At 42.6% G+C, this 142225-nt stretch overlaps 18 protein-coding genes across 18 annotated transcripts in view; 12 read left to right on the top strand and 6 right to left on the bottom strand.

Annotated features, from left to right (window-relative positions):
• The window catches only part of LOC132251526 (olfactory receptor 6E1-like), a 951-nt gene extending 454 nt beyond the window's left edge, over positions 1 to 497 (bottom strand). The window contains exon 1 of the mRNA XM_059731359.1: positions 1 to 497. This exon is cut by the window's left edge and continues 454 nt beyond it. Coding sequence (XP_059587342.1) covers positions 1 to 497 — 497 coding nt within the window.
• Positions 498 to 8023: 7526 nt separating this feature from the next.
• On the bottom strand, positions 8024 to 8968 carry LOC132251525 (olfactory receptor 6E1-like). The gene has a single exon (XM_059731358.1). The coding sequence runs from the start codon at positions 8966 to 8968 to the stop codon at positions 8024 to 8026; it is 945 nt and encodes a 314-aa protein (XP_059587341.1).
• A 9587-nt stretch (positions 8969 to 18555) lies between these two features.
• LOC132251524 (olfactory receptor 6E1-like) lies at positions 18556 to 19506 on the top strand. Its single transcript, XM_059731357.1, has one exon. The coding sequence runs from the start codon at positions 18556 to 18558 to the stop codon at positions 19504 to 19506; it is 951 nt and encodes a 316-aa protein (XP_059587340.1).
• An 8839-nt stretch (positions 19507 to 28345) lies between these two features.
• LOC106740505 (olfactory receptor 6E1-like) lies at positions 28346 to 29290 on the bottom strand. Its single transcript, XM_014611431.3, has one exon. It carries the CDS (start codon positions 29288 to 29290, stop codon positions 28346 to 28348), a length of 945 nt encoding a protein of 314 aa, XP_014466917.3.
• Positions 29291 to 41226: 11936 nt separating this feature from the next.
• On the top strand, positions 41227 to 42177 carry LOC132251523 (olfactory receptor 6E1-like). The gene has a single exon (XM_059731356.1). The coding sequence runs from the start codon at positions 41227 to 41229 to the stop codon at positions 42175 to 42177; it is 951 nt and encodes a 316-aa protein (XP_059587339.1).
• Positions 42178 to 49246: 7069 nt separating this feature from the next.
• On the top strand, positions 49247 to 50191 carry LOC132251522 (olfactory receptor 6E1-like). The gene has a single exon (XM_059731355.1). The coding sequence runs from the start codon at positions 49247 to 49249 to the stop codon at positions 50189 to 50191; it is 945 nt and encodes a 314-aa protein (XP_059587338.1).
• Positions 50192 to 56938: 6747 nt separating this feature from the next.
• Positions 56939 to 57904, bottom strand: LOC106739000 (olfactory receptor 6E1-like). The gene has a single exon (XM_014598261.2). It carries the CDS (start codon positions 57902 to 57904, stop codon positions 56939 to 56941), a length of 966 nt encoding a protein of 321 aa, XP_014453747.2.
• A 4389-nt stretch (positions 57905 to 62293) lies between these two features.
• Positions 62294 to 63244, top strand: LOC132251521 (olfactory receptor 6E1-like). The gene has a single exon (XM_059731354.1). It carries the CDS (start codon positions 62294 to 62296, stop codon positions 63242 to 63244), a length of 951 nt encoding a protein of 316 aa, XP_059587337.1.
• An 8431-nt stretch (positions 63245 to 71675) lies between these two features.
• LOC132251520 (olfactory receptor 6E1-like) lies at positions 71676 to 72620 on the top strand. Its single transcript, XM_059731353.1, has one exon. The coding sequence runs from the start codon at positions 71676 to 71678 to the stop codon at positions 72618 to 72620; it is 945 nt and encodes a 314-aa protein (XP_059587336.1).
• Positions 72621 to 82016: 9396 nt separating this feature from the next.
• LOC102573807 (olfactory receptor 6C75) lies at positions 82017 to 82997 on the top strand. The gene has a single exon (XM_006267846.4). It carries the CDS (start codon positions 82017 to 82019, stop codon positions 82995 to 82997), a length of 981 nt encoding a protein of 326 aa, XP_006267908.2.
• Positions 82998 to 90005: 7008 nt separating this feature from the next.
• On the top strand, positions 90006 to 90950 carry LOC102573579 (olfactory receptor 6C75-like). The gene has a single exon (XM_059731352.1). It carries the CDS (start codon positions 90006 to 90008, stop codon positions 90948 to 90950), a length of 945 nt encoding a protein of 314 aa, XP_059587335.1.
• Positions 90951 to 95674: 4724 nt separating this feature from the next.
• Positions 95675 to 96619, top strand: LOC102574046 (olfactory receptor 6C75). The gene has a single exon (XM_006267847.3). The coding sequence runs from the start codon at positions 95675 to 95677 to the stop codon at positions 96617 to 96619; it is 945 nt and encodes a 314-aa protein (XP_006267909.3).
• A 5183-nt stretch (positions 96620 to 101802) lies between these two features.
• On the top strand, positions 101803 to 102747 carry LOC132251519 (olfactory receptor 6C75-like). Its single transcript, XM_059731351.1, has one exon. The coding sequence runs from the start codon at positions 101803 to 101805 to the stop codon at positions 102745 to 102747; it is 945 nt and encodes a 314-aa protein (XP_059587334.1).
• A 4281-nt stretch (positions 102748 to 107028) lies between these two features.
• Positions 107029 to 107973, top strand: LOC109285492 (olfactory receptor 6C75-like). The gene has a single exon (XM_019496709.1). The coding sequence runs from the start codon at positions 107029 to 107031 to the stop codon at positions 107971 to 107973; it is 945 nt and encodes a 314-aa protein (XP_019352254.1).
• Positions 107974 to 115486: 7513 nt separating this feature from the next.
• On the bottom strand, positions 115487 to 116864 carry LOC102569583 (olfactory receptor 6C65-like). The gene is made up of 2 exons (XM_006272845.3): positions 115970 to 116864; positions 115487 to 115560 (listed from the first exon to the last, which is right to left on the bottom strand). Exons 1-2 carry the CDS (start codon positions 116862 to 116864, stop codon positions 115487 to 115489), a joined length of 969 nt encoding a protein of 322 aa, XP_006272907.3.
• Positions 116865 to 119733: 2869 nt separating this feature from the next.
• On the bottom strand, positions 119734 to 120672 carry LOC132251518 (olfactory receptor 6E1-like). Its single transcript, XM_059731350.1, has one exon. It carries the CDS (start codon positions 120670 to 120672, stop codon positions 119734 to 119736), a length of 939 nt encoding a protein of 312 aa, XP_059587333.1.
• A 7715-nt stretch (positions 120673 to 128387) lies between these two features.
• LOC102569811 (olfactory receptor 6C74-like) lies at positions 128388 to 129329 on the top strand. Its single transcript, XM_006272846.2, has one exon. The coding sequence runs from the start codon at positions 128388 to 128390 to the stop codon at positions 129327 to 129329; it is 942 nt and encodes a 313-aa protein (XP_006272908.2).
• Positions 129330 to 138085: 8756 nt separating this feature from the next.
• LOC132251517 (olfactory receptor 6E1-like) lies at positions 138086 to 139024 on the top strand. The gene has a single exon (XM_059731349.1). It carries the CDS (start codon positions 138086 to 138088, stop codon positions 139022 to 139024), a length of 939 nt encoding a protein of 312 aa, XP_059587332.1.
• The last annotated feature ends 3201 nt before the right edge of the window (positions 139025 to 142225 follow it).

The following is a 142225-nucleotide window of genomic DNA, read 5'->3' as shown; positions in this document are numbered from 1 at the left end:
AATTTCAGTTTGGTGGTCATCACTGAGGGTGGAAGGACTAAGAGGAAACTGACTCCCCATGAACCCATCAGCAACTGGAAACAGACCCTAGTATTCATGATGGTGGCATACCGTAATGGGTTGCAGACAGCTACGTACCTATCAAACGACATGACAGACAGATAGAAAAAGCCATTGGTCCCCAGGAAGAAAAAGAAAAAAGCCTGAATGAAACATCCGGGAAGGGAAATAGTTTTTCTCTCTGCCAAAAGGTTGGAGAGCATCTTAGGAATGACAACAAAGGTGAAAGGGATTTCCATGAGGGAGTAGTTTCGAAGGAAGAAATACATGGGGGTTTTGAGATGAGTGTCCACCAGTGTGATGAAGATGATGGAAATGTTCCCCAGCAGTATCAAGAAGTAAGTGAGCAGGATTGCAACAAAGAGTAGGATCTCCAGCCAGCGTTCAACAACAAAACCCAAGAGGATAAATTCTGTCATCTCAGTCTGATTCTCCATTGTCAGCGTCCTTTGAATCATGAAAAAGGAAATTAGATGCTGAGAGTATCCCTCTGAAGTTCATGAGCAGAAGTAACGCAGCTGTTAAACATGAGAGATGGGGATGGAAGTTCATGCTTTATTCTGGGTTCAAATTTAGGACTTTAAATTTCTGCTTTTTAAAGCAATGAACACGGGGACAGTTAATCACAGCATCAACAGCATTGACTGCTTTTGTCATCACCTTTGAAAAACATTGCAGAGACTCTCCCCTCTCCAGATGGCTCGTAGCTAGCTCAGCACCAATCAGGAGCCGGATGGCTAATGAGAACCATTGCCTCACTGGGACATATTAAGGGAGATGGTGGTGTTGGAGAAATCTAGATTAGTTTTTCTCCTGAACCTTTGGACTATGTGGTCTGCCGTCTTTCCTTGGCTCTCCATTTGGAATTTAATTTCTCTACTTGTCAATACTGTTTTATGTCAGTGGAAAACTACCGAGAAGCTATAGGAAATGACAGGGTATTTTAGTAACCATTTAGAAAACCAACCTTTTTTAGGTTGTCATTTGTTGAAAGGAAAGTTAGGTTTGATTCCTAATCTTTGAATTTAGAAAATAATTTAAATGAAAATGTGTCATGAGCTAGTACTTTCTACCCAACAAAAAACCCAGATTTTACATAACATAAAATTTGTGAATTTTTCCAAGAAAATTAAATATATTAATATTCTCTTTTTTTTTCAGAAACAATTCATTACTATTTATTTTCTCCTTTTATTTTTTAAAATTCAAAACGATCCAGAAATATTTACCAAATTCAAGACATGAGAACACATTTGGACATTCCTTAAAATGAAAACTATTTTCTGCTTCATTAATGGAGTTCCTGAAAAATGACTCCTGTCACTCAGGCTGTTCCAGGCTCAACCTATCAGCCCCACCTCCAAAATAACAGTGCCATGCAACTTTTTAATGGAAAATATTTGTGACTAAACCATAGGTGCTTTGCTAGGATAGGTAAGAATAAGGATGATTATCATAAAAATGGAAGTGTCTCAATTTAAGACGGTATATATTTGCTTTGTCAAAGGTTAAACATGAAGACAGGTAGACACGATATCAGTCGCACTGTCTGGTTTTTCACAATTTATGCAAATAATTAGCCCTGAGGTCAGCAACCTGTGGCTCACAAAGAGGTCCAGTCTGGCCCACAAAGGTCCAATCTGGCATGGGGGATGGTGGCACTGAGCTGCCATCCTTCCCTTACACCAGGGAGCCTTTTGCATTGTGGTGTCTGCACTTCCATTTCTGCAGTGTGCAGGAACCTGCAGCGAGAGTGAGTCCAGGCAGCTGCCCACCCCAGGTGGTGTGAGGGATAAGACCAAGTCTTCCAGCCCACACGCATGGCCAGATTGCAAGCTCTGCCCACACTGGCAAAAGGCTGCAAACCCTGCACTAGGCAATGGTTGCCCTTCCCAGGTGTTTGATAACTAATAGAGGTATCAATCAGGAACCAGTTTTTCATAGATTCATAGATGTTAGGGTCAGAAGGGATCTCAATAGATCATTGAGTCTGACCCCCTGCATAAGCAGGAAAGAGTGCTGGGTCTAGATGACCCCAGCTAGATACTCATCTAACCTCCTCTTGAAGACCCCCAGGGTAGGGGAGAGCACCACCTCCCTTGGGAGCCCCATTCCAGACCTTGGCCACTCGAACTGTGAAGAAGTTCTTCCTAATGTCCAGTCTAAATCTGCTCTCTGCTAGCTTGTGGCCATTGTTTCTTGTAACCCCTGGGGGCGCCTTGGTGAATAAATACTCACCAATTCCCTTCTGTGCCCCCGTGATGAACTTATAGGCAGCCACAAGGTCGCCTCTCAACCTTCTCTTGAGGAGGCTGAAAAGGTCCAGGTTCTCTAGTCTCTCCTCGTAGGGCTTGGTCTGCAGGCCCTTGACCATACGAGTGGCCCTTCTCTGGACCCTTTCCAGGTTATCCACATCCTTCTTGAAGTGCGGTGCCCAGAATTGCACGCAGTACTCCAACTGCGGTCTGACCAGCGCCCGATAGAGGGGAAGTATCACCTCCTTGGACCTATTCATCATGCATCTGCTGATGCACGATTAAGTGCCATTGGCTTTTCTGATGGCTTCGTCACACTGCCGGCTCATGTTCAACTTGGAGTCCACTAGGACTCCAAGATCCCTTTCCAACTCTGTGCCACCCAGCAGGTCATTCCCTAGGCTGTAGGTGTGCTGGACATTTTTCCTCCCTAGGTGCAGCACTTTGCATTTCTCCTTGTTGAACTGCATCCTGTTGTTTTCTGCCCACTTGTCCAACGTGTCCAGGTCTGCCTGCAGCTGTTCCCTGCCCTCCGGCGTGTCCACTTCTCCCCATAGCTTTGTGTCATCTGCAAACTTGGACAGAGTACATTTGACTCCCTCGTCCAAGTCACTGATGAAGACATTAAAGAGTATCGGTCCAAGGACCAAGCCCTGCGGGACCCCACTGCCCACACCTTTCCAGGTCGAGACCGACCCATCTACCACGACTCTTTGGGTGCGACCCTCTAGCCAATTCGCCACCCACCGGACTGTGCAGTCATCCACATCACAGCCTCTTAACTTGTTCACCAGTATGGGGTGGGATACCGTATCGAAGGCCTTCCTGAAGTCTAAGTATACAACATCCACCCCTCCTCCTGTGTCCAGGCGTTTCGTAACCTGGTCATAGAAAGAGACTAGGTTGGTCAGGCATGATCTGCCCGCCACAAACCCATGCTGGTTTCCCCTCAGCATAATTTGCCCTGCCGGGCTCTCGCAAATGTGAGCCTTGATAATTTTTTCAAAGACTTTACCAAAGATGGAGGTGAGACTGACTGGCCTATAGTTGCCTGGGTCCTCCTTCCTCCCCTTTTTGAAAATGGGGACCACGTTAGCCCTTTTCCAGTCCTCCGGGACTTGGCCCGTGCGCCATGAGCGTTCGAATATTCCCGCCAGTGGCTCTGCAATGATGTCGGCCAGTGCCTTCAGCACCCTCGGATGGAGCCCATCCGGGCCTGCCGATTTAAAGGCATCCAGTTCTTCCAAGTGACTCTGCACCACCTCAGGATCTACGTATGGAAGTCTGGCGCCTTGCTGCTGCCTCTCTACAACCCCAGTGAGAGACTTGTCGTGCCCCTCGCTTAGGAACACTGAGGCAAAGAATTCGTTGAGGAGTTCAGCCTTGTCCCCCCTGTCCGTCACCAACTGCTTCTGCCCATTTAGCAGTGGTCCTATTCCTCCCTGGGCCTTCCTTTTACTACCAATATATCTAAAAAACAATTTCTTGTTGTCTTACCCCCACATTAGTTGGCTAATGTGGACCACAGCTGTCTGTGCACATTATAAAAAACACCAAAAAAAGTTCTACAATTATTTTTCTTGGCTCTAAAAATTTGGTTAATGTGGAGTATTTTCCCCCTTGGTTTTCTTCTGATAGGGAAAATTTTCATTGCTTTGACTGACCAGATTTGCATATTATTTCATTTTAGTCACAACCTCCAAGTTTCCAGGGAAGGTAGTCACATGAAGAAAAACAAAGAAAAATAAAAAGATTAGTTTCTGGGTTCATTTGTTCTTTGATGAATAAAGGAAAAACCTCTGTATTAAAGTCAGAAGCTCACAAAGACCTCTGTGGGCATGGTCATGATTTCTGATAGTGAGAATTGGACATTCCCTTTGTCTTTGAAAATTTCCCGCCTTACTTCTCTACTGTATGATATGACCCACTTGTGCTCCCTTTGGTATATGTGTCTAAGGTCCGGACAGAGGTCAGAATTCAGGTTTCATACATGTTAGGGGCTGGAAGAGACCTCTTGAGATCATCAAGGAGTCTGTGCATGATAGACTTGCAGAAGGTAGGATTCTGAACAACAGCCAGCATGGCTTCATCGCGGGCAGGTCTTGTCTCACCAATCTCATCTCCTTCTACAACCAGGTAACTCACCACCTGGATAAGAAGGATATTGTCAACATCGTATACCTAGACTTCCAAAAGACCTTTGATCTGGTGTCCCATGATATTCTCACGGGAAAATTGGAGGATTGTGGGCTTAACTGCGTGACAGTTAGGTGGATAGGAAGCTGGCTCCAGGGTAGGACCCAGAGAGTTGTAATGAGTGGATCTGTGTCGTCCTGGTGAGAAGTGGCCATTGGTATCCTTCAGTCAGTGCTTGATTCAGTTCTTTTCAACATCTTTATCAATGGTTTGGATGTGGGGGTAAAGAGCTCACTGGCCAAGTTTGGAAATGATACCAAGTTATGGGGAGGCATGGTCACACTTGAAGATAGGCTGTAGATACAGGCAGGCCTAGACAGGTTGGCAAGTTGGGCAGATCATAACCAAATTAAGTTCACCAAAGCACCAAGTTCAACTGTTCACCAAAGCACACTTGGGAAATACCAGGAGTAATGGCCTCAAACTCCTAGAAGAGCGTTTCAGGCCTTAATATTAGGACAACTTTCTTCACAGTCAAAGTGGCCAGACTGTGGAATAAACTCCCTTCAGAGGTGGTGCAATCACCAACCCTGGATATCTTCAAGAGGAGACTGGACAGTCACCTCGCTGGGGTCTCCTGACCCCATTTGTCTTTCCTGCCTAGTACAAGGAGGGCGGGGATGGGACGGACCAAATGATCTTGTAAGATCCCTTCCAGCCCTTGCAATCAATGAAGCTGTGGGGTTTGGGGGAGAGGAAGGGAGGGGCAGGGGGGTATTCAAGCCTCAGTCAGCCATAAAGGTTCTTGGGGTGACCTGGCCAAGAGAAATCCCCCACTCCTCCCCAACCCTATAATTTAGTTGCTTGCAAAAGTTGACACAGCAGACAGAGGCTGTTGAACTGTTGTAAGCCTCCTGAGCTGTGTAGGAACTGAATTGTAAATAGCAGGGCAGTTATAATGCTAATAAACTCTATTCAACAGGGCTAGCTACACAACCCCTACCATCTCCCTCCCCTCCTGGCCCGCAAAAAAAAACCCAGTTTGTATCATGGCTCCAACCCAATATCAGGCTGCTCTGTCTCACATTGAAGCAAGTCTGGTGGTTCTCAGCCCTAGCAGGCAGGCTGCTCCAGCAAGCCAGGCTAGGGAGGCTCCAGGTTATGGCTATCTGCTCTCCTGCTCTTCTTGATACTCAGTTACTCTCCTTCCTGCCAGCTTCTGCTTCCAGTTCAGCTCCACACTCCTTTTCCCAATCTACTGCCCACTCCAACTCCACAATGTACTTTTGTCCCTCTGTTTTGAATGATATGGCTTCATTATCTCAGTGCCAGAAGGACAGGTGGTGTGTCACTGAGACCTCAAAAAAGACATGCTCCCTGCACTCAGTTCCAGAGTCAAAACGGGGAAAGTCCAGCTGCACTCCTGTAGCTCTGCACAGGAGCATGCTAAATTATAGGGGCGTGTGAAAGGAGTTGGTGACGGGGCACCAAGTCTGCCCCATCACAGAACTTTGGGGGAGTGCAGGGAAGCAGAAAACTTGCCTTAGCAAGGAGTCCCAGGACAGCAAGAGGGGGAGAGAGACTGGAGAAAAAACATTAAAAAAGAGAGCAGCAGTGCCAAGGGAGAGGGGAGACAGTGCTGGCTGTGAGAGAGACAGGAGATGGCCGGAAGGATTGAAAGGGGAAGTAACCTAGATTTAGCTGGAAAAAGAGAAGAAAGCAACCCAGAAGAAACAGGGAGAAACTACAAGAGATAAGGGAACGTAAGAAGGGTCCTGGAGAGAGACTGACCTGGGAAGCTGAAGTGAGTTAACAAAGAAGGACTTTGACTCGGTGAGTCTGATACCTGAAGACATCGAATAACATCCCAGAGACTTAAAATTAACAGAAAGGAATGAGTGTGGAAGAAAACTAACACAGAGAAGAGAACCCCACGATGTTGATAGCAGTAGTGAATACAAGGTGACCTAGGATTGCTACTTGCTTGGGACCCGTGCGGAGGAGAATGGGGCAAGCAACCAAGAACTTGAGAGTTCTCAAAGAGAGAGGGAACTAAATACATATAAGATGTTATTTATCTAAGAGAGACATAATAGTTGTGCAGAAGACTTATTTTTGTTGAACCGCAGACATGATATCTTCCTTATCTTTCAGGGCGTTTTTATTTCTGTACCTTATTCCATCAAAGTGGTGGTGGAGAAGAAATACATTTGGTAGAACTGACTCCCTCTACACACTCCATATTTCTTTTTTGACTGTCAAATAAATATTCGCACTGATAATCCAATTTAAATTGATGAGATTGCTGGATGCTCTGGGCCTCCCTCCCTCTTTTCACCAGGCAGTCTGTGCTACAGGGCTGTCATGAATAAGGGTCAGACTAATCAGGTCCTATCTGGACATAACAGCAAGGATGAGGTCCTCATTTAGTGGAAAGATTTTCCATTCTAATTAATTCAGTGTTAACTAGTCAGCCGCTTATCAACTGAGAATCTGGCATGATACTCTCTTGGAGATAATGCAGAGTGTAGCGATGGGGCAAAAAAAAGCATGGAATGAGACCCAAAACAGTACACAGGAGCAGGTATAATAGATTAGAAGATTTATAATCAAATCATAGACTTCATGAATAATACAGTTCCATTAAATTCCATCTAAGCATAACTGAAGTAGAAGGAATGGCAAACTCATGCTACGATTTATTGCCTTTCAGCAAAATTGTTGCACCTTTGAATTTAGGAAAGACTACACAGAAACCCTCTTTGTTGCAGGACAAATATTGCCAAAATGTAACAGAAATAAAGCTCTCACTGACTTAAGACGGAAATCAAAAACAGAAATGAGAACACTGCATAATTCAGCAAAAAGCTAGATTACAAAATAATCTGTCTGTAAAGAAACCCTAGTTTGAGAACTAGTCAACCTCACCTGGAAATAGTTTAGCTTTAAATAATAATGCCACAGACTTCTTATAAGACGGCATGTGTCCAATATAGGTAGCACTGCATTTCTTATAATAAAATCAGGGATATCCCATGCTTCAGGGGAGCTGGGTTTTACAACTTCTGGCTGAATAGATGTCAACCCAGCTCAGGTAATATATGGTAGATGGAAATGTCTGTAAATATCTGGACGGAAGCAGCTTTATGTACTTAATGGCTTGGTACCTATTAGGTGAATTAGCTGTGCACTTCAGCCAAGGGAGATTAAAGGAAAAACTAATAAAATAAAATAATAGACCAACCTCACCCCACACCAACTGCATCTCCATAGCAAAAACAAAAACAAACATTACTCAAGGAAACGTATGGGAGTTTAGAGCTAGACTATGAAGGTGCCATTGGTCAAGGGTGAAGGTTGTCAATAGAGGAGCACACAGAGGGGAGCCCTGGGCTGAAATACAGTGAAATGAAAGCAAAATGCACAGGTCATTGTTTAGGGTGAGAGCTGGGCATATGGATGCTTCCCTTGTGGATGGTGGCCATAGATACCCCAAAGTGTAGATGACCAGAACCCATGATTAGTGGGACTTCCAAACATGAACAGAGGAGGGCCGAGGGAGAGAGCGTTATTTATTTTTTTGGTTCTTTAGAAAACACTTCACCCTTGCTAAAAATGTCCCTCAAAGCCACCTGAACCTGCTTGTTCCTCAGGGTATAGATGAAGGGGTTGAGCAGAGGAGACACCATGGTGTTGAGAACAGACACCCCCTTACTGACATCCACCTCGCTGTCCTTCGTTGCCCTGGCATACATAAAGATGCAGCTGCCATAAGACATGGACACCACAACGAGATGAGAAGAACAAGTAGAGAAAGCTTTCTGCCTCCTGGCAGCAGAAGGCATTTGCATCACTGTGATGACAATGCTAATGTAAGACACAACAGTGACAGTGAAACAGCCCAACAAAGAAAACACAGCTATAACAAAACTCAGAGACTCCAAGAGCTTGGTATCTGCACAGGCAAGTTTAAGAAGTGGAGAGTTGTCACAAAAGAAATGGTCAATGACATTTGGGCCACAGAAAGGCATGTGGAAGACCATTATTGCAGGGCCAATAATGAGGAGGAACCCTGCAATCCAGGAACCCAGCACCAGAAGGGTCCTGACTTGAGAGTTCATGATGGTGGTATAGCGCAGAGGGTTACGGATGGCCACATATCTATCAAAGGACATTGCTGCTAACAGGAAGGACTCTGTAGTGCCCAGCATGAAATAAAGAAATGATTGAGTGAAACACGCTGGTAAAGAAATTGTTTGGTTTGATGCAAGGATATCCAAGGCTTTGGGGACGACAGCAGAGGTGAAGCCGATTTCCAGGATAGAGAAGTTTCTAAGAAAGAAGTACATGGGGGTTTGGAGACGATGGTCCACGAGGGTGACGATGATGATAAGAATATTCCCTGCTACAGTTAGGACATAGGTGAGAAGCAGCACTACAAAAAGCAGAGGCTGTAGCTGACGGTTGCTGGGAAAACCCACGAGGATGAACTCCACCACTGCAGTCCGGTTCTCCATATGTGGCTCATCTTTATGCACACACAAATAAAGCAGTGATTAACAGAGAAAGGACAAAGAAGCAGTCATGAGGAGAAATCATGAAAACACATTCCCACACCTGGCTTCTGTCCCTGGATAGCTGATATTCACTCAAATTGTTCATCTCAACATGGACTCTCTATTCCCAATATGACCTCCACTCCATCCATGTGTGTGGACTCCAAGAATCAAACTCTAGAAAATGTATATCTTCACTGGGGCAGAGTTTCTTTTTGGTCTAGGTTTCAATAAGGGACCCAAGACCATCATGTTTTACCTTTCTAGTATCACAGTGGGAGCAATTTCAACACTGGAGTTCTAGGGGAGTTTGGGGAAACTCCTTGGGGGATTGCTTGGTTATAGTAAGCTACTTGCAGCTTTTGAATCAATCAAACAAGCAAAAATCATTACCAGCAGTATAAAAACAGCCCCTATACTGTGATTATAGAAAAAAGCCTCTTGGACAACTATCCATCTAGCTATGTACAGCAGTCTATCTGATTGCGTTACTTTTGAGTCTTCATGGACTCTCAGGAATGAAAACTAGCAAATCTGTTAAGATTCGGAGATCCTTGAGCTAGGTCATGCTTTTTTTGTCTTTATAGGTGTAGTGAGATCCTGGGGCAGAGGCCTGCAAACTAATACGTGACTGGGGAATCAAAGAACTGTTACTTTTTGGGGCTGAGATATTTAAGGATCCTGCAGATGTCAGGAATAGCATTATCTCTGAATTTTTTAAAGAAAAATAATAAAATGTGTTTTCTTCCTGACAGAAGGCTCAGGGCTGTAAGGATGTACCCGCAATATATGATGATGTCTATCCCAGTTATGCAGCCGGTCCAACAAAATATTTTTTCACCAACGATTGCCTCTTCAATTGCAGGCAGCATTATATCTTTTCAGTTTGTGTTTGTACAATGGGTTTCAGCCCATGGCTACTTTAATAAGTAGTGATATTGAGAATTAGCACAAAGAACTCATGGAAATAGGATGCCATAGATGTGGAGGCTGTGAAAATTATTGTTTCTGGTGTTATGGTGATTATAATCCCCATGTGGGATTTTTAATAAGATATTTCAAAATGTTTGAAAGGTCAATAAATCTTTTTCAGTGAGCCACCCGCTACATCTGAGGTTCTAATTTTGCCTTTCCCAGTCTCTTTTCACTTTAAGATGGTTATTTCCTCCCTCTTCCATCGTCAGAGTGTAGAGCAATATATGTTCTTCCTCACACATTATAAAATGTATCTAAAACATAAGGCATAATGTCAAACAACTCACCACTTCTTGCATGGACAAGCAAAAGGTTCTTTGACGGAGCTCTTGAGATCTTCTGGGTCTGAATAAATTCATTTTGAGGCATTGCATCTGGTCCTGAACCTGTTGCTTAATGCTTGAGAAATACTTCAAAGGAAATAGGGTGTCCCCAGAAAATTAGAATCTCCTCTAAAGACACTTTCTTGTTAGCAGCAAACTCTCTTTGTTCGTTAAAGTGCAGTGAAAATGGATAGGACATAAGATCATCTCACTCTTCAGTTCTGCAGCTTCTTGTAGCCAGGGTCTTAGATCATGTGTTGAATTGTCTAAAATGAGAAAAAGAACTAGAAAATTATTTCTTTGTTAATATTCTTTGTGAATGTTTTACAGGTGCCCTTTAAGATAATGTCGTATTGCTCTGCTTTAAGAAGTGTCTCCTACATTGGCTAGGCATATATACCATTTAGCTTTGTTGGCATTATGTCATTGCTCATTAGCAGGTCTCTCAAGAGACACCAACCCAACTTCTCCATCGAATCCCAAGAATTGTCTTTTCTTTATCTGTTGAGTGATCTTTATGGTTTGACAATGCTTAATCCATACAAGCAGCTCCACACACACACCAAACAGTAACACTTATTCTCATGGAGATATGTGCATTCAGGAGGTCCTACGGTTCAAGATTCAGGACCAGGTACATTTGTTTACTTGGATTTTTCAAGGAACATTGGGTATAAGCTCTCCCCACCTCCCCCACCCACACTGACCCAGAAGCTGAAGAAAGAAAACTGAATAGGTCACAGCTTTCATCATCGGTATGTCACTTCCTTCATAGATTCATAGATGTTAGGGCTGGAAGGGACCTCAATAGATCATCGAGTCCGACCCCCTTCATAGGCAGGAAAGAGTGCTGGGTCTAGATGACCCCAGCTAGATGCCTATCTAACCTCCTCTTGAAGACCCCCAGGGTAGGGGAGAGCACCACCTCCCTTGGGAGCCCGTTCCAGACCTTGGCCACTCGAACTGTGAAGAAGTTCTTCCTAATGTCCAGTCTAAATCTGCTCTCTGCTAGCTTGTGGCCATTGTTTCTTGTAACCTTGGTAACTCCTTGGTAGGAGTGCATCTCAGGAAATTCAATTCACCACACTTGTGTATAGTGATTTGGCCACTTGCACTTAAGACGAACCAATCCCAAGCACCGGTACAGGCTGGGCAGCCGCTGGGTAGTAAAGAACTGGAAAAGGTTACCGAGAATCTCCATCCTTGGAGGTTTTTAATACCTGGGTAGACTAGATATTGGCTGGGATGATATAATTTGGTATGGTCCTACTTTGAGCATGGGTGGATTACATGACCTACTGAGGCCCCTACCAACCCTAAGCTTTTATAAAGAACCTTAAGAGTTCATTCATGAAGATTTTGATGACATTTAGAAAAGTGAATTTGGAAAGTGAGCATGTGTTTGTTTTTGTTCCAGACCAGCTCTCAAATCAAAATACCAGGAGAAGAGGTCAAGTTCTGATTGCTCCCAAAAGTGGGTTTGTTTTTTTTTAATTCTTTTTGGAAGCTCATGTCAACCCAAAACATCTTTAGAGGTTTCATTTCCATTTTTGTGGAGAGAGGTTTCATCCTGTTAACACTCTTTACTTTTAAGAAACAGGCCAGATTGTAGCTCAGGTACCTACACATTTTGTAGTTTTATTACACATGCAATGTAGATGTGCAAGTGTTCACATTCACACACTTGCTGAAGATACAACACTGTCAGAGTAGTTACAGAGCTATATATACACATGTTCTGAAGTATAAGAACCTAAAACAGATGCAAGAGGAAGAGAATGAAGGCTTGGACAAACCCATGTGTTAGCACTAAGTGTTAGGGTGTTGTCTAGTCTACAGAAAACTCATGTTCAAGGCCCACACAAACAGAAAGAGTTTGAGTTGTGTCTCTCCCAAGTTCCGAAAACAGCACTCTTCCCATGAAACCGAAAGTAGGCATCCTGAAGTCCTCTTCTTGAAGCTGCCCACCCATATCTCATTGTTAATAGTCATTGCTTGAAGCCAATAGAGAGCAGAGAGAAAGATTCTACCCCAGCAGGAACAAGCAACTAGACTAGAACCCAAGACTCCCTATAGTCTATAATGGCAACTATCTCCCTAAAATACATCCTTTTTCTTAACTTTCTGCCTCTTGCCTCCATATACACCCCTCTCTTACTTGCCTGGGGAGCCAGTTTCAAGAGTAGAAAAAGAAAAGCAACTGCCTTACACCTAATCTGTTCACAGGACTATGTTAGGCCAGTTGAAAGTCAGAACCAACACTCAAGAACCAGAAAATTAGGGAAAAAAGTCATCAGCATCCCAAAACAGCACAGAGGATCACCTACCCTGTTAAATAGCCACCTAGGCACTAAGCAGGCTACTGATTATATGTACCTAGCACCACCCATGGCAGGCTCTGAAGCCAGCTGGTGGTATTTGATAAATAGCAACCAGGCCCACTTAGGGAATCAGGACTAGCTGGGAGCTAATTAGCTTGCTTGCTGCCCTGACTCCTCAGTACTTTTGCATCTCTTCTTATGTACTTCTCTGCTTCTTTCAGTACCTAATATCTATGCAAATGCTGGCCTTCAGCTCCCCCACAGTTCTACAAACCTCTCTCTTTGCCTGTATTTGCTTCTACTTCTAGGGCCATTCCTTGATTTTGGAAACTTGGTGACTGGACATGCTTATTGGCTGCAATCAGAAGAGTTCTAGGCATGGATCAAATCCTGTTTAAGTACAATGACTGGGGTTGTGATAATAGGATAATTGGAATAGCAATAACAGGATAATAGAAAATCAATTAACACACCCCTGACTGAACCTGCCCTGATGTTTTCTAGTTGCAGATCAAAAGACATTTCAATATGGAGCCATCTCAGAACAGGAAAATGTTCTTTTGAGTAAGGCCTCCAACAGCAAGTCAGAAGATTGGTCTATCTATTGTCTTCTAGGGCTGTCTATTCCCGTGACACCTATAGGAATAAGGGGTATTGCAAGGTAGCAATGGAATGAAATTAAGTGAGTCTGAGGGCTGGCAGCAGAAATCGATGGCTATTTCAAAAGCTTCCAGGGACTGGTTCAAAACTTCCAAGATGACAATAGACAGTTAAAAAATATGTGACTAAGTGCTTCTAAGTTGCAGTGAGAATGCCCACTAGTTTTGGTATAGGGAAGAGGAAAAAAAAAAGGTTTGCAATCTTCTAAGTGCCTTCATTGTGATGCTCCATAGTCTCTCCTGAGAAGTGGTTTCCTCAAAGAAGGAAGATGCACAAAAGAGAAAATAAAAGTTGAATCAAACAGTAGGTGTTTCCAGTTCTGCAAGCAATCAGGGGTCATCTGTCAACACACATGCAGCAAGGGAAATACAGTCTCCAAAGAATTAGTAACAATCATTATATATACACCTGGATTCTGAGTAAAAAACATTTCCTTCCAGGGCTGCCTCATTTGGTCCTTTAAAGTGACACTTCCCTAAATATGCAATTTCCATCAAAGAACATTAAAAAATGGGGATCTAGCATCAAGACTAAGGGGCTAGAAGCTCAGAACCAGACAGCCCTCACTTCTGACAGTGGGAGAGCCAGTTCTGGGTTCTATTCCCAAGAGCACAAAGGCTTTTTTTGCATTATAGAATCACCGCAGAAATTGCAAAGCAGACATACCCAGAGAAGGCTACATTGTGCCCAGCTGAAATGAGATTTTGTAGACATGCACTTTTTTAAAAGCATGCATATTAGGTTTGGGGTTGGGGAAACGGGTCACAAGGTTCACTATTTTTCAAAGTGGATTGGGTGTCTATTACCTCCTCTGTGATATAACCATTTAATAAGGGTAAAAGAACAACAAAATACAGCACCAATGTAGCGGGGGGGCGAGGAGGTGGTCAGTGGGGGAGGAGGGGAGTTGTGTGGACACAATCATGTAAGAAGAGTGTGTGGTATTACTATTCCATGACTATGTGGTCATGCAAGCAGTTAAAAGAGACACATGTCCTTAATAGTCATTTTATTGGAAGCAAGGCATTACCATATTTGCTTCACTCTAGCCCAGGGGTGGGCAAAATGTGGTCCACAAGCCAGATGTGGCCTGCCAGACCAGTCTATCCAGGCCGCGGGGTCCCTAAAAATGTAGAAAATTAATATTATTCTGCCCTTGGCTGCCTACGAGGCGGCTCTCGATGGCTTGCCAAAACTCAGTAAGTGGCCCTCTACCCGAAATAATTGTCCATAGAAGCAACCAGGAAATGCATCATGATAAAAGCTCCCTGTCTGGCTGGCTCTCAAATAGTGGTTATTGCTTTTGTTCATCAAGGAAGAAAAGTCATTTAAAAAACACCTTCTTGTTTCTGTTTCCTGAAAACTTTGAATAGGTCCCTCAGAAAAATGTCCCAATATTCAAATATGCAAACAAAATTAATCAATGCCTTCCCTGTGAGAAGGCATGAGAGGGGGACAAAAAAGAAACAAGCAAAAAAGGAAAGCTCCGCTTTGACCCCAATGACCACCTTTTTCACAATATATAGTACTGCTGATGTGAGGTCTAATTGTCTCAATGTCCAGTGCTTTTCAAAGCAAAGATTTAAAGCCCTGAATTAGAACAGTTCACGTTTTTGTTGTGACACTTCTTACAGCTGTTATTGGTTGAGGCTGGTGATCCACAGGAAGCATCTATGCTTTAGTCCTCAGTATTCACATTAAGAAGGCACATGGGCTGAAAACCTTTTGGGAGGGCAATCAATGACACTGGTAGGGAGGGCGTGAGATACCAAATAATTCACTACAAACATTCCTGAAGTAGTAAATAGTTATTGTTTTCAGGTTCTGCTCATTGGTATTCTCCCATGTCTTGAATTTGGTAAGTAAAGTTGGATGGTTATATATTTTTAAAAAATCTGAGGATTTTTAAGTCAAAGGTAGTATGATAAGATATACCAGATAAGGATCCAGTGTATAGGTTCTGTTAGACCCCAACTCCATGTGGCGCCCAACGCCTAGGGAGACCAGGGTCCAAGTGCTCGTGGATCCTGGTTCGCATTATCCAGAGCAGAGCAGGGAGCAAACACCAGCACACATTGCTCGTGACACCTTTATTCACAATGGAAACAGCTTCAGACAAGGATCCCTCACAGCCACCCAGCCCATGAACCAGGGGACCTGCATTGAACATTAGTTCTTTTCATATTTTATACAGCTTGGTTCATTCAAATTAATATTCACCCCACCTGTGTCCCTCCTATGTTCCACCCATTTCTCCTCCTATCTTAAGCTCTGCTTCTGTTTATTGTTTGCTTCATTAGCATGGAAATCCCTATGCATTTCATTCATTTACATGCCTCTCTGCTAACAGCGCATGTGTAAGACTTTAACCCCCATCTGCTTTCGGTCATGTGCAGTTTCTTGCTGGTTCTTTCTGGTTTTCTTGCTGACTTCAGCACCATCTCCAAGGCCACATTTCTTCTTTTGCCTCCTGATGGTAGCTGGTGGGCTGCATTCTATTTTTACCCAACCCATCATGCACTTTGCACCATATCCTTTTGTTAAGTATCTACTTAAGCATTAGAGAAATTAGTTGTTTTTAATAAATCATCCAGCCTTGTGACCAGCAGCTTTTGCTGAGACACAGGAAAAAACTTTTTTTCAGCTGCACACCCAGCACTCCCCAAAATCTAAATCATTCCCCCAACACCCAAAATTCATATCATTACCCTAACAGATATTGTTGAGAGGAAAGAACGGGCATGCATCTACTGATGCATCTCAAGGAAGACTAAGGATGTAATCCTCCTGCTTGATGAGGCCACAGCTGTAGTACTGCATCCAGTCCTGGGCACCACACTTCAGGAAGGATGTGGAGAAGCTTGAGAGAGTGCAAAGGAGGGCTACAGGTATGGTTAGAGGTCTGCAGAGCAAGCCATACAATGAGAGACTGAGAGATATGGATCTGTTTAGCCTGGAGAAGAGAAGACTCAGAGGGGACTTGGTGGCAGCCTATCAATATATAGAGAGTGCATATCAGGAATTGGAGAACATCTGTTCACCAGGGCTCCCCAGGGGAAGACTAGGACTAATGGTCATAAATTGACCACTTTTGATTACACATAAAGAAAAACTTCTTTACAACTCAAGTGTCCAGGGTCTGGAATACACTCCCCCAGAGGTGGTACAATCACCGACTCTGGATATCGTCAAAAAACTCCTTCATGCACACCTTGCAGGGGGCATCTGACCCCAGCAATCAATCCTGCCCTAGTACAGGGTGGCTGGACCTGATGATCTCAGGAGGTCTCTTCCAGCCCCTAACACGTCTGAAACCTGAATTCTGACCTCTGTCCGGACCTTGGACACATATACCAAAGGGAGCACAAGTGAGTCATATAATACAGTAGAGAAGTAAGGCGGGAAATTTTCAAAGACAAAGGGAATGTCCAATTCTCACTATCAGAAATCATGACCATGCCCACAGAGGTCTTTGTGAGCTTCTGACTTTAATACAGAGGTTTTTCCTTTATTCATCAAAGAACAAATGAACCCAGAAACTAATCTTTTTATTTTTCTTTGTTTTTCTTCATGTGACTACCTTCCCTGGAAACTTGGAGGTTGTGACTAAAATGAAATAATATGCAAATCTGGTCAGTCAAAGCAATGAAAAGTTTCCCTATCAGAAGAAAACCAAGGGGGAAAATACTCCACATTAACCAAATTTTTAGAGCCAAGAAAAATAATTGTAGAACTTTTTTTGGTATTTTTTATAATGTGCACAGATGGCTGTCATCCACATTAGCCAACTGGTTCCTGATTGATACCTCTATTAGGTATCAAACACCTGGGAAGGGCAACCATTGACTAGTGCAGGTCTTGCAGCCTTTTGCCAGTGCGGGCAGAGCTTGCAATCTGGTCGTGTGTGTAGGCTGGAAAACTTGGTCATCTCCCTCTCACACCACCTGGGGTGGGCAGCTGCCTGGACTCACTCTCGCTGCAGGTTCCTGCACACTGCAGAAATGGAAGTGCAGACACCATAATGCAAAAGGGTGTAAGGGAAGGATGGCAGCTCAGTGCCACCATCCCCCATGCCAGATTGGACCTTTGTGGGCCAGATTGGACCTCTTTGTGAGCCACAAGTTGCTCAGGGCTAATTATTTCCATAAAATGTAAAAAACCAGACCGTGCAACTGATATCGTGTCTACCTGTCTTCATGTTTAGCATTTTACAAAGCAAATATATACAGTCTTAAATTCAGACACTTCCATTTTTATGATGGTCATCCTTATTCTTGCCTATCCTAACAAAGCACCTATGGTTTAGTCACAAATATTTTCCATTAAAAAGTTGCATGGCATTATTATTTTGGAGGTGGGGCTGATAGGGTGAGCCTGGAACAGCCTGAGTGACAGGAGTCATTTTTCAGGAACTCCATTAATGAAGCAGAAAATAGATTTCATTTTAAGGACTGTCCAAATGTGTTCTCATGTCTTGAATTTGGTAAATATGGCTGGATGGTTTTGAATTTTAAGAATTGAAAGGAGAAAATAAATAGTAATGAACTGTTTCTGAAAAAAAAGAGAACATTAATATATTTAATTTTCTTGGAAAAATTCACAAGTTTTATTTTATTTTAACTCTGGGATTTTTGTTGGGTAGAAAGTACTAGCTCATGACACATTTTCATTTAAATTATTTTCTAAATTCAAAGATTAGGAATCAAACCTTTCCTTTCAACAAATGACAACCTAAAAAAGTTGGTTTTCTAAATGGTTACTAAAATACCCTGTCATTTCCTATAACTTCTCAGTAGTTTTCCACTGACATAAAACAGTATTCACAACTAGAGAAATTAAATTCCAAATGGAGAGCCAAGGAAAGACGGCAGACCACATAATACAAAGTTTCAGGAGAAAAACTAATCTAGATTTCTCCAACACCACCATCTCCCTTAATATGTCCCAGTGAGGCAGTGGTTCTCATTAGCCATCCGGCTCCTGATTGGTGCTGAGCTAGCTACGAGCCATCTGGAGAAGGGAAAGTCTCTGCAATGTTTTTCAAAGGTGATGACAAAAGCAGTCAATGCTGTTGATGCTGTGATTAACTGTCCCTGTGTTCATTGCTTTAAAAAGCACAAATTTAAAGTCCTAAATTTGAACCCAGAATAAAGCATGAACTGCCATCCCCATCTCTCATGTTTAACAGCTGCGTTGCTTCTGCTCATGAACTTCAGAGGGATACTCTCAGCATCTAATTTCCTTTTTCATGATTCAAAGAAACCTGAAAATGGAGAATCAGACTGAGATGACAGAATTTATTCTCTTGGGTTTTGTTGTTGAACGCTGGCTGGAGATCCTACTCTTTGTTGCAATCCTGCTCACTTACTTCTTGATACTGCTGGGGAACATTTCCATCATCTTCATCACACTGGTGGACACTCATCTCAAAACCCCCATGTATTTCTTCCTTCGAAACTACTCCCTCATGGAAATCCCTTTCACCTTTGTTGTCATTCCTAAGATGCTCTCCAACCTTTTGGCAGAGAGAAAAACTATTTCCCTTCCCGGATGTTTCATTCAGGCTTTTTTCTTTTTCTTCCTGGGAACCAATGGCCTTTTCTATCTGTCTGTCATGTCGTTTGATAGGTACGTAGCTGTCTGCAACCCATTACGGTATGCCACCATCATGAATACTAGGGTCTGTTTCCAGTTGCTGATGGGTTCATGGGGAGTTAGTTTCCTCTTAGTCCTTCCACCCTCAGTGATGATCACCAAACTGAAATTCTGTGGTCCCAACATCATCAACCACTTCTTCTGTGATACCACCCCTCTCTTGCAACTCTCCTGCCAGGATACAAGACTAATAGAAGTAATGACTTTATTTGCTGCAGTATTCACCTTACTCAGTACTTTGGCACTCAACATCGCCTCTTATCTCCGAATCATCGGCACCATCCTGCACATCCCGTCTGCTGCAGGAAGGAAAAATGCTTTCTCCACCTGCTCTGCTCACCTGACTGTTGTGTCCGTGTTGTACGGCAGCTGCATAGGCAGGTACATCAGACCCCCAGAAAACAGAGGGGAAGAGTTTGATAAAGTGTTGGCTCTTCTCTATACCCTGGGCATCCAGATCTTCAATCCCTTCATATATACACTCAGGAACAAGCAAGTCAAAGAGGCCTTGATGAAGACATTCAAGAGGGTGAGCTGTAGAATTCCCATCCGCAAAGGTGTTTAGGCACTTTATTAGAATATAAGGACATCAATGCTTTGAAATTTTAATTTTTGATAAGGAGGACAGCACCATTTTTTGTCTATAATTCTTTCAGTTGTTACTTTTGTATTATTTGGACAATGGTGCTTATTTATATTTGAATGGTGTTATGGTGAAGAGATGAAGGGAACTTGTTACAGCCTCAAATTAATTAAATGTTCTTCTTGACCTGTGCCAGAGGATGCCTCAAGTGAACTCAGTTCTGATGGGTAACTTGTCATTCAGTTTGGTAAGAAAGACCAAAACAGGGTATAATGTTTTTTATATGATGGTTTCTTATTTGCAATCTCTGGGTTTATCATGAAGGGCAGAATGCTATTTCTTTGTGGTTATCTAAGTGGCTATTTTTTTGGTCATCTACATAGTATTTTTGGCAGCCATATACAAGTACTATTCTATTTCTGAATGTGTAGCCCACTCACATGGACCACTGTGCATGTGCATGTTTAGATGCCTAAATATCTTTTTGAAAGGCAAGATTTTTTGTGGGTGATATCTTTTATTAAATTAAATGGTTGGGGTAAATGGACAAGCTTTTGAATGATTGAAAGGCATGGATAAAGAACGCCTTGCATTTGAAAGCTCCTTGAACCATATTCCAGCCAAGCCATTGGCACAATAAAAGATATCACCCACAAAATTCCTTGATTCTCACATAATTGCTTGAAAATCACAGCTATAACATCGCTCCAACATTACTAGATACTTGTGTAAATTTAGATCTTAAGGAGTCTAAATCTTATTTGCAAATAGGAGCTATACATTAATACACTAAAGTGTCCTTGAAAGTTAATGGACCACAGGTTTCTAAGTGTCTAAGTCACTTTAAAAAATGAATTGCGAACTATGTGAGTGGTATTTGGATAGCTGAAGCAAAAAAAACCAAAAAAACCCCAAACAAACAGGAAAAAAAAATGCCTGTGACACTTCATGCTACCAGGCTATAGTGTCCAGCTTTCAATTTCAGCTAAATTTGCTTTTATCATGCGCTTAGAAGTCTGATGGTACATACATGCACTCATGAAAAGGAGGTTGCTCCATATTGAAAAGACATGCTTAGTATGAGAGAGTGATCCTTAGTCAGGAAGTATTTTAGCTGTGATCAGATGTCCTCAGCAATGCAATACTGTCTTGTACCTCAAAGAAGATCGGCTGCACAGTGAGGAAGGAGACACACTCAGGACACACAACAGTGAGGTAAGAAGAGCAGTAGCCAGCCCATCTTTCTCTAGACGAGCCGATCAGCCTTTTTTGTAGAAGACCATTGACTATGAGAGTAGACAAAAACCCTAAGCCAGAATCCCAGCTGGCAGAAATCAGATAGAGCAACAGTTAACACAGCGGATCAAAGCTCCAGCTAACTGGAATAAGAACAGTTTAATTCAGTGCCATTCAGATAACCAAAATCCCAAACATATTTTTTCAAAAAAGTATATGGGCTTCTCAAGAATATTTGTCTACACACAGAGAGGCATTAAGAAAGGATTATTCAAAGGTGAAATCATTGCCATATGATACAGGGATGGATGGATGGATTATATAGGATTGAGAGAGGCAGACAGACAGAGAGACAGACATGCAGATAAGTATGTATGGGGCAGAGATGTAAACAGCTAGGCGTGTATTGTGAACACAGTGCGTGTGTATTGAGGCAAGAGTGAGAGAGAGACCGGCATACACATGCATAGTTATGGGGAGAGGGAGGCATAGAGACAGTGCATAATGAATTAGGCGTACAAATAAATATGTATGGGGAGAGGCACAGACAGAGACTAAGATCAATGGAAAATATTTGGACTTCCTGTGTGCTGTCCCTGGTTTGTGTATGTATACGCACACACAAACACACATCAAACCATCGTGCCCTTGAGGTCTCTAGGAGCAGAGGAAGAGGACTCACATGACAGGATAGGGGCTGCTTTTTTATAAATCTAAGTTTCTGAACAGCTCTATTAAATGCTATTTTGCTTTTGGGGGTTAGATTTAATAGCACAGGAACCCCCTCTGTTCCTATGGCTTATAAAATGAGCTGGGAGGGCAAGACAGTGAGTAGGGAATACAGACCTTCCCAATACTGCCCTCCCCATACCTCATGCCTGTTTGTGGACAGGCAGGGGCTGAAAATCAGGCAGGTTAAAAAAGTGAGCAATTCAGTATCACTTGAATACATTTCTCCTGGGGATTCCCATGAGAAGTAGAGTTAGTATCTCCTGCGGGGCTTGTTAATGAGCAATGGAAATAATGCTGTTCATCCTAATATGCCTACCAAGTGCGAGATAAACTTTTTGCTAGGGTTGAGCAATCCTCCATTATCTCCTCATACTATTTCAGACAAGCTGTTAAACTGCTCAACTTCCTTGGATCAAGATTAAGACTAGCCACAATTGACATGTGTCTTGTGGTTAAAGGAGGCCAAGCTTTGCAAGGACAGGCTATGCAATACGTTTTCCAAAACACTTTCATGCACACAGTAAAAGATTTACAAGAAAGACTCTTCAGAGGAGGTTGTTAGCCTGGTGAGAGTTTGATTGCCTGAAACATTTCTTGGACATCTGGTGATGACTTCAAGACCCAATACAATACCCCAAGATGAATTCATAGGCTAAAAATAGACCACCGAGTTCCCCTAGGAGAAAGCTTTTGTTTTGGTATCCTACAGATATACTAACCATTGTCCCACCCTAATTATCCATAAAATACTAAATTAACACTGCCCCAGGACAATCAAGATTCATTCCAGTTAAGTGCCATTGTAAATGATTGTTCTAGTCAGGTTCGATGTAAATCAAGACCCTGGAGAGTCAGCCCTGGATTAAACTATTGGTCTCTTTTTAGGCATAGATACCCAAGAAAATCCCCAGATTAGTGTCCCAAGAACACCAAATGTTCCAGACACAAAAAAGGGCTTCAGGCATGGAAAACATGATGTGTAAGGAAAGCTGGAAAAACTGGGATCATTTAGTCTGGAGCTGAGATGACCTAGGTGGGATGGGATCACTGACTGCAACTATAACAAGTATCCCTGACACTGCGTCTATACGGGGAATCTTCCTGCCCATCTGCTGACAGACTGCTTATGGTCAAGTGAATGGCTATAAATAGCTCATGTTTAGTCTCTCTCTCTTTTGTGCACTTAATTACTTGGAGGAAAATAATTCTCAAAGGAAGGGACAGCGCACAACAATCAGAGGACTTCTGAAATGGCCACGGGCTGAATTAGAATTACAGTTAGCTGCCTCAGTCCACTTAGATACCCCATGGGGGTGATATAAAACCTAGCCCCGTGCTCAGGCATTGCTTCAAGAGATGAATAGTCTTTGGCAACATTTTGATATTTTAAAAGTGTGGACAATAGAAATGGATGCAGTATTCCAGTAAGGACTACATCACTGCCAAATGTACAATGATATAACTAGAGTTACTTGAAAATTATGCAATGTAATGTTATTATACTGGACAATGCTGATCTAACAATGGATGTTTGTTTCAACCAGCTCACACTGCAACTTCAAACCTCCTATTAACTCTTCCTTTAATACATATCCAAAAGACACATTGGCCTTTTCATCCCCAGAGCTGCTTTAGGAGAATTATGGTATTTACTAAAATTCCCAAATATTTTCAGAGCTTTCCAAGACGGAGTCTATCCCCTTTTCCTAAATTATAGATCTGATTTGCATTCCTGGTTCCTAGTTGTTAGACCATATACTTTTCCATAAAGCTTTACACATTGATAAAAAATAGAGTAAGTGTGGAAGGAAGTAGGGAGGGGCGCTTTAGATTTAGACAGATTTACAGATTCCTAAAAAAGTAAGCGTGGAAGGGACTAGGGAGGTTAGCATATTGAGATTTAGACAACTGAAGGTCAAGGTTTGCTAGACAGACAGACAGGAAACAATAGCAGCAGAGACCATTTCCTTCTTTTTTTTAATTTGTCTTTTTTTTTCCATTACTCCCTGAAATGTGCTGTCTTACAGCAGGAAGCAGTGATATTTGATCAGCTTCAAATATACATTTGCAGTCATCGTGCCTTGATACTACATGAGTACCTTTATTTCTTCTTTAGCAATATTACAAGGATCTCTATTCTCGATGATCTATTGAAGTCCCTTCCGACCCTAACATCTATGAATCTATTCTATTTTTGACACTTTCCTCCTCGTGTTTGATTTCTGGGTGCTTTACTCATATGAATTACATAATGATTCCTAATGGTTACATAATGATTAATGCCCCTGAAACATGTATATATGGACTGCATTCCTTGATCCTGAAAGCACGATCCTATATAGAAACACAAAGGGCAATGCTTGTGCTGGCTTTTACTGCTTAGACTTAGTAAAGAATGTCTTGAATTCAAAAGCTCTTCCTTTAATACATATCTAAAAGACACATTGGCCTTTTGAGTCCCATTGCTGCCCTGGTACAAGTATGGCATTTACTTAAACTCCCATATATTTTTAGAGATACTGATTTCCAAAATGGAGTCTTTCCCCTTTCCCTAAATTATAGCTGTCATCTGTGTTCTTGGTTCCTGCTTGTTAGACCTTATACACTGCCATAAAGATTTACAGATTCCTAAAAATGTAAGCGTGGAAGGGACTAGGGAGGTTAGCATATTGTCCAGACCCCTTGTCAGAGCAGAATCATCCTTGACTGAACAATTCCAGAAAAGTTTTTTTTTTTCCTAAAAGATATTGTTTGTATTGATTGCATTCAGCTTAACAAATGATCTAGAATGATTATTCATTCATCATTTGTTGCTTGCAAAATCTTGTTGTCTACCATCCCAACTTGCAGAAAGACTAGCGAGTATGGCAGAAGACCAGTTTGGCTTAGCAGGGACCTCTTCAATGAGCTAAACACAGAAAGGAAGTTTAGAAGAAATGGAAACTTTGGCAAACTTCTAGGTAGGATTATAAGGGCCTTGCAAGGCCCTATGCTTTAAGCCAAACCGATGTTACTCTGCTTAGCAATGGTTGACATAGTCAGACATCCAAGCAAAAAACCCTGTTCTTATTGCTCCTCACTTAAACTGCTGTGACTTGCCACTACAGGCTTGTGAGAAGGGGCAGGACAAAGATCTAGGGGAAGAGCAGGCTCCCTTTGGGCACAATGAGTGCTCCAGCCCCAGCTCCTGGAAGCTGTGGTGCCTCACGCCACTGCTTTGACTGGCTTGGCTCCTGGTGGAAGCAGAGTTAGCTGATCTTAGTGGGAGAAGTACATCCTGACCACAACTCAGCTCAAGCTCCACTCCCCAGCCATACCAGTAATAAGTACAATTAGTTCTGAGTCATACAGCAAGCAAAGGACATGCTGCCGCTTCCTAAAAGGATGCTAGAGAGCATCTTCGGTAGAATGGCTGTGGTTGCCATAATTTCCAGGAAGGACACATTCCCCAGAAGGCAGCACATGTGGGTGCAGAGTCTCTGCATCACGACCATAAGAAACAAGTTTCCAGTCACTGTAACCAAGTAGATGAGAAGGAGGACAAAGAAGAGGACACGTATTCCCTGTGTACTGGGGAACCTCACCAGAATGAACTCTGCCACCCTAGGTTGATTTTCCTTTCTCAGGGCTGCTTACGATAGTGACTTTAATTAATGGGGGGAAAGCATAAATAGGCTAAACTATAGCGTTTAAATTGTTCAAGTTTTTACTTTACTAAAACTAAAAAGATTGGAACCAACATCTCAGTAGATTCTGCAGTGTGATTTCTTTTTATTTATCCAAACTGAAATCCTTTCTAAAGAGGACGCAGGATTTTAACCAACTGGAAACCTTTTATCACAAGGATCTTCCAGGTGAACTACATAATCAACATTTCCCAATACTATCTCATAGCAAAAGTAAGACAATTGCATCTGGCACCTGCCTAGAGGAATTCTTTCTATTTCCACATCACCCTGGATGAGCAAAGTGAATTGGAGAAGAGATCTACAGCTACACAGTAGGTCTGTGCATGTAGGCAGTAGGCCTGTGCGAGTAGGCAGCGATTTAATCCGGCTTTGGATCCGGCCACTTCGGATGCCACTGATCCGATCCAGAGCTCCGGATCAGGTTTCTGCTTCGATCTGGCCGAAGCAGCTCCAAAGCTTCGGAGCCGCCTCGGAGATCTGGCCATAGGGTATAATGGGGAATCGATGAAATATCTATAACTTTGTTGTTTTTTGTCTGATTTGGATAAAACGTGCAGGGATGGTAGCCTCTGTCTCAAGAAGATTGGTGTAGTGGTTCGGGAGCAATTGCACCCCAAATTCCTGAAAGCAAAACTCATGGAGTTGCTTCGGCCAGATCAAAGCAGAAACCTGATCCGGAGCTTTGCACATCCAGGGTGATACTGGAATAAAGAGAATTCCTCTAGGCAGGTGCCCGATGAGTTTTGCTTCACAAATCTTTGGTGCAGTTCTCCAAAAACTTCTGCACTGATCCCCTTTAAACTTGGTAGGCTTCATGCCCTTAGTATAAGCTGCCATCCCTGTGAGCTTTATCCACGTCAGACAAAAAACAACAACGTTATAGATATTTCCTTGATTACCCAATAAACCTTCCAGCCGAATCTCTGAGGCAGCTCCGAAGCTCTTCCAAAGTGGTTCGGAAACTCTGAACTGCTTCAGAAAGCCTAACAAAGACAGCGCTTCAATCCGGACGTGCTGCTTTGGATGTCGAAGCATCCGAAGCTTCTCTGGATCTAAACCGCGGTCCGAAGCCTTGCACAGCCCTACTACACAGCTCTGTAGCTCAGACTGCCTGGTGAAAAGAGGGAGGGAGGCCCAGAGCATCCAACAATCTCATCAATTTAAATTGGATTATCAGTGCGAATATTTATTTGACAGTCAAGAAAGAAACATGGAGTGTGTAGAGGGAGTCAGTTCTACCAAACTGAATATTTTTAGAATTTTACCTTAAAGCAAAAAGTAAGTGGGGCGGGAACAGGGTGTTCTCCCATTTTCAATCAAGATTATTTTTCTAGTCAAGTCTGACATTTCTGTAGGTAGAAATTCCCTTTTGGAGACAGGTACTTAACTCTATTAACTAACTAAGCCTGCATGCATATTTTTAGTGTCTACATGTCATAATAAGTCACTGGAAAGATATCTTGACATGGCTTATTCATGGAAGCAATCAGAGGTCCAAATAAGTAATGAGAGTTTCCATAGAGATCCTGGCTTGGATATGGAGGAGAACATCTCTAAACACTCTTGTTCAAAGGTGCAAGATAATTGGTAATTGGAAAGAGTAAGGGGAGAACTGCTGTGAGAGACTATCCTACAACTACTCTCATTTAGTTGAAGGCTCTTACTTTAGCGACTGTCTGAGAGATGATCTCAGGCCAGATGGACACCTGATCTGATGCAATATGGAATTTCCTGTGTGCTATTTTGGGTCTCATTCCACGGGTTTTTTTGCCCCATTGCTACGCTCTGCATTATCTCCAAGAGAGTATCATGCCAGATTCTCAGTTGATAAGAGGCTGACTAGTTAACACTGAATTAATTAGAATGGACAATCTTTCCACTGAATGAGGACCTCATCCTTGCTGTTATGTCTAGATAGGACCTGATTAGTCTGACCCTTATTCATGACAGGCCAGAGACTATCAGTAGTGAATTGAGCACTATATTATGTTGGAATACAAATTGTAAAATCTTCCCATGCTAAAATTTAAGACTCTGAGGGTTAAATCTTCATGTCAAAGGGCATGTAAACAATTGATCAGGTATAATAGACTAGAAGATTTATAATCAAATCATGGGCATGGCACTAGATTTTAGTTCAAAATGAAATTTAGAAGTTGTTGATCCTGTTTTCTTGTATCTGTTTATGAAGAGCTGTCTAAAGTTTGTAGCAGTTCATGAAGAATATGGTTCCATTAAATTCCATCTAAGCATAACTGAAGTAGAAGGAACGGCATGTTCATGCTACGATTTATTGCCTTTCAGCAAAATGTGTGGCACCTTTAAATTTAGGAAAGACTACACAGACCCCCTCTTTGTTGCAGGACAAATATTGCCAAAAGGTCAGAAAAATAAAGCTCTCGCTGACTTAAGATGGAAATCAAAATCAGAAATGAGAATGCTGCATAATTCAGCAAAAAGCTAGATTACAAAATAATCTGTCTCTAAAGAAACCCTAGTTTGAGAACTAGTCAACCTCACCTGGAAATTCTTTAGCTTTAAATAATAATGGCACAGACTACTTATAAGACGGCATGTGTCCAATATAGGTAGCACTGCATTTCTTATAATATCATCAGGGATATCGCATGCTTAAGGGGAGCTGGGTTTTATAACTTCTGGCTGACTAGATGTCAACCCAGCTCAGGTAATATATGGTAGATGGGAATGTCTGTAATATCTGGATGGAAGCAGCTTTATGTACCTAACAGCTTGGTACCTATTAGGTGAATTAGCTGTGCACTTCAGCCAAGGGAGATTAAAGGAAAAACTAATAATATAAAATAATAGACCAACCTTGCCCCACACCAACTACATCCCCATAGTAAAAAAAAAAAAAAAAAAATACTCAAGGAAACGTATGGGAGTCTAGAGCTAGACTATGAAGTTGCCATTGGTCAAGGGTGAAGGTTGACAATAGAGGAGCACAGAGAGGGAAGCCCTGGGCTGAAATACAGTGAAATGAAAGCTAAATGCACAGGTCATTGTTTAGGGTGAGAGCTGGGCATACGGATGCTTCCCTTGTGGATGGTGGCCATAGATACCGCAAAGGGTAGATGACCAAAACCCATGATTAGTGGGACTTCCAAACATGAACAGAGGAGGGCCGAGGGAGAGAGCATTATTTATTTTTTTGGTTCTTTAGAAAACACTTCACCCTTGCTAAAAATGTCCCTCAAAGCCGCCTGAACCTGCTTGTTCCTCAGGGTATAGATGAAGGGGTTGAGCAGAGGAGACACCATGGTGTTGAGAACAGACACCCCCTTACTGACATCCACCTCGCTGTCCTTCGTTGCCCTGACATACATGAAGATGCAGCTGCCATAGGTGATGGACACCACAACGAGATGAGAGGCACAAGTGGAGAAAGCTTTCTGCCTCCTGGCAGCAGAAGGCATTTGCATCACTGTGATGACAATGCTAATGTAAGACACAACCGTGACAGTGAAACAGCCCAACAAAGAAAACACAGCTACAACAAAACTCAGAGACTCCAAGAGCTTGGTATCTGCACAGGCAAGTTTAAGAAGTGGAGAGTTGTCACAAAAGAAATGGTCAATGACATTTGGGCCACAGAAAGGCATGTGGAAGAGCAGCATTGCAGGGCCAATAATGAGGAGGAACCCTGCAATCCAGGAACCCAGCACCAGAAGGGTCCTGACTTGAGAGTTCATGATGGTGGTATAGCGCAGAGGGTTACGGATGGCCACATATCTATCAAAGGACATTGCTGCTAAGAGGAAGGACTCTGTAGTGCCCAGCGTGAAATAAAGAAACCACTGAGTGAAACATGCTGGTAAAGAAATTGTTTGGTTTGATGCAAGGATATCCAAGGCTTTGGGGACGACAGCAGAGGTGAAGCCGATTTCCAGGATAGAGAAGTTTCTAAGAAAGAAGTACATGGGGGTTTGGAGACGATGGTCCACGAGGGTGACGATGATGATAAGAATATTCCCTGCTACAGTTAGGACATAGGTGAGAAGCAGCACTACAAAGAGCAGAGGCTGTAGCTGACGGTTGCTGGGAAAACCCACGAGGATGAACTCCACCACTGCAGTCCGGTTCTCCATATGTGGCTCATCTTTATGCAGACACAAATAAAGCAGTGATTAACAGAGAAAGGACAAAGAAGCAGTCATGAGAAATCATGAAAACACATTCCCACACCTGGCTTCTGTCCCTGGATAGCTGATATTCACTCAAATTGTTCATCTCAACATGGACTCTCTATTCCCAATATGACCTCCACTCCATCCATGTGTGTGGACTCCAAGAATCAAACTCTAGAAAATGTATATCTTCATTGGGGCAGAGTTTCTTTTTGGTCTAGGTTTCAATAAGGGACCCAAGACCATCATGTTTTACCTTTCTAGTATCACAGTGGGAGCAATTTCAACACTGGAGTTCAAGGGGAGTTTGGGAAACTCCTTGGGGGATTGCTTGGTTATAGTAAGCTACTTGCAGCCTTTGAATCAATCAAACACGCAAAAATCATTACCAGCAGTATAAAAACAGCCCGTATATTGTGATTATAGACAAAAGCCTCTTGGACAACTATCCATCTAGCTATGTACAGCAGTCTATCTGATTGCCTGTCTTTTGAGTCTTCATGGACTCTCAGGAATGAAAACTAGCAAATCTGTTAAGATTCGGAGATCCTTGAGCTAGGTCATGCTTTTTTTGTCTTTATAGGTGTAGTGAGATCCTGAGGCAGAGGCCTGCAAACTGATATGTGACTGGGGAATCAAAGAACTGTTACTTTTTGGGGCTGAGATATTTAAAGATCCTGCAGATGTCAGGAATAGCATTATCTCTGAATTTTTTAAAGAAAAACAATAAAATGTGTTTTCTTCCTGACAGAAGGCTCAGGGCTGTAAGGATGTACCCTCAATATATGATGATGTCTATCCCAGTCATGCAGCCAGTCCAACAAAATATTTTTTCACCAACGATTGCCTCTTCAATTGCAGGCAGCATTATATCTTTTCAGTTTGTGTTTGTACAATGCGTTTCAGCCCATGGCTACTTTAATAAGTACTGATATTGAGAATTAGCACAAAGAACTCATGGAAATAGGATGCCATAGATGTGGAGGCTGTGAAAATTATTGTTTCTGGTGTTATGGTGATTATAATCCCCATGTGGGATTTTTAAGAAGATATTTCAAAATATTTGAAAGGTCAATAAATCTTTTTCAGTGAGCCACCCGCTACATCTGAGGTTCTAATTTTGCCTTTCCCAGTCTCTTTTCACTTTAAGATGGTTATTTCCTCCCTCTTCCATCGTCAGAGTGTACAGCAATATATGTTCTTCCTCACACATTATAAAATGTATCTAAAACATAAGGCATAATGTCAAACAACTCACCACTTCTTGCATGGACAAGCAAAAGGTTCTTTGATGGAGGTCTTGAGATCTTCTGGGTCTGAATAAATTCATTTTGAGGCATTGCATCTGGTCCTGAGCCTGTTGCTTAATGCTTGAGAAATGCTTTCAAGGAAATGGGGTGTCCCCAGAAAACCAGCATTGTCTTTGAAGACACTTTCTTGTTAGTGGCTAACTGCTTTCTGTCACCTTAGTGCAGTGAGAGTGGATACTACATAAGATCTTCTGACTCTTCAATTCTGCAGCTCCCTGTAGCTCAGGGTCTTACATTAGGGGTGAAATTGTCTAAAATGATGAATGAAAGAACTGGAAAATTATAAAAACCAGGAATTTTGTTAATATTTTGCAGGCGCCCTTGAAGATAATGTAGGATGCTCTGCATTAAGAAGTTTCTCCTAAATTGGCTAGGCATATATACCATTTAGCATTGTTGGCATTATTTCATTGCTCATTAGCGGGTCTCTCAAGAGACACCAATGCAACTTCTCCATCAAATCCCAAGAATTGTCTTTTTTTTATTTGTCAAGTGATCTGTATGTTTTGACAAAACTTAATTCATGCAAGCAGCTCTGTATACATGCCCCCCCCCCCCCCCGAGGTAGGAAACAGTAACACTGTTCATAAATATGCTTTCTTAAAAGTCTACCTTCTTTTTTGAAAAACCCCAAACCCTCTATTGAAACTGTTCATCTTAAAACCCCCAAGGGGGGAACTTTTTCTCCTACTTTTGAGAGTTTTTTTTTTTTTTTTTTTAATTCATCTATTCCCAGATAATGCAAGTGAATAAAGGACAGGACACATTTCTAGCGGTGTGGGTGAGTGAACAGAGTATAAGACAAATGGTTCAGTGGCCTGGCTTCTATTTCTGTCCCTGCCACAGTCTTGGTGGAGTGGCCTCAGTGAAGTCATTTCATCTCTCTGTGCCCCAGTACGTCTGGCAGTCAGAGAGGACTAGAAGCACTCGGGTCCCCTACAGAGCTCTAAGATTTACAAATGGAAAGTGTCATGGGTTGTAGCAATTATTTTACCTTTGCTCTTCACAATGTATGGATTTATTCTGGAGTTGACCTGCTATAACAGATAGCTCCAAAAGGACCCCAAATTCCCAGAGATTTCAAATGGAGATGTGTGCCTTCAGTAGGTCTTAGGGTTCAGGATTTAGGAGCAGGTACACTTGCCGGCTTGGATTTTTCAGGGAACGTTGGGTATAAATTCTCCCTGCCTCTCCCCCACCCAGCCCAAAAGCTGAAGAAGGCAAACTGGATGGACCATATTCTTCCATCATCTGTAGGTCACTTCCTTGGCAGCAGTGCATCTCAGGCAATAGTGTTCACCACACAAAGAAATATTAAACCATATTCTTTATCCCGCTGTGGTATCGAGGAAAAGATGAGTCACATGACAAGAGAGACAATGCTTATTGATATTGTTCAGGCAATTTTTTTTATCTTTCTTTTTGCAAAATCTATGTTTTTGCCCTGCTCTATTTAATGCTGTTAGCACTTTTGGAGGATTGGAGTTAAATAGCACAGGAAGCCCTTCTGTCTGCAGGGCTTATAAATTGAGCTGGGAGGGCAAGAGAGTGGTGAGTGAATTTCCACCTTGCCAGTACTGACCTTCCCATAGCTCACATACATTTTTTGGCCTGGCAGGGACTAGAAAGAAGCCAGGTTAAAGAGGAAGAGATGAGTCTCATAACAAGAGAGACAATGCCTATTGATATTTTTCAGGCAATTTTTTTTTATCTTCCTTTTTGCAAAATTTAAGTTTTTGCCTTGCTCTATTAAATGCTGTGAGCCAAGCTGACCTGCAGTTTTTGACCAGAGTTACTGATTCTACCCATTTTTCCCATTTCCGGTGAATTTGTAAAACAATGCTCCTTTAAATGCTTTGAGCCACAGGACATGAGGTTCCAGCCCAGAGTGTGTTTTGGCAGCTGCAGGACTGGTTCTATAGACTTTATTATAGCATAGCAGCAGTCACCTTCTTATTGAATGGTTAATAAGAAAGAAATAATAAATGGGGATGAGAACTGTTCTGAGCCTTCACTCCACACTTGTTACAAGAATTAGTCTTTCATGTTACAAGAATTAGGTTTACAAATAATGGTCATCTTAGAAATGAACCATTCAGATGTACAGGTAGAAAGGGTACAGTTTGAATTAAAAGGAGGCCTGGTAGCATGCCACCTATTACTAAAGGATGCCAGACAGTTCCTATTATAAGGCCTTCCTTTCAGTTGCTTATATGTAGGGATCGTTTAGGAAAAAAACCAAATAAGAAGACTTGTCTGGATTTCTTTAGGAAAGGATGATTCTGCCTCGAGAAGGGAAGTGGACAATAAGCGCCCCTCCCTACTTCCTTCCACACTTACTCTATTTTTTTATCAATCTGTAAAGCTTTATGGAAACATATATGGTCTAACAACTAGGAACCAGGAATGCAAATCAGATCTATAATTTAGGAAAAGGGGAAAGACTCCGTCTTGGAAAGCTCTGAAAATATTTGGGAATTTTAGTAAATACCATCATTCTCCTACAGCAGCTCTGGGGATGAAAAGGCCAATGTGTCTTTTGGATATGTATTAAAGGAAGAGTTAATAGGAGATTTAAAGATGCAGCGTGAGCTGGTTGAAACAAAACTATATTGTTAGATCAGCATTGTCCAGTAAAATAACATTACATTGCATAACTTTCAAGTAACTCTAGTTATATCACTGGACATTTGGCAGTGATGTAGTCCTTACTGGACTACTGCATCCATTTTTATTGTCCACGCTTTTAAAATATCAAAATGTTGCCAAAGACTATTCATCTCTTGAAGCAATGCCTGAGCACGGGGCTGGTTTTATTTCACCCCCATGGGGTATCTAAGTGGACTGAGGCAGCTAACTGTAATTCTAATCCAGCCCGTGGCCATTTCAGAAGTCCTCTGATTGTTGTGCGCTGTCCCTTCCTTTGAGAATTATTTTCCTCCAAGTAATTAAGTGCACAAAAGAAAGAGAGACTAAACATGAGCTATTTATAGTCATTCACTTGATCATAAGCAGTGATAAGCACTTGATCATAGACGAAAAGTGCCAGGGATACTTGTTATAGTTGCAGTCAGTGTGTTTCAGGGGCATTAATCATCATGTAACCATTATGTATCATTATGTAATTCATATGAGTAAAGCACCCAGAAATCGAACATGAGGAGGAAAGTGTCAAAAAGAGAATGGAGATCCTTGTAATATTGCTAAAGAAGAAATAAAAGTACTCATGTAGTATCAAGGCACGATGATTGCAAATGTATATTTGAAGCTGATCAAATATCACTGCTTCCTGCTGTAAGACAGCACATTTCAGGAAGTAATGGAAAAAAAAGACAAATTAAAAAAAAGAAGGAAATGGTCTCTGCTGCTATTGTTTCCTGTCTGTCTGTCTGGCAAACCTTGACCTTCAGTTGTCCAAATCTCTACCCTCATGAATGTGTTTCATTAAGTATTAAACTATTAGTTTCATTTCCATCACTATTTGATTTTCTCTATGGTGCACTCAGGTATAACGTTGATGGAGCCAGATGGACAGTGTAACTGTTACCTCTGTAAAGATAAAAACATAGGAAAAATGCTGCAAAAATGCATAGCAATTAAAAAAAAATGGCAAAAATGCTGGGTCTTTTCAACCAGTTTCATTTAGGATTATCATTCTGCCACGTGAGGTAACTTGTATTATTCCAGCATTCTGCAGAGATAACCATGTACGTTCCTGATGGGCGAGCTCCCACCCACTTCGGGACGATTTAGAAAGTACACTTCTCCCTAGTCTAAGACTTGTATTTCTTCTTTAGTAACTATAGTGATTTCAGACTCAACAAGTCTCAGTGTGGTTTCTTCACATGAGTGATTCTGTACCATTTTATTCATGTCAGCGATACTGTACTATTATGCCGTGGTATCTTGGGGTGTCAATTCTTTCAAGCACTTTTAGGTATGAAAACATGGTTCATAGGATAAACACAGAGGCCGTGTCCAGATGAGCACAGAGGTTTTGTTGCTTGGGGACAAGTAGCAGTGGCACACCTGTGTTAGTCCCAAAAGTTTTACCTGGGGTGCTGAGGGCCAGGAGAAATGCACCCACAATGCTTCTGCAGCTGGGAACCTGGCTGGCAGCTGGACCCTGGCTCTGGCTGTCCAGGCTCCAGTTTTGGGTGGCGATTGCTGTGTCTGTGCCTCTCTGCTTTTTTTCTGTGTGTGTTTTTTTTGACCCCGAGATCAACTGCGAGGTAACGGTGCGGGCAATGCCTGAATATGCAGTGTATGGCATCACAGATGGGTCACACACGGCCACACTCGTCTGGACACGGCCAGAGATTTCAAACAAGAACCCATAGAGTTAAAAATATTCTGCCCTGTTGTGGTTTTTCTTTGCTCTCTGCAACAGGAGAGCGCTTACATTTATTTATTTATTATTTTGTCTGTTGCCAAAAAAGAACAGTAAAAGCTAGAGCTGGCATTTTTCAATGAGTATCTTTGGTCCGTAAAGTTTGAGAACCACTGCTTTGCACTATTCCAGTTGTGTACACAGGAAAAGACGCAACATGAGACAACATACAACCAAGAAGCTATATTCATATGAGGAGTATAATATCTAAAGCACAATGGATAAGGGGGAGAGGAAGTGGAAAACAGTTGGACAGTAATACTGACTAGAAAAGAGGGAAAAATAAACAGAGTTATAATACAGAGTTGCCAGCCATTGCTGGGATTGCAGCAGCACACTTTGAAGGAGGATTTTGAAAGACAATGAGCTGTCTTTCAGGAGAGTTACAAGTAGTAATATAAACATTACAACAAAAAAACATTACAAAAAGACTAACAACCCATCAAAGTCTAACAGCCTCACGACCAACTGGGCTGCATCCTTAAGTCCTGAGAGGTCCCACTGCCATTGCCACTCAGGGTAGCAACGTAGCAGCCATCACATCTACCCACCTTTCACTTCCAAAGCTGAATGGCCTGGCACACTTCAGGGCTGACTTAACCTGAGGTATTCTCTGGCACAGGTCCAGAAGAAGCTCTCATAACTTTGAGGATGTAACGAGATCCCTTAAAATCTTCACCGTAATACTCCCAAATTTAAGTAAGCATCATAGTGCATATACTATGAAACCAAGAATGGAAAGAATTATAGACACAAAAACATGCTTTCCTCCTTATCAAATTAAAAAAAAAATTAGGGTCCATACTTCCAATGGCATTTATGTCCTTAAGTCCTAATGGAGTACGGGGCCTAAGTGCCTTTGGGGACGTGAACTAACGCTCAGCCTCCGGACAACATTCCTCAAGGCCTGCTTGACTTGCTTGTTCCGGAGCGTGTATATGAAGGGGTTGAAAAGCTGGATGCCCAGGGTATAAATAAGAGCCAACACTTTGTCAGACTCTTCCCCGCTGTTTTCTGGGGATCTGATGTACCTGCGTATGCAGCTTCCATACTGCACAGATATGACAATGAGGTGAGCAGAGCATGTGGAGAAAGCATTTTTCTGCCCTGCAGCAGATGGGATGTGCAGGATGGTGAAAATAATTTGGAGATAAGAGGCAAAGTTGATTGCCAAAGTACTGAGTAATGTGAATACAGCTACAAACAGGGTCACTACTTTTATGAGCCGTGTATCCTGGCAGGAGAGTTGGAAGAGAGGGGTGGTATCGCAGAAGAAGTGGTTGATGATGTTGGGACCACAGAATTTCAGCTTGGCCGTCATCACTGAGGGTGGAAGGACTAAAAGGAAACTCACTCCCCAGGAACCCACCAACAACAGGAAACAGACCCTAGCATTCATGATGGTGGCATAACGCAAAGGGTTGCAGACAGCTATGTATCTGTCCAAAGACATGATCGATAAATAGAAAAAGATATTGGTTCCCAGGAAGAAAAAGAAAAAAATCTGAATGAAACATCCGGGAAGGGAAATGCTTTTACTCTCTGCCAAAAGGTTGGAGAGCATCTTAGGAATGACAACCAAAGTGTAAGTGATTTCCAAGAGGGAGTAGTTTCGAAGGAAGAAATACATGGGGGTTTTGAGATGACTGTCCACTAACGTGATGAAGATGATGATCATGTTCCCCATCAGGATCAAGAAACAGGTGATCACGACAGCAACGAAGAGTAGGCTCTCTAGCCAGCGTTCAACAGCAAAACCCAAAAGGATAAACTCTGTCACATCTGTCAGATTCTCCATTTGCAGCTTCCTTTGAATCATGGAAAGGAAACAGGTTGGAGAGGAAGTCCTGGTGTAGTTTGTAAGCACAAGTAATGCAGCTCTTAAATGTGAGAGAAGGAGGTTGCCGTTTATGCTTCGTTCCAGGCTTTTATAGGACTTTCAAATCATGCTTTTTTAAAGCAATGAACATGGAGACACTTGGTCACAAAAATCAACAGTATTTACTGCTTTTCTCATCGCCTATGAAAAGCATTACAGAGAATTTCCCTTCCCTAAGTGGCTGGTAGCTAGCTCAGGAGCCAATCAGGAACCGGATGGTTACTAAGGGCCACTGCCTCCCTGGGACATCTCATGGGAGTTGGTGGTGATGGGGAAATCTAGGTTATTTTTTCTCCGGAAATTTTGCACTATGTGGAAGGTATTCTTTCCCTGTTTCTCCACTGGGAAGTCAAATACTCTCCTCCAGAATACAATCCTATGTTAGTGAGAGACCGTGAAGAATTTGTAGTATATGCAATGGTATTTTAGTAACACTTTACATAACCAACATTTTAAGGTTCTCACTTGTGAAAATAACAGTAAAGTATTTTCTACTCAACAAACAACTGAAAGCTAACATACAATAAAACATGGGAAGATTTCTATAATAATTACAAATATTAATTTTCTCTGATTTTTTTTTTTTTTTAGGAAACAATTCATTATTATTTGTTGTTTTCTTCTTTTGACTTGTTTAAAATGCAAACCAGGCAGCTGTACTTCTTGAGTTCACAATATAAGGATAGCTGTGGACATCAGAACTATTTTCCACATCATAAAATGGAGTTTCTAAAACACCAGCTTTTTTAGCTCAGGCTCTTCTGGGCGAACCCTATTAGTTTCACTGAATGCCTTCTCCCCCCGCTCCCCCCCCAATAATAAGTCCATACGCCTTCTTAACAGAATAAAGAAACAACTAAAGCGTAGGTGCTTTGTGAGAATAGGCACTTCCAAAAACTAATACTGATGAAGATGATGATGATCACAACAACCTGAATTGTTCCAGTTTAAGATTTTACTCTTTGCTTTGAAAAAACTAAACATGGAGATTGCTAGACACCTTATCAGTAGCACTTATTACTTTTTCACTGCTTATGCAAAGCATTAGACCTGGGGTCAGCAACCTTTGGCCCACAAAGAGGTCCAATCTGGCCTGCAAAGATCCCATCTGGCATGGGGGAGGGTGACACTGAGCTGAGCTGTGCCATTTTCCCCCTTCACTGAGCAGCCTTCTGTTTTGTGGTGTCTGTACTTCCCTTGCTGAAAAGTGTCCAGGACCTGCGGTGAGAATGAGTCCAGGCAGCTGCCCACTCCAGGCCGTGGGAGATGGGGAGGGCTGAGTCTTCCAGCCCACACGTGGCCAGATTGCGAGCTCCAGTCCGTGCTGGCAAAAGGCTGCAAACCCTGCATTTGGCTTGGCCTGCCGTAGGTGGGGCTTCCTGCATATAATCAGTAGCCCTTTCAGTGCCTGGCTGGCTACTTAACAGGATAGATGCTCCTCTAGGCAGTCTTGGGAGGCTGCTAGCTTTTGCTAGTTTTCTGGCTCTTTGAGTGTTGGTTCTGGGTTTCAACTCCCCAAACACAGTCCTGTGAACATGTTAGGCATTAGCCAGTCATTTTTCTAGTTCTTCTCCTGGTCCTGGCTCCATGGGCAGAGCAGAGAGGCTGTACATAGAGACAGGAGGTTGAGAGGAAGCAGAAAGGATGCATCTCTATCCCAAAAGACAGGGAGTCTTGGGCTTTAGCTTGATCCCTTGATCCTGATGCAGTAGCATCTTCCTCCCTGCTCTCCATCAGCTTCATCCAGTGACTATTAAGTACAAGATACAGATCCTCAGCCTCAGGAGGAGACTCTAGACTGTCTACACTAGGTCTCATAGTAAGAGCGCTGCCCTGGGAAGTCAGAGAGATGCAAATGAAACTCATTCTGGTTGTTTTGGCCTTAAATCTGAATTTCCTGCTACTTGGGTGAATCCCCTAACAGGTCAATTCCTGGGGCTAACAGATAGGTCTGCCCAAGCCCTCATCCTCTTCTTCTTCCATCTCTTGTGGAGATGAAGGACTCTCTTCAAAGTATCACCCTGTTTCTCTACTAGGGACTGACTAAAGCACAAGGAAAAATACCAAGGCTACGGACACACAATAAACAAGTGTACCAGCAGCCACCCTGTCATGTAGCTCTTAGTTCTTGCGCATTTGTTTCATTGCTGGTGTCTTGGATATGAACTGGGATAATTACTCATTTAATGAGTATACATTTTCTCAAAGAATGTCATCAGCATCCTGACATTGTCTTGGGTGCATTTCACAGAGCATCCCAATAAATTACCTTCAGTGTGGATAGGTCTCGCTTGATCTCGAGGAAGTGAAAATCAGCAGTACTCTATTGCAGCCCAGTTAGCTGAAATCAGCTATGGTTTTGACAATGCCCTCCTGCTGCTTTTATCACTCTGAACTGATATTTTCAATAGCACCTAGAGCAGGGGTGGGCAAAATGTAGCCTGCAGGCTGGGTGGGCCTGCCAGGCCATTTTATCCAGCCTGTGGCACCCCTAAAAAATTTAGACATTTCTTCTGACTTTAATACAGAGGTTTTTCCCTTATTCATCAAAGAAAAAAATAAACACAGAAACTAATCTTCTTTTTTTTCTTTGTTTTTCTTCATGTAATTGCCTTTCCTGCAAACTTGGAGGTTGTGACTAAAATGAAATAATATGCAAATCTGGTCAGTCAATGCAATGAAAAGTTTCCCTATGAGAAGAAAACCAAGGGGGAAAATACTCCACATTAACCAACTTTTTAGAGCCAAGAAAAAGAATTGTAGAACTTTTTTTGGCGTTTTTTATAATGTGCACAGACGGCTGTGGTCCACATTAGCCAACTGGTTCCTGATTGATACCTCTATTAGTTATCAAACACCTGGGAAGGGCAACCATTGCCTAATGCAGGGTTTGCAGCCTTTTTCCAGTGTGGGCAGAGCTTGCAATCCGGCCATGCGTGTGGGCTGGAAGCCTTGGTCATCTCCCCCGCACAGCACCTGGGGTGGGCAGCTGCCTGGACTCACTCTCGCTGCAGGTTCTTGCACACTGCAGAAGTGGAAGTGCAGACACCGCAATGCAAAAGGCTCCCTGGTGTAAGGGAAGGATGGCAGCTCAGTGCCACCATCCCCCATGCCAGACTGGACCTTTGTGGGCCAGATTGGACCTCTTTGTGAGCCACAGGTTGCTGACCTCAGGGCTAATTATTTGCATAGATTGTGAAAAACCAGACAGTGCGACTGATATCGTGTCTACTTGTCTTCATGTTTAGCCTTTGACAAAGCAAATATATACAGTCTTAAACTGAGACACTTCCATTTTTATGATGATCGTCCTTATTCTTGCCTATCCTAACAAAGCACCTATGGTTTAGTAACAAATATTTTCCATTAAAAAGCTGCATGGCACTGTTATTTTGGAGGTGGGGCTGATAGGGTGAGCCTGGAACAGCCTGAGTGACAGGAGTCATTTTTCAGGAACTCCATTAATGAAGCAGAAAATAGTTTTCATTTTAAGGAATGTCCAAATGTGTTCTCATGTCTTGAATTTGGTGAATATGGCTGGATGGTTTTACATTTTAATAAGTGAAAGGAGAAAATAAATAGTAATGAATTGTTTCTGAAAAAAAAGAGAACTTTAATATATTTAATTCTCTTGGAAAAATTCCCAAGTTTTATTTTATGTTAACTCTGGGTTTTTTATTGGGTATAAAATACCAGCTCATGACACATTTTCATTTAAATTATTCCCTAAATTCAAAGATTAGGAATCAAACCTAACTTTCCTTTTTACAAATGACAACCTTAAAAGGTATGGGTTTCTAAATGCTTACTAAAATACCCTGTCATTTCCTATAGCTTCTCAGCAGTTTTCCACTGACATAAAACAGTATTCACAAGTAGAGAAATTAAATCCCAAATGGAGAGCCAAGGAAAGACGGCAGACCACATAGTCCAAAGGTTCAGGAGAAAAACTAATCTAGATTTCTCCAACACCACCATCTCCCATAATATGTCCCAGTGAGGCAATGGTTCTCATTAGCCATCCGGCTCCTGATTGGTGCTGAGCTAGCTACGAGCCATCTGGAGAGGGGAGAGTCTCTGCAATGTTTTTCAAAGGTGATGACAAAAGCAGTCAATGCTGTTGATGCTGTGATTAACTGTCCCCGTGTTCATTGCTTTAAAAAGCAGAAATTTAAAGTCCTAAATTTGAACCCAGAATAAAGCATGAACTTCCATCCCCATCTCTCATGTTTAACAGCTGAGTTACTTCTGCTCATGAACTTCAGAGGGATACTCTCAGCATCTAATTTCCTTTTTTATGATTCAAAGGACGCTGAAAATGGAGAATCAGACTGAGATGACAGAATTTATCCTCTTGGGTTTTGTTGTTGAACGCTGGCTGGAGATCCTACTCTTTGTTGCAATCCTGCTCACTTACTTCTTGATACTGCTGGGGAACATTGTCATCATCTTCATCACACTGGTGGACACTCATCTCAAAACCCCCATGTATTTCTTCCTTCGAAACTACTCCCTCCTGGAAATCCCTTTCACCTTTGTTGTCATTCCTAAGATGCTCTCCAACCTTTTGGCAGAGAGAAAAACCATTTCCCTTCCTGGATGTTTCATTCAGACTTTTTTCTTTTTCTTTCTGGGAACCAATTGCCTTTTCTATCTGTCTGTCATGTCGTTTGATAGGTACGTAGCTGTCTGCAACCCATTACGGTATGCCACCATCATGAATACTAGGGTCTGTTTCCAGTTGCTGATGGGTTCATGGGGAGTCAGTTTCCTCTTAGTCCTTCCACCCTCAGTGATGACCACCAAACTGAAATTCTGTGGTCCCAACATCATCAACCACTTCTTCTGTGATACCACCCCTCTCTTGCAACTCTCCTGCCAGGATACAAGACTAATAGAAGTAATGACTTTATTTGCTGCAGTATTCACCTTACTTAGTACTTTTGCAATTAACATCGCCTCTTATCTCCAAATCATCGGCACCATCCTGCGCATCCCGTCTGCTGCAGGAAGGAAAAATGCTTTCTCCACCTGCTCTGCTCACCTGATTGTTGTGTCCGTGTTGTATGGCAGCTGCATAGGCAGGTACATCAGACCCCCAGAAAACAGAGGGGATGAGTTTGATAAAGTGTTGGCTCTTCTCTATACCCTGGGCATCCAGATCTTCAATCCCTTCATATACACACTCAGGAACAAGCCAGTTAAGGAGGCCTTGATGAAGACTTTCAAGAGGGTGAGCTGTAGAATTCCCATCCACAAAGGTGTTTAGGCACTTTATTAGAATATAAGGACATCAATGCTTTGAAATTTTAATTTTTGATAATGAGGACAGCACCATTTTTTGTCTATAATTATTTCAGTTGTTACTTTTGTATTATTTGGACAACGGTTCTTATTTATATTTGAGAGGTGTTATGGTGAAGAGATGAAGGGATCTTGTTACAGCCTCAAAATTAATTAAATGTTCTTCTTGACCTGTGCCAGAGGATGCCTCAAGTGAACTCAGCTCTGATGGGTACCTTGTCATTCAGTTTGGGAAGAAGGATAAAAACAGGGTATAATGTTTTTTATATTATGGTTTCTTATTTGCAATCTCTGGGTTTATCATATAGGGTAGAATGCTATTTCTTTGTGGTTATCTAAGTGGCTGGTATTTTGGTCATCTACATAGTATTTTTGGCAGCCATATACAAGTACTATTCTATTCCTGAATGTGTAGCCTACTCACATGAACCACTGTACATGTGCATGTTTAGATGCCTAAATATCTTTTTGATAGGCAAGATTTTTTGTGGGTGATATCTTTTATTGGCTCCTCGAACCATATTCCAGCCAAGCCATTGGTGCAATAAAAGATATCACCCACAGAAATCCTTGATTCTCGCATAATTGCTTGAAAATCACAGCTATAACATCACTCCAACATTACTAGATACTTGTGTAAACTTAGATCTTAAGGAGTCTAACTCTTATTTGCAAATAGGAGTTATACATCAATAACACTAAAGTGTTCTTGAAAGTCAATGGAACACAGGTTTCTCAGTGTCTAAGTCACTTTGTTCACAGTTCATTTCTTAATGTGAGTGATATTTGGATAGCTGAAGCAAAATACAAACAAACCAAACAAACAGAAAAAAAATGCCTGTGACACTTCATGCTACCAGGCTATAGTGTCCAGCTTTCAAGTTCAGCTAAGTTTGCTTTTATCATGCACTTAGAAGAGTGCTGGAACATACATGCACTCATGAAAAAGAGGTTGCTACATATTGAAAATACATACTTAGTTACGAGAGTGTGATCCTTAGTCAGGAAGTATTTTAGTTGTGATCAGATGTCCTCGGCAATGCAATACTGGCTTGCACCACAAAGAAGATCTGCTGCACAGTGAGGAAGGAGGCATACTCAGGACACCCAACAGTGAGGTAAGAAGAGCAGTAGCCAGCCCACCTTTCTCTAGACGAGCTGGTCAGCCTTTTTTGTGGAAGACCATTGACTATGAGAGTACAACCAAAAACCCTAAGCCAGAATCCCAGCGGGCAGAAATCAGATAGAGCAACAGTTAACACAGCGGATCAAAGCTCCAGCTAACTGGAATAAGAACAGTTTAATTCAGTGCCATTCAGGTAACAAAATCCGAAACATATTTTTTCAAAAAAGTATATGGGCTTCTCAAGAATATTTGTCTACACACAGAGAGGCATTAAGAAAGGATTATTAAAAGGTGAAATCATTGGCATAAGATAAAGGGAGGGATGGATGTATTATATAGGATTGAGAGAGACAGACAGACAGAGAGACAGACATGCAGATAAGTATGTATGGGGCAGAGATGTAAACAGCTAGGCGTGTATTGTGAACACAGTGCGCCTGTATTGAGGCAAGAGTGAGAGAGAGACCAGCATACACATGCATAATTATGGGGAGAGGGAGGCATAGAGACAGTGCATAATGAATTAGGCGTACAAATAAATATGGATGGGGAGAGGCACAGACAGAGACTAAGATCAATGGCAAATATTTGGACTTCCTGTGTGCTGTCCCTGATTTGTGTATGTATACGCACACACAAACACACATCAAACCATCGTGCCCTTGAGGTCTCTAGGAGCAGAGGGAGAGATGACTCACATGACAGGATAGGGGCTGCTTTTTTATAAATCTAAGTTTCTGAACAGCTCTATTAAATACTGTTTTGCTTTTGGGGGTTAGATTTAATAGCACAGGAACCCCCTCTGTTCCTATGGCTTATAAAATGAGCTGGGAGGGCAAGACAGTGAGTAGGGAATACAGACCTTCCCAGTATTGCCCTCTCCATACCTCATGCATATTTGTGGACAGGCAGGGACTAGAAATCAGACAGGTTAAAAAAGTGAGCAATTCAGTATCACTTGAATACATTCCTCCTGGGGATTCCCATGAGAAGTAGAGTTGATATTTCCTGCAGGGCTTGTTAATGAGCAATGCAAATAATGCTGTTCATCCTAATATGTCTACCAAGTGCGAGATAAACTTTTTGCTAGGGTCGAGCAATCCTCCATTATCTCCTCATACCATTTCAAACAAGCTGTTAAACATGCTCAACTTCCTTGGGTTAAGATTATGCAATACGTTTTCGAGAATACTTCCATGCACATCGCAGACAGAACACAGTGAAAGATTAACAAGAAAGCTTCTTCAGAGGAGGTTTTGTTAGCCTGGTGAGAGTTTGATTGCCTGAAACATTTCTTGGACATCTGGTGATGACTTCAATACCAGATACAGTACCCCAAGATGAATTCATAGGTTAAACAAAGACCACTGATTTCCCCTAGGAGAAAGCCTATTATTTTGGTATCCTACAGATATACTAACCATTGTCCCACCCTAATTACCCAAAAAATACCAAATTAACACTGTCCCTGGACAATCAAGATTCATTCCAGTTAAGTGCCATTGTAAATGATTGTTCTATTCAGGTTTGATGTAAATCAAGACCCTGGAGAGTCAGCCCTGGATTAAACTATTGGTCTCTTTTTAGCCATAGATACCCAAGAAAATCCCCAGATTAGTGTCCCAAGAACACCAAATGTTCCAAACACAAAAAAGGGCTTCAGGCATGGAAAACATGATGTGTAGGGAAAGCTGGAAAAACTGGGATCATTTAGTCTGGAGCTGAGATGACCTAGGTGGGATGGGATCACTGACTGCAAAAATAAAAAGTATCCCTGATACTGCGTCTATTTGGGGAATCTTCCTGCTCATCTGCTGACAGACTGCGTATGGTTAAGTGAATGACTGTAAATAGCTCATGTTTAGTCTCTTTCACTTTTGTGCACTTAATTACTTGGAGGAAAATAATTCTCAAAGGAAGGGACAGCGCACTACAATCAGAGGACTTCTGAAATGGCCACGGGCTGGATTAGAATTACAGTTAGCTGCCTCAGTCCACTTAGATACCCCATGGGGGTGAAATAAAACCTAGCCCCGTGCTCAGGCATTGCTTCAAGAGATGAATAGTCTTTGGCAACATTTTGATATTTTAAAAGTGTGGACAATAGAAATGGATGCAGTAGTCCAGTAAGGACTACATCACTGCCAGATGTACAATGATATAACTAGAGTTACTTGAAAATTATGAAATGTAATGTTATTATACTGGACAATGCTGATCTAACAATATAGTTTTGTTTCAACCAGCTCACACTGGAACTTCAAACCTCCTGTTAACTCTTCCTTTAATACATATCCAAAAGACACATTGGCCTTTTCATCCCCAGAACTGCTGTAGGAGAATGATGGTATTTACTAAAATTCCCAAATATTTTCAGAGCTTTCCAAGACGGAGTCTTTCCCCTTTTCCGAAATTATAGATCTGATTTGCATTCCTGGTTCCTAGTTGTCAGACCATATACTTTTCCATAAAGCTTTACAGACTTATAAAAAAAAAAGTAAGTGTGGAAGGAAGTAGGGAGGGGTGCTTATTGTCCACTCCCCTTCTCGAGGCAGAATCATCCTTTCCTAAAGAAATCCAGACAAGTCTTCTGTGTTTGTTTTTTTTCCTAAAGGATCCCTGCTTATAAGCAACTGAAAGGAAGGTCCTATAATAGGAACTGTCTGGCATCCTTTAGTAGTAGGTGGCATGCTACCAGGCCTCCCTTTAATTCAAACTGTATCCTTTCTACCTGTACATCTGAATGGTTTGCTTCTAAGATGACCATTATTTGTAAACCTAATTCTTGTAACATGTAAGGCTAATTCTTGTAACAAGTGTGGAGTGAAGGCTCAGAACAGTTCTCATCCCCATTTATTATCTCTTTCATATTAACCATTCAATAAGTAGGTGACTGCTGCTATGCTATAATAAAGTCTATAGAACCAGTCCTGCAGCTGCCAAAACACACTCTGGGCTGGAACCTCATGTCGTGTGGCTCAAAGCATTTAAAGGAGCATTGTTTTACAAATTCACCGGAAATGGGAAAAATGGGTAGAATCAGTAACTCTAGTCAAAAACTGCAGGTCAGCTTGGCTCACAGCATTTAATAGAGCAAGGCAAAAACTTAGATTTTGCAAAAAGGAAGATAAAAAAAAAATTGCCTGAAAAATATCAATAAGCATTGTCTCTCTTGTTTTGAGACTCATCTCTTCCTCTTCTCCTAGATACCATAGCAGGATAAAGAATACGGTTTAATATTTCTTTGTGTGGTGAACACTATTGCCTGAGATGCACTGCTGCCAAGGAAGTGACCTACAGATGATGAAAGACTATGGTCCATCCAGTTTGCCTTCTTCAGCTTTTGGGCTGGGTGGGGGAGAGGCAGGGGGAACTTACACCCAACGTTCCCTGAAAAATCCAAGCTGCCAAGTGTACCTGCTCCTAAATCCTGAACCCTAAGACCTACTGAAGGCATGTATCTCCATTTGAAATCTCTAGGAATTTGGGGTCCTTTTGGAGCTATCTGTTAAGCAGGATAACTCTAGAATTGATCCATAGATTGTGAAGAGCAAAGGTAAAATAACTGTTACAACCCATGACACTTTCCACTGGTAAATCTTAGAGCTCTGTAGGGGGCCCGAGTGCTTCTAGTCCTCTCTGACTGCCAGAGGTACTGGGGCACAGAGAGATGAAATGACTTCACTGAGGCCACTCCACCAAGACTGTGGCAGGGACAGAAATAGAAGCCAGGCCACTGAACCATTTGTCTGATACTCTGTTCACTCACCCACACCGCTAGAAATGTGTCCTGTCCTTTATTCACTTGCATTATCTGGGAAGAGATGAATTAAAAAAAAAAAAAAACTTTCAAAAGTAGGAGAAGTGCCCTCCTTGGGGGTTTTAAGATGAACAGTTTCAATAGTGGGTTTTGGGGTTTTCAAAAAAAGAAGGTAGACTTTTAAGAAAACACATTTATGAACAGTGTTACTGTTTCCTACCTCGGGGGGGGGGGGGGGGGGGGGGGGGCATGTATACAGAGCTGCTTGCATGAATTAAGCTTTGTCAAAACATACAGATCACTTGACAAATAAAAAAAACCAATTCTTGGGATTCGATGGAGAAGTTGCATTGGTGTCTCTTGAGAGACCTGCTAATGAGCAATGAAATAATGCCAACAACGCTAAATGGTATATATGCCTAGCCAATGTACGAGAAACTTCTTAATGCAGAGCAATCCTACATTATCTTCAAGGGCGCCTGCAAAATATTAACAAAATTCCTGGTTTTTATAATTTTCCAGTTCTTTCATTCATCATTTTAGACAATTTCACCCCTAATGTAAGACCCTGAGCTACAGGGAGCTGCAGAATTGAAGAGTCAGAAGATCTTATGTAGTATCCACTCTCACTGCACTAAGGTGACAGAAAGCAGTTAGCCACTAACAAGAAAGTGTCTTTAAAGACAATGCTAGTTTTCTGGGGACAACCCATTTCCTTGAAAGCATTTCTCAAGCATTAAGCAACAGGTTCAGGACCAGATGCAATGCCTCAAAATGAATTTATTCAGACCCAGAAGATCTCAAGACCTCCATCAAAGAACCTTTTGCTTGTCCATGCAAGAAGTGGTGAGTTGTTTGACATTATGCCTTATGTTTTAGATACATTTTATAATGTGTGAGGAAGAACATATATTGCTCTACACTCTGATGATGGAAGAGAGAGGAAATAACCATCTTAAAGTGAAGAGAGACTGGGAAAGGCAAAATTAGAACCTCAGATGTAGCGGGTGGCTCACTGAAAAAGATTTATTGACCTTTCAAATATTTTGAAATATCTCATTAAAATATCCCACATGGGGATTATAATCACCATAACACCAGAAATAATACTTTTCACAGCCTCCACATCTATGGCATCCTATTTCCATGAGTTCTTTGTGCTAATTCTCAATATCAGTACTTATTAAAGTAGCCATGGGCTGAAACCCATTGTACAAACACAAACTGAAAAGATATAATGCTGCCTGCAATTGAAGAGGCAATCATTGGTGAAAAAATATTTTGTTGGACCGGCTGCATGACTGGGATAGACATCATCATATATTGCAGGTACATCCTTACAGCCCTGAGCCTTCTGGCAGGAAGAAAACACATTTTATTGTTTTTCTTTAAAAAAATTCAGAGATAATGCTATTCCTGACATCTGCAGGATCCTTAAATATCTCAGCCCCAAAAAGTAACAGTTCTTTGATTCCCCAGTCACATATTAGTTTGCAGGCCTCTGCCTCAGGATCTCACTACACCTATAAAGACAAAAAAAGCATGACCTAGCTCAAGGATCTCCGAATCTTAACAGATTTGCTAGTTTTCATTGTTGAGAGTCCATGAAGACTCAAAAGACAGGCAATCAGATAGACTGCTGTACATAGCTAGATGGATAGTTGTCCAAGAGGCTTTTGTCTATAATCACAGTATAGGGGCTGTTTTTATACTGCTGGTAATGATTTTTGCTTGTTTGATTGATTCAAAGGCTGCAAGTAGCTTACTATAACCAAGCAATCCCCCAAGGAGTTTCCCAAACTCCCCTAGAACTCCAGTGTTGAAACTGCTCCCACTGTGATACTAGAAAGGTAAAACATGATGGTCTTGGGTCCCTTATTGAAACTTAGACCAAAAAGAAACTCTGCCCCAATGAAGATGTACATTATCTAGAGTTTGATTCTTGAAGTCCACACACATGGATGGAGTGAGGGTCGTATTGGGAATAGAGAGTCCATGTTGAGATGAACAATTTGAGTGAATATCAGCTATCAAGGGGCAGAAGCCAGGTGTGGGAATGTGTTTTCAAGATTTCTCCTCATGACTGCTTCTTTGTCCTTTCTCTGTTAATCACTGCTTCATTTGTGTGTGCATAAAGATGAGCCACACATGGAGAACCGGACTGCAGTGATGGAGTTCATCCTCGTGGGTTTTCCCAGCAACCACCAGCTACAGCCTCTGCTCTTTGTAGTGCTGCTTCTCACCTATGTCCTAACTGTAGCAGGGAATATTCTTATCATCATCGTCACCCTCGTGGACCATCGTCTCCAAACTCCCATGTACTTCTTTCTTAGAAACTTCTCTATCCTGGAAATCGGCTTCACCTCTGCTGTCATCCCCAAAGCCTTGGATATCCTTGTATCAAACCAAACAATTTCTTTGCCAGCGTGTTTCACTCAGTGGTTTCTTTATTTCACGCTGGGCACTACAGAGTCCTTCCTGTTAGCAGCAATGTCCTTTGACAGATATGTGGCCATCTGTAACCCTCTGCGCTATACCACCATCATGAACTCTCAAGTCAGGACCCTTCTGGTGCTGGGTTCCTGGATTGCAGGGTTCCTCCTCATTATTGGCCCTGCAATGCTGCTCTTCCACATGCCTTTCTGTGGCCCAAATGTCATTGACCATTTCTTTTGTGACAACTCTCCACTTCTTAAACTTGTCTGTGCAGATACCAAGCTCTTGGAGTCTCTGAGTTTTGTTGTAGCTGTGTTTTCTTTGTTGGGCTGTTTCACTGTCACTGTTGTGTCTTACATTAGCATTGTCATCACAGTGATGCAAATGCCTTCTGCTGCTAGGAGGCAGAAAGCTTTCTCCACTTGTGCCTCTCATCTCGTTGTGGTGTCCATCTCTTATGGCAGCTGCATCTTCATGTATGTCAGGGCAACGAAGGACAGCGAGGTGGATGTCAGTAAGGGGGTGTCTGTTCTCAACACCATGGTGTCTCCTCTGCTCAACCCCTTCATCTATACCCTGAGGAACAAGCAGGTTCAGGCGGCTTTGAGGGACATTTTTAGCAAGGGTGAAGTGTTTTCTAAAGAACCAAAAAAATAAATAATGCTCTCTCCCTCGGCCCTCCTCTGTTCATGTTTGGAAGTCCCACTAATCATGGGTTTTGGTCATCTACCCTTTGCGGTATCTATGGCCACCATCCACAAGGGAAGCAGCCATATGCCCAGCTCTCACCCTAAACAATGACCTGTGCATTTTGCTTTCATTTCACTGTATTTCAGCCCAGGGCTTCCCTCTCTGTGCTCCTCTATTGTCAACCTTCACCCTTGACCAATGGCAACTTCATAGTCTAGCTCTAGACTCCCATACGTTTCCTTGAGTATTTTTTTTTTATACTATGGGGATGTAGTTGGGGTGGGGCAAGGCTGGTCTATTATTAGTTTTTCCTTTAATCTCCCTTGGCTGAAGTGCACAGCTAATTCACCTAATAGGTACCAAGCTGTTAGGTACATAAAGCTGCTTCCATCCAGATATTACAGACATTCCCATCTACCATATATTACCTGGACTGGGTTGACATCTAGTCAGCCAGAAGTTATAAAACCCAGCTCCCCTGAAGCATGCGATATCCCTGATGATATTATAAGAAATGCAGTGCTACCTATATTGGACACATGATGTCCTATAAGAAGTCTGTGCCATTATTATTTAAAGCTAAAGAATTTCCAGGTGAGGTTGACTAGTTCTCAAACTAGGGTTTCTTTAGAAACAGATTATTTTGTAATCTAGTTTTTTGCTCAATTATGCAGCATTCTCATTTCTGTTTTTTGATTTCCATCTTAAGTCAGTGAGAGCTTTATTTCTGTTACATTTTGGCAATATTTGTCCTGCAAGAAAGAGGGGGTCTGTGTAGTCTTTCCTAAATTTAAAGGTGCCACACATTTTGCTGAAAGGCAATAAATCATAGCATGAACATGCCATTCCTTCTACTTCAATTATGCTTAGATGGAATTTAATGGAACCGTATTCTTCATGAAGTGCTATGAACATTAGATACCTCTTCATAAACAGATACAAGAAAACAGGATCAACAACTTCTAAATTTCATTTTGAACTAAAATCTAGTTCCAAGTCCATGATTTGATTGTAAATCTTCTAGTCTATTATACCTGATCAATTGTTTGCATGCCCTTTGACATGAAGATTTAACCCTCAGAGTCTTAAATTTTAGCATGGGAAGATTTTACAATTTGTATTCCAACATAATATAGTGCTCAATTCACTACTGATAGTCTCTGGCCTGTGTCATGAATAAGGGTCAGACTAATCAGGTCCTATCTGGACATAACAGCAAGGATGAGGTCCTCATTCAGTGGAAAGATTGTCCACTCTAATTAATTCAGTGTTAACTAGTCAGCCTCTTATCAACTGAGAATCTGGCATGATACTCTCTTGGAGATAATGCAGAGCGTAGCAATGGGGCAAAAAAACCCGTGGAATGAGACCCAAAATAGCACACAGGAAATTCCATATTGCATCAGATCAGGTGTCCATCTGGCCTGAGATCATCTCTCAGACAGTCGCTAAAGTAAGAGCCTTCAACTAAATGAGAGTAGTTGTAGGATAGTCTCTCACAGCAGTTCTCCCCTTACTCTTTCCAATTACCAATTATCTTGCACCTTTGAACAAGAGTGTTTAGAGATGTTCTCCTCCATATCCAAGCCAGGATCTCTATGGAAACTCTCATTACTTATTTGGACCTCTGATTGCTTCCATGAATAAGCCATGTCAAGATATCTTTCCAGTGACTTATTATGACATGTAGACACTAAAAATATGCATGCAGGCTTAGTTAGTTAATAGAGTTAAGTACCTGTCTCCAAAAGGGAATTTCTACCTACAGAAATGTCAGACTTGACTAGAAAAATAATCTTGATTGAAAATGGGAGAACACCCTGTTCCCACCCCACCTACATTTTGCTTTAAGGTAAAATTCTAAAAATATTCAGTTTGGTAGAAGTGACTCCCTCTACACACTCCATATTTCCTTCTTGACTGTCAAATAAATATTCGCACTGATAATCCAATTTAAATTGATGAGATTGTTGGATGCTCTGCACCTCCCTCCCTCTTTTCACCAGGCAGTCTGAGCTACAGAGCTGTGTAGTAGGGCTGTGCGAGGCTTCGGACCACGCTTCAGATCCGGAGAAGCTTCGGATGCTTCGACATCCAAAGCAGCACGTCCAGATTGAAGCGCTGTCTTTGTTAGGCTTTCTGAAGCAGTTCAGAGTTTCTGAACCACTTTGGAAGAGCTTCCGAGCTGCCTCGGAGATTCGGCTGTAGGGTATAATGGGGAATCAATGAATTATCTATAACGTTGTTGTTTTTTGTCTGACGTGGATAAAGCTCAGAGGGATGGCAGCTTCTACTAAGGGCATGAAGCCTACAAAGTTTAAAGAAGATCAGTGCAGAAGTTTTGGGGGAACTGCACCGAAGATTCGTGAAGCAAAACTCATCGGGCACCTGCCTAGAGGAATTCTCTCTATTCCAGTATCACCCTGGATGCGCAAAGCTCCGGATCAGGTTTCTGCTTTGATCTGGCCGAAGCAACTCCGTGAGTTTTGCTTTCAGGAATTTGGGGTGCAATTGCTCTCGAACCACTACACCAATCTTCTTGAGACAGAGGCTACCATCCCTGCACATTTTATCCAAATCAGACAAAAAACAACAAAGTTATAGATATTTCATTGATTCCCCATTATATCCTACGGCCAGATCTCTGAGGCGGCTCCGAAGCTTTGGAGTTGCTTCGGCCAGATCGAAGCAGAAACCTCCAGATCCAGAGCTCCGGATCGGATCAGTGGCATCCGAAGTGGCCGGATCCAAAGCCGGATTAAATCGCTGCCTACTCGCACAGGCCTACTGCCTACATGCACAGACCTACTGTGTAGCTGTAGATCTCTTCTCCAATTCACTTTGCTCATCCAGGGTGATGTGGAAATAGAAAGAATTCCTCTAGGCAGGTGCCAGATGCAATTGTCTTACTTTTGCTATGAGATAGTATTGGGAAATGTTGATTATGTAGTTCACCTGGAAGATCCTTGTGATAAAAGGTTTCCAGTTGGTTAAAATCCTGCGTCCTCTTTAGAAAGGATTTCAGTTTGGATAAATAAAAAGAAATCACACTGCAGAATCTACTGAGATGTTGGTTCCAATCTTTTTAGTTTTAGTAAAGTAAAAACTTGAACAATTTAAACGCTATAGTTTAGCCTATTTATGCTTTCCCCCCATTAATTAAAGTCACTATCGTAAGCAGCCCTGAGAAAGGAAAATCAAACTAGGGTGGCAGAGTTCATGGTGGTGGGGTTCCCCAGTACACAGGGAATACGTGTCCTCTTCTTTGTCCTCCTTCTCATCTACTTGGTTACAGTGACTGGAAACTTGTTTCTTATGGTCGTGATGCAGAGACTCTGCACCCACATGTGCTGCCTTCTGGGGAATGTGTCCTTCCTGGAAATTATGGCAACCACAGCCATTCTACCGAAGATGCTCTCTAGCATCCTTTTAGGAAGCGGCAGCATGTCCTTTGCTTGCTGTATGACTCAGAACTAATTGTACTTATTACTGGTATGGCTGGGGAGTGGAGCTTGAGCTGAGTTGTGGTCAGGATGTACTTCTCCCACTAAGATCAGCTAACTCTGCTTCCACCAGGAGCCAAGCCAGTCAAAGCAGTGGCGTGAGGCACCACAGCTTCCAGGAGCTGGGGCTGGAGCACTCATTGTGCCCAAAGGGAGCCTGCTCTTCCCCTAGATCTTTGTCCTGCCCCTTCTCACAAGCCTGTAGTGGCAAGTCACAGCAGTTTAAGTGAGGAGCAATAAGAACAGGGTTTTTTGCTTGGATGTCTGACTATGTCAACCATTGCTAAGCCGAGTAACATCGGTTTGGCTTAAAGCATAGGGCCTTGCAAGGCCCTTATAATCCTACCTAGAAGTTTGCCAAAGTTTCCATTTCTTCTAAGCTTCCTTTCTGTGTTTAGCTCATTGAAGAGGTCCCTGCTAAGCCAAACTGGTCTTCTGCCATACTCGCTAGTCTTTCTGCAAGTTGGGATGGTAGACAACAAGATTTTGCAAGCAACAAATGATGAATGAATAATCATTCTAGATCATTTGTTAAGCTGAATGCAATCAATAGAAACAATATCTTTTAGGAAAAAAAAAAAACTTTTCTGGAATTGTTCAGTCAAGGATGATTCTGCTCTGACAAGGGGTCTGGACAATATGCTAACCTCCCTAGTCCCTTCCACGCTTACATTTTTAGGAATCTGTAAATCTTTATGGCAGTGTATAAGGTCTAACAAGCAGGAACCAAGAACACAGATGACAGCTATAATTTAGGGAAAGGGGAAAGGCTCCATTTTGGAAATCAGTATCTCTAAAAATATTTGGGAGTTTAAGTAAATGCCATACTTGTACCAGGGCAGCAATGGGACTCAAAAGGTCAATGCGTCTTTTAGATATGCATTAAAGGAAGAGCTTTTGAATTCAAGACATTCTTCACTAAGTCTGAGCAGTAAAAGCCAGCACAAGCATTGCCCTTTGTGTTTTTATATAGGATCGTGCTTTCAGTATCAAGGAATGCAGTCCATATATACATGTTTCAGGGTCATTAATCATTATGTAACCATTATGTATCATTATGTAATTCATATGAGTAAAGCACCCAGAAATCAAACACGAGGAGGAAAGTGTCAAAAAGAGAATAGATTCATAGATGTTAGGGTCGGAAGGGACCTCAATAGATCATCGAGAATGGAGATCCTTGTAATATTGCTAAAGAAGAAAAAAAGGTACTCATGTAGTATCAAGGCACGATGATTGCAAATGTATATTTGAAGCTGATCAAATATCACTGCTTCCTGCTGTAAGACAGCACATTTCAGGGAGTAATGGAAAAAAAAAGACAAATTAAAAAAAAGAAGGAAATGGTCTCTGCTGCTATTGTTTTCTGTCTGTCTGTCTGGCAACCTTGACCTTCAGTTGTCTAAAGCTCTACCCTCATGAATATGTTTCATTAAGTATTAAACTATTAGTTTCATTTCCATCACTATTTGATTTTCTCTATGGTGCACTCAGGTATAACGTTGATGGAGCCAGACGGACAGTGTAACTGTTACCTCTGTAACAATAAAAACATAGGAAAAATGCTGCAAAAATGCATAGCAATACAAAAAAATTGCAAACATGCTGGGTCTTTTCAACCAGTTTCATTTAGGATTATCATTCTGCCACGTGAGGTAACTTGTATTATTCCAGCATTCTGCAGAGATAACCACCATGTACGTTCCTGATGGGCGAGCTCCCACCCACTTCGGGACGATTTAGAAAGTACACTTCTCCCTAGTCTAAGATTTGTATTTCTTCTTTAGTAACTATAGTGATTTCAGACTCAACAAGTCTCAGTGTGGTTTCTTCACATGAGTGATTCTGTACCATTTTATTCATGTCAGTGATACTGTACTATTATGCCGTGGTATCTTGGGGTGTCAATTCTTTCAAGCACTTTTAGGTATGAAAACATGGTTCATAGGATAAACACAGAGGCCGTGTCCAGATGAGCAGAGGTTTTGTTGCTTGGGGACAAGTAGCAGTGGCACACCTGTGTTAGTCCCAAAAGTTTTACCTGGGGTGCTGAGGGCCAGGAGAAATGCACCCACAATGCTTCTGCAGCTGGGAACCTGGCTGGCAGCTGGACCCTGGCTCTGGCTGACCAGGCTCCAGTTTTGGGTGGCGATTGCTGTGTCTGTGCCTCTCTGCTTTTTTTCTGTGTGTGTTTTTTTTGACCCCGAGATCAACTGCGAGGTAACGGTGCGGGCAATGCCTGAATATGTAGTGTATGGCACCACAGATGGGTCACACACGGCCACACTCGTCTGGACACGGCCAGAGATTTCAAACAAGAACCCATAGAGTTAAAAATTTTCTGCCCTGTTGTGGTTTTTCTTTGCTCTCTGCAACAGGAGAGCGCTTACATTTATTTATTTATTATTTTGTCTGTTGCCAAAAAAGAACAGTAAAAACTAGAGCTGGCATTTTTCAATGAGTATCTTTGGTCTGTAAAGTTTGAGAACCACTGCTTTGCACTATTCCAGTTGTGTACACAGGAAAAGACGCAACATGAGACAACATACAACCAAGAAGCTATATTCATATGAGGAGTATAATATCTAAAGCACAATGGATAAGGGGGAGAGGAAGTGGAAAACAGTTGGACAGTAATACTGACTAGAAAAGAGGGAAAAATAAACAGAGTTATAATACAGAGTTGCCAGCCATTGCTGGGATTGCAGCAGCACACTTTGAAGGAGGATTTTGAAAGACAATGAGCTGTCTTTCAGGAGAGTTACAAGTAGTAACATAAACATTACAACAAAAAAACATTACAAAAAGACTAACAGCCCATCAAAGTCTAACAGCCTCACGACCAACTGGGCTGCATCCTTAAGTCCTGAGACGTCCCACTGCCATTGCCACTCAGGGTAGCAACGTAGCAGCCATCTCATCTACCCACCTTTCACTTGCAAAGCTGAATGGCCTGGCACACTTCAGGGCTGACTTAACCTGAGGTATTCTCTGGCACAGGTCCAGAAGAAGCTCTCATAACTTTGACGATGTAACGAGATCCCTTAAAATCTTCACCGTAATACTCCCAAATTTAAGTAAGCATCATAGTGCATATACTATGAAACCAAGAATTGAAAGAATTGTAGACACAAAAACATGCTTTCCTCCTTATCAAATTAAAAAAAAAAATTAGGGTCCATACTTCCAATGGCATTTATGTCCTTAAGTCCTAATGGAGTACGGGGCCTAAGTGCCTTTGGGGACGTGAACTAACGCTCAGCCTCCGGACAACATTCCACAAGGCCTGCTTGACTTGCTTGTTCCGGAGCGTGTATATGAAGGGGTTGAAAAGCTGGATGCCCAGGGTATAAATAAGAGATAACACTTTGTCAGACTCTTCCCCGCTGTTTTCTGGGGGTCTGATGTACCTGCCTATGCAGCTTCCATACTGCACAGATATGACAATGAGGTGAGCAGAGCATGTGGAGAAAGCATTTTTCTGCCCTGCAGCAGATGGGATGTGCAGGATGGTGAAAATAATTTGGAGATAAGAGGCAAAGTTGATTGCCAAAGTACTGAGTAATGTGAATACAGCTACAAACAGGGTCACTACTTTTATGAGCCGTGTATCCTGGCAGGAGAGTTGGAAGAGAGGGGTGGTATCGCAGAAGAAGTGGTTGATGATGTTGGGACCACAGAATTTCAGCTTGGCCGTCATCACTGAGGGTGGAAGGACTAAAAGGAAACTCACTCCCCACGAACCCACCAACAACAGGAAACAGACCCTAGCATTCATGATGGTGGCATAACGCAAAGGGTTGCAGACAGCTATGTATCTGTCCAAAGACATGATCGATAAATAGAAAAAGATATTGGTTCCCAGGAAGAAAAAGAAAAAAATCTGAATGAAACATCCAGGAAGGGAAATGCTTTTACTCTCTGCCAAAAGGTTGGAGAGCATCTTGGGAATGACAACCAAAGTGTAAGTGATTTCCAAGAGGGAGTAGTTTCGAAGGAAGAAATACATGGGGGTTTTGAGATGACTGTCCACTAACGTGATGAAGATGATGATCATGTTCCCCATCAGGATCAAGAAACAGGTGATCACGACAGCAACGAAGAGTAGGCTCTCTAGCCAGTGTTCAACAGCAAAACCCAGAAGGATAAACTCTGTCACATCTGTCAGATTCTCCATTTGCAGCTTCCTTTGAATCATGGAAAGGAAACAGGCTGGAGAGGAAGTCCTGGTGTAGTTTGTAAGCACAAGTAATGCAGCTCTTAAATGTGAGAGAAGGAGGTTGCCGTTTATGCTTCGTTCCAGGCTTTTATAGGACTTTCAAATCATGCTTTTTTAAAGCAATGAACATGGAGACACTTGGTCACAAAAATCAACAGTATTTACTGCTTTTCTCATCGCCTATGAAAAGCATTACAGAGAATTTCCCTTCCCTAAGTGGCTGGTAGCTAGCTCAGGAGCCAATCAGGAACCGGATGGTTACTAAGGGCCACTGCCTCCCTGGGACATCTCATGGGAGTTGGTGGTGATGGGGAAATCTAGGTTATTTTTTCTCCGGAAATTTTGCACTATGTGGAAGGTATTCTTTCCCTGTTTCTCCACTGGGAAGTCAAATACTCTCCTCCAGAATACAATCCTATGTTAGTGAGAGACCGTGAAGAATTTGTAGTAAATGCAATGGTATTTTAGTAACACTTTACATAACCAACATTTTAAGGTTCTCACTTGTGAAAATAACAGTAAAGTATTTTCTACTCAACAAACAACTGAAAGCTAACATACAATAAAACATGGGAAGATTTCTATAATAATTACAAATATTAATTTTCTCTGATTTTTTTTTTTTTTTAGGAAACAATTCATTATTATTTGTTGTTTTCTTCTTTTGACTTGTTTAAAATGCAAACCAGGCAGCTGTACTTCTTGAGTTCACAATATAAGGATAGCTGTGGACATCAGAACTATTTTCCACATCATAAAATGGAGTTTCTAAAACACCAGCTTTTTTAGCTCAGGCTCTTCTGGGCGAACCCTATTAGTTTCACTGAATGCCTTCTCCCCCCGCTCCCCCCCCAATAATAAGTCCATACGCCTTCTTAACAGAATAAAGAAACAACTAAAGCGTAGGTGCTTTGTGAGAATAGGCACTTCCAAAAACTAATACTGATGAAGATGATGATAATCACAACAACCTGAATTGTTCCAGTTTAAGATTTTACTCTTTGCTTTGAAAAAACTAAACATAGAGATTGCTAGACACCTTATCAGTAGCACTTATTACTTTTTCACTGCTTATGCAAAGCATTAGACCTGGGGTCAGCAACCTTTGGCCCACAAAGAGGTCCAATCTGGCCTGCAAAGATCCCATCTGGCATGGGGGAGGGTGACACGGCTGTGCCATTTTCCCCCTTCACTGAGCAGCCTTCTGTTTTGTGGTGTCTGCACTTCCCTTGCTGAAAAGTGTCCAGGACCTGCTGTGAGAATGAGTCCAGGCAGCTGCCCACTCCAGGCGGTGGGAGATGGGGAGGGCTGAGTCTTCCAGCCCACACGTGGCCAGATTGCGAGCTCGAGTCCGTGCTGGCAAAAGGCTGCAAACCCTGCATTTGGCTTGGCCTGCCATAGGTGGGGCTTCCTGCATATAATCAGTAGCCCATTCAGTGCCTGGCTGGCTACTTAACAGGATAGATGCTCCTCTAGGCAGCCTTGGGAGGCTGCTAGCTTTTGCTAGTTTTCTGGCTCTTTGAGTGTTGGTTCTGGGTTTCAACTCCCCAAACACAGTCCTGTGAACATGTTAGGCATTAGCCAGTCATTTTTCTAGTTCTTCTCCTGGTCCTGGCTCCATGGGCAGAGCAGAGAGGCTGTACATAGAGACAGGAGGTTGAGAGGAAGCAGAAAGGATGCGTCTCTATCCTAAAAGACAGGGAGCCTTGGGCTTTAGCTTGATCCCTTGATCCTGATGCAGTAGCATCTTCCTCCCTGCTCTCCATCAGCTTCATCCAGTGACTATTAAGTACAAGATACAGATCCTCAGCCTCAGGAGGAGACTCTAGACTGTCTACACTAGGTCTCATAGTAAGAGCGCTGCCCTGGGAAGTCAGAGAGATGCAAATGAAACTCATTCTGGTTGTTTTGGCCTTAAATCTGAATTTCCTGCTACTTGGGTGAATCCCCTAACAGGTCAATTCCTGGGGCTAACAGATAGGTCTGCCCAAGCCCTCATCCTCTTCTTCTTCCATCTCTTGTGGAGCTGAAGCTCTCTCTTCAATGTATCACCCTGTTTCTCTACTAGGGACTGACTAAAGCGTAAGGAAAAATACCAAGGCTATGGACACACAATAAACAAGTGTACCAGCAGCCACCCTGTCATGTAGCTCTTAGTTCTTGTGCATTTGTTTCATTGCTGGTGTCTTGGATATGAACTGGGATAATTACTCATTTAATGAGTATACATTTTCTCAAAGAATGTCATCAGCATCCTGACATTGTCTTGGGTGCATTTCACAGAGCATCCCAATAAATTACCTTCAGTGTGGATAGGCCTCGCTTGATCTCGAGGAAGTGAAAATCAGCAGTACTCTATTGCAGCCCAGTTAGCTGAAATCAGCTATGGTTTTGATAATGCCCTCCCGCTGCTTTTATCACTCTGAACTGATATTTTCAATAGCACCTAGAGCAGGGGTGGGCAAAATGTAGCCTGCAGGCTGGGTGGGCCTGCCAGGCCATTTTATCCAGCCTGTGGCACGCCTAAAAAATTTAGACATTTCTTCTGACTTTAATACAGAGGTTTTTCCCTTATTCATCAAAGAAAAAAATAAACGCAGAAACTAATCTTTTTTTTCTTTGTTTTTCTTCATGTAATTGCCTTTCCTGCAAACTTGGAGGTTGTGACTAAAATGAAATAATATGCAAATCTGGTCAGTTAATGCAATGAAAGGTTTCCCTATGAGAAGAAAACCAAAGGGGAAAATACTCTACATTAACCAACTTTTTAGAGCCAAGAAAAAGGATTGTAGAACTTTTTTTGGCGTATTTTATAATGTGCACAGACGGCTGTGGTCCACATTAGCCAACTGGTTCCTGATTGATACCTCTATTAGTTATCAAACACCTGGGAAGGGCAACCATTGCCTAATGCAGGGTTTGCAGGCTTTTTCCAGTGTGGGCAGAGCTTGCAATCCGGCCATGCGTGTGGGCTGGAAGCCTTGGTCATCTCCCCCGCACAGCACCTGGGGTGGGCAGCTGCCTGGACTCACTCTCGCTGCAGGTTCCTGCACACTGCAGAAGTGGAAGTGCAGACACCGCAATGCAAAAGGCTCCCTGGTGTAAGGGAAGGATGGCAGCTCAGTGCCACCATCCCCCATGCCAGACTGGACCTTTGTGGGCCAGACTGGACCTCTTTGTGAGCCACAGGTTGCTGACCTCAGGGCTAATTATTTGCATAGATTGTGAAAAACCAGACAGTGCGACTGATATCGTGTCTACTTGTCTGCATGTTTAACCTTTGAAAAAGCAAATTTATACAGTCTTAAACTGAGACACTTCCATTTTTATGATGATCGTCCTTATTCTTGCCTATCCTAGCAAAGCACCTATGGTTTAGTCACAAAAATTTTCCATTAAAAAGTTGCATGGCACTATTATTTTGGAGGTGGGGCTGATAGGTTGAGCCTGGAACAGCCTGAGTGACAGGAGTCATTTTTCAGGAACTCCATTAATGAAGCAGAAAATAGTTTTCATTTTAAGGACTGTCCAAATGTGTTCTCATGTCTAGAATTTGGTAAATATGACTGGATGGTTTTACATTTTAAGAAGTGAAAGGAGAAAATAAATAGTAATGAATTGTTTCTATAATAAAAGAGAACATTAATATATTTAATTTTCTTGGATAAATTCCCAAGTTTTATTTTATGTTAACTCTGGGGTTTTTGTTGGGTAGAAAATACCAGCTCATGACACATTTTCATTTAAATTATTCCCTAAATTCAAAGATTAGGAATCAAACCTAACTTTCCTTTTTACAAATGACAACCTGAAAAGGTATGGGTTTCTAAAAGCTTACTAAAATACCCTGTCATTTCCTATAGCTTCTCAGTAGTTTTCCACTGACATAAAACAGTATTCACAAGTAGAGAAATTACATTCCAAATGGAGAGCCAAGGAAAGACAGCAGACCACATAGTCCAAAGGTTCAGAAGAAAAACTAATCTAGATTTCTCCAACACCACCATCTCCCATAATATGTCCCAGTGAGGCAATGGTTCTCATTAGCCATCCGGCTCCTGATTGGTGCTGAGCTAGCTACGAGCCATCTGGAGAGGGGAGAGTCTCTGCAATGTTTTTCAAAGGTGATGACAAAAGCAGTCAATGCTGTTGATGCTGTGATTAACTGTCCCCGTGTTCATTGCTTTAAAAAGCAGAAATTTAAAGTCCTAAATTTGAACCCAGAATAAAGCATGAACTGCCATCCCCATCTCTCATGTTTAACAGCTGAGTTACTTCTGCTTATGAACTTCAGAGGGATACTCTCAGCATCTAATTTCCTTTTTTATGATTCAAAGGAAGCTGAAAATGGAGAATCAGACTGAGATGACAGAATTTATCCTCTTGGGTTTTGTTGTTGAACGCTGGCTGGAGATCCTACTCTTTGTTGCAATCCTGCTCACTTACTTCTTGATACTGCTGGGGAACATTGTCATCATCTTCATCACACTGGTGGACACTCATCTCAAAACCCCCATGTATTTCTTCCTTCGAAACTACTCCCTCCTGGAAATCCCTTTCACCTTTGTTGTCATTCCTAAGATGCTCTCCAACCTTTTGGCAGAGAGAAAAACCATTTCCCTTCCTGGATGTTTCATTCAGGCTTTTTTCTTTTTTTTCCTGGGAATCAATGGCCTTTTCTATCTGTCTGTCATGTCGTTTGATAGGTACGTAGCTGTCTGCAACCCATTACGGTATGCCACCATCATGAATACTAGGCTCTGTTTCCAGTTGCTGATGGGTTCATGGGGAGTTAGTTTCCTCTTAGTCCTTCCACCCTCAGTGATGACCACCAAACTGAAATTCTGTGGTCCCAACATCATCAACCACTTCTTCTGTGATACCACCCCTCTCTTGCAACTCTCCTGCCAGGATACAAGACTAATAGAAGTAATGACTTTATTTGCTGCAGTATTCACCTTACTCAGTACTTTGGCACTCAACATCGCCTCTTATCTCCGAATCATCGGCACCATCCTGCGCATCCCGTCTGCTGCAGGAAGGAAAAATGCTTTCTCCACCTGCTCTGCTCACCTGACTGTTGTGTCCGTGTTGTACGGCAGCTGCATAGGCAGGTACATCAGACCCCCAGAAAACAGAGGGGAAGAGTTTGATAAAGTGTTGGCTCTTCTCTACACCCTGGGCATCCAGATCTTCAATCCCTTCATATACACACTCAGGAACAAGCAAGTCAAAGAGGCCTTTATGAAGACTTTCAAGAGGGTGAGCTGTAGAATTCCCATCTGCAAAGGTGTTTAGGCACTTTATTAGAATATAAGGCCATCAATGCTTTGAAAGTTTGGACCCTAAAATTTTAAATTTTGATGAGGAGGATAGCACCTATAATTCTTTCAGTTGTGACTTTCATATTATTTGGACGATGATGCTTATTTAGATTTGATTGGTGTTATGGTGAAGAGAAGAAGGGATCTTGTTACAACCTCAAAATAATTAGAGATTCTTCTTGACCTGTGCCAGAGGATGCCAAAGTGAACTCAGCTCTGATGGGTACCTTGTCACTGAATATGGGAAGAAAGACCAAAACAGGGTATAATGTTTTTTACACTATGGCTTCTTTTTTGCAATCTCTGCGTTTATCATATAGGGAGAAATGCTGTTTCTTTCAGGTTATCTAAGTGGCTTTTTTCTGGTCATCTACATGGCATTTTTGGCAGCCATGTACAAGTACTATTCTTTTCCTGATTGTGTAGCCCACTCACATGGACCACTGTGTCTAACCCACTCACATGGACCACTGTGCATGTGCATGTTTAGATGCCTAAGAAGCTTTTTGATAGGCAAGATTTTTTTGTGGGTGATATCTTTTATTGACGTTAAATGGTTGGGATAATTGGACACGCTTTTGAATGATTGCAAGGCACGGATAAAGAATGCCTCTCTAACCATTTTCCAGCCAAGCAATTGGTGCAATAGAAGATATCACCCACAAAAATACTTGCTTCTTGCCTAATTGCTTGACAATCAAAGCTATGACATTACTAAATACTTCTGTAAATTTAGACTTTAAGGAGTCTAGCTCCTTTTTTCAAACAGGAGTTATACATTAAAAACACTAAAGTGTTTTTGGAAGTCAAAGTAACACAGGTTTCTAAGTGCCTAAGTCACTTAAAGAAAATGAATTGTGAACAACATGAGTGGTTTTTGGGTAGCTGAAGCAAAAAAAAAAAAAAAAAAAATGCCTGTGACACTTCATGCTACCAGGCTATAGTGTCCAGCTTTCAAGTTCAGCTAAATTTGCTTTTATCTTGAGCTTAGAAGAGTGCTGGTACATACATGCACTCATGAAAAAGAGGTTGCTCCATATTGAAAAGACATGCTTAGTATGAGAGAGTGATCCTTAGTCAGGAAGTAATTTAGTTGTGATCAGATGTCCTCAGCAATGCAATACTGGCTTGCACCACAAAGAAGATCTGCTGCACAGTGAGGAAGGAGACACACTCAGGACACACAATAGCGAGGTAAGAAGAGCAGTAGCCAGCCCATCTTCCTCTAGATGAGCCAGTCAGCCTGTTTTGTAGAAGAGCATTGACTATGAAAGTAGACAAAAACCCTAAGCCAGAATCCCAGCTGGCAGAAATCAGATAGAGCAACAGTTAACACAGTGGATCAAAGCTCCAGCTAACTGGAATAAGTACAGTTTAATTCAGTGCCATTCAGATAACCAAAATCCCAAACATATTTTTTCAAAAATGTATAATGGGCTTCTCAAGAATATTTGTCTACACACAGAGAGGCATTAAGAAAGGATTATTAAAGATACAGGGAGGGAGGGATGGATTATATAGGGTTCAGAGAGACAGACGTGCAGATAAGTATGTATGGGGCAGAGATGTAAACAGTTAGGCGTGTATTGTGAACACAGTGCGCGTGCATTGAGGCAACAGAGAGAGAGAGACCGGCATACACATGCATAGTTATGGGGAGAGAGAGACATAGAGACAGTGCATAATGAATTAGGTGTACAAATAAATATGTATGGGGAGAGGCACAGACAGAGACTAAGATCAATGGCAAATATTTGGACTTCCTGTGTGCTGTTCCTGATTTGTGTATGTATACGCACACACAAACACACATCAAACCATTGTGCCCTTGAGGTCTCTAGGAGCAGAGGGAGAGAGGACTCACATGACAGGAGAGGGGCTGCTTTTTTATAAATCTAAGTTTCTGAACAGCTCTATTAAATGCTATTTTGCTTTTGGGGGTTAGATTTAATAGCACAGGAACCCCCTCTGTTCCTATGGCTTATAAAATGAGCTGGGAGGGCAAGACAGTGAGTAGGGAATACAGACCTTCCCAATACTGCCCTCCCCATACCTCATGCCTATTTGTGGCCAGGCAGGGGCTGAAAATCAGTCAGGTTAAAAAAGTGAGCAATTCTGCATCAGTTGAATACATTCCTCCTGGGGATTCCCATGAGAAGTAGAGTTGGTATCTCCTGGGGCCTTGTTAATGAGCAATGGAAATAATGCTGTTCATCCTAATATGCCTACCAAGTGCGAGATAAACTTTTTGCTAGGGTCGAGCAATCCTCCATTATCTCTTCATACCATTTCAGACAAGCTGTTAAACATGCTCAACTTCCTTGGGTCAAGATTAAGACTATCCATAACTGTGTCTTTGGGGTTAAAGGAGGCCAAGCTTTGCAAGGACAGGCTATGCAATACGTTTTTCAAAACACTTCTATGCACACGGCAGGCAGAACACAGTAAAAGATTAACAAGAAATACTCTTTAGAGATGGTTTTGTTAGCCTGGTGAGAGTTTGATTGCCTGAAACATTTCTTGGACATCTGGTGATGACTTCAATACCAGATACAGTACCCAAGATGAATTCATAGGCTAGAAACAGACCACCGAGTTCCCCTAGAAGAAAGCCTTTTAATTTGGTGTCCTAAAGATGTACAAACCATTGTCCCACCCTAATTATCCATAAAATACCAAATTACCACTGCCCCAGGACAATCAAGATTAATTCCAGTTAAGTGCCATTGTAAATGATTGTTCTAGTCAGGTTCCATATAAATCAAGACCCTGGAGAGTCAGCCCTGAATTAAACTATTGGTCTCTTTTTAGCCACAGATACCCAGAAAATCCCCAGATTAGTGTCCCAAGAACACCAAATGTTCCAAACACAAAAAAGGGCTTCAGGCATGGAAAACATGATGTGTAAGGAAAGCTGGAAAAATTGGGCTCATTTAGTCTGGAGCTGAGATGACCTAGGTGGGATGTGATCACTGACTGCACGTCAGTGCTCCCAAGGGAGGTGGTGCTCTCCCCTACCCTGGGGGTCTTCAAGAGGAGGTTAGATAAGCATCTACCTGGGGTTGTCTAGACCCAGCACTCTTTCCTGCATATGCAGGGGGTCGGACTTGATGATCTATTGAGGTCCCTTCCGACCCTAACATCTATGAATCTATGAATCTATAACAAGTATCCCTGACACTGCGTCTATATGGTGAATCTTCCTGCTCATCTGCTGACAGACTGCTTATGGTCAAGTGAATGGCTATAAATAGCTCATGTTTAGTCTCTCCCACTTTTGTGCACTTAATTACTTGGAGGAAAATAATTCTCAAAGGAAGGGACAGCGCACAACAATCAGAGGACTTCAGAAATGGCCACGGGCTGGATTAGAATTACAGTTAGCTGCCTCAGTCCACTTAGATACCCCATGGGGGTGAAATAAAACCTAGCCCTGTGCTCAGGCATTGCTTCAAGAGATGAATAGTCTTTGGCAACATTTTGATATTTTAAAAGTGTGGACAATAGAAATGGATGCAGTAGTCCAGTAAGGACTACATCACTGCCAAATGTACAATGATATAACTAGAGTTACTTGAAAATTATGCAGTGTAATGTTATTATACTGGACAATGCTGATCTAACAATATAGTTTTGTTTCAACCAGCTCACGCTGCATCTTTAAATCTCCTATTAACTCTTCCTTTAATACATATCCAAAAGACACATTGGCCTTTTCATCCCCAGAGCTGCTGTAGGAGAATGATGGTATTTACTAAAATTCCCAAATATTTTCAGAGCTTTCCAAGACGGAGTCTTTCCCCTTTTCCGAAATTATAGATCTGATTTGCATTCCTGGTTCCTAGTTGTTAGATCATATATGTTTCCATAAAGCTTTACAGATTGATAAAAAAAAAATTAAGTGTGAAAGGAAGTAGGGAGGGGCGCTTATTGTCCACTCCCCTTCTCGAGGCAGAATCATCCTTTACTAAAGAAATCCAGACAAGTCTTCTTTGTTTGGTTTTTTTCCTAAAGGATCCCTGCTTATAAGCAACTGAAAGGAAGGCCTTATAATAGGAACTGTCTGTCATCCTTTAGTAGTAGGTGGCATGCTACCAGGCCTCCCTTTAATTCAAACTGTACCCTTTCTACTTTTACATCTGAATGGTTCGTTTCTAAGATGACCATTATTTCTACTGTGATTTGTAAGCCTAATTCTTGTAACAAGTGTGGAGTGAAGGCTCAGGACTGTTCTCATCCCCATTTATTATCTCTTTCTTATTAACCATTCAATAAGAAGGTGAGTGCTGCTTTGCTATGATAAAGTCTATAGGACCAGTCCTTCAGCTGTCTAACCACACCTTGGGCTGGAAGCTCGTGTCCTGTGGCTCAAAGCATTTAAAGGAACATTGTTTTACAAATTCACCAGAAATGGGAAAAATGGGTAGAAACAGTAATTTTGGTTTAAAACTGCAGGTCAGCTTGGCAATGTATAAATGTCTTCTAATTTCTAATTGAAACACATTTGTAATCATTAAAACATCCAGTGATATCTTAAGAACTACATTCCCTCTCTTTAACAGTCTTTATCCAGCTGGAGACCTTTACTTCTTGTCTAATCAAAAACATGCGGTTCATCAAAGAAAAGCTTCAACATGTATCCCAGAAATACGTAATTGCAAAAAAAATAAAAATAAAAATTAGGCTTTATTATTTAAAGCAGAATTTATTTTTCTTGCTTCCTGGCTGTCTTGAAGCAGTTCTTTATATACCAAATTCATTAATTTAACTACAACTACTCCATTTCTCACCCTTCCTGGGCTAGCCAGTAGGAACTAAACCACCAGATATGTCCTGAGCTTGGACTTGTATTAATGTGCGAGAATCCTGCTGCATTGCTCTAGAGTTCATGTGAGCAAAAAGCTCTGTCCATGTAGACATGATTACAGGTTTCAGGGGGGAGGAGGCACAGGTGTCTCTGCAGGTAGGTGAGCAAAAAATTGATTCATTCTGGCAGAGCTGCTGGTGTCTGAAAATCAAAGCAACATCTGATGACCAAAAGGGTGACCTACACAAAAATCACTGTGCCATCTGGTGGACAAAGCAGGTTGCTATATGTCTTTAAGTGCATTTCTGTTTGCAGGTAACAAATCCATGGATGTAATATTTTAATTTGTTGCAACCCAAACTAAACTATGTCCAGATGAGTTTTATTATAGTGCACCAGAAAGACATTTAAAGGCCCAGGAAAACCCGCTCGTGCAAACAGTAACACTGTTGGAATGCAAGTAAGGGCAAATTTTGTGACGTGTACAAATGCCCACACATTATTTCCATTGCTCATTAACAAGACCCTCAAGAGTTACCAACTCAACTTCTCACAGGACCCCCCAGGAGCACTTTATTCAAGTGATAGTGACTTGCTCAGTTTTTTAACCTGGCTTCTTTCTAGTCCCTGCCAGGCCAAAAAATGTATGTGAGCTATGGGAAGGTCAGTACTGGCAAGGTGGAAATTCACTCACCACTCTCTTGCCCTCCCAGCTCAATTTATAAGCCCTGCAGACAGAAGGGCTTCCTGTGCTATATAACTCCAATCCTCCAAAAGTGCTAACAGCATTATATAGAGCAGGGCAAAAACATAGATTTTGCAAAAAGAAAGATAAAAAAAAAATTGCCTGAACAATATCAATAAGCATTGTCTCTCTTGTCATGTGACTCATCTTTTCCGCAATACCATAGCAGGATGATGAGTATGGTTTAATGTTTCTTTGTGTGGTGAACACTATTGCCTGACATGCACTGATGTCAAGGAAGTGACCTACAGATGATGAAAGACTGTGGTCCATCCAGTTTGCCTTCTTCAGCTTTTGGGCTGGGTGGGGGAGAGGCAGGGAGAATTTATACCCAACGTTCCCTGAAAAATCCAAGCTGCCAAGTGTACCTGCTCCTAAATCCTGAACCCTAAGACCTACTGAAGGCACACATCTCCATTTGAAATCTCTGGGAATTTGGGGTCCTTTTGGAGTTATCTATTATAGCAGGATAACTCCAGAATAAATCCATACATTGTGAAGAGCAAAGGTAAAATAATTGCTACAACCCATGACACTTTCCATTTGTAAATCTTAGAGCTCTGTAGGGGACCCGAGTGCTTCTAGTCCTCTCTGACTGCCAGAGGTACTGGGGCACAGAGAGATGAAATGACTTCACTGAGGCCACTCCACCAAGACTGTGGCAGGGACAGAAATAGAAGCCAGGCCACTGAACCATTTGTCTGATACTTTGTTCACTCACCCACACTGCTAGAAACGTGTCCTGTCCTTTATTCACTTGCATTATCTGGGAAGAGATGAATTAAAAAAAAAAAAAAAAAAACTTTCCAAAGTAGGAGAAAAAGTTCCCTCCTTGGGGGTTTTAAGATGAACAGTTTCAATAGTGGGTTTGGGGTTTTTCAAAAAAGAAGGTAGACTTTTAAGAAAACACATTTATGAACAGTGTTGCTGTTTCCTACCTCGGGGGGGGGGGGGGTGTATACAGAGCTGCTTGCATGAATTAAGCATTGTCAAACCATAAAGATCACTAGACAAATAAAGAAAAGATAATTCTTGGGATTCAATGGAGAAGTTGTATTCGTGTCTCTTGAGAGACCCGTTAATGAGCAATGAAATAATGCCAACAATGCTAAATGGTATATATGCCTAGCCAACATAGGAAAAACATCTTCTTAATGCAGAGCATCCTACATTATCTTCAAGGGCGCCTGCAAAATATTAACATCTCCTACTGGATTTTTAATTTTCCAGTTCTTTCATTCATCATTTTAGACAATTTCACCCCTAATGTAAGACCCTGAGCTATAGGGAGCGGCAGAACTGAAGAGTCAGAAGATCTTATGTAGTATCCACTCTCACTGCACTAAGGTGACAGAAAGCAGTTAGCCACTAACAAGAAAGTGTCTTCAAAGACAATGCTAGTTTTCTGGGGACACCCCATTTCCTTGAAAGCATTTCTCAAGCATTAAGCAACAGGCTCAGGACCAGATGCAATGCTTCAAAATGAATTTATTCAGACCCAGAAGATCTCAAGACCTCCATCAAAGAACCTTTTGCTTGTCCATGCAAGAAGTGGTGAGTTGTTTGACATTATGCCTTATGTTTTAGATACATTTTATAATGTGTGAGGAAGAACATATATTGCTGTACACTCTGACGATGGAAGAGAGAGGAAATAATCATCTTAAAGTGAAAAGAGACTGGGAAAGGCAAAATTAGAACCTCAGATGTAGCGGGTGGCTCACTGAAAAAGATTTATTGACCTTTCAAATATTTTGAAATATCTCATTAAAAAATCCCACATGGGGATTATAATCACCATAACACCAGAAACAATAATTTTCACAGCCTCCACATCTATGGCATCCTATTTCCATGAGTTCTTTGTGCTAATTCTCAATATCAGTACTTATTAAAGTAGCCATGGGCTGAAACCCATTGTACAAACACAAACTGAAAAGATATAATGCTGCCTGCAATTGAAGAGGCAATTATTGGTGAAAAAATATTTTGTTGGACCGGCTGCATAACTGGGATAGACATCATCATATATTGCAGGTACATCCTTCCAGCCCTGAGCCTTCTGGCAGGAAGAAAACACATTTTATTGTTTTTCTTTAAAAAATTCAGAGATAATGCTATTCCTGACATCTGCAGGATCCTTAAATATCTCAGCCCCAAAAAGTAACAGTTCTTTGAATCCCCAGTCACATATTAGTTTGCAGGCCTCTGCCCCAGGATCTCACTACACATATAAAGAGAAAAAAAGCATAACCTAGCTCAAGGATCTCCGAATCTTAACAGATTTGCTAGTTTTCATTCTTGAGAGTCCATGAAGACTCAAAAGACAGGCAATCAGATAGACTGCTGTACATAGATAGATGGATAGTTGTCCAAGAGGCTTTTTTGTATAATCACAGTACAGGGGCTGTTTTTATACTGCTGGTAATGATTTTTGCTTGTTTGATTGATTCAAAGGCTGCAAGTAGCTTACTATAAACAAGCAATCCCCCAAGAAGTTTCCCTAAACTCCCCTAGAACTCCAGTGTTGAAACTGCTCCCACTGTGATACTAGAAAGGTAAAACACGATTGTCTTGTGTTCCTTTTTGCCACCTACACCAAAAAGAAACTGTACCCCAATGAAGATATACATTTTCTAGAGTTTGATTCTTGGAGTCCACACACATGGATGGAGTGGAGGTCATATTGGGAATAGAGAGTCCATGTTGAGATGAACAATTTGAGTGAATATCAGCTATCCAGGGGCAGAAGCCAGGTGTGGGAATGTGTTTTCATGATTTCTCATGACTGCTTCTTTGTCCTTTCTCTGTTAATCACTGCTTTATTTGTGTGTGCATAAAGATGAGCCACATATGGAGAACCGGACTGCAGTGATGGAGTTCATCCTCGTGGGTTTTCCCAGCAACCGTCAGCTACAGCCTCTGCTTTTTGTAGTGCTGCTTCTCACCTATGTCCTAACTATAGCAGGAAATATTCTTATCATCATCGTCACCCTCGTGGACCATCGTCTCCAAACCCCCATGTACTTTTTTCTTAGAAACTTTTCTCTCCTCGAAATCGGCTTTACTTCTGCTGTCGTCCCCAAAGCCTTAGATATCCTTGCATCAAACCAAACAATTTCTTTACCAGCGTGTTTCACTCAGTGGTTTCTTTATTTTACGCTGGGCACTACAGAGTCCTTCCTGTTAGCAGCAATGTCCTTTGATAGATATGTGGCCATCCGTAACCCTCTGCGCTATACCACCATCATGAACTCTCAAGTCAGGACCCTTCTGGTGCTGGGTTCCTGGATTGCAGGGTTCCTCCTCATTATTGGCCCTGCAATACTGCTCTTCCACCTGCCTTTCTGTGGCCCAAATGTCATTGACCATTTCTTTTGTGACAACTCTCCACTTCTTAAACTTGTCTGTGCAGATACCAAGCTCTTGGAGTCTCTGAGTTTTGTTATAGCTGTGTTTTCTTTGTTGGGCTGTTTCACTGTCACTGTTGTGTCTTACATTAGCATTGTCATCACAGTGATGCAAATGCCTTCTGCTGCCAGGAGGCAGAAAGCTTTCTCTACTTGTTCTTCTCATCTCGTTGTGGTGTCCATCACCTATGGCAGCTGCATCTTCATGTATGTCAGGGCAACGAAGGACAGCGAGGTGGATGTCAGTAAGGGGGTGTCTGTTCTCAACACCATGGTGTCTCCTCTGCTCAACCCCTTCATCTATACCCTGAGGAACAAGCAGGTTCAGGCAGCTTTGAGGGACATTTTTAGCAAGGGTGAAGTGTTTTCTAAAGAACCAAAAAAATAAATAATGCTCTCTCCCTTGGCCCTCCTCTGTTCATGTTTGGAAGTCCCACTAATCATGGGTTTTGGTTATCTACACTTTGCGGTATCTATGGCCACCATCCACAAGGGAAGCAGCCATATGCCCAGCTCTCACCCTAAACAATGACCTGTGCATTTTGCTTTCATTTCACTGTATTTCAGCCCAGGGCTCCCCTCTCTGCGCTCCTCTATTGTCAACCTTCACCCTTGACCAATGGCACCTTCATAGTCTAGCTCTAGACTCCCATATGTTTCCTTGAGGTTTGGGGGTTTTTTTGCTATGGGGATGCAGTTGGTGTGGGGCAAGGTTGGTCTATTATTTTATATTATTAGTTTTTCCTTTAATCTCCCTTGGCTGAAGTGCACAGCTAATTCACCTAATAGGTACCAAGCTTTTAAGTACATAAAGCTGCTTCCATCCAGATATAAACAGAAATTTTCATCTACCATATATTACTTGAGCTGGGTTGACGTCTATTCAGCCAGAAGTTATAAAACCTGGCTCCCCTGAAGCATGCGATATCCCTGATGATATTATAAGAAATGCAGTGCTATCCGTGTTGGACACATGATGTCCTATAAGAAGTCTGTGCCATTGTAATTTAAAGCTAAACTATTTCCAGGTGGGGTGATTAGTTCTCTAACTAGGGTTTCTTTAAAAACAGATTATTTTTTAATTTATCTTTTTGCTGAATTATGCAGTGTTCTCATTTCTGATTTTGATTTCTGTCTTAAGTCAGTGAGAGCTGCGTTTCTGTTACATTTTAGCAATATTTGTCCTGTATCAAGGAGGGGTTCTGTGTAGTCTCTCCTGAATTGAAAGGTGCCATGCATTTTGCTCAAAGGCAATAAATCATAGCATAAGCATGCCGTTACTTCTACTTCAATTATGCTTAGATGGAATTTAATGGAACAGTATTATTCATGAAGCGCTACAAACATTACACAGCTCTTCATAAACAGAAGCAAGAGAACAGGATCAACAATTCTAAATTTAATTTAGAACTAAAATCTAGTACCAAGTCCCTGATTTGATTATAAATCTTCTAATGTATTATACCTGCTCAAGTGTGTGCATACCCTTTGACATGAGTATTTAACCCTTAGAGCAGGGGTGGGCAAAATATGGCCCACAGGCTGAATCCAGCCCACGAGACCATTCTGTCCAGCCTGCGGGGCCCCTAAAAAATTTAGAAAATTAATATTTATCTGCCCTTTGGACAGCACATTTCAGGAAGTAATGGAAAAAAAAGAAAGAAATGGTCTATGCTGCTATTGTTTCCTGTCTGTCTGTCTACCAAACCTTGACCTTCAGTTGTCTAAATCTCTACCCTCATGAATGTGTTTCATTAAGTATTAAACTATTAGTTTCATTTCCATCACTATTTGATTTACTCTATGATGCACTCACGTATAATGGTGACGGGGCCAGATAGACAGTGTAGCAAAACCCCCACTTTTTTTTTTTTTAATTTATTTTAAAATGCATTCCCTCCCCTTCCCCAACCATTTCTGACTTTTTCTCTCTCCCCCCCCCCCCCCCTTCTATTCCCTGTAGATAAGGATAAGTGAGCTCAGACTTAAGATAAGCTTTAAACATTTTTATTTTGGTAGCAAGTTTTTGGCTTTGGATATCCACTGTTTCATATTGCATTATTATTAGGTATGTATTGATTCTTACTGTTGTATATTGTATTATTATCATTTTTGTATTGATTTTTATTGTTTCATATGGATATTGTATGGTTTCTGACTTGCGCTGAATGACCATTTACTGCAGCTCTCTCCTGAGCTCCACAATTGCCTCACATATACTCCCAGTCCCTACCTAGGCATCCTGCCCTTTCAATGCCTACCTTCCAACATCTCTCTCTCCACTAAGGTGATCCACTCCTAAAATGCATCCATCCTCTCTCTCTGTCCCCTCCACTGCAGATAAGTGCTAACCTTGTCACAGGAGATCAATGAATAGGCACATTGCATGGATAGCAGCGACAAATGCTCATACGCAGGATGTTATGTACCCAGGGGTCTTCAGCAATCTTACACGGCAATCCATGAGATTTAGGCATGCACTTGCTGTGAAAATCCTCAACTTCATGCTTGTGCATAACCATCATTCCAGCTGCGTTGGGCAGGGCAAATTCTTCTCTTTCATACGCTGGGGTAAATATGAGATAGCTTTCTAAGATTTGTATTTCTTGTTTAGTAAAGATAGTGATTTCAGACTGAACATGTTTCCGTGTGGTTTCTTCACAAGAGTGATTCTGTACCATTTTATTCATGTCAGTGATACCGTACTATTATGCTGTGGCATCTTGAAGTGTCAATCCTTTCAAGCACGGTTAGGTGCAAACGTGATTCATAGGATAAAAACAGAGGCTGTGTCCAGATGAGCACAGAGGTTTGGTTCCCTGGGGACAAGTAGCAGTGGCACACCTTGTCGCGCTGCTACTAGTCTCCAGGGAACACCTGTGCTGTGCATGGTCTGGTACATTGCAGGTTACCCCAGGTGGGGTAGGGGAGGCTGGGGCTAGCAACTCTGTTGGTCCCAGAAGTCTTACCTGGGGTGCTGAGGGCCAGGAGAAATACGCCCACAATGCTTCTGTAGCTGGGAACCTGGCTGGCAGCTGGACCATGGCTCCAGTTGGCCAGGCTCCAGTTTTGGGTGGCAAATGCTGTGCCTGTGCCTCTCCCCTTTTTTTCCTGTGTGTGTTTTTTTACCCCAAGATCAACTACTAGTTAGCAGTGTGGTCAATGCCTGAATATGCAGTGTATGGCACCACAGATGGGTCATGCACAGCCAAACTCATCTGGACACAGCCAGAGATTTCAAACAAGAATCCATCATGTTAAAATATTCTGCCCTGTTATGGTCTTTCTTTGCTCTCTCTTTATGGGGGGATTTCTCTCTATTTTTTTTTCTGTTGTCAAAAAAGTAGAGTAAAAGCTAGAGCTGGCATTTTTCCAATGAGTATCTTTGGTCCATAAAGTTTGAGAACCACTGCTTTGCACTACTCCAGTTGTGTACACAGGAATAGATGCAACCTGAGACAACATACAACCAAGAAGCTATATTCATATGAGAAGTATAATAGAATAGAGTTTCAACTCTGCAAACACAGTCTTGTGAACATGTTAGGCATTAGCCAGTCATTTTTCTAGTTCTTCTCCTGGTCCTGGCTCCATGGGCAGAGAAGAGAGGCTGTACATGGAAACAGGATGTTGAGTGGAAGCAGAAAGATATGTCTCTATCATAAAAGACAGGGAGTCTTGGGCCTTAGCGTGATCCCTTGATCCTGATACAGTAGCATTACCTCTCAGCTCTGTGTTCTTGGGGAACCCTGACACAGGACACAGCCTGTCTGACTCGCAAAGATTCCCCCCTCCCCCACCTGAACAAGAACTGGTTACGAAAGACAATGAAGATGCAGTGGAAGATGCACCTAAAACCCTCCAGATAAGGGTGACAAGAGTGAAACAACTTCCCTAGTTCTCATCTGCATCCAAGATGGAACCAGATGACCATTCATTTACATGGAAGATGGAGAACAGAACGCCCGAAGCAAAGACTGCAGTGAATTCTGGGATCAGAGAAGCAGGGGAGCACTGCATAGTGGAAAAATCTGTGCTCCAAATTTTAATCAACCCACTCTTACACACACCCAGCTCAGCATTTATCAGACTAATTCCAATCTGGATTTACAAAGGACTCCTCCCTCCTCCCCCCCCCCCCCCACACACAACTAAGCAGAAGTAAAAGTTTAATAGGCATCTTGGGCCATACATTCCCCGGTCCCACTATGAGAGTCCTATTTAAACTTGATTGACTAAAACTCTGTTGCCGGGTTAGGGAATGCTGAGGCAAAAGACTGAGTCAGAGTGGGTATGGGCAACATTTGAACAATGGTTAAGTGTTCATCACAGTGTCCAGCCCATTGGATTCCTGACCACAAAAGCTGTCAAACTTTTCCTGGGATGACTGGTGGAAGTCCTCCCCACAAAAGGTTATAAATACTCCAATAATTGCCTTAAGTCTGTTTAAAAAAAAAAAAACCAAAAAAAAAAAAACCTATAGTAAGATCTGAAAAAGTCATGCTAAGCTGAGTCTTGTTCACAAGAGGTACAAATCCAAAACCCTGACACTGCAAGCTATCTATGGTTTCTGAAGAAACAATGAGGTATCCCATCCAGTATATCTACTATCCATAGGAATTTCAATTGGCTCCTAAGTGCCTGGTTACTCCTTAACCTTATGTTTTTCCTGGTTATTAATCAGTTTCTTGAAATGTTCCAAACCAGATAACCCCTTGTCAATAGAAAAGGCAATTATTTACACTATTAAGAATGCTTTGAAAAAGCTGAACTGAGGGTATAAAAATCTGTAAAAAAAAAAGCAGCAAAATGTGTGCTTCAAGAGAAGTCTCTCTCTTTTCTTTTTTTCTCCCTAGGTATAGATTTCTGAACCTGAATTGTATTAGTTAAGCTTGAGCTAATTTTCCCCAAATACTTAGTGAAACTAGGGTAGTATTGTAATTGTTTGTTTGTTTTTCCTTTGTATGCCTATTACTACTAGTACCGTTATATATTTCATATACTTAGCAATAAATAACTTTTTTAGTCAAACTGGTAGTAACTGGGTATATTTTTCCTTCTCTACTTCTCCTTCCCCACTTGCTCTGCAGCAACGCTTCTCTTACCTGACCTAAAGATCCTTGTGAAGCCCAAAAATACTGTGGGGTCTGCTCATCAAGAGGCCAAAGATTGGGAGTTGCTGAGTTTGAAACATAACGGGATCAGCTTGTACAGGCTGATCGACCCAGTTTGACTCAGACGTGCCCTTATGAACTGAATGCTGGCCCATGAGGGTGTCAGCTGGACACCCAGCCGGATTCAGAGGAATTCTGTTTACTTGTGGGCTAGTATCTCACTGAAGTGTATTGTTTACCTTAATGAACTGATTCCGGGCATATGAGGGTGTCAGCCTGTCCATGCTGATCAACCCAGCCAGGTCAGGCATGTCATGTTAATCTGTATGTGTTTGTGTGTGTATGACTGAAATGGTGATTGGAGGAATCCAACCCCATTGAAACCGAGTCCTGCAAGATAGTTCCATTGGGGGTGAAGACTCGCAGAAGGGAGAGATACAGCTCTGTATAGAAACACAAGCAGCACATTAATAGAATTATAAAGACCCAAGAAACATATCCCTAATAAATGAGCATGCCCCAAGTGAAGGGGCAATCTGGTAACAGCAGCATCTTTCTCTCTGCTCTCTATCAGCTTCATCCAGTGACTATTAAGTATAAGATAGAGATCCTCAGCCTCATGAGGAGACTCTAGACTGTCTACCTTAGGTCTCATAGTAAGAGCGCTGCCCTGGGAAGTCAGAGAGATGCAAATGAAACTCTTTCTGGTTGTTTTGGCCTTGAATCCGAATGTCCTGCTACTTGGGTGAATCCCCTAACAGGTCAATTCCTGGGGCTAAGATAGGTCTTCCCAAGCCCTCATCCTCTTCTTCCATCTCTCGTGGAGATGAGGCTCTCTCTTCAACATATCACCGTGTTTCTCTACTAGGGACTGACTAAAGCGTAAGGAAAAATACCAAGGCTACGGACACGCAATAAACAAGTGTACCAGCAGCCACCCTGTCATGTAGCTCTTAGTTCTTGCACATTTGTTTCATTGCTGGGGTCTTGGATATGAACCAGGATAATTACTCATTTAATGAGTATACATTTTCTCAAAAATGTCATCAGCATCCTGACATTGTCTTGGGTGCACTTCACAGAGCATCCCAATAAGTTACCTTCAGTGTGGACAAGCTTTACTTGATCTCGAGGAAGTGAAAAATCAGCAGTACTCCATTGCAGCCCAGTTAGCTGAAATCAGCTATGGTTATGACAACAGCCTCCAGCTGCTTTTATCACTCTGGACTGATATTTTCAATAGCACCTAGAGCAGGGGTGGGCAAAATGTAGCCCGCAGGCTGGGTGGGCCTGCCAGGCCATTCTATCCAGTCCACAGGGCCCCTAAAAAATTAAGAAAATTAATAGTTATTTGCCCCTGGCTGCCTGTCATGCAGGCCTTGATGGCTTGTCAAAACGTAGTAAGTGGCTCTCCACCCAACGTAATTGCCCACCCTGACCTAGAGACACCAATCAGCATTAAGCCACTATTTTCATACATAGGGGTTGAAAGATGTGCCTTTTGTGAAAAGGGTGCTGCTTTGTGTCTCAGGAGGCCATCTGGTCTCTCCTTGTGGCTCTGCAAGGGGCCAAGTCACTGTTTACAAGTGTCTTGGATGCCCTCCAACCAAGTCAGTGGCATACAACTGATGAAAGGATGCGACCCATTCCCTTTGCCTTCCTCAGCTTCTGGCAGGGTGTGGCAAGAGGGGCAGGGAACTAAACCCCATGTCCCTTAACAAATCCAAGCCACTCAAGTCTTTGTCTTGTGCAGTGCTCACTCACCCACATTGCTATACACACGTCCTTTATTCCATTAAGTTATCTGGGAGGAGGTGATATTAAAAACCTTCGGGAGTCAGAGACAGAGAGCCCTCCTTGGTGGTTTTAAGATGAAGAGTTTCAGTAGCAGGGTTTGGGTTTTTCAAAGAGAAGGTAGACTCCTAACCGAACACATTTCTGATCGTTGTTACGGTCTAATTTCTATGTTGTGCGTGTGCGCGCAGAGCTGCTTTCATGGATTAGGCATTATTAAAACATACATAGTGCCTAGATATGTGATGATTTCTGCCATTTAAAGCATTCTAAAGTGGTCACAATACACATGGGCGACTAGACTGTTTTCAAAATAGCCAAAGTTACCTTAATTAAACCTTCGTTTATGTGTTTTAAATATAAGGCAAACTATGGTAGTGTATCTTAGCCTACTTCAGAGTGTAGTAGCAGCATTGGTCTAAGGATATAGGCAGACCTTGTCTGCCTTAGCCTACCTAGTTCACTTTTACTCCAATTAGGGCTTTTCCAAGTAGTAATTAGCTGCATTGTGCATTCGGTGCCCTCTGCCTCCTCCTACTCTGCAGAACTACAGCAAAAACACAAAACTTAACATCACTCCTGAAATGCCTGTTAAATTTTAAGGCACTATGCCTAAGCATTTTAAATAAATCACAAAAGTTACAGTGCCTTTGGAAATGCCTACCCTACATGTGTATAGGCATCCAAAGACCATTCAGTCAAAGAACGAACATGTCAGTGAATAAAGAAAAGAAAATTCTCGCGGATTCCAGGAAGAAAAGTCGGGTTGGTGTCTCTCGAGAGATCTGCTAATGAGCAACGAAATAATGCCAACAATTTTAGATGGTACACACACACACACACACACACACACACACTCTATAAATGTAGGAAAAACTTCTTGTTAATGCAGAGCAATTCTGCATTATCTTAAAGGGCACCTGCAAAACATTGACAAATCCTCCTGGTTTTTGACTTTTCCAGTTCTTTCATGCATTATTTTAGACAATTTGACACCTGATATAAGACCCTGAACTACAAGGAGCTGTATAATTGAAGAATCCAATGACCTTATGTAACATCCACTGATTCTCGTTGCACTTAAGTAACAGAAGAGAGTTAGCTGCTAACAAGAAAGTGTCTTTAGAGGAGATTCCAATTTTTGGAGATACCCTATTTCCTTGAAAGTGCTTGTTAATCATTAAGCAACAGCTTCAGGACCACATACAATGCCTGAAAATGAATTTATTCATGCCCAGAAGATCTCAAGACCTCCGTCAGAGAACCTTTCATTTGTCCATGCAAGAAGTGGTGAGGTTTTTTTTGCCTTTATGCCTTATGTTGTTGAGCTACATATATTTTGCAATGTGTGAGAAAGAACATATGCTGTTCTATACTGTGATGGTGGGAGAGGGAGAAAACACTTATCTTAAAGTGAAGTGAGACTAGGAAGGGCAAAGTTAAAGTCTCAGATGTAGAGGGTGGCTCTCTGAAACAAGATTTATTGCTCTTTCAACTATTTTGAAAAATCCTAGCCCAAAAATCCTGCTTGGGCATGATGTTCACTGAAAAAAACCCAAAAATTGTCATTTTCACAGTCTCCAAATGAGTCACGAGTTCTCTGTGCTAGTTCTCAATATCAGTTATTGTGTACATAGAGGTAGTCATGGGTTGAAATCCATTGTACAAATAGAAACTGAAAAGATGTCTCTTGAATTAAAGCAAGACGATAAGAATTGTTGAGATTATCATCTTTTATTGGACGGACTCCATGACTGGGATAGATAGGTCAGCTTTTGGATACCAGACTACCATGCCAAGGTCTGGTGGAGAGAAGCAGACAGCATAGAGGTAAATGGACTATAAGGGCTCGTGTACTCACATGGCTGCCACATCACTTCAACAGTACCATTCTTCCTTAAAAGCTTTCTGCATTAAGTATATCTAAAGAGGCAGCATGTAGATACAGAATGGTAGAGAAAGGAATGCAAGAAAGCTTTGTGATTACATAGGTCATCATGCATTGGGGGTACATGCTTACAGTCCTGCTGGGGGGGAAACTTTAATTCAGAGAGAATCATCTGCATGACATCTGCAGGATCCCTTAGATATCTCAGCCCATAGATAAACAAGTTTCTTTATTCCCCAGTCAGATACTAGTTTGCAGCACCCTGCCTCGAGGTCTCACTGTACTACCTATACGAGGGGGAGGGGGAGGTGGGGGGGGAAAAACAAAAACAAAAAACAAACAAACCCATGACCTCGCTCAGGAATCCCAGAATCTTAATAGATTTGCTAATTTTCATTCCATGGGAGTAAGCCTTCTTTTGGGAAATACATAAAGCCTCAACAGAAAGGCAGTTGGACAGATTAGTATACATTGGTAGATGAATAGTTGTCCAAGAGGCTTTTTCTGCAATCACACTATCGGGACTGTCTTTATACTGCTGTTAATGATTTTTGTCCTTTTGCTTCCTTCCAAAAGGGTCAAAGTAGCTTACTACAAACAAGCAATCCACAGATAAGATTCCCCAAACAAACACCCCAAAACCCTAGAAATCCATTGTTCAAATACCTGCCATTGTGATACTGGGAGGCTAAAACATTATGGTCTTAGGTTTCTTAACGAAATATAGACCAAAGAAGAAACTCCCCGTCACAAAGATGTTGCAATTTTTCAACAGTTTGACTCCTGGAGTCCACATGCATTGAAGAATTGGGGATCATGTTGGGTATAGAAAACCCATGTTGATACAAGAAAGTTAAGTGAATATCCAATAGCTGGGGATAGCAGCCAGGTGTGGGAATGAGCTTTTATAACTTGTCTTCATGAATGCTTCTTTGTCTTTACTCTGTCACTCACTCCTTTTTTGTGTGTGCATAAAGATGAGCCACATATGGAGAACTGGCCTGCAGTGATGGAGTTCATCCTTATGGGTTGTACCAGCAGCCCCCAGCTACAGCCTCTGCTCTTTGTTGTGCTGCTTCTCACCTACATCTTAACTATTGCCGGCAACATTATCATCATCATCGTCACCCTCGTGGACCATCGTCTCCAAGCCCCCATGTACTTCTTTCTTAGAAACTTCTCTATCCTGGAAATCAGCTTCACCTCTGCTGTCAGCCCCAAAGCTTTGGCCATCCTTGCATCAAACAGAAGAACAATTTCTTTACCAGCGTGTTTCACTCAAACCTTTTTTTATTTCATGCTGGGCACTACAGAGTCCTTCCTGTTAGCAGCAATGTCCTTTGATAGATACGTGGCCATCTGTAACCCTCTGCGCTATACCACCATCATGAACTCTCAAGTCAGGACCCTTTTGGTGTTGGGCTCTTGGATTGGGGGCTTCTTCCTTATTATTGGCCCAGCAGTTTTGCTCTTCCAGATGCCTTTCTGTGGCCCAAATATCATTGACCATTTCTTCTGTGATAACACTCCACTACTTAAGCTTGCCTGTGCAAATACCAGGCTCTTGGAGTCCATGAGTTTTGTTGTAGCTGTGTTTTCTTTGCTGGGCTGTTTCACTGTCACTGTTGTGTCTTACATTAGCATTGTCACCACAGTGATGCAAATGCCTTCTACTACAAGGAGGCAGAAAGCCTTCTCCACTTGTGCCTCTCATCTCATTGTGGTGTCCATCACCTATGGCAGCTGCATCTTTATGTATGTCAGGCCCACAAAGGACAGCAAGTTGGACGTCAGTAAGGGGGTGTCTGTTCTCAACACCATGGTATCTCCTCTGCTCAACCCCTTCATCTATAGCCTGAGGAATAAGCAGGTTCAGGTGGCCATACAGGACCTTTTTGGCAAGAGTGGAGTGTTTCCCAAAGAACCAAAGTTGATAAGGCTCTCTCCCTTGTCCCTCTTCCAAACATGATCTGAAGTCCTTCTTGTCATGGGTTTTGGTCAGCTACATTTTGGGGCATCTAAGGTCACCATCCATAGTTGCCATGTTTATGGGCCTTGACCGCTACTGTACATGCTCACTCTGTTCACATATGTAGTCATCCCATGGACAGCTACACATCCAGGAATAAAATTGCCCTGCATCTTTAAAGACCAAAATATCATGTGACAAAAAATGACCACTGACATGACTAGGAAGTAGTCGTATGGCACTCTGTCTACACAGAATAATTTCATGTGTTTGTATCATGAGCTTGCGGAGTTTCCCCATCTACTTAAGGCATGCTGATACTTGTATTAATATTGACAATGGGGAAAAAAAGGGAAAAGAACAATAAAAATTTGACTCCAGTAACTTTTCCTATTTGTCTGGGGAAAAAACAGAAATAGTCCTGAGCATCAAGTCTGGTCAGCTCTGGAATCAAAGGCAACTTTCTCTGGGTCAAATGGCAGAACTCACTATTGATTTTGAGGCAAAGGAAGACAGGTGATGGTTATCTTCTAATGCATCTCTATGCCTTCCCCCCAATGCTTTATGCCTTCTTTGCCCTTTTTAAACCCCCCTGATTTTATATCCCATACTTACTTCAAAAACAGTTCTGATCTCATCCCTAAACAATGGTGTGTGCCTTTTATTTGCATTTCACTACTCTATTAACAACACCTATCCATGAACCAGGGACTGCCCAAATCAAAGGTCTCCCAATCTTTTCCAAAAATTCAGAGAGCTTTGAATCGATTCAGACCTTTTAATTCCCCTGATTCGATTTAGATTCAGAGATTCAGCCACTGAATTGAGCCAAATCTCTTCCAAATCAAATCACCACCCAAAGTTTCGCATAGCTCTAGTATCCATCCACCCACCAATCCAATCCAAGCAAGCCAATCCATCCGCTTGCTTTATGCCAATGTATCCATCCTTTAATGTCTTTTTGTAATGCCTTGCTGCATGTAGACAAACATTCTTTAGAAGCTCATTACCCTTGGTTGAAATAATTTTTGTATTGTAATTTTGCTTTTCTGACTGCCACTGAATTAATCTGTACTTATTCCAATTACCTTGAGCTTTGATCAGTTGTGTTAACTGATGCTCTGATTTTTGCCAGTTGAAATTCTGGCTTTGGGTTTTTGGCTCTACTCTCAGAGAGGGGGCATTGGTGCAGTGGTTAAAAGCACTTGGGCTGGGACATTAGAATAATGAACATTCAAGCTATGCCTTTGCAAAGGGAGCATTGAACCTGGGATTTTGACTTCCTGAGTGTGTGCCCCAATTGTACAGCTCTTGGGATCAAGATGTGGCAGGGTCATTCTCCCTTGGGGACTCATGTTTAGGTAGCTACATATGTATTTAACCAATGTGTAGTCTTACTATGAGTACTCGGGCTAAGAATGCATGCTTATGCATCCATGGTGTAAGGCCAGGGATACAAACACTCATTAGTCTGTTAAAAAAAAAAAAAAAAAAAAAAAAAAAAGAGCTTGTCATTTAGATGCACAAAGGCTCCTATTCCAGGATCACTTGAGCAGATGCATTGAATGGATAGCAATGAAAAATGCTCACATTCAGGATTCCTTGTAGCCAGGGCTCTTTGTACTTGACCAAGGGAGAAGAACACAGAAAATAGCCGTCTTACTGGGAAATGCATGATACTGGGAACTCATTGCTGTGATAATCCTAAGTCTCATACTTGAATATAGCCTTTATTCCAGCTGCGCTTGGCCAGGCTAATTCTTCCCTTTCAGCCACTAGTGTAAGTCTGGGATAATTTCCTTGGAAACAATGAAAGCTAAGGTGATGGCTGTACAGTCAGTGCTGTGCTGGCTTTTACAGCTTAGACCTGACAAAGGATGTATTCCATGAGAAAGCTTGTTTAACACTATCCTGACTATGCCAATAGAAGATGGCAACAATAAAAAATTTTGCTCAAAGAAATCCTTGCCTCTCACTGATCTGAAACGTTATTTGTATTTTGAGTTAATTTTTTTTTCTTGTCTGAATATTTGAAAACGAAATATCTGGTTTGAATGTCCTTTCCCCCTTTCCCCCCCCCCCCCCATTTAAATAAAGATTAATATAAGCTCATAATATGAAAAGTTGCTGATAACCTTTTTGTTATGATTTGAAGAAAAAAAAAAACCCCAAAGTAGTTTCCATTCTCAATCTTTGAAACTGGAACACATTATTAGAACTAAAGAAATTAATTTGTAAGGAACTTTTTTTTTTTTTTTTTAACCCAACGAAAGCAGTAAAAAATAATCTCTCACACACACAGCCAAGGAAGGAAGTATAGAAAATGAACAATCTTCATTTTCCTTGATCTTTTTCCCAGATAAATCTATTTCTTTCTCTTCTTAGTTTGTCCTAAAACTCTTCTGAGAGCAGTTTTAAAGTTCATGACAGTGCAGGGTACTGCCAAAAGCAAGTAATGAGGGCACTGAAGGACATCACCTGAAAATAACAACTTTCACTTCATAAATGTGAGAAGTGATTTTATATAGCTCAGCCCTTCCCTATGAATATTACTGAAAGCTGACAAAGGTAAGAACTCCATGTGTCTTTGTATTGCCAAGTAGTCATTAGTAAATAAAAACAACTTTGAAAAGAAAGGCACACTGCATATATACTACCGCCGTATATTCAAACAGCCTGAAATGCCACAACCTTGGCTTGCAAAGCACTTAATAGGGATACACCTGGACACAGTAACAGTAGTACTGACAGCTTTTATCATCACCTGTGCAAAGCATTAAGTATTGCTTTTCCACCCCAAATTACTCAGTAGTTAGCTTAGGAACCATTCAGAAACCAATTAGGTAACAAGGGCCTCTGCTTCATATGTTACGAAAAAATCATTCTATTCTTATTTTTTCCTTTGTTAAAAGTTTGGGAATGTGGAGCTTTCCTCCTATGCCTCCATTTTCTTGTCATAAAGCAGCCATTATCTGCATTGTCTGGTTTTATTGGCCTACTGGTTCCTTTTTTGTGGGAAGCAGTTGAAGTTTGCAGGAAATGCTAAACATCAAAAAAGGTTGGGGGAAGTCTTTGCTGATTTTGTTTGTTTTAATAAGAAAAAAGAAAGACGTCTATCTCAATGTTTTTGCAACCTTATGACTATCCTGGGAGACAAAACTACAGTTTTCTCTAGTTTTTAGAGAGAGAAGAAAGAGGAACTTGGGGCACAATTCATTTTGACCTTGAACACACCAGACAGGATTAGGCAGGTTTTTAGGAAACAAAAGTGCATCCAGCAATACAGTTTGGCCCTCACCCACAGGCACCTAGCCTAGGAAGCACTTCTTTTCTGGACTGCAAATCCTCCTATAATGCACATTCCCCAGGTGGAAGCTGGGCCACTAGACACAAAGAAGGTAACATATTGGGGCCAGGCAGAGAGCAAGAAAAATGCACTTAGTTCCCTAAAATGCCTAAAGAGTGCTGGCATCAGGGACTTGCTACTCCCTCACCTCCACACACACTTTCAAGGAAGCACCATAATCATTAAACTCAAGATAATTCATGCTTTGAACAAGCCCAAAGGAGAACATATGTACTTTACACTCTAGGCATTGATTTAAATCAACCCAGAACTCAATCTCTAACGAAGAATTAGGAGCTAGGACAGGGGTGCCCACCAGACCATTGTATCCAGACCACAGGGCCCCTAAAAGTTAGAAGATAAATATTAATCTGCCCCTGGCTGCCTGTCATGTGGACCTCAATGGCTTGCCAAAACTCAGTAAATGGCCCTCAGCCCAAAATAATTGCCCATCCCTGAGCTAGGATGTCTTCCCCCCCCTCCCCTAAGAAAGGGCCATGTCACGGGCTGGGTCCTACAGGAGGGCTGTGATCTCCTTAAGGCACCCTTCCTCTGTGCCAAGTTGGCCCAAGAGCACCCTCTGATTCTTGCCCGCCACATCTTTGATGTTCACATAAGGTTGGGAGGCTGCCTTACATCTCCTTGGACACAGTTATTTCTGGCCCCGTGAATTCCCAGACCCTTTGTGGGTTCTGCTCTACCAGGGGTGCTTCCCGGGCACCCTAGCCTTATGGGCTATGCATGGCTCCAACCACCCCTTAGACCGTGCCCCAAGCCTCGCAGTTGGCATAGACATTGGTTTGTCAAAATACCCTCACCCTCTCCTCTAGGGCCTTCTCTGCACCATCATCCTCTCCTCTAGGGGCTTCTTAAGTGCTGCCCCCTCTCTGGGGCTCACCACACCCACACTGGGGCTTCTCAGTAGTGCCCCCTCCTGGGGCTGGGGTCTATGCACCCCATACACTGCACCCTCACTAGTGCTGGGGCCCCCACACTGCTGTGGGTCCCCTAACTGACCCTGACACCCCCACACCACTGTAGGTCCCCTCTGAGGCCTCCTCCAACCCCTAATAGCCTCACCCAAGCCACCAGTGTAATACAGAACAACAACAACACAAAACAAACCCCTAGGCTATAACGTAACTTAAAGCCACCTGGCTAAAACCATATTGCTCACACATCTTAGAGCTGCCTTCCTTACTCTGCTTGAGGAATACCTGCAGTTCTCGCATCTTAACTCCAGGAGCTCCCGCCCCCCTGGCTGCTGGCAGAGAACTGCCAGCCTGGCCTCAGCCCTGGGCTTTATAAGAGCCAGGCCTTGCCCCTTACAGCCAGCTGACCGCTGGCAGGTGTGGGTCATCTGCTGCCTCCAGTTGTCCGGCAACCCACAGCTGTGCTCCTTATTCCCTGCTAGGGCTCTTTCTCTAGCAGTTTCCACCCTCTAGGAGCAGGGCACCTCAGTGCTCTGCCACATGCTACTATAAGCTTATACATTTTGCATAGTGCTATACATTTGGGGGGTTAGGATGCCTGAATGCTGGCCCCTCAGACAGCAACTAGACTGCACCACTAAGCAATGCAACACCGAAGAGTTTAGCTCTTAACTCCCTTGCCACCACATGGAGTCCCAGGTCAAATGCCTGGACCTCCTTGTCCCATGCATGGGGAAAGCGATGTCCAAACAATGGGAGCTATGAAATCCAGGATACCAAGTGCAGACTCACCTAAGCAGGCCAAGACAATGTGCCATTACCTGCAGTTATACCCAACCCATGTCATAGAAGCAGCATTTTCACTCCCCACGTCCTCACCATTCAGTCAGAGTTCAGTGTAGTCTACCACCCTCTTTTTGTGAACTGCCACATCCTACCCCTTTGTGTTCCTTTACATTCAGAGGCATTTTAAACCAGAAGGAAAATAATTTTGGCTAGTTCTGTGATATTTTCTAATCCCATTTTTTTTTTAGGACGTGTAGTAATTTCACACCATTTGAGAGGTGAGATTCCAAGTTGTCATTCATTAAAACTCGTTCCTTCATGAAAACTGTTCATTCATTATATCCATTCATTCAAAAACAATCATTTCCATTAAAATCCCCAGTCAATTTCAGATGCAGAGGGGCAGTTAAAATACACTGACTGGCAGTATGGGTCCCAAGGGTCTAGGTTTATAAATGGAAAAAAAGTCTATGATTGTTCATTTCCACTTGCAGGGATCACATTTTTCATTCTCATGCTTTACAGGCAGAATTATTTTCCTTTTTCTGATTTTTTTCTGGAATTATTTTCCATTAAAGTCTATAGATGTAATTATTTAATGGGGTAATTTCAAGGTGGAAATATTGTATTTAAAATATGTATTTAACCAAGAGTGTATAATTTGAACTCGACATATAAAATAGCATTATATATTATGTAATAATATGAATGTAAAATATGAATTTAAATGTGTGTGAGATTGGTGATTTTTTGGGGGGAGAGGGTGGCATCACGTGATTAAGCTGGCCAATGAAAATTAAGATTCATAGGTTCATCCCTGCACATATGCCTCTAAAAATAAAACTCATGACAAATAGAAAGCAAGGGGGTTTTCTCTGGCATCATTAATTAGACCAGCTTTCAGGAACTAAGCACATTTCTTATTTCTTCAGGTCTCCTGCAGGTTCAACCTATCTCCCAAGTCAAAGCTACTGCAATACATGCACCTGAGTTCTACTTAGTCTGGATATAGTCACAATAATGTGCTCCTTGAAAACGAGCATGTCTGGAATGGGCAACAGGCACTAATATAACAAAGATGGGGTGACTGGGGGTGTATAGAAGAAAGACAGCTGCTGCCACCGCCGCTCCTGGGGTTATAAGCAGCTGCAAGTCACCACTGCCTCAATGTGTCTCCTCCACCCCAGGCACCAGACTGCCTAGTTATAACTCTGGCAACAAGATCCTTTGGTGCAGCTGGATGGGGAGTTGTTTTTATTGTTGCCCAGAAAAATACATGCCAAAAATAGAAATGTTTTATTCTGATCCAAAAAAAAAAATGCTCATTGGTATGGTTTCTGTTTTCACAATAATGCACCAAAATGTTTCATGTACAGGTAAGTGCATTTCTTTTCATGGAAAGAAGTCATTCAGGCCCTTGGCCTGGGGAAAAAAATGGTGGTTGGCTTGTCGTTGAAGCCCCACAATCTTCCATAATTTTACCTCAAGGTATTTTACCTGAGCCAAATAACAAAAAGCATTTCTGATTCAATGGCAAATAAATAAATAAATAAATAAAACCCCAAAACTTTCAAAGATAATATCTCTTCCCAGAAAGGAAAAAAAATAAAATAGTCAAGTTTCAAAGACTTCTGGGAGAATTTTTCCTAATGCCCTAGGGACACGGCCATGCTTGTTAGCTGATTGGTCTCAGAAGGTGTTGTCATGCTGGTAGGCAAATTACAGAACTTATAAATACATAAAAAACAAGGAGGAGCTATTGGCAGCAAACAGCAATAGTTCGAAACCATCTCATAATCAGCTGTTTTTCAAGACATGGATTACAAAGTGAGGTGTTACAACTTGGTAACTGGAAAATTGAGACTTAGGCAGTTATTTTGTTCTGGTTTATCATAGGCCACCGGCATTTTCTTATGTCTGAATGAGGTTAATGCACACAGGGCTATGGATAACCAAACCGAGACAGAATTTATCCTCATGGGCTTCACAGACGTTCGTTGGCTCCAGATCCTGCTGATCTTTCTGTTGCTCTGTGCCTATCTCTTGAGTTTAGCTGGAAACCTGGTCATCATCTCCATCACCCTGGTGGATCATCGCCTACAAACCCCCATGTATTTTCTCCTCCGGAACTTCTCTTTCTTGGAAATTGGTGTAACCTCCACCACCATCCCCAAGGTCTTGTTCAACCTGGTGTCAGGCACCAAATCCATCTCTGTAGCTGGGTGTTTTGCCCAGTGCCTTTTCTATGTCATTGTTGGCACAACTGAGTTTTTCCTGATGGCAGCTATCTCCTTCGATCGGTATATGGCCATCTGCAAGCCACTACACTACGCTTCCATCATGAACAGCCAGCTCTGCAGACAGATGGTGCTAGGCTCTTGGCTCCTCAGTTCTGTGTATGTGATTTCCCCATTCATTATATATTTCCAGTTGCCCTTATGTGGCCCATATGTCATTGACCATTTCTTCTGTGATACCGTGCCATTGCTTAAATTGGCCTGCATGGATATACAGTATCTAGAAATACTGATTTTCTTTTTGGCCACAGGCAGCATAGTTGGCACTTTCTCCATCACCCTCATCTCCTATGTCAACATCATCTCCACAGTGCTGCACCTGCCCTCAGCCACGGGGAGGCAGAAAGCCTTCTCCACCTGCAGCTCCCACCTGACCGTGGTCTCACTCTCCTATGGCAGCTGCATCTTCCTGTATGTCACCCCTCAGGGGAGCAGCAGAATGGACCTCAGTAAAGGGGTGGCTCTCTTCAACAATGCAGTGTCCCCTCTGCTCAACCCCTTCATCTACAGTCTCAGAAACAAGCAAGTCAAGGATGCCATGAGAGATGCATTCAGACGAACTATGATGCTTGCTAGAAAAACGAAACTGTGAGGGAACTGATATGGGGTGAAAAGGAAAGGAGTAAAGAAAATCTGTATGTGAGTGTGTATGTATGTGCACATGCATACTCCTCCCATCTCTCTCTTTCCATTTCTCTATGCATCTTTTTGTTTCTAAAGAAAGTCACAGCCAAAAAGAGTTTTAATATGAAGAGGGGCTGTTAGTCACATTGTCCATGCAGGATTTTTCAGATACTAGTGAGGTGAATGAGTCTATTCGAGGAACAGAGAAAGTGGTAAGGGCATCAAAACCTGGTGTCACTCTTTCCATGTTTTCAAACATACTCATGGCACTAAATTATGATCCACCATATTTATTCACCCTGTAAGTAACTGGCCTCTCCAATTTGACTGTGCAGGTCTTCAGGCATCAGTTATGTTAAAGTGACCTAGGGGATTTTGTGATCCATTAGGGTTTCGAGTTAAACTCTCTGTTTTTTTTCCATCATCAATCTGATTCCACCTTGGAATTGAGATCTGTTTCGTTCAGTTAGATATTTAAAAAATATAGCCAAATTCATCATTTCCCTTAACTGCTTTAAGGAATGTGTGTTAAAAATTATGGTAATGGCAATTCAAGTCTCTCAAATAGCTCTGGTATATTTGTCTCGTGATAATAATGGTGAGGATGATGGTGATTATTAGTATTATCCACAAGATAACTCTTACCAGAAAACAAGAAGCAACGCAAAATGAAATGAAACCCAAATAAAGTACAGTTGCTTGAAATGGTCTGTTTTCAAAATCAAGAGGATAGGACTTTTGTGGGTGATATCTTTTAATGGATCAGTTGAGACGTAAAGAACCTTTCAAATTCAGTGCGTTTTTCTTCAAGTCTGTTTTAAAAATAAAGACATTTCATTCTGACAGATGTCCAACGTGAGCAATTAAAACATCTGAATGGAATGTACTTACAGGGAAATACCTGACAATGTATAATTATCATGTACGTAAGAAAGAAGTTTACCATTGCTTCCAAATTTCCTCCAAGGAAAGGAAATAGCATGCCTGATGGTAATTAGCAGTTACTGTAACTTTATGTACAGGGAATTTAGAAACCCTGTCTTATGTGCATGCAGAAGAAGGACTGTCTAGCACCTCAGACATTGTCCAGAAGATTAAAGTATGCTAGTAGAGCCCCTTTTTGGTCCTTCCCCAGACCTGGTGAGTGCCACTGGACAAGTCAGTTCAGCCCAGATTCAAGTTTATCTATGGTGTGTCTACAACATCTTAGGCACCCAGATGTGATTTTGTTCTACTCTGTCCAAGTCCCTGCAAATTTCTTTGTTCATCTACTCTTATAATATAGTGCCATCTTCATTTTAAGCTTAAGCAATGAGGAGAAGCAAGATCAAGCCGCCTTAAGTATTATCTGTTTTTGTTTCTGGGGTTTGATCAAGGTAGAATAAGATTGCATGTAGGCACCTAATATATTGAGTAAAACCTGGTCTTTAGACACTCAGAGCAGTGGTAATAACACTGATCTCCCCTGGGAGAAGATAGATTCACCTACTGAGGGGAAGGATGGCTGTGACAGAAAGCTATCACATAGTAAATACCTGAAATAGAATCACAAGAAGTTTTACTGCAAGTATCTAGTCAAGAAATTCTCCATGTTGACTTCAACTACCCAAATTATTGCAATAGAAAAGTGCTTGCCACAAGTTACTTCATGGTAGAAACAATTTGGCCCCCTTTGAAAGGACTACATACGGAGATAGTTCTTTTGGTAAAACCATACCCTGCTGCTCTGATTGAACTTCCTTTGTCCTTTCGCTATGTCCACATGAGAAGGAAAAATGCACAAAAATCAACAAAATCTGTAACTTCACTTTGCACAAAATTGTAGAAGGGCTGATATGATTAGCTTTCTTGTGGCATCCCCACTGAAACCGTGGTCCTAAATAATCAATTATTTCCAGAGCCACCTCTTCTGTTCAAGTCCAATTCTTGCATGGGCTCTGAAACTCACTTGCCTTTCTCTTGCCAAGCTCTAAAGATATTTAAAAACAGGAGCAGTCAATAAAGCTGCTGTGATGGATTTAGAAGTGTGTGTGTCACAAGAAGAGTTTGTTTTTGAGTAATAGTTGCCTTCCTGGACCCTTTGAACTCCTTGTTCCAGATGGTGTAGATAAAAGGACCAAAAATTTTTGTCCTTCTCTTCTAGATAGCCAAAAAGCAAAATTAAGGTACACATTAATGCAGGGCATGGTTTGGGGGGCCTTCCTTTTACTGATGTATCGGGGGGGGGGGGGGGCAATTGTGAAGCCCCTTGGTAGCCACACAACATCTGCCCCGCTCCAGCTCCTTGGGGTACCCTCACTTTTTTCTTCACCCGCCAAACCTTGATAAAATTTTACAGTGTTTAGGGAGGCTGCCCCAGGGCCCCAGAGTGAGCCCTAGTTCACTTTAGTCATCTGGTACTTCCCATACTCAGCTGACCCCAGTCTTGCCCGCCAGGCACTAAATTGTGACCCTCCTGACCCTATCAGTTCCTCAGGGCACCAGTTGCCTTTTGGACTATATTCATGGTCTCCATCCTCCCCTGTAGTCATGCCTGTGCCTCAACAGGTGTTACTTTGAGTTCTCCCACTGGGCCCTCTGGCCCAATCCAGCTGACAATCTACTCAATCTACCAGGCTCCTGGCTTTGTCAAGGCTCCCTTTTCCCTTGACCCCTGGCCCTAGTCTACCTTCTGCTCCTTTTGGGTTTCAGATCCCTTCCCCAGGCTTTTTAGCCCTCTTGGTCTAAGCTGCTCTGGCGTCAGCCCCTCCTTGGTTTTAGGCTCTGTACCATGACCTTAGTCCTCCAGCCTTGGCCTAATTCCTCCAGACCTCTGGGCCCCTGATGGGCCTCCATCCTGCCCTATAGCCACAGCCTGGTCCTCTGGAATCAAACTTAATCTCAACATAAATACCAGCAAACCGCTGCACAACTACAATCCATCCTGCTGCAAGTCACCTGCCTTTGGAGCTCTTCTCCCTGCCGCAGGCATGGCCAGATTGTCTACTTGGTCTCGGGCACTGGGCTTACGTGCCCCAAAGGTTCACCCCTTCTTGTCATGTGGCTCCCCAGCCACACGTAGGGGTATCTGCTTTGGCTTGATAGCCAGTCTGCCCTCTTCTGCTGCAACTTAATCCAGCTGCATTCAGACTCTCCTTCTGCAAAGCAGCTAGCCCCAGGACAGTCACCCCCACCTGCCAGTAGTACCTTCTAGTCTTGCTTACTTTCTAGCAGCTGGTTTTCCCCAGCTGCCAAGCCCACATGGCACACTTAGCCTGCCATGCTCTCCCCTTAATGTAGCCTTTGGCTTCCTGTTACAATGGGGCACTATCCTATTTCACCTCATATACCCAAATGGCACACCTCAAGTGGCATAATTGAGGTTTTTTGCACTTATGCACACTTTGACATTCTACTCCCTGTACAGGGTAAGTGTGCAACCATCCACATAACTACTATGCATGGGCTCAATGCTGTGCTCAATCCGGGCAGTTACCAAACTCAATGCTGTGCACATATGTCTGTGCTCAATCTGGGCAGTTACCAAACTCCATACATGTGCACATGAACATGAGTCCAAAACTGATAGTGAGTAAAACATGGAGGAGGAGGCCTTTGTGTGTTTTAGCCTAAGTGTATAATAGGTCACTTGTCCAAAAAGGTGGAGATGCAGAGAAGATTGAACCTCCATCATTCTGACTTCCCAAAAAAGTCCTAAGAATATCAGGTGGGGAAATACCTTGTGCTCTCTTCAGCCCTCCTTTTGACACTGAGCCACTACACTTTGTATTTAATGTTCATTGGACAAGATGAGCGAGTAGCTGAGAGGAAGTTCCTGACCCATTAAAAGCAAGGGTCTGTGCTGGAATCCAGGACCGTTTCCTTGCCAGAAGCAAATGTTTATAATTAAATCACAGGTTGTCAGGCTTCTTTGTTTCCTCATGATCTCCTCTATTTTTGGATGCCCAGGGGCCAGTATCTAAAGGAGGACCAGAGACCCTGTAATACTATCATATTGAACATGTTTCGTTTTTCCAAAATAGCCATTTTTTCTCCAATGTGGTGAGTTACAGGCTAGAATTTACCTAAACGTGAGTTTATTTCCCATATCCCCTCCATGAAAAGATACTAGATTTTTTCACTTAAAAATGTATTTAGCCCCATCAAGTGTATGCCTTCATGAGGTTTGGCAGTGCAATATGACACTTTCCTATATATTTAAGATATTCACATTGGAACAAAACTAGAAAATTGCATCTGGAATTTTCTGGGTCAACATAAAAAAATTATTTCAGCTAGAAAATATTCCACCTTCATCTCTAGGGAAAAAAAAGAAGTGTTACTACAGTCCCCCAGTCTTTCAAAGGACACAGTCACTCAAGGTTGTTCTAGTGGCCCCAGGGCTATTGTGCTGCTCATTAACCAATTGGTCTCAGAAGGAATTGCCATAACAGCAGACAAGAAAAAGTATTCACAGATATTAGAAATGACATAAGAAGAAAAAAGGAGCCATTTTGTGATGTGTAGCACCCATAAGAAACACTCTCTCTGAACAAAAAATCATTTATATTTTCACAGCATACAATTATCACACCTGCGGCAAACTGGCAAGTTAGCTAAGACAATATAAGTAACTTGGTTATTTTCTTTCCTAATTGTCCTAAATCATTAGAATTTTTACCCATGTTTATATGAGATTTTAAACGCAGCTGTATGGAGAACCAAACAGTGACAGAGTTCATCCTTGTAGGCTTCACGGACGTTCGCTGGCTGCAGATCCTGCTCTTCTTTCTGCTTCTTGTCATCTATCTCCTGACCCTGCTGGGGAACCTTGTCATCATTGCCATCACCCTGCTGGACCACCGCCTCCAAACTCCCATGTATTTTCTCCTCAGGAACTTCTCAGTCCTGGAGATTGCCTTGATCTCCAACTCCATCCCAAGAGCTCTGTTCAACCTGGCATCAGGTACCAAGCTGATATCTTGGGGAGTGTGTTTTGCCCAATGCTTTTTTTACATCACTGTGGGCACCGCTGAGTTTTTTCTACTGGCGTCCATGTCCTTTGATAGGTATGTGGCCATCTGTAAGCCCCTGCATTATGTTTCTATCATGAGCAATCAGCTGTGTACCCAGCTGGTGCTGGGCTCCTGGATTACAAGTTGTCTGTATGTTATTGTCCCATTTATTCTGCTGGCTCGGTTGCCCTTCTGTGGCCCAAACATCATTAATCATTTCTACTGTGATACCATGCCAATGGTTAAACTTGCCTGCACAGATACTCAAAACCTACAGTTCTTTGGTTTACTTTTGGCCACAGGCAGCATCCTAGGCACTTTTTCCATTAACATCACCTCCTACATCAAGATCTTCTCTGCGGTGCTGCGCATCTCTTCTACCTCTGGAAGGCAGAAAGCTTTCTCCACATGCATCTCCCACCTCATTGTCGTCACCATCACATACAGCAGCTGCATCTTCATGTACCTCTCTCCCGCGGGCAGTGGCAGAATGGACCTCAGTAAAACGGTAGCTGTCTTCAATCATGTTGTGGGGCCTCTGCTCAATCCCTTTATCTACAGCCTGAGGAACAAACAAGTCAAAGAGGCCTTGAAAGACACTATCAGTCAGATGCTGAAGTTTGTAAAAGGTGCAAAAATGTAACAGGCTCACACCAAGGGTGGACAGCAAAAGGAAAATATTTTCTCGCTTTTCCTGTCTCTCCCCTATCTAGTTGGTGCTCTCTTCCTGTTCATAAGGGCAATTATAAGTCATAACAAGGATAATGTCAATATATTTTGTCATGAGTTATTCTGAGCGGTACAGTATTCTGCAGGAATATCTGCTACATTGAGTGGTTTTACTTAAATAATAGAGTTCTAGAAAATGTTTTTTTTATAAGGAATCAACTTCTGTTTGTTTGTTTGTTTTTACCATTTTTCGTCCTCTTCCTTATGCTATATTTCACAATATTTTCTAATCCTGTTTTAAAAAATATAGCAATAATAACAGTACGCCCATTAATGGCATGTACAACTTCAAGCTTTCACAGTTGTTGAAGGCAGAGGGAAACTTTGTTATTCTGTGTGCCTGGCATTTAAAACCCCAATTATTCTCAATGTGATCCTCATTCCATCTTATTTTGGGGATTAGTGTTACTGAGTTGAGCCAATAGAGTACCTTGTTATGTATTCAAAAACATAGTATAATCTTGGTTAAATGTGCACTTCTTCATTCCTACAAAGATTTTAGGAAAAGTCTTTAAAATTATAGGTAAGTGGGAATTCAGCACTTGGCACTTTACTAGAAAAGGAGAGAAAGAAAATATGAAAAGTGTCATGTTTAAGATGTTTCATTTCCAAATCAAGATATTTAATTTGGAAAGACTTTCTATGAAAGAAATAGTTTAACAGAAAATATCTACATGGCTATTTCTGGCTATCAGGAATCATTGTGAATTTATAAAAGAGATTTAAAATTGCTTCCCTGCTGCCTTTGTAGAAGGAAAATGTAGGGTGCCTATATACATGCATGGCAGGCATTTCAAAAGGTGCTGTAACTGTTGTGCTTTATTTAAAGTTTATTAAGTACAGTGCCTTAAAACTTAATAGGCTTTCTACAGCAGGGGTGGGAAAAATACAGCCCATGGGTTGGATCCAGCCCACCAGGCCATTCTATCCAGCCTATGGGTCCCCTAAAAAAATTAGAAAATTAATATTCATTTGCCCCCCGCTGCCTGTCAAAGATGACAGCAGTCAAGGGCAGGAGGACCCAGAGGAAGCCACGGCAGTCTCCTGTCTGTGCCCACTCTTGGCAGGGACACAGCGGAGAGCCAGAAAAGCCCTGCATGGTCTCTGGGCAGCTACCGCATGTAGTGCCAGCACGGGGAGGGGATGATTTCACAGTCAGGGTGGCTAGGATCTGGAACCAACTTCCAAGGGAAGTGGTGCTGGCTCCTACTTCATGGGTCTTTAAGAGTAAGCTGGATAGTTACCTAGCTGGGGTCATATAAGCCCAATGTTCTCTCCTGCCCGTGGCAAGGGGTCAGACTTGATGATCTGCTCAGGTCCCTTCCGACCCTACATCTATGAATCTATGAAGCCCCGGGTAGGCGGCACCCCCCAGGCAGGGGTCATAGCAGCACTCGGCGTCAATACCGTTTTCGGATTTTTTTGGTGTGGTACCTTCACTTTTCCCTTGCTGAAGACTTCCTCCTGGCCCCTCCTGTTTGCCTGCCTGCGCGAACGCCGGCACAAACACCGGCACGCCCTTACAGCTCCCTGCTGGCTCAACTAAAAGGGATCCGGGGGGCACCAGTGGCAGGAGGGGAGGGGCTGCATTTCCCCTGCCCCAGCAGTAGTTTGTGCTTCACCACTGCTGCTGCTCTGCCCATCAGGGGAGCCTGCACCCACCACGGGGCCCAAGCTCTCAGTGGCAGTGATGAACAAACTGAAGCTGAGCACAGGAGAAAAGCATCTCCTCCTTCCCACCACCACTGGGCAGTCTACCAGACCCCGCTCTGTACTAGACGCTGCTGCAGCTCCTTTGCCACCAGCTCTGTGCTGCCCAGCGTGGCAGCAGTGGCCATGTGGAGCAGCCATGCTAGGCAGCACAGAGCCAGCAGCAAAGGAGCTGCAGCAGAGCCTGGTGCGATGTGGGCTCCCCCAGCAAACACTGCCCAGAGGTGGCAAGGAGGGGGGTGCACTTTTCTCCCAGTCAGCAGAGGTTCGTGCCCCACTGCCACTGTTGCTCAGCCTGACAGGCAAGCCCAGAACCAGTGTGAGCCCCAGGCTGGAAGTGGCAGCAACAAACAAATTGCAGCTGAGCGCTGGGGGGAAAAGCAGCCCCTCCTCCTGCCACTGCCAGCCCTTCCTGTGGCATCTGCTTGGAGTCCACGTGGAACTACTTGGGCCAGCTCTCTGTTGCCACCACTGCCCCATGGGGCATTGGGGATGTGGTGGAGAGGCAGGACAGCCCTGTCCTGCTGCCAACGGCAGCAGCAGAGGCAGCAGCGGGGGCAGCAGCAGCTGATCCCCCTAAGGTAAGTGGAGCAGAGGAGTCTGTGCAGCTGGGGCGGATCCGGAGGGGAAGCCCTCCAGATCCCTTTTAGTTGAGCCAGCAGGGAGCTGTAAGGGCGTGCCGGTGTTTGTGCCGGCGTTTGCACAGGCAGGCAAGCAGGAGGGGCCAGAAGGAAGTCTTCAGCAAGGGAAAAGTGAAGGCACCACACCAAAAAACCCCAAAAATGGTATTGATGCCAAGTGCTGCTACAACCCCTGCCTGGGGGGTGCCACCTACCCGGGGCTTTATAGATTCATAGATGTAGGGTCGGAAGGGACCTGAGCAGATCATCAATTCTGACCCCCTGCCACGGGCAGGAGAGAACATTGGGCTTATATGACCCCAGCTAGGTAACTATCCAGCCTACTCTTAAAGACCCACGAAGTAGGAGCCACCACCACTTCCCTTGGAAGTTGGTTCCAGATCCTAGCCTCCCTGACTGTGAAGTCTTCTAATGTCCAGCCTGAACCTACTCTCAGACAGCTTATGGCTGTTATTCCTTGTTACTCCAGGAAGTGCCCGGGGAAACAGGGTCTCTCCCATTCCCCACTGGTCCCCCCTGGTAAGTTTATAGATGGCCACCAGGTCCCCTCTCAGACTTCTCTTGTGAAGGCTGGACAGGTTCAGATCCCATAGCCTCTCCTTGTAGGGCCTGCCCTGCTGCCCCCTGATCATATGAGTGGCCCTCTTCTGAACCCTCTTGATGCTGGCCACATGCCTCCTAAAGTGCGGCACCCAGAACTGGATGCAGTACTCCAACTGTGGCCTGACCAGTGCCGCATAGAGGGGAAGGATCACCTCCTTGGCCTTTCTCGTGATGCATCTGTGGATGCATGACAAGGTGCAGTTAGCCATCCTGACCGTGTCCCCACATTGGTGACCCATGTTCATCTTTGACTCAATAATGACTCCAAGATCCTTTTCTGCCTCTGCACTGACGAGAAGGGAGTTCCCCAGCCTGTAGGTATGCTGCTGGTTCATCCTCCCTAGGTGTGTACCTTGCACTTCTCAGTATTGAAACCTATCCTGTCCTTGCCCACCCCTGTAACTTGTCCAGATCTAGTCATAGCCTGTCCCTCTCCTCTAGCATAAGCCTCTCCACTTCTCCCCACATCTTACTATAATGCGCGAATTTGAACAAGACACTTTTCACCCCCTCATCCAAGTTGCTAATAAAGAAATTGAACAGTGCAGACCCGAGAACCGAGCCCTGGGGAACCCCATTGACCACATCCCTCCAGGTCGAATAAGACCCATCCACCACCACTGTCTGGGTGCAGCCCTCCAGCCAATCTGCAACCCAACTGACTGTGTAGGCATGAACACCACAGTCACCTAAATTTTTAATGAGAATGGGCTGAGAGACAGTGTCAAAGGTCTTCCTAAAGTCCAGAAAGACTACGTCCACTGCAACACCTGCATCCAAGGATTTTGTGACCTGGTCATAGAAGGCCACCAGGTTGGTCTGACAGGACCTGCCTCTAATGAACCCATGTTGGTTGCCCCTAAGCATAGTCTCCCCTGCTGGTCCCTCGCGGATGTGCTCCTGGATAATTTTCTTGAAGAGCTTCCCCAGGACCAAAGCAAGACTAACAGGCGTATGTTTTCCTGGGTCCTCCTTCCTCCCTTTTTTGGAAATGGGGGCCACATTGGCCCTTTTCCAGTCTTCTGGCACCTCGCTAGAGCACCATGAGAGCTCTTAAAGCTGTGCCAGTTGTCCCGCAATGACCTCTGCCAATTCCTTCAGCACTCTGGGGTGGAGATCGTCATGACCTGCTGATTTGAACACGTCTACTCCCACCATAAGTTCCCTGACTAGGTCCTCACTGACCTTGGGCCTGGCTGCACCTCCCCTGGGTAAAGACAAGGAGGAAGTTCCTGACCCATTAAAAGCAATAGTCTGTGCTGGAATCCAGGACCTTCTCCTTGCCAGAGACATACGTTTGTCATTGAATTATGGGCTGTCAGGCTTCTATGTTTCTTTCTGGTCTCATCTAATTTTTGGATACCCAGGGGCCAGCTTCTAGAGGAGGACTGGAGTCCATGTAATGCTACTCTAGTTGAATGTGTGTTATTTCCAAAATTGCCATTTTTCTCTAATGTGCTGAATTATAGCCTAGAATTCAGCTGACCATGACTTCATTTCCCATATCCCATTCATGAGAGAATTCTACATTTTTTTTTTTCAGTTTAAACATGACTTTAGCCCCTTTGAGTCTATGCCTTCACTTGGTTTGGCAATGAAATCCCACACTGTCCATATATTTAAGAGAATGGCATTGGAACAAAAATTGAAAAATGCTCCCAGAATTTTCTGGGTCAACATAGCCCCCCCCCCCCCCCAAAACAAAACAAAACAAAACAAAAAACACCAAAAGACTTCCGGTAGAAAAATGTCCACCTTCAACTGTAGGACGAAAAATAATTCTTACTAAGTCCGTGAGTCTTTCAAAGGAGACAATCACCAAAGGTTTTTCTAGTGGTCCCAGGGCTATAGTGCTGCTCATTAACCAATTGGTCTCAAAAGGAATTGTCATAACAGCAGACAAGAAAAAGTAATCATAGATACTAGAAACAAGAAGGAGCCATTTTGTGATGTAGCAACCATAAGAAACACTCTCTATGATCACAGTTAGTTTATTTTTTTCACAACATACAATTATCACACCTAAGACAAATGGTGACCAGTTAGCAAAAACAATATAAGTAACCTGGATATTTTCCTTCCTAATTGCCATCAATCATAAGAATTTGTATCCATGCATATATGAGATTTTAAACGCAGCTGTATGGAGAACCAAACAGTGACAGAGTTCATCCTTGTAGGCTTCACGGACGTTCGCTGGCTGCAGATCCTGCTCTTCTTTCTGCTTCTTGTCATCTATCTCCTGACCCTGCTGGGGAACCTTGTCATCATTGCCATCACCCTGCTGGACCACCGCCTCCAAACTCCCATGTATTTTCTCCTCAGGAACTTCTCAGTCCTGGAAATTGCCTTGATCTCCACCTCTATCCCAAGAGCTCTGTTCAACCTGGCATCAGGTACCAAGTCAATATCTTGGGACGTGTGTTTTGCCCAATGCTTTTTCTATGTCACTGTGGGCACCGCTGAATTTTTTCTGCTGGCGTCCATGTCCTTTGATAGGTATGTGGCCATCTGCAAGCCTCTGCATTATGCTTCTATCATGAGCAATCAGCTGTGTACCCAGCTGGTGCTGGGCTCCTGGATTACAAGTTGTCTGTATATTATTGTCCCATTTGTTCTGCTGGCTCGGTTGCCCTTCTGTGGCCCAAACATCATTAATCATTTCTACTGCGATAGCATGCCGGTGGTTAAACTTGCTTGCACAGATACCCAAAACCTACAGTTCTTTGATTTCCTTTTGGCCACAGGTAGTGTCCTGGGTACTTTTTCCATTAACATCACCTCCTACATCAAGATCTTCTCTGCGGTGCTGCGCATCTCTTCTACCTCTGGAAGGCAGAAAGCTTTCTCCACATGCATCTCCCACCTCATTGTCGTCACCACCACATACAGCAGCTGCATCTTCATGTATCTCTCTCCCACGGGCAGTGGCAGAATGGACCTCAGTAAAACGGTAGCTGTCTTCAATCATGTTGTGGGGCCTCTGCTCAATCCCTTTATCTACAGCCTGAGGAACAAACAAGTCAAAGAGGCCTTGAAAGACACTATCAGCCAGATGCTGAAGTTTGTAAAAGGTGCAAAAATGTAACGGGCTCACACCAAGGGTGGAAAGTAAAAAGAAAATATTTTCTTGCTTTTCCTGTGTTTCCCCTATCTAGTTGGTGCTCTCTTCCTGTTCTTCAGGACAATTGTAAGTCGTAACAAGGATAATGTCAACATGTTCTGTCATGAGTTATTCTGAGCGGTACAGTATTCTCATTCCATCTTGTTTTGGGGATTAGTGTTACTGAGTTGAAGGCAACAGAGTAACTTCTTGTCACGTATTTTTAAAATATAGGAGAATGATGGTTTAATATGAACTTCTTCATTCCTACACATATTTTAGGAAAAGTCTTTAAAATTACAGGTAACTGGGAATTCAGGTCTGGCAGATGGCTGTGATTTTTTTTCTTCATCTTTCTCCTCCCTTCCCCTTCACCCTCTCCCAGTTTCAGGGATAGCTTTCATAGAATCACAGAAAGTTAGGGTTGGAAGGGACCTGAGGAGGTCATCTAGTCCAACCCCCTGCTCAAAGCAGGACCCTCAGTCTGCTCTTCTATTGACTAAATAATCCCAATTCCCCCAGTCTTTTTGTTGCCTTCTGCTAGACTCTCTCCAGTTTGTTCACACCCTTTCTATAGTGGGGTGCTCAAAACTGAACATAGTACTCCAGATGTGGTGTCACCGGTACTAAATAGAGGGGAATAATCACATCCCTTGACCTACTGGTCACACACCTGCCAATGCAATCCAGTATACCATTAGCCTTGTTGGCAGCAAGAGCACTCTGCTGGCTCATATTCAGCTTATTGTCCACTGTAATCCCCGTATCCTTTTCTGCAGAGCTGCTGCCCAGCCAGTCAGCCCCCAGCCTGCACCGGTGCATGGGACTGTTCCAACCTAAGTGCAGTGTTGACCCTCATGAGATTTCTTCTGGCCCAATGCTCCAAGTTGTCTAAGTCACTCTGAATCGTAGCCCTTTCCACCAGCATATCTACTACTCCCTCTAGCTTAGTGGCATCTGCAAACGTGCTGAGGGTGCACTCTATGCCATCTTTCAAGTCCTTGATGAAGTTATTGAACAAAACTGGCCCCAAGACTGCCCCCCGGGGCACTCCACTTGATACCGACTACCAAGTAGACATTGAGCCTTTGATTACTACTCTCTGATCCCAATGCTTCAGCCAGTTTTCTATCCACTTTTCAAATGCATTGAATTATAGTTCTTAATATTAGCTGATATTCATTATGAATTTGAAAACACATTTTTTTTCCTTTTCTTGTTTAAGTGCTACTTCTGTGTCCAGTCTGCTAGGAATTCAGAGTGTGGGTAGAATTTCTGGTTCTCTGGAACCTAGACAAGTGTCCCAATCAATTGGCTATTAGACTTAAGGGTAGTTGGGTTTTTCTTACACTACTGTGCAAAAGACATGGGATGATACTCTTGCTTTTTGACCAAACAATGGCTGGCCATGTCTCATTTTTCAAACCATGTTTTCAGAAAGCACCTACCTACCTGAGTGATCTTATTTGGTGACAAAGAACACACAGCTATAGTGGTGCAGGGATAGTATAGAAACACTGGTGGAAACAGAATATAAAATCTGCTAAAGGTACCAGAAACGACAATTTCTTTGCTACTTTCCAGGTATACAAGTACCACAGAAGCACAAGTCAAGGTGAAATAGGATTTGGATCTTACTATCCAGATGCTTAAGGTTGTAAAAATGGCTCCATTCACTGATTTTTGACCTGCAAAGTGATCTCTTCATTTCACATCTCCCCACTGCCCCAAACTCCCCACCCTGTTATCATTTGTCATATGATGGCACTTTACTAGAAAAGGAGAGAAAGAAAATATGAAAAGTGTCATGTTTAAGATGTTTCATTTCCAAATCAAGATATTTAATTTGGAAAGACTTTCTATGAAAGAAATAGTTTAACAGAAAATATCTACATGGCTATTTCTGGCTATCAGGAATCATTGTGAATTTATAAAAGAGATTTAAAATTGCTTCCCTGCTGCCTTTGTAGAAGGAAAATGTAGGGTGCCTATATACATGCATGGCAGGCATTTCAAAAGGTGCTGTAACTGTTGTGCTTTATTTAAAGTTTATTAAGTACAGTGCCTTAAAACTTAATAGGCTTTCTACAGCAGGGGTGGGAAAAATACAGCCCATGGGTTGGATTCGGCCCACCAGGCCATTCTATTCACCCCTTGGGGCCCCTAAAAAATTTAGAAAATTAATATTCATTTGCCCCCTGCTGCCTGTCAAAGATGACAGCAGTCAAGGGCAGGAGGACCCAGGGGAAGCCATGGCAGTCTTCTGTAATAGCAGGGCCCTCCTGCCCATTCCCTCCCCACAGCCCAGCCAAAAGCTTCTAGCCTGGGACCATGGGGCTGTTCACACCTGCCTGCCCTGAGTGGGAAATTCAGATAAGAAGGGAGTGGGGGGATGGGCAGGAAAGTGGAGAAAGTGGTGGCAGCGGTGGGGGGAGTGGAAGGGTGTAGGCATACAGAAGCACGGGGCCCATGCCAGTGTCCTGGAGCCAGCGCTGTTGGGACCCAGAGCAGGGTGGCAGGAGCATGGGGCATGGGCTGCAAGGGGTCACTGGAGCCGGGCTGCACTGCACCACCGGACAGAGAGGAGAGCTTGCCCGGCTCCATAGAGCCCCAGCCAGCTGGGACCCTGCGCTCCTGCTACCCACTCTGGGCCCTACCAGCGCTGGCCCCAGGGCATCGGCACAGGTCCTGTACTCCTGCCCAGATGCTGCATGCCCGCTTGCTCCCAGCCATGCCTGCCTCAGCCCCGTGGCACAGGCAGGGACAAGCATACAGCCACAACTCTGCGCCGTGTTTGCCCATAAGGACCGAGCAGTGGTGGTAGGCAAGAAACAAGCTGCTGCTAAGCACAGGGAAAAATCATCCCTTCCCCTGCCAGTGCTCCATGCGGCAGCTACCCAGAGCCCATGCAGGGCTGTCCTGGCTGTCTGCTGTGTCCCTGCCACTCTGTGGGGCAGCAGTGGCAATGGAGAGTGTGCACTCCCCCAAAGTAATTGCCATCCGCAATTACGGATTGCATCCGTAAGTGGCTATCCGCCCAAAGTAATTGCCTGCTCCTGGTCTACAACTTTGTAAGAGTTTAGTGCCTTGCTATAATTCTGTAGAGTAGGAGTCAGAGGACACCAAACACTACACAATGCAGCCTGAGATTGCAGGGAAGTCCAGAACTACTTGGCAGCATGATTAGGTCACTTGTCCAAAAAGGTGAAGATACAGAGAGAATTGATACTCTATCTTTCTGACTTTCTAGCAAAGTCCTCTGAATATCAGGCCAGAGGTAGGGGATTACCCTGTGCCCTCTTCATCCCTATTCTGGCACTGAGTCACTGCACCTTGTATTTAATATTCATTGGACAACCAGGTAAAGAGCAAGGAGGAAGTTCCTGACCCATTAAAAGCAATGGTTTGTGCTGGAATCCAGGACCTTCTCCTTGCCAGAGGCATATATATGTGTGTCATTGTATTATGGACTGTCAGGCTCCTATGTTTCCTTGTGGTCTCATCTCTTTTTTTGGATACCCAGGGGACAGCTTCTAGAGGAGGGCTGGAGCCCATGTAATGCTACTCTAGTTGAATGTGTGTTATTTCCAAAATTTCCAATTTTCTCTAATGTGCTGAATTATAGCCTAGAATTCAGCTGACCATGACTTCATTTCCCATATCCCATTCATGAGAGAATGCTAGATCTTTTTTTTCAGTTTAAACATGACTTTAGCCCCTTTGAGTCTATACCTTTACTTGGTTTGGCAATGAAATCCCACACTATCCATGCATTTAAAATAATGGCATTGGAACAAAAATTGAAAAATGCCCCTGGAATTTTCTGGGTCAACATAAAAAAAAACCCCAAAAATACTTCAGGTAGAAAAATGTCCACCTTCAACTGTAGGAGGAAAAATAAGTATTACTAAGTCCGTGAGTCTTTCAAAGGAGACAATCACCAAAGGTTTTTCTAGTGGTCCCAGGGCTATTGTGCTGCTCATTAACCAATTGGTCTCAAAAGGAATTGTCATAACAGCAGACAAGAAAAAGTAATCATAGATATTAGAAACAAGAAGGAGACATTTTGTGATGTGTAGCAACCATAAGAAACACTCTCCATGATCACAGTTAGTTTATTTTTTCACAACATACAATTATCACACCTAAGACAAATGGTGACCAGTTAGCAAAGACAATATAAGTAACCTGGATATTTTCCTTCCTAATTGCCATCAATCATAAGAATTTGTATCCATGCATATATGAGATTTTAAACGCAGCTGTATGGAGAACCAAACAGTGACAGAGTTCATCCTTGCAGGCTTCACAGACGTTCGCTGGCTGCAGATCCTGCTCTTCTTTCTGCTTCTTGTCATCTATCTCCTGACCCTGCTGGGGAACCTTGTCATCATTGCCATCACCCTGCTGGACCACCGCCTCCAAACTCCCATGTATTTTCTCCTCAGGAACTTCTCAGTCCTGGAGATTGCCTTGATCTCCACCTCCATCCCAAGAGCTCTGTTCAACCTGGCATCAGGTACCAAGTTGATATCTTGGGAAGTGTGTTTTGCCCAATGCTTTTTCTATGTCACTGTGGGCACTGCCGATTTATTTCTGCTGGCGTCCATGTCCTTTGATAGGTATGTGGCCATCTGCAAGCCCCTGCATTATGCTTCCATCATGAGCAATCAGCTGTGTACCCAGCTGGTGCTGGGCTCCTGGATTACAAGTTTTCTGTATGTTATTGTCCCATTTATTCTGCTGGCTCGGTTGCCCTTCTGTGGACCAAACATCATTAATCATTTCTACTGTGATAGCATGCCGGTGGTTAAACTTGCCTGCACAGATACCCAAAACCTACAGTTCTTTGATTTCCTTTTGGCCACAGGTAGTGTCCTGGGTACTTTTTCCATTAACATCACCTCCTACATCAAGATCTTCTCTGCGGTGCTGCGCATCTCTTCTACCTCTGGAAGGCAGAAAGCTTTCTCCACATGCATCTCCCACCTCATTGTCGTCACCATCACATACAGCAGCTGCATCTTCATGTACCTCTCTCCCACGGGCAGTGGTAGAATGGACCTCAGTAAAATGGTAGCTGTCTTCAATCATGTCGTGGGACCTCTGCTTAATCCCTTTATCTACAGCCTGAGGAACAAACAAGTCAAAGAGGCCTTGAAAGACACTATTAGCCAGATGCTGAAGTTTGTAAAAGGTGCAAAAATGTAATGGGTTCACACCAAAGGTGGAAAGCAAAAGGAAATTATTTTCTCACTTTTCCTGTCTATCCCCTCTGTAGTTGGTGCTCTCTTCATGTTCTTCAGGACAATTATAAGTCATAAGAAGGATAATGTCAACATGTTATGTCATGAGTTATTCTGAGCGGTACAGTATTCTGCAGGAATTTCTGCTACTTTGAATGGTTTACTGAAATAGTAGAGTTCCAGAAAATGTTCTTTTTAATAAGGGCATCCAGCTTCCGTTGCTGGTTTGTTTTTTTTTAACCATTTTGTGTTCCTTTTCCTTACGCTACATTTCACAGTATTTTTTAATCCTGTTAATAAAATATAGCAATAATAATATACTCATACATTATTGAACCTCTTTAATCTTTCACAGTTCTTGAGGGGGGACCTGGTGGCTGCCTACAAACTCATCAGGGGGGATCAACAGCAAATAGGCAGAGCTCTTTTCTCCCCAGCACCACCTGGGCTGACAAGGAACAATGGTAATAAGCTGATGGAGAACAGGTTTAGGTTAGAGATCATAAGGCAATATTTTACAGTTAGGGTTGCCAAAATCTGGAATCAACTTCTCAGGGAAGTGGTCCTCACCCCTACCTTGGGCAAATTCAAGAGGAGGTTGGATGATCACCTGTCTGGGGTCTTGTGAACCCAGCATTCATTCCTGCCTGTGGCAGGGGGTCAGGCTAGACGATCTGTTCAGGTCCCTCCTGACCTTAGCTACTATGAAACTATACTGCTTCCATGGGTACAGTTACTGGGGGTCCAGAGCCACAGCCCAAAACTGAATCTCACTAAGTAGCAAGGCAGTGGAAGAGGAGAGCAAAGAAAAAGAAGGAATTGCTTGCAGACCATGCTCTACCATGGAAAGAGGAAAAACTTCACAGCCATAACTGGATATTGGAAATGTTGTCTGGTTGTTTACCAGCAGTCAGGAGCAGCAGTCAGAGAAAGCATTATTGATGTTTAGTCACATTGTGAAATATGGATTTCACAGACATAAGGTAGAGCACTGCAAATTCATAGCTCAATCAATCTCATTATTTCATCGATTAAGTAGGTGACTACTAATAACTGCAGATTGTTGGCCCTTTTTCATCAAACAGAAGATGAAAGTAAAATAACCAGCTGTCATGGAGAACCAAACCATGACCATAGAGTTTACCTTCATGGGATGCATGATGGTTCACTGGCAGAAGATCCTGCTCTTCTTCATATTTCTCATTATTTAACTGTTAACCTTAATAGGAAACTTACTCATCATTACCATCATCATGCCATATCCAGACTACCACACGCTATCTCCTCTGCAATTTTTTTCCTTAGAGATAAGTTTAACATCCACGTCCATCCTGAAAGGTTTTGCTCAACTTGGCAATAGGCACCAAGTCAATCTGTGTGGTCAGGTATTTTACCCAGTGCTTTCTCTACATCATAATGGGCACTGTGAAGTTTTTTCTTGCTGGCTTTTGATCACTACCCAGCCAATGGTGACTGAGTTGGCTAGTTTAAGATTAGCTTGGCGGTGCCTACATGAACAGTCATGCTATTGACCTGATGAAGAATGCCTTGTATCTGAAAGTTTGTCTGACTTCATCCCAACCATGCTGTAGGTCCCACAGAAATCTCTCTCTTGCATGTAGACAGTGATAGCTTTCACCCGACTCTTTAAAAGAAAACCTCAAGTCTCTGATTCCCTGTAAGATCTGATGTCAGTGTAACTCAAGTGAACCAAACAGGGCTGTTCACATGCACATGTTTTATAATCTCAGCTGCATTTGACATTTCTTTTTATAAATAGATTAGGTTGTGATTTTCATAATGACATTGGTGAAGAATTCAAATACATTTACACAGCTATAAAGTTCTTGTCATAATCATCACTTCCATTGAGGTCATCATTACAGTCACTGTCATCATCAGCATTTTTATTAGTAATTATGTGAGTAATAAAAGTCTTCACTTCTCTTTGAAGAGATTTTAAAAGATGTGTGTGTATATATGTGTGTGTGCATATATGTGTGCATATATATAAGTGTATATATGTGTGTGTGGGTGTATATGTATAGGTGTATGTTTGTATATATATATATATATATATATATATATGGGGGTGTGCATGCACTTGTGTGTATATATATGTGTGTGTCTGTGTGTGTATGTGTTTATATATAGTAGCCAATTGCCTGTCAAGAATGATGGGGGAGGCGGGAACAGAGCGTCACCACCCAGTGCCCTGTGCTGCTGCCGTAATAATGTAATAATGTAATAAGTAATAATATAACATAATTCCACCTTACACCGTAATTCTACCGGTACACTATGAAAAGCTCTGTGCTTGTTTCATAGATTTCATAGACATTAGGACTGGAAGGGAGCTTGGAAGATCATTGGGTCCAGCCCCCTGCCCCAGGGGCAGGAAGTCAGCTAGGGTCAAAGGATCCCAACAAGATAGACATCCATATACAGGAGTCCCACAAGTTCTCTGCAGAGTCAAGGGGGTTGCTGTGTCCTTTTGCTACCTTTCCTCCGAGATGGGATAGACATTGCTTCTGCTTTTAGGATCACTCCCTTGAGGAGCAACCACTCTTCCTGAACTCCCCTCCCATCCCCTCCCCTTCAAGTCGTGGTCCCTTAGGGCCTTGCCGACAAGCCTCCTAAGTTTGTCAAAGTCAGCTTTCCTGAAGTCAAGAACTTCTGCATTGCTGACTGACTTGCCAGCTTTGTGGCAGATATTGAGAGTGATCAGCTCATGGTCATTGTCTCCCAGCTTCCCTTTGATTATTAGGTCACTGACTAGATCATCCCCCTTTGCCAGTACCAGGTCAAGCAGCACTTTACCTCTTGTCAGTCCATAGACTTCTTGAGTCAGATAGAGCTCACCCACACATGTGAGGAAGCTTTGCAACCATTCAGATTTGGCTAAGTGCTCTTCCCATGAGATGTCTGGGTAGTTGAAGTGTCCCATGACACCCATGCACTGAGAGTGTGCAGCCTTAGCCAATTCTTTGGCAAATTCCTGGTTGAACTCTTGCTCCTGATTAGGAGGTCTGTAGTAGACTCCTACCATTGTGTCCCCTGTGCCATGTTCACCATGGATTTTTAACCCAGAGGGTCTCCAGTGATCCTCCCTAGGTGTCAATGTCAGCTTCCAGGGACATGTAGCTTTCCTTGACATAGAGAGCTACACCCCTGCCCCTTTTATCTGCACGATCCCTCCTGTACAGGGTATAGGCATCTATACCTGTGGCCCAGTCATAGGTAGAGTCCCACCAGGTCTATGTTATCCCTATGAGATCATAGTCATTCTTGTTTAACAGGAGGACCAGTTCCTTCTGTTTGTTCCCCAAGCTCCTGGCATTGGTATACAGGCACATAAGTGTCCCATTGGTAGCCCTAGTCTTCCCTACACTCTCAGGAGGACACTGTTTCAGGGCTGGGAGATGGGTGGATTCCCTTGTGCACTTTAGCCTGCTGGTTTTGCAAAAGTTGCCCAGTGGCCTTCCTGTGGCGGTAGTCCCCCCACCCCCCGGCAGGCTTAGTTTAAAGTCTGGTCGAGCAGGTCAGCCATTCTGGCTGAGAAGATTTTCCTCCCCAGTGAAGTGAGGTAGAGGCCATCTCTTCCCAGCAAACCACCGCCTCTCTCACAAAAGAGCAGACATCTTTGTTAATCGTGACATCTGAGTTTCAGATACCTTTGGAAGTTGTTTCCCTTTCTTAAAATGCATCATATACAAAAAGCTGAAGGAAAACATTTCAACTATTTTTATTGTCTCTAGAAAATATAGTAGTTGTAATTGGTGTCATGGATGAAGTTAATATGGGTATTATGGGATGGAAACCTCCTTCAAGTATAGAAAATGGTGGCATTTTGCTGACATGCAAGCACTATAAAAATCAGACCTGAAGAAAGGATAAGCGTTGCTGTTATCTTTACTGTTGTTTCCAGCTGTATAAGAAGAACTGTTATTACATAAAGGCATACATCCCACTCAGTCCATTACATGTCTAGGGCATTACACTCCACTTATCCCCAAAATATTAAATGTAGCCTGGGAACATGACCTTTTTCAACCTGGTGAAGTCCAAACCTCTCCCATTTTTTCATTAAACATCCTAGCAAGCCTCTGGTGAGACCAACTGTCCCACCCTGCAATCACAGCTCTCTCATCCTAGCAACATAGACCCTTCTGTGAGTCTATGGACAGATCCTGTTGCACCCATAGATGCCCATACCTTTCCCATTGCTCTGCCAGCAACCCAACCTTGTTTTAATCAACTAGCTTGATTCTAGCAGCTATGAAATGACTATCTCCTACACCACTGTATCCATGTGACAGGAAACAATGTTGGTATCACTGTAAGGGAAATCTGGTGTTCCCCTTTTTGTTCGATGGATGAAGACCTTTCCTACATTTTCTCAATAGCCTCTGTGACTAAGGCACTTGCTCTTGAAGCAGAGAACTTGGATGCTAGGCGTAATAAACCCAGAGGAGCTTTAGAACATCTATTTCCCACCTGAGATGCATGAAAAGGAAGTTTTCCACCCTAGGTGTTGATGGTGCTGGGAGCAAGGCTGGAGGCTGCAGCAGAGGCAGCTGGGCCAGCAGCAGGGGCTGCCATTTTTGGGCCTCCTCCACGTTGGTGCTTGAGGCCAGTGCCCTACTTGCCTACCCCTAGTTACACTGCTGTTCTGCCTGTCCACATGGTCCTTTTAATTTCCAGCCCTTAGGATAGATCGGGCTGGAAGACTCCATCGTTCCTTCAGGTTAAATTGGGCTACTGTGCAACCAGAATGAAAGATTTATGGGCCCAACAAAAGAGGAAGTCCATTGAGTTGTGGATTCCTGGCCATTGTTTCCAGAGAGTTTATGTATTTTGTATTCAATACACATGAGAGAAAAGCTTTGGGAAGCAAAACTCTGAGCTTCCTCATTCCAGCAGTAATGCCCTCCAGGCTGGGATGAGCATTATGTTTATACTTTTTTTGCTGTCCTTCTTCCATGACTCTTCTGTCCACAGTGTGAAAAATCTTACAATGTTCATAGTCAGGAATATAAGCAGAAACAGAGTGAGTGAATAGCTTGTGTCCATTCTTAGTGGCAGAACTTGGATTACAAGTATGTTCCCAGGCACCCAACCAAACACAGATAATAGATTGCTCAGCCTCCAAGTTGTATACCTCTCCCAGTGACTTTTCAGGTAAACTACATTAGGTGGTAGTCAGGGACACAACACAGTGGCACAGGTCTGAGTATGGGCAAGGAAACCCACATAAGATGCAAGGACATTATTTGGGGGTGAATCACCCTTCTTCTTCCCAACCCCACTCTTCAAGCTGCTAGACTGCAGGAATTACTTGAAAGGGCTTGGGTACAATGACCTCAGGTACAATTCCACCAGTTAACAGTTCTCTTTCTGACTGCAGAGCAGATATGCACATAGTCCTTGACTGTAGCAAAACATTCCTGCAAGCAAGCTAACGGAGTATGGTTGGATGACTCAACTGTAAGATGGCTGGCTGGATTGTCAGGCTCAGTGTGTAATACTTGATGGCTTGATGTCTAGTTGGTATCAAGTGGAGTGCTCCAGTGGTTGTTTCGGGGGCAGCTTTGTTTAATTTCTTCATAATCAATCTGGACAAAGGGATAGAGTGCACCCTCAGCAAAAATACAGATAACACCAAGTTGGAGGGAGTATTAGATACACTGGAGGTTAGGGTTAGGACTTTGAGAGACTTCAGCAAATTGGAGAATTGAACTAAAAGAAATCTCACAAGGTTCAATAAGGACAAGAGTAAAGTCCTTCACTTTAGATGGAACAAACTCATGCACCGGTACAGGCTGGGAACTAACTGGCTAAGCAACAGCTCTACAGAAAAGGTGGTTACAGTGGATAAGAAGCTGAATATGAGCCAACAATTTCTCCCTGTTGCAAAGAAGGCTAATGGCATACTGGGCTGCTGTTAGTAGGAAAGTGGCCAGCAGATTGAGGGAAGTGATTATTCCCCTGTATTCAGCACTGGGGCAGCCACATCTGGAGTTCTGTGTCCGGTTTTAGCCACCCCACCCCCCCACTACAGAAAGGATATGGACAAATTGAAGAGAGTCCAGTGGAGATCAACAAAAATGGTTAGGGGCCTGAGGAGGGTAGTAAAGCACTAGAACAGGTTATCTAGAGAGAACAAATCCTCAATCTTGGAGGTGTTTATAACCCAGCTTAGACAAAGCCTTGTCTGGGATGATCTATTTGGGAATGGTCCTGCTTTGAGCAGGAGGTTGGACTTGATGACCCCCCGAGGTCCCTTCCAGCCCTAATTTTCTATGATTCTATGATACTATAGACTCTGTCCTTCTCCAAGGTCTCATTAAAGCAGGTTGTAGTGAGAAAGACTGTGCTCTCACCACTTTAGACAGCTGTTCCTCCTGCTTAATTTCTTCCTCTTCAAAATAACATTAATTCCTTGACAGCTACTGTTATTAACTGCTGGCCTCTTGGTTTCCCCATAAAACTGAGTGAGGAAAGTGGGCCTTATGTTCCGTACCCTACGTTTCATAAAGGTTCTGCTTCATTTAGCAGAGAAGATGCCCCTGGAGCAACTGACTAAGGCAGATGGTCACCAATATTTTGGATCAAAGGACCACTTTCATCCCTCATAAATATCCAAAGGGATTCCATAGTTCATTATTCTGAATGTTTGACTGCAGACACTCTAAAGGTGTTTCTGTCATCCGCATACCATATACGTAGATCAGTTGATCCTCAAGCATGTCCTCACACGCGGGAACCACTGACCAAGAGAGGATTAAGGTTTCAATGGAGATACCATGGAGTGAATTGCAGATTGGGTCTTATGAGGGTTTTGTAAAGGGCTGGGGTTTCTTTTCTCTCAATGTATTTTTTGTCTTCCAAAAAAAATTGCTACTGCTCCTTTTTGAGGGGTCAGAGAAGGGAGGGATCATTTGTTTTGTTTGTTTTTTTTCTGTTTCATATCAATTAACTTTCCTTAAAGCCAAGTGAAAAAATCCCTCTTGTTTTGATATTGAAACTGGTCTATGTACAGTCCTTCTGCAAACAAGGGACACACTGGTTTAACACAATGTAATTTGATGCAAGTAGTTTCTATTACAACATAACTAGCGTCTTCACATTCCTGTACTAATACAAGCTACGTATGCATGAGGCAAGGATTTCTCATTCTTCATTAGATCTGATGAAGAATGTCTTGCATTCAAATACTTGTCTAACTGTATGCCAACTACATAATTGGTCCAATAAAAGGTATCACTAAGAAATTCTTGCCTCTCACATAATTTATGGACTTACAGCTACAACATCAGTCCTACACTACCAGGGCAAATTTTATATACATACACACACACACACACACACATATATATATATATATAGAACAGAAAATTTGGCATCAATGTATAACTAGGAACTTTTGTGTGGATGTAGGTAACACTGATTTCAAGTGCAATGTGTAATCAGATCCCTTATATCAAGACAATCTGTGATATTAACTTCAAAGAACCACTGAATGACAACAGTTCTTTGGTGTAGTCAAGGATTCTGAAATCTTGATGGGAAAATGCACTTTGAAAAGGTATGGTCTTTTTGGGGTTTCTGCCTACAGAGGATATAGATACTATGGATCACATTATAAGTGTAAACATTCTGAAATATGTAATGGCAAATTATGAAACTCTTACTTTTTTTCTAGATTCTGCTTCTTTTTAAAATTCAAACCTGTTTAATTAAGAGAAGTTTTTACAGATGACTAAACCAATTTGCTAGTAACCTCTTTATACTGGCATCTTTTTAGAGAGAGAGAGAGAGAGAGAGAGAGGAGAGAGAGACAGAGAGAAAAATGGAGAGAGAGAAGGAGAAAAAAAATCCTTTTATGGTTGTCAGTCTCTCATCTCAGAATTTTTTGGCTTCTTATCAAAGGTCGTTGTTCCAGGTGAGAACGTTTCTCAAGGCTTTCTTCACCTGTGTGTTCCTCAGGCTGTAGATGAAGGGGTTCAGGAGGGGGGACACGACATTGTTCAGAAGAGCCACAGACTTACCAAGGTCCACCCCACTGCTCCCTGTTGGCTTGATGTACATGAAGATGCAGCTGCCATAGGTGATGGAGACCACAGTGAGATGGGAGACACAGGTGGAGAAAGCTTTCTGCCTTCCTAAGGCAGAGGGGATGTGCAGAATGGTGGATAAGATATTGATGTAGGAGATGATGGTGAGGATGAAAGTGCCCAGGACGCTGCCTGTGGCCAAAATGAAATCCACAAATTCTAGGTACTGGGTGTCTGTACAGGCTAATTTAATGACTGGCCCACTGTCACAGAAGAAATGATTAATAACATATGGCCCACATAGGGGCAACTGAAAAAAGAAAATGAAGGGAACAACATTGTATAGAAAGCTGACTGCCCAACAGGACAGCACCAACCAGCTGCACAACTGGTTGTTCATGATGGAAGCATAATGCAGTGGCTTACAGATGGCCACAAACCTGTCAAAGGACATGGATGCCAGCATGAAAAACTCAGCAGTGCCTAAAATAACATAGAAAAAGAATTGGGCAAGACATCCAGCTGCAGATATCAACTTGGTGCCTGATGCCAGATTGAACAAAACCATCGGGATGGTAGCAGAGGTGAAGCCGATCTCCAAGAGGGAGAAGTTCCTAAGGAGAAAATACATGGGGGTCTGGAGGTGCCGGTCCAGCAGGGTGAGAGAGATGATGACAACATTTCCCAATACGATCAAGAGATAGATAAGGAGAAGTGAGAAGAAGAGCAGGATCTGCAACCAACGAACATCTGTGAATCCCACGAGGATGAACTCTGTCACCTTGGTTCTGTTCTCCATGCGAGCTACTTGCTTAGTGGCAAATGAAAATGTTGGTGGTCTATGATGATTAGTAATATTAATAATAGAACAGCCATGTAACTGATTGAATATACAGTGATATAGGTAAGGGGCTCCAAAAAATGCTGTCTTTTTCTGTGAAATAATTATTTCAGTCTAGTTGAACAGAATGACTTCTTGCCATAACTGCTGCCTATGGCAAAGGGCCATTTGTGTTTCTAGGTCCCATTTATTATCTTTTCCTTTTTACTTTTCCCATATGCTGTCACAAGAATTCCTCTGGAGACTAATTACCTTATGAGGAGTAGGATCCAACTGAGACATTACAACAAGCCTTATGTTGATCATCACTTCAGAAAGTTTTGGAAAGTGCCAAAGTCTTGTTTTCCTTTCTTGAAAAGCTGCAAACATGAGAGGTGGAGGGCCATGCTCTGCTTGCTTTCATTTTCCTGTTTCCCAAATGTGGTTTTTATTGTTCTTATTGTAATTATTATAAGCCCATTCATATGTTGCCCTGTGGGGTCAGGCCAACTCTCAGGATCTCAATATTGTGCTGTTAGACAGGAGGGTGTGACACAATTGCACATATACAACACACAAATCAATTGGATGCACACACACACACACACACACACACACACACACACACACACTACCAGCTCAGGCACATACACATCCAAACTAGCGTAGGCACATGCATACTCCAGGCACGTCCAGACTGCCATGTATTTTCTCCTTAGGAACTTCTCCCTCTTGGAGATTGGCTTCACCTCTGTTACCATCCCGATGGTTTTGTTCAATCTGGCATCAGGCACCAAGTTGATATCTGCAGCTGGATGTCTTGTTCAATGCTTTTTCTATGTTATCTTAGGCACTGCTGAGTTTTTCATGCTACAAAACTATGAAACTATACCTATCACCAATTCATCCAGGAAGAGCACACACCAACTGCTGAAACTTCCTTAGCCTGACGAAGGGTTTTTGAACCCGAAAGCTTGCTTAATAAATATTCTCCAACTATTTGGGTTGGTCTAATAAAAGATATCAAATTCACCCAAGGAACCTTGTCTGCCTATGTCCTTAGACCAACACGGCTACAACCTAAACCCCTATCACCAATTCAAGCACATACACTCTACACCCCAAAAGTTAGACAAAAATCAATTGTCCATACATGCACACTCAGTACACATACACAGATAACTAATTCATATATCATGCACACAATTACATATATATATATATATATATATACACACACACTCACCAGTTCACACACATACAATCCACCTACACATAAGTAAGTTCCTAACTTGGATAGCACAGTATGTATGTGTGTGCTTGGGACACCTGGGATACTTGGGGGAAGGTTAAGGTGAGAGAGAGAGAGTTAAAGTGTAGGGAATGAAAATCGCCAGAACCAGGATTAGAACCAGTGGACTAGAGAGAAGCTGGCTGAAGAACTGAGGCTTGGGTTTATTTAAGATCAAGTGGCCCCAGGGTTACTTGAAGTCACTGGTGCAAGGGAAGGGGGAAAAAAAGAAGCCTGGTGGCAAGGAGGAGACAGGCAGGAAAAAGAGAGAGACAGAAACCTGGGAGCTTGGGGCTGGAAACTGAGGCAGACAGGTCAGATATGGGGGGGCAGATAAGTGATGGCAAGGAGAAGACAGCCAGGAAAGAAACTGAAACAGAAACCTGGTTTCTCAGGGGAAAAGGCAGTGGGGATAAGACAGTGGCAAAGAAACAGGGGTTTTGGAGGCAGAGAGGAGCTCAGGACAGGTGTTGGAGGTGGCGGTGAAGCAGGAGAGGGAGAAATGAGACAGAAGTTAGAGGGGCGAGAAGCAGAGATTGGAGCAGGGCTGAACCATAGTAAAGCAAAACCCCACTCAGGGCTCCAAATAATAGCTTTACTAAACATTAATGTTCCTTGAACTGATGGTCTGTTTTCTAGAAAGAGATGGAAAATAATTTCTGGTTTTGTGTTTTATGCCTACACTACAACCACTTCCACCACCACCATCATTTTGATAATACTTGTTGTGCTTATTATAATTGCTATGATTATTAACTTTCCTAGGAATATAGACAAAAGGATTATATCAGTCATAATGAGGAAAATGACCAAAATCAGAACATAAAACCACATATTGTATTTTCTTGTGGTATGTCCCAATGAAGGGCTTTCACCACTCATGCCATCTTCTACTGCAATTGGCTTGGAAAAACTACAGGATTCCTCCCTGCTAGCAAAAGCTACTTCTCCACTCTAAAGGAATATACAGCCCTTGGACTAAAGAAATATACAGCCCTTGGACTAAGGGGTGTTGCCTGTATTGTCAGATTTTCAGTTCTGTGAACAAAATGATTCTTAAGGACATTAAGATAAATTGAGGGGTTTTCAGAAGTATCCAAGAACCTAATCCCATTAGATGAGTTCTACTTTCTCTATTTTATCTTTTTTTTAATAAGGTTGGAAGGGCTTCTAGAATGTGAATTCTGAAAACCCCAGTGAAGTGATTAGTGTTACCACAGTGTCCTTTGAAAATATCCGAACATGTCAGAATTGGAATCAAAAGTTTTGGAAGGCAGTGAGAGCCTTCAGTAGACATCAGAGTGGGGACACAATGGGGTTACATTGCACAATCTGCTCTGTGAAGTTGGGCAGGTTGCTTTACCTTGCTGTCCCTTCATGTCCCCTCCATTGGTACATATGGGTATTAACATAGGTTTACCTTTAACAGGGATGACCAAAATCTGCTATAAAAAGGGGAACTTCTTGAGGCCTCCTTGCTGACTTGGTGGCCTACATTCTGATTCAGGTGCATAAGGCTGCACATCTCTTATGCCCATAGGCACTTTTGTTCATCCATCAGCATTTCAACTTATTAAAAAACGTAGCACTTAAGTCTCTCAGTACCTCCTGTACTTGTTTGTTCCTCAGGCTGTAGATGAAGGGGTTCAACAGAGGGGTGACCACTGTGTTGAGAATGGCCACCCCTTTGTTCAGGTCCAGTCCCCTGGCCCGTGTTGGCCGGACATACATAAAGATGCAGCTGCCGTAGAACATGGTGACAACGATGATGTGGGAGGAGCAGGTGGAGAATGCCCGTTGCCTCTCTTTGGCAGATGGGAGGCGCAGAATGGTGGAGATGATATGGATGTAAGACACGGCTGTGATGACCAATGTGCCGAGCAGTATGATTACAGCTAGAATAAAGTTAATCAGCTCAATGAGCCGTGTATCAGCACAGGCCAGTTTGAAGAGAGGCGAATTATCACAGAAGAAATGGTCAATGACATTTGGGCCACAAAATGGCAGCTGGGAAATGATAATGGTTGTTATGAGGACAGACAGGAGGCTGCCCAGCCAACAGATCATCACCAACTGGATACAGAGGTGGCTGTTCATGATGACCGGGTAGCGGAGTGGGTTGCAGATGGCAACATAACGGTCAAAGGACATAGTGGCCAAGAGAAAAAACTCTGTGACCCCCAGAAAAAAATAGAAGAATAATTGAATGAAGCAAGCCACCACCGAGATTGTTTTCCTCACAGACAAGAGGTTGCTGAGCATCTTGGGTATGACAACAGAGGTGAAGCCTATTTCTAAAACAGAGAAGTTCCGGAGGAAGAAATACATGGGGGTATGAAGGCGGCGGTCCACCAGGGTGATGGTGATGATGACAATGTTCCCAGTCATGGTCAGGAGGTAAGCGAAGAGGAGAGCCAGGAAGAGCAGGATCTGCAGCCATCGGGTCTCTGTGAAGCCCAAGAGGATGAACTCAGTCACTGCTGTTTGGTTCTGCATGGTACCTCACTTTCAACCTCTTGGACTAGAATAGAATAAACAGTTTGGAATGAATAGGATCCCTCTTTATGGGAAAGACCACCCACAATTCTATGAAAAAAATCATACAAAAGATGGTAGATCGTTTCTTTACTCCACTGTTTCCTAGTGCCTTGGCTACAGGTGATCACCAGCCACACTGGAGAATTGTTTTTGTCCCAAGAACTTATTACTGATGTCAGATTATTCAGAAAACAGTAAGCAAGAGTTTATTGGGCCTTGAGAAACTCAGGCTAGACACAATTTTCTATTTTTTTTTAAAGCAGCAAAGGTTTTTGAGAACTTGTCGTTTTTGGGCCCAGTTATCAAAAAAGGTTCAATAAAACTCAATGTTTGGGACTAGGTCTTATTTTTGAATAGTGTGAATAATGTTCTGCTGTCTTTCTAAAAAGTATACTGTAGCTTAGCCATTTGATTATGTTTTGATGCAGAGAGAACTGGATGAAATCATATGATCTGAATCAAGTGGAAAATCAGGGCAGATGGTCAAAATAGTGTGTTATACTCTAAATGCTAAGGCCAGAGTGGATGATACTAATCGGTTTCAGCAGAACATATAACACAATTTCTAACCCAGCTAATCTATATCTAATGCACTGGGCCCGATCCTATTCCACCTTTAGATGCCTACATGGATATAGGCATCTACATGTGACACTCTTCCACTCTACTCCATTCCCTGAAAAACTATTAATGTGAAAATCACATAGGTACTCCTCCTCGTCACTGACTTTTTTGTGATTTAGCCTTAAGGCTAACATGATCATATAATCAAAAAACACAGAAAAATGGGACTGGTAGGAATCTGAAAAGGTCATCTACTCCAACCCCTTGATCAAAATAAGTTCATCCCTCACTAAATTATTCCAGCCCTCTGCTTGTCTAAACCACCCTTTGTAATTCCAGAAATAGATATTCCAGCCTCTTCTAAGGTATAACCATTTGCTGAGTGAGAAAGTTCTGCCTAACACAAATCCTACATTTGCTTTCCTGAATTTTAAAACCATTGCTTTTGGTCTGGTTCCTTGTGGCCACAGAAAATATCCTATCACCACCCTCTTCCTAACCAGCTATCAGAGATTTGAAGTCTATTATCGAATTCCCAATCATTCCTCTCTTCTCCAGATTAAAGAATCACAAGTTTTTTACCTTTTTGTGAGTCTTCTTTCAAAGACATTTAATCATATTTTGTTACAAACGGAGATGGATTTTTTTCCCTCAGAGACTTAAGCAAGGTTGAATAGGATTAAATCTATATGTTGAAGTCTATATATTAGCCGACCTAATAGGTGGGAAGGGATCTAGCCCCAAATATCCATTTCAGCAAATCACATAGTTTCACCAGGATTTAGATTCTTGTTTAAAGCCTTCAAGTGATGCACAATCTGCTACATGCCCAGCTGATTCGTTCCAACGGTTGGCTGCCCAGACTCTTCTGATGAGGAGAATTCAAAGGGGTTGACACTCTTCTGGTGTAAATGGACTTTGTTGCACAAGCCACAGCATAGAATCTGCTGTTGTGCATTCACAATGTGTCATTGAGACTCACATTACACAAAAAACCACTTTGGCAGAGTCCCTGTTCTCTGTCCATCATCCTAAACATGTGTATAATTGATCGCAGAAAAGCTAATCCTTTCCAAAGTATCATTAATATCTTCAATAACAACAATGCATTTGCAGAACAGTTATGATGTTACAGAACCACATCCATGGGATTGTAGAACAGAACTCAAAAAGAAAAATGGAACAACCAGGACAAAAAAAGTCCTCTGCACAGCAAAGCAATATATCTTCTGTAACTATTGTGTCATACATAATCTTATATCAACAGTTTATGTGAAGGTGTAATAAATTGGGAGTACTTCCCAATATTAACCCATATTTTACCTGAACCTGTCAGTAGATACTGCATAATTAATTTGCCTTGCTGATTTGCACAAACCAGACTAGGATATTATCTTTCTTATTTTCCAGTGTGAAAGCTATTGATGCACCAAATAGCTCCTAACATATATGGAGTCTAACTACTTGTTTAAGTCACTAGGAGCAAGGAGGAGGATTTTACTGAAGCAGAGGAATTAATCACCTGTGGAAGCCAACAGGAAAAATGCAAAGACCTCTCCTCTCTATCATGCCAGCCATTTTGAGCATTCACACTGATGTCACTCGGCCACTATATTGGGTTACAAATTTCCAATGAAAACATTCCCCCAGTTTATTCTTTTCCCTTGAACCATAAGATCTGTCCTTCTGTTGAACACCCACATAAGTGGCATCTTCAGATTTAAAATTACCCAAATCACCCATCTTGAAACCTTTTGAGTCTCATCCAATGCAATGCAAAGGCAATACAGAGAGTCCTTCTGACACCAGTTCAATATGGGTTGGGGCTGCAAGAAGCCCATACAGCGTATAGTACTTACCGTTTTGGAGATGCAGACGATCAAGGGCACAATCCTTTGTCAGGAGAAACAGCAGCGATGTGTGACCAAAAACAATCTGTGCCTGCTCAAGTTCCCTAGTCTGTTCTGGTCCCACACATCTCATTAAACCTGTCCAAGCTCCCAGTTCTAGTTTTAATGGAAAGAGGATTTTCCCCAAATAACTCTCTCTTAGAAGGACAGTAGCAATGTTCTTCCCCTTCTTCTGAATGCAGAACTCAGATTTCATATCTCGGAAAAATCTGCAAAGCTCCCATTAAGTCTAACTTGAAAATACATCCCTAATCATGAGCCCCTGAGAACAGCAGCTCAGGTGTTGTTGCCTTTGCTGCTTGTGACTTCTTGGCATGGATTTTTTTTCCTCATTCAGTCACTTTATCAACACTACCTATTTATTTCTTATTTCATATACACTGACCTAAAGCTTTTGGGGACATGGACAATCTTGACTTGAGTTTATGGGCTGAAGAATGCTGTATAGGACCTCTACCTCCTCCACGCCAATGCTAAATGACAATCTGCACAAAAATCTCTGCTGATCAGTAGTAATTTAAAACTATGTCCCCCAAATCGTGCCCTGGGCTTTAGTTAGAAGTTCTATTGGTGGAGATTTTAGAAATCTATGCAACAATAATAAAACATCTACAACTTTTTAACACGAAGGAGGTAGGCTGTGGCGTGTGAGATCCTCTTTGTCACCCCTAGCTGGGACCCAAGAGATCAATTAGACCTTGAGTTTTGCTGAAAAAATAAACAAACCCTTTAATTAATAATAACCATTCCAGATCCTTTTTCTCAAAGGGTGGAGAAGTGGGCAAGGTTGGCTACATTCTTTGCCGTCTACTTTCTAAAACATGTTGCAAGCCTCTTCATTTCTGTGGATGGCTCTGTGGAGAACAGACTGAAGTGGGAACATTTTTGGCTATGTCCTTGTCCCGCCAAGTGACACTCAGCATAACATTTCCATTGTCAGTGACTCTGTTTCCCCAGTTTTACAAAAGAGACCCTGAACTTGATCCACAGCACAATGTCTTTGGTTCCCTTCATCTGACAAATGCTACTGAAGGGCTGTAGTCCTGATTCAGAACGAGCTCATGGTCATCTCCACTGAATCTTCAGCACACAGAAGAAATGGGCTGCTTGCCCCTGCAGGGCAATCTAAATCCATGGGCTAAGACACCTGGGATCCTTAAAGAATAAATGAAGGAGAGTCCAGCCCTTCTGAAGGGTGACTGAGAACCCCAAGGCTTTGAGTTGAGAAATGACTCCAGCTGGTCCATGGGTGACCATGAATACAAGGGCACATATAAAATCCCACCCCTCATCTCACCTCAGTGCCTGATTCAGGGAGTCATCATGTAAATTAGGGTAAACATGGAATAGGACAGGCACTTCAGGAAGCATTTGGTGAGTGGGGTACAGAATTCAAGCCCAGAACTTAAGTCCCCATCTTTGTGGCAGACTTTCTGCATGATTTTCGTTATAATGCTTACTCTCTTGATGCTTCTTGGCCATCTCCAAAAAATGGGGATGATGTGATGGCCCATCCCATATGATTAGGAATTCTTTAAGCTGTTTTCAGATGTCTGAAGCCTCTCCACAGGCTTCAGATTCTCAGTAAAGAGAGATAGGAGGAAGGCTGTTTTTATCCCTTTGTCAGGTGGTTAATAATTTAGTACTTTAAGCTATATTTGAAAACACAATATTGACCATACTCAGCTAGTTTACAGATAGGATATATCAGGGATAAAATCAGTCCACAAGATATCAAGTGACACCTTCTGCTTCCAAAAGAGTGGTCTGTGGTGGAGACCGGAGCAGGGACATGAAATGAGCAGGACTCAATGGATTGGTATCATACTCCCACCATCAGACCCCAGGTATTTACAGCATCTGGGATCTGTTATCGATCATCTTCCATTCTTTCATATTTCCCCACATTGGACATAGACTGTGAAGTCCTCTTGAAAGATTTATTTGATGAATAGGGTGGAACAAAATGCATGTAATTTAATAAGACAGTGACAGTAAGTATCGAAAGTTGAGCTGACCAGACAAACATAGTATTCTGACAAGATAATTCATGTTCATCAAGCTTGACACATGGAGAAGGCTATTTATGTTCATGATTAGTTAGGAACACCATGGGTGGTCATATATATTTGAAGAGCTTTCTAAAGATATGAAAAGGGGGAAAGATGGGGACATTAACCTCAGTTAAAAAGACAGCTTTCATTAGGATACCCTAATACGGTGAGAAAAGACCCTGAAGTACAGATTTCTTAGGGCCTTTTTGACCTGCTTGTTCCTCAGCGTGTAGATGTAGGGGTTAAACAGTTGGGTAACCACAAAGTAGAGAAAGGAAAAGGTCTTGTCAAAATCCCGACCGCCCCTCTGAGCTGGACGGATGTACCTGAAGATGGAGCTGCTGTATAAAATGCTGACTACAAGGAGGTGAGCAGAGCAGGTAGAGAAGGCTTTCTTCCTGCCCGTGGATGAAGGAATGGGCAAGATGGTTGTGATGATGCAGCCATAGGAAATTATGGTTACTGATAAAGTGCCAAGTAAGATAAATACCAGTGAAACCAGCAACGTGGCTTCAATCAAATGATGTGTGTGTCCATGCAGGACAGCTGGAGCACAAGGTCTGTCACAGTAGCATCCCTTAACCCCATTCACAATTATGGGGTACCATTGACAGCCCAGAGGTTGCATGTCCAGGGCCATAGCACAAATGCTCATGGTGTAACCCTAACAGATTATTTAAAGAAAGCCCTGGCAACTGGGTCTGGAAGGTCCCAATCCCCTACCCATATTATTGGTCTTGTTTCCCTCCTGTCCCAGGACTTCTTTACTTATGGCTAACTAGTGACCCAGCTCAGTGGTTCTCATTTCCAACCTGCATTTGTCTCTTTATTCAGTGCTTAGGTTGTCTGGATTGCACTTTAGAGGTACCTAATTCTGTAGCAAAGCATTTTCATAAAGGCATAAAAACTTTCATAAGAACTTCCACAATTAGGAATCAGAAGTTTGACTTTTCTTCTACTCAACAAAACTCCTTGGCTAATTGGTCTCTGTGGTGACAGAGAAGGAGCCTGAATGTCTGAACTCTAATAAGAGGAAATCTTAAAAATAAATAAAAATAAAAATAAATAAATAAAAAGGAGCTATTTTTCATAGGGGATCATCATCAACAGCTGTATCACCTATAGAAAGATATATATCTAGAAATCCAAATTAGATCTGTTCTGTAACCAGAAGTGCTGTTTTAGTGATGTTCAGTTGTCCTGTGCATTTTGAACATCTCCATGGTCAGAAGGTCCAACTAAGGTTGAAAGCAGATTTGAAGCTTGGTGGTAGTAGAGGCAAGAGTGGGGAGGGGGCTAAAGAGTGAATGGTTTAGAGGTGATACAGTGTAATACCAATGCTTTTGTAGCTTTTGTGTGCAGTAAGAGACAGAAGTCATTCCTGGAGAGGTGTGCTTGAAAGCACTAAGCCAATATTGTTCGTGTCCCTGAAAACTCTTTGTCTTAATGTAAACTGGGAGATAAATCTGTTAGGTTAATAAAGAGACTGGACATGTATCAGAAGCTGACACCGAGACAGTTATGAGAAGCGTAGGTGACAGCACACCAGTCAGGGTGAGATTTCAAGGTGCATTGACAACGGGAGAAAAATGGCAGCTGCCCAGATGCTTATGAAGTACAGGATCTCTAAGGGTTACTTTCAGCTCCAGAGAAGAAATGTTGCTACTGAACTTCTAGTAGTCCCTGTTAGTGGAGACAGTTAAGTGGGGAATAGCCACTTCTGTGCCACTTGGGCTGAAGTCATACTCTATGTCTTGGATTCAAAAATCTGATCCAAAAAACCTCACATCGATCAGCTGAAACCCCAGAATGATCTATCTGAGAAAGGATGGTGCTGTTCTCAAGATAAATAGCTGGGACAATTAAAGGAGAAATTTGTGGTGTGGAGTCAAAGGAATAGAATAGTAAAACTGATGCTGGGAAGGGGTTGATGAGATGCACAGAAGCAAACTAGATTAAAGAAAGTGGTCCAGATTTATATGTATAACACAAAGAGTTGCTATTTCTTCTAATAAACATTTCTCTCCTTGACTGTCTACATCTCGAAACCTGTAAGTACATTTTCATATCAATTAAAAACTGACTGTGATGAGAGATTTGAGGGATTAAAAACCAAGGTTTCCAAAATATGATTCTGTTTAATGGAAAGTATGTCAGTGAGCTGGGGATAGAAAATACAGTTCATGCAGGAAACATCTTTTGAATTTATAACCAGTGCATAGAGATGGAGTGACTCCATGGGCAATTAAGTCTTAAAAGCACTGGTGACATTGTCACTTGGAGTGGCATTGCAAAGGTCTGCTTACTCTCTTCATTTTATCAGATAACATACAATTCTGGGTGTGGGGAAACCAGGTACTAGTTACAGCAAAAGTCAGGGGGAGTAGGGAAATATGAATTTAAATGCTCCATCCATCTTTCTAGCTGTTTGCAGTCAATCATGGTCCAGTGCAGTTTTATAAGTTATCATCTACATCCTCAAACTCAGAAGAATGTTGTATAGTATTTTTGCATGGGCAGGAATAATCCCAACCTGACTAGAGTCAAAGGAAACATCTATCTGCCCTTTGATCTGCTGTGGTTGAGACCAGTGCTCGGACCTCCAAGTGATTTAAAGGTTGGCTATCCAAATTGTGGTGCTGCTCAGTGGAAGGACATGTTTGATGATCTAGGGGAGATGATGGAGGTGGACTTCTTTCACTGGGAATAGTGTAAATGTGTAGACAAAGTGCAGGGACATCTGTGACATCTGACTGGATGTTCACACTAGCTGGAACAACAGATCAGAGAAACGTTTGAATTTCTTTCCTCACCTCTCTCCCTTTTTTTTTCTTTCTTATTTGAGTAATATAAATCAGGACATCCTTGCAACCATATACGTATGCTTCTCCCACCCTCTCTCTGTCTCCCTCTTTTTCTGTTTCATCCTGTTAGTATGTTTATTGTCTCAGACAACATATACTATGTTTCAAAATATTCAGGGATATTGGATGTCCATATCTTATTCGGGATGACTGTTGTGTTTATTCTATTAGCCAGTCTCCAAGCACAATGTGTTGTTCCCCGACCCCCCTTTTTTTTATATTGTGTCTGGCTTTACTAATGTCATTAAATAATGGTATTTCCTAAAGATGTGACATAACAGATGAACTGCACAGCAGTGACAGAGTTCATCCTCCTGGGCCTGACCAGCAACCGCTATTTGGAGATAGTCCTGTTCACGGTTCTCCTCAACATCTTCCTCCTGATCCTGCTGGGAAATCTCACCGTCATCACAATCACCCTGGTCGACCGTCACCTTCAAACCCCCATGTACTTCTTCCTCCGGAATTTCTCCTTTCTGGAGATCTCTTTCACCTCCACCTTCATGCCCAGGACTCTCTACAGCCTCCTGATGGAGAAGAAAGCTGTTTCCCCCCCAGCTTGTTTCATTCAGTTATTGTCATTCTTTTACTTGGGCACATGCGTGTGGTTCCATGTGGCAATGATGTCCTTTGATCGCTATGTGGCCATCTGCCGCCCCTTGCACTATGCCAGTATCATGAATAGCAAATTCTGTGTCCAGCTGGTGTTGGGCTGCTGGGTGATGGGTTTCCTCTTGATTTCTCCCCCCACTCTTATGATTGTCCAATTGCCATTTTGTGGCCCAAACATTATAGACCACTTCTATTGTGACACAGACCCCTTGCTCCAGCTCTCCTGCACTGACACGCAGCTCATTGGAGTCACGTTGCTGGTTTCACTGGTATTTATCTTACTTGGCACTTTATCAGTAACCATCATTTCCTATGGCTGTATCATCACAACCATCTTGCGTATTCCATCATCCACGGGCAGGAAGAAAGCCTTCTCTACCTGCTCTGCTCACCTCCTTGTAGTCAGCATTTTATACAGCAGCTCCATCTTCAGGTACATCCGTCCAGCTCAGAGGGGCGGTCGGGATTTTGACAAGACTGTTTCCTTTCTCTATTCTGTGGTTACCCAACTGTTTAACCCCTACATCTACACGCTGAGGAACAAGCAGGTCAAAAAGGCCCTAAGAAATCTGTACTTCAGGGTCTTTTCTCACCGTATTAGGGTATCCTAATGTGGAGCAAGAGTTCAGTGAATGTGGAAACCTTCAGATGGCGTACAAGGGAGAAAAGCACAAGCAAATGGGGAAGCTGAAATGTCACAAGTATGTGATTTAGAAGGAGTGATTTGACCTTGCCTTGAAGTATCTGGATTCATTGACACACGCATCATGAAATAAAAAGAGAGCATGGATTCATGCTGTTTCAGGATCCAAACCTCTGAATTGCATGCAATGTTTATTTAATTTTTATTAGGCCCCATATCCTTGTCTGGTTATGGTGTGTCTTCCTGAAAAGCATTCAGTTTTGAGTTGGAGATCTCCGAAATTGCTTTACGATTTTGTTTCTGCCTCCGTCCCCATGGTTCCTTCCCATTACTTTTGAAATGTTTGTTTCACTTCTAATTCTTTTTCTTTTTTGGGGTAGTTAATCCTCCACACTGTTGTTTTCTTTTGTGTTTTTCATATGTGCTAAGGGATCAAAGGAAAGTAGGGCTGGGAGAGATCCCACAAATTCACTTAGTACAGCCTCCTGCTCAAGGCAGAATTGTCCCCAACTAAAACCATCCCAGACAAGTGTCTGTCTTGCTTGGTTTGGAAAGTTTCCAAGCGTGGCAAATCTGCAGCTTCTCTAGGAAGCCTGTTCCAATGCCTGACCACTCTCATTTTCTGTTTTATATGTATTTCATGACTGTCTAGTCATTTCTGGTAGCAACACCAGCAGTCGCAATAGCCATGAGAGAAGGGCTTAGATATTCTGGGTGTGATATGCGCCCATTATACAATGCATTGTGTTATGCACATAACTACAGGAGTAACGCAGCTCAGAGTTTGTCTATTATTTGGAGATGTGGAATACAATGAAATGATAGACTTCTTTCATTTGGCACCACACAAGCCCTTTCACCACAAAAATAATTTCCCTGTGCCTGTCTTGGAAACAACATTATTCTGTGTGAATCCTTCTGCTGCCTTCATATTCTACTACTGCCTTCACATCTTACTACCCTTTTTATATTAGAAAAGAAATAAAGAAGAAAGTTTCCTTCATGTCCAAGAGCCTCCTGGGATGTCTACACCCAACATAATGTCTCTTATAGTTATTGAAATATCAAGTCCTGCCTTAGTCTAGACAGTGATCACAGTACATCATGCTTGTTCCCAGCTGTCCTACCCCCTCCATAGCCTCCCTAAAAATCCTCTCCTCAACCTTTCCTCATGTTTATTGTTTGAAAAAAAACAAACCCTAAAATCAGCAGACTGATCACAAAACTGGAGTCGTTGAGAACAGACAAGCAGACTTCAGGTTGACCAATATAGTCTCATTGCTTCCTTGTGCCCACTCAGAAATGTCAGCCATTGTCTCTCGTCGTCTACTTTGGTTGGCAGCTCTTTGTTTCAGTCTGTGTCTCTATTCTGTATTTGTACAGTGGCTAGTAAAACCTGGCTGCCATGGGTTTCCATGCCATGCATAATCACAGTACAAATAATTCACTGTAACTCTTAATTGAGGTCAGTCAGGATGTTAGCCTTGACTTGGACAGGTGCAGGAAACATGTCTGCTTTCCCATTGACTATCAATGAAAGCTGTTTTTTTAACTGAGGTTAATGTCCCCATCTCTCCCCCTTTTCATATCTTTAGAAAGCTCTTCAAATATATATGACCACCCCAGGTGTTCTTAACTAATCATGAACATAAATAGCCCTCTCCCTGTGCCAAGCTTGATGAACATGAATTATCATATCAGAATACTGTGTTTGTCTGGTCAGCTCAACTTTTGATACTTACTGTCATTGCCCTATTTAATTATGCATCTTTTTTATAGCCAAATCATCAAATAAATCTTTCAAGAGTCTATGTCCAATGTGGGGAAATATGAAAGGATGGAAGATGATCAATAACAGATCCCACATGCTGCAAACACCTGGGGTCTGATGGTGGGAGTATGAAACCAATCCATTGAGCTCTGCTCATTTCATGTCCCTGCTCTGGTCTCCACAACAGACCACTCTTTTGGAAGCAGAAGGTGTCACTTGTTATCTTGTGGACTGATTTTATGCCTGATATATCCTCTCTGTAAACTAGCTGAGTGTGGCCAATATTGTGTTTTGAAATACATCTTAAAGTCCTAAATTATTAACCACCTGCCAAAGGGATAAAAACATCCTTCCTCCTATCCCTCTTTACTGAGAATCTGAAGTCTGTGGAGAGGATTCAGACATCTGAAAACAGCTTAAAGAATTCCTAATCATATGGGATGGGCCATCACATCATCCCCATTTTTTGGAGATGGCCAAGAAGCATCAATAGAATAAGTGTTACTGTGCCCTTCTGCTTCCCTGACTGTGTTCAGCAGCACCTCCATTCAGTGATCCAGGGTTTTGCTGCTGCATACACTTGTGCTCCCCTTCACCCTCAGGTCACACATGGTGGCCAGCATGTAGACTGTACTGGTCCACAAGGGCTCAAGCCATTTCCTGATGCCCTCCTTCAGCCATGTCACCAGTGCCAGCAAGTCTTGTGACAGCGGCCTGCCCCAGCCAGGAACATTGATCCCCTGCAACTTTTATACTTGTCTCTGAAGTTCCCTCACTACAGGGATCACCTGGCTAAGGTTGGGATTGCCAGCACTGAGGGTCTCAGTGTCCTTGAGGAAGGGATTGAGGACCACCAAGATCTGGGAGATGGTATCCCACTTAGCTCTGTTCAGGGGGCCACTGATCCTGATCTCCCTGAGCAAGGCCATTTCAAGGATGGCCTTCTGTTGCTCCACCAGCCTTTCCAGCATCAGGTATGTGGAGTTCCACCAAGCCTCCAATCCTGCATGATTTTGTCCTGTGGGGTGTTCAGCTGTGCCTATTTGTCCCACAGCATCTTGGCCCCCTTGATGCTCTGGTGGAAGTAGTCTGCCACCTTTCTGCATTTCAAAATGAGCTTGCTGATGATGCTGGCATTGTCACTGGCAGTCCTGTCCCCCTCCAAGACATCCTTGACAATGAGGTGCAACTTGTGTGCCACACAGCATGGACTGCCTTGGCCTTATTGGCCCCATTGTCAGTGACCATGAAACCATGGGTGATCTCGCTCTGCCCAACAAGCCACCCCTGCACCAAATGGTTCATGGCTCCCATGATCTCAGTTGCTGTGTGGGACTCATCCATCACCTTGGCTTGAAGGAGAGCCCACTGATGGCCTGAGTGGTTGCACCAGTGCCCTGTGAGGCGTGATCTCCACCCCAGCTGCTCCACTGAAGTGAAGTGTAAGGCCACCTGTGGATCTGTCTTGCATAGTTCCTCCCTCAAGTACTCCCTGCATGCCTCATACAGGGAGGACACCACCATCCTGCGGCAGGTGGTGCATGCGGACGCTTTGCACAATGCGGCCACAAGCACCATTAGCCAGCTGAACCCTGGCTGCTCAGCTAAAGAGAAGGGCTGGCTATTCAGAGCAAGCATCTTTCCAATGCTCTGGGTGATCTCGATCACCTTGGGAATGTGCCCCGCTATGTGCCTGCCTTTCCCCCATTGTTTCAGGGTGGCCTGCCTCTGCTTTGGAGGGATGGGGGCTTTGGAGCGAGGGGGGACTTATTTTTGGGCACAATCCCATTGGTGCCAGGTTGAGGAGGAGCAAGGGTGTGGTGCCTGTAGAGATGCATCAGCATCCTCGTAGTGCTCATGTGTTTCATTCCCTTGCCACAGCTAATTTTGGTTCAGGCAGATAGCATATGTGGGATCATCTGCCAGCTCAAAATGATCCCAGAACATACTACCCCTTGCTTCTGGGGTGTGGGTGCATGTGCAGATGCTGCCTTTTCCCCCTTCTCAGCAGGCAGAGGTACAGCAATATTTGAATGCCTATCTTGCTGGGGTCCTTTGACCCTAACTGACTTCCTGCCCCTGGGGCAGGGAGCTGGACTTGATGATCTTCTGAGGTCCCTTCCAGCCCTAATGTCTATAAAATCGATAACATAGGAGGAGCAGACTCAGTTGAAGCACTTGCCTCCACAACCTCTACCTCAACCTCCTCCGAAGTGCCTTCTGGAGGCAGGGACCTGGCTTTAGGGGAAATTTGAGGGGTGTGGAGCACAAACTGAAATGATTCCACATCCCTCCCCAGAATTTTGTTCACTATGGCATGCAAATCCAGCTCCAGCTCTTCTTCCAGCTCTTCCTCGGGCACTGGAAGGCTCAGGCTGGGAAGTGAAATGGTGGTGGAGGAGACTGTCATGCTGGTGTTGCTTGTTGTCATGGTGGTGGCGGTGGGAGGTTATGTCTGGTGCTCTTGGAGGGGACACAGACTCCCCTCTCTTTGCTGCCAATAGAACCAGAAGCCTCATGCCTGCTAGTTATAGGAAAGAGGCCGTGTATCAGTTTGGGGAGGAGAGGACTTACACATCTCCCTCTACCCCCTCTTCCACCCCCCCCTGAAGGCTTGCCAGCTGCCTTTCCAGCATGCGTCATAGTGTTTCATAGTGTGTTTGGTGTGCTGGAAAATCTGTATGTTCTTCTGTAATGTAGTATGAATTTATGTAATATATGTAGATAATTGTATGTATGTATTTATGTAATGTATTATGTATTAAATAAATGTATGTAATTATTACATACATTTATATAATACATTATTTATTAAACTATGTATGTAATAAATAAAATATATAAATGTATATGTATGTTCCTGTATAAATTGTATATTACAATATGCAATATATTCTGTGCTTCACTGCACAGTGAATGGAATGCGCACCGTGAGAGAAAGCACAAATTTCTTTTCTGGGGGGAAAAGAATCAAAATAGGCTAACAAAAACAAAAAGAGGATTTTGGGGGATGAATAAATTGAAAGGAATGAATATAATAATAAAAGGTATTAGGAAAGGAAAAGGTATTGGATCCCATTTGCTAGGAACAGGCTAAGAAGTAGGAAGTGATAGCCTTTCTGAGGCTGATGAGCTGCTGGAAGACACAGCTCAGTAAGCTGACCCCAAGGCACAGAGAAAGCTCAGTTCAAACAGTGCTTTTTATGCTGTTTTTCTGTCCTGCCCCCAAAGCATTGGGATTGGATGGGACATGAGGGAAGGATCACAATCATTGGCCAGCTACACAGTCAATATCAGAGCAGCCCTTCCTCCTCTTTCCTTTCCCTCTCCTTAGTTTCTCTTTAGCTGCAAGCAAGCCTGGCTTCAAAACTCTAAATGTTTCAAAACTTTTGAAATGTTTCCAGTGCCCTCATTTTGTTTCAATTTTGCTGTTTCGAAGCCTTCTGTTTCATTTGATTTCGCTGTTTTGAGCTTGAAACGCATCAAAACTTCTTCAGAATGAAACACCCATCGAAATCTCGTGCAGCCCTACAGGGAACCAAAGGCATTATGTTGTGGATCAGGTTCAGGGTCTCTGTTGTAAAGCTGAAGAAACAGAGTCTCTGACAATGGAAATGCCTTGCTGAATGTCACTTGGCAAGACAGGGACATAGCCAAGAATGGTCCCAGTTCAGTTTGCTCTCCAAAAAGCCATCCACAGACATGAAGGGGCTTGCACCACATTTTAGAAGGTAGACAGCAAAGAATTTAGCCAAGTTGTGCCAACTTTTCCACCCTTTGAGAAAAAGGAATTGAAATGGTTACTATTAATTAATTAATGTGTTTGTTTACTTGGTTCAGGAAAACTCTAGGGCTAATTGATCTCATGAGTCAGGATCAATTAGCCCAGGGCAGGATTTGGGGGGAAATACAGTAGTTTTAAATTACTACTGATCGGCAGCAATTTTTGTGCTGAATGGTTACTGTGTCATTGAGCATTGGGGTGGGAGAGGTAGAGGTCCTTACACAGAATTCTTCATCCTATAACGTTAAGTCGACATTGTCCAGGTCCCCAAAAGCTTTTGGTCTGTGTGTATGAAATGAGAGATAAATAGGTTGGGATGATAAAGTGACTGAATGAGGAACAAAATGTCATGCCCAAAAGTTACAAGCAGCAAAGGAAACACCACCTCAGCTGCTGTTCTCAGTTGCTCATGATTCAGGTTGTTTTTGCAGTTCATTTTAACAGGAGCTTTGCAGACATTTCCAAGATACGAAATCTGAGTTTTGCTTTCAGCAGAAGGGGTAAAGACATTGCTGCTGTTCTTCTAAGAAAGACTTAGTTTGGAAAAAGTCCTCTTTCCATTAAAACTACAACTGGGAGCTTGGAAGGGTTTAGTGAGATGCGTGGAACCAGAGCAGAATAGGGAACTTGAGCAGGCACAGATTGTTTTTGGTCACACATCGCTGCTGTTTCTCCTGACAAAGGATTGTGCCCTTGATCATCTACATCTCCAAAACTGTAAGTACTATGCACTGTATGGGCTTCTTGCAGCCTCAACGCAAATGGAACTGGTGTCAGAAGGACTCTCTGCATTGCCTTTGTGTTGCATTGGATGAGACTCAAATGCTTTCAAGACTGGTGATTTGTGTAATTTTAAGTCTCATGATGCCACTTACATGGGTGTTCAACAGAAGGACAGAACTTATGGTTCAAGGGAAAAGAATAAACTGGGGGAATGTTTGCACTGGAAATTAATAACCCAATATAGTGGCAGAGTAACATCTGTCTGGATGCTCAAATTGGCTGGAATGATAGAGGGGAGAAGTGTTTGAATTTTTCCCATTGGCTTTCATAGGTGATTAATTCCTCAGCTTCAGTAAAATCCTCCTCCTGGATCCTAGTGACTTCAGCAAACAGACAGACTCCATATATGTTAGGAGCTGTTTGATGCATTATTAGGTTTCACACTGAGAAATAAGAAAGATAATGTCCCAGTCTGGTTTGTGCAAACGGAAAAGAGCAATCAGTTATGCAGTATCTATTGACAGGTTCAGATGAAATAAAAATAGGGGCAAATAGTGGGAAGTGTTCCCAGTTTACTACCTCTTCGCATGAATTGTTGATATAAGAATAGGTATGACAAAATAGTTACAGAAAATATATTGCTCTGCTGTGCAGAGGACTTTTTTTTTCCCCTGGTTGTTCTGTTTTCTGTTTGGAGGTCTGTTCTGTAACCCCATGGATGTGGTTCTGTACCTTCATGTCTGTTCTGCAAATGCATTATTTCATTGAAGATTTTTAATGATACTGTAGAGAGAATTAATTTTTCAATTATACAAGTGATACTGTAGAGAAAATTAATTTTTCAATTATACTAGAGTTTATGTCGATGGATAGAGCAAAGTGTTTTGTTGTGTGTGCGTGTGTGTCTGTGAGTAACTTGAATGACAGTGACACATTCGGGATGCACAGCAGCAGGATCTATGCTGTGGCTTATGCAACAATGTTAATTTACACCAAAAAAGGGTCAATCCCTTTGATATCTCCCCCTCAGAAGGGTCTGGGCAGCTAACTGTTGGAATGAACCACCTGGGGATGTAGCAGATTGTGCATCACACGAAGGCTTTAACCAAGAAGCTAAATCTTGGTATAATATATGATTTTGCTCAAATGGATATTTGAGGCTAGATCCCTTCCCAGCATATTAGGTAGGTGACTAAATACATGGAATTAGACATATAGATTTGATGCTATTCAACCTTGTTTAAGTCCCAGAGGGGAAAAATACATTTGTTACAAAATGTGATGAAAGCTCTTTGAAAGATGACTCACCAAGAAAGGTCAAAAATAGAGATTCTTTAGTCTGGAGAAGAAAAGAAGGATTGGAAATAACAGATTTCAAATCTCTGATGGCTGGTTATGAAAAGGGTGGTGATAGGATATTTTCTGTGACCACAAGGAAGAAGACAGTAGTTTAGTCAGGGATGAACTTACTCTCAGAGGGTTGGAGTAGGTGACCTTTTCAGATTTCTATCAGCCCCACTTTTCTATGTTTTATGATTCTATGATCATGTTAGCCTTAAGGCTAAATCACAAAAAAAAAAAAAAAAAAAAAAAAAAAAAATCAGTGACAAGGCATAATATCTGTTATTTTCACATTAATAGCTTTTCAGGGAATGGAGTAGAGTGGAATAGGCTCACATGTAGATGCCTAAAGGTGGAATAGGATCGGGCCCAGTGCATTAGCTATAGATTAGCTGGGTTAGATTTTGTGTTATATGTTCTGCTGAAACCAATTAGTATCATCCTCTCCGGCCTTAGCATTTAGAGTATAACACACTATTTTGACCATCTGCCCTGATTTTCCATTTGATTCAGATCATATGATTTCATCCAGTTCTCTCTGCATCAGAACCTAACCAAATGGCTGAAATACAGTATACTTTTCAGAAAGACAGAAGAACTTTATTCACAGTATTGAAATGATAAGTCCTAGTCCCAAACATTGAGTTTTATTGAACCTTTTTTGATAACTGGACCCAAGAAAAAACAAGGTCTCAAGCACCTTTGCTGCTTTAAAAATAGAAGCTTGTGTCTAGTGTGAGTTTCTCAAGGTCCAATGAACTCTTGTGCACTGTTTTCTGAATAATCTCACATCAATAATAAGCTCTGGAAAAACAATTCTCCAGTGTGGCTGGTGATCACCTGTAGCCAAGCCACTAGGAAACAGTGGAGTAAAGAAACAATCTACCATCTTTTGTATGCTGTTTTTCATGAATGACGAAAAAAAAGTATCCAAAGAGAGTAAAAAAACAAAAACAGCACCCCCCCCTCCCAAAAAACCCTGAAAAGAATGTAATTATGGTTGCAAGCTTCATAGAATTGTGGGTGGTCTTTCCCATAAAGAGGGATCCTATTCATTCCAAACTGTTTATTCTATTCTAGTCCAAGAGGTTGAAAGCGAGGTACCATGCAGAACCAAACAGCAGTGACTGAGTTCATCCTCTTGGGCTTCACGGAGACCCGATGGCTGCAGATCCTGCTCTTCCTGGCTCTCCTCTTCACTTACCTCCTGACCATGACTGGGAACATTGTCATCATCACCATCACCCTGGTGGACCGCCGCCTTCATACCCCCATGTATTTCTTCCTCCGGAACTTCTCTGTTTTAGAAATAGGCTTCACCTCTGTTGTCATACCCAAGATGCTCAGCAACCTCTTGTCTGTGAGGAAAACAATCTCGGTGGTGGCTTGCTTCATTCAATTATTCTTCTATTTTTTTCTGGGGGTCACAGAGTTTTTTCTCTTGGCCACTATGTCCTTTGACCGTTATGTTGCCATCTGCAACCCACTCCGCTACCCGGTCATCATGAACAGCCGCCTCTGTATCCAGTTGGTGATGATCTGTTGGCTGGGCAGCCTCCCGTCTGTTCTCATAACAGCCATTATCATCTCCCAGCTGCCATTCTGTGGCTCAAATGTCATTGACCATTTCTTCTGTGACAATCTGCCTCTCCTCAAACTGGCCTGTGCTGATACACGGCTCATTGAGCTGATTAACTTTATTCTAGCTGTAATCATACTGCTCGGCACATTGGTCATCACAGCCGTGTCTTACATCCATATCATCTCCACCATTCTGCGCCTCCCATCTGCCAAAGAGAGGCAACGGGCATTCTCCACCTGCTCCTCCCACATCATCGTTGTCACCATGTTTTATGGCAGCTGCATCTTTATGTATGTCCGGCCAACACGGGCCAGGGGACTGGACCTGAACAAAGGGGTGGCCATTCTCAACACGGTGGTCACCCCTCTGTTGAACCCCTTCATCTACAGCCTGAGGAACAAACAAGTACAGGAGGTACTGAGAGACTTAAGTGCTAGGTTTTTTAATAAGCGGAGATGTTGATGGATGGACAAAAGTGCCTATGGGCATAAAGGATGTGCAGCTTTATGCAGCTGAATCAGTATGTAGGCCACCGAGTGTCAGAGGAGGCCAAGAGAAGTCCCCTTTTATGGAAACTTTTGTTCATCCCTGTGAAAGGAGAACAGTGCTACTACCCAAATGTATGAAACAGAGGGGACACCAAGGGAAGACAAGGTGAGGCAACCTGCCCAGCTTCACAGAATATTATGTCCCCACTCTGATGTCTTCTGAAGGCTCACACTGCCTTCCAAAACTATGGATCCCATGTATGCACTTTGAACCATGAGTATGTGCAGCTGTGTGTCACTTCCTGTCTGTGCACATGGGCAGGGGTACAAGAATGCGTCTACCCCACTCCAATGATGGGGACAAGTGAAACCAAGGGGGCCATATCCTATTCCACCTATTAGGCATGTCAGAGACATAGGACATAAGTGTGATCCTATTTCTCTCTCCTTGAATTCTTCTTGAAAAACTATTAACCCCAAACTTGGGTAGGTCCTCCTGTCTTTCATTGTTTTTTTTTGTTTGTTTGTTTTTTTGTAACTTAGTCTTAAGGCTGAGATCATAGCCTGTTATAAAAGCAGATGTATTAATGGGTTTTCAGGGGCTGAAGCCGAGAGGAATAGGATAATACTTATACACCTAATCCCCCTGAAGCACCATAGAAGTAGATTATCTTTTATGCCTATATGCACCAAGAAATCAGAAAGAAATCAGAAAGAAAATAAACAAGATGATGTAGCAGGGTAGAGTGGCACTTTATAGGCAAATTCAGAGATGTATAAAGCTTTCATAAGCAACAGGTCTGGAACTAAGGAGATATCTATACTCCAGTCACAATGATCTCACTGCACAGCTGTCTGCACTGAAGTCAATGCAGTTGGTGTGGGTTTTTAGGGTTACGTTAGTGTAGTGTGGCACACAGTAGAAGGCTTTAAAGTGGGTGGCTTTGGTATCAATAGCAGCCTTGTTACACTAGCAGTGAGGCTGGTGTGTCAGGCTAAAAGAGCTGGGTAAATTATTTGGATTTTGCAGCCCTTTCCCTGAGCTATAGGTTACATGGTGGGTACAGATAAAATAGTGTTCTTGGCCTCTTGTCTAGGAGTGGTGAGATTGCAGCCTGAAGCAGGTGAGGTAAAGGGGCCAAACATAACAGTGCATGTGACTCATAGAAACAAGAAAGGAGGATGCTGATGGAGCTGGTCTCAAAATCAGGACAGGTCCATCAAGTTCCATGTCAATTTGGACCAAAACTTTCCATTGCAAAATATTGATTGAGATTAAAACAGTCACTAAGAAATCCCAGTCTGTACTAGTTACTGCCATTATTAATTCATAAATAAAAGAGTTAACAGGATGTGTCATTTACCAGAAACACTAGAAATTATAGTCTTAAAATCTAAGGATGGACAGACAAATAAGAGGCTGAGGAAGGCATACTTCCTTTTGATTCCCTGCAAGCAGAAGAGAAAAATGGATTCGTTAGGAAAACCATATTTCTCCACAGAGCAGAGACCAAATGAACTCTTAGCAGGGACATTGTGCAATTCACTGTATGCTGTTTGAAAGACCTAGTTCTCTACTCAACATATCCAGCTGTTACATCTGTAGAGCTTCACAGGATCCTTCGGGCTTCATCCCTCTGGGTATTCTGTGGGTTTTCCTCTAGGGAGGCAGTATCCTTATTATCCCTTTGGAACCTCTCAGTCTTTTATTTTCCCCATTTCAGATAATGATATGTAGGCAGTAGTCATGGAAAACAGAAGCATAGTGACAAAGTTCATCCTCTAGGGCTTCACAGATATCCACTGGCTTCAGCGTGTGCTTTTTGTGGTGCTCCTTGCTATCTACTTCTTGACTATAATTGGGAACCTCACCATCACCTTACTGGATCACCAGCTTCACATCCCTATGTATTTCTTCTTATGGAATTTCTCCTTCTTGGAAATCAGTTTCACCTCTGTTGTCATCCTCCAGATACTCCAGAACCTGCTGAGAAGCAAGAAAACTATTTCTGTCTCTGCCTTTTACACTCAACCATTCTCCTACTTTCTCTTGGGGGTCACAGACTCCTTTCTCTGGCTACCATGTGCTTCAATCACTATGCTGTCATCTGTGACTGTCTCTGCTACCTCACCATCATAAGCAGCCAGCTCTGCATCCAGCTGGTGATGAGCTGTTGACTAGCAGTTTTTTTCTCTGTCTTCACGATGGTCATTGTCATAACCCAGCTGCCATTCTATGCCTCTCATGGCATTGGCAGTTTCTTCTGTGACAGCTCACTATTGCTCAAACCATACTGGGCTGACACGCAGCTACTGAACTGGTTGACTTTATTTTTGTTATCATCATACTACTAGGCACATTGGTCAGAGCTATGTCCTACATCAACGTCTTCTCCACCATTCTGCACCTACCATCAGCCAAAGAAAGGCAAAAGGCATTCTCCACCTACTCGTCTTATGTCATCGTTGTCACCTCTGTTCTATGGCAGCTGTATCTTCATGTACATAATGCCAAAACACAGCAACAGGCTGAACTTGAACTAAGGGATAGCAATTCTCAATACGGTAGTGACCCCTTTACTGAACTTCATAAACAGCTTGAGAAATGAGCAAGTAAAGAAGTGGGCTAAGAAATATGGGAGACAGGCACAACCTCATAAAAATCCTATCTGGAACCAGGGAACTAAGAGAAAAGGGTGTTTAGGAAACCAGGTTGTGCTTTCACCCCTGATTTAATCATAAGGATGTATAGGGGCTGATATTTGAGAAAAAACAAGAGCCTAACCTGTATAGTTAGTTGTCTAGACTTCTTTCTAGGTCTTTTGAATTAGCTGAGAAAAACAAGAATCTTGATTCATGTCATTACATTCCTCCATTACATATAAGCATGGGTTCAGCACCCTTACATTTGGATCATTCTGGGACAGAATTGAGTTTGTTTCCCATCTCTCCCCCTGCCCCTCCCAAATACGTCTATTTTCCTGTGAATTCTTCAAAATCATGATTTTTGTCTCTTAAATCGAACTAAGTACATAATTCATGCTTTAAATGCAGTTGCTTTATGTATTACAGTTCTTCTTTCTAGTAAATGCAGAATCCTGGCACTCATAGCTGTCTTTAAAAGTTTGAACCTACTGTCTGACCCCTAAATACCTGAGAGTGTCAAGCTGGCTAA

Source organism: Alligator mississippiensis, chromosome 7 (genome assembly GCF_030867095.1).
Source record: "Alligator mississippiensis isolate rAllMis1 chromosome 7, rAllMis1, whole genome shotgun sequence".
Taxonomy (NCBI): Eukaryota; Metazoa; Chordata; order Crocodylia; family Alligatoridae; genus Alligator; species Alligator mississippiensis.
The sequence above is the reverse complement of the archived record's forward strand: the minus strand, read 5'-3'. Positions and strand labels throughout refer to the sequence as shown.

Excerpts from the sequence above, each read along its gene's own strand:
- LOC102574046 (XM_006267847.3), top strand. The coding sequence starts at position 95,675 with ATGGAGAACCAAACAGTGACAGAGTTCATCCTTGTAGGCTTCACGGAC.
- LOC132251525 (XM_059731358.1), bottom strand. The coding sequence starts at position 8,968 with ATGGAGAACCGGACTGCAGTGGTGGAGTTCATCCTCGTGGGTTTTCCC.
- LOC132251524 (XM_059731357.1), top strand. The coding sequence starts at position 18,556 with ATGGAGAATCAGACTGAGATGACAGAATTTATTCTCTTGGGTTTTGTT.
- LOC102569583 (XM_006272845.3), bottom strand. The coding sequence starts at position 116,864 with ATGGAGAACAGAACCAAGGTGACAGAGTTCATCCTCGTGGGATTCACA. Across the intron at positions 115,561-115,969 it reads CACACAGGTGAAGAAAGCCT|TCCTTGACTACACCAAAGAA; the intron begins TGAGAAACGTTC and ends AAGATTTCAGAA.
- LOC132251522 (XM_059731355.1), top strand. The coding sequence starts at position 49,247 with ATGGAGAACCGGACTGCAGTGATGGAGTTCATCCTCGTGGGTTTTCCC.
- LOC132251519 (XM_059731351.1), top strand. The coding sequence starts at position 101,803 with ATGGAGAACCAAACAGTGACAGAGTTCATCCTTGTAGGCTTCACGGAC.
- LOC109285492 (XM_019496709.1), top strand. The coding sequence starts at position 107,029 with ATGGAGAACCAAACAGTGACAGAGTTCATCCTTGCAGGCTTCACAGAC.
- LOC132251518 (XM_059731350.1), bottom strand. The coding sequence starts at position 120,672 with ATGCAGAACCAAACAGCAGTGACTGAGTTCATCCTCTTGGGCTTCACA.
- LOC102573579 (XM_059731352.1), top strand. The coding sequence starts at position 90,006 with ATGGATAACCAAACCGAGACAGAATTTATCCTCATGGGCTTCACAGAC.
- LOC132251521 (XM_059731354.1), top strand. The coding sequence starts at position 62,294 with ATGGAGAATCAGACTGAGATGACAGAATTTATCCTCTTGGGTTTTGTT.
- LOC106739000 (XM_014598261.2), bottom strand. The coding sequence starts at position 57,904 with ATGGAGAATCTGACAGATGTGACAGAGTTTATCCTTCTGGGTTTTGCT.
- LOC102569811 (XM_006272846.2), top strand. The coding sequence starts at position 128,388 with ATGAACTGCACAGCAGTGACAGAGTTCATCCTCCTGGGCCTGACCAGC.
- LOC102573807 (XM_006267846.4), top strand. The coding sequence starts at position 82,017 with ATGGAGAACTGGCCTGCAGTGATGGAGTTCATCCTTATGGGTTGTACC.
- LOC132251523 (XM_059731356.1), top strand. The coding sequence starts at position 41,227 with ATGGAGAATCAGACTGAGATGACAGAATTTATCCTCTTGGGTTTTGTT.
- LOC106740505 (XM_014611431.3), bottom strand. The coding sequence starts at position 29,290 with ATGGAGAACCGGACTGCAGTGGTGGAGTTCATCCTCGTGGGTTTTCCC.
- LOC132251517 (XM_059731349.1), top strand. The coding sequence starts at position 138,086 with ATGCAGAACCAAACAGCAGTGACTGAGTTCATCCTCTTGGGCTTCACG.
- LOC132251520 (XM_059731353.1), top strand. The coding sequence starts at position 71,676 with ATGGAGAACCGGACTGCAGTGATGGAGTTCATCCTCGTGGGTTTTCCC.